General features: G+C 48.1%; 3 protein-coding genes, 1 non-coding gene and 2 pseudogenes across 6 annotated transcripts; 4 read left to right on the top strand and 2 right to left on the bottom strand.

Moving 5' to 3' along the window:
* The first annotated feature begins 12,508 nt into the window (after positions 1-12,508).
* LOC114511899 lies at positions 12,509-13,986 on the top strand (annotated as a pseudogene).
* Positions 13,987-18,402: 4,416 nt separating this feature from the next.
* On the top strand, positions 18,403-65,359 carry RBBP5 (RB binding protein 5, histone lysine methyltransferase complex subunit). Of its 3 annotated transcripts, none has more exons than XM_028530681.2 (14): positions 18,403-18,589; positions 31,278-31,303; positions 33,110-33,282; positions 50,994-51,134; positions 51,919-52,081; positions 53,221-53,330; positions 54,345-54,464; positions 54,553-54,706; positions 54,804-54,875; positions 55,852-55,969; positions 57,370-57,439; positions 57,833-58,062; positions 58,826-59,017; positions 63,471-65,359. In XM_028530681.2, exons 1-14 carry the CDS (start codon positions 18,571-18,573, stop codon positions 63,497-63,499), a joined length of 1,617 nt encoding a protein of 538 aa, XP_028386482.1. In that variant the 5' UTR covers positions 18,403-18,570; the 3' UTR covers positions 63,500-65,359. The 3 variants fall into 3 exon arrangements, 2 of the variants coding, with proteins under 2 accessions (XP_028386482.1, XP_028386483.1); XR_004900704.1 differs by having other exon boundaries at positions 18,428-18,589; positions 58,826-61,495; positions 63,471-65,356; XM_028530682.2 differs by having other exon boundaries at positions 18,429-18,589; positions 58,826-58,903; positions 63,471-65,356.
* On the bottom strand, positions 40,767-41,967 carry LOC114512067 (annotated as a pseudogene).
* LOC114512197 lies at positions 60,973-61,076 on the top strand. The gene has a single exon (XR_003685777.1). It is a non-coding gene; the product is annotated as a U6 spliceosomal RNA (small nuclear RNA).
* Positions 65,360-65,814: 455 nt separating the features above from the next.
* TMEM81 (transmembrane protein 81) lies at positions 65,815-68,896 on the top strand. Its single transcript, XM_036015476.1, has 2 exons — positions 65,815-67,697; positions 67,760-68,896. The coding sequence occupies exon 1, from the start codon at positions 66,894-66,896 to the stop codon at positions 67,677-67,679; it is 786 nt and encodes a 261-aa protein (XP_035871369.1). The 5' UTR covers positions 65,815-66,893; the 3' UTR covers positions 67,680-67,697; positions 67,760-68,896.
* Positions 68,897-71,577: 2,681 nt separating this feature from the next.
* On the bottom strand, positions 71,578-106,218 carry CNTN2 (contactin 2). Its single transcript, XM_028530967.2, has 23 exons — positions 105,959-106,218; positions 97,330-97,486; positions 93,181-93,325; positions 92,880-93,055; positions 92,645-92,740; positions 92,023-92,232; positions 91,670-91,769; positions 90,364-90,539; positions 89,834-89,970; positions 89,230-89,359; positions 87,766-87,916; positions 87,509-87,636; positions 87,034-87,209; positions 86,401-86,521; positions 85,712-85,870; positions 85,081-85,230; positions 82,685-82,755; positions 82,142-82,376; positions 81,674-81,786; positions 78,289-78,475; positions 77,633-77,745; positions 76,128-76,296; positions 71,578-75,708 (listed from the first exon to the last, which is right to left on the bottom strand). Exons 2-23 carry the CDS (start codon positions 97,397-97,399, stop codon positions 75,599-75,601), a joined length of 3,123 nt encoding a protein of 1,040 aa, XP_028386768.1. The 5' UTR covers positions 97,400-97,486; positions 105,959-106,218; the 3' UTR covers positions 71,578-75,598.
* Positions 106,219-106,700: the final 482 nt, after the last annotated feature.

Below are 106,700 nucleotides of genomic sequence, written 5' to 3'. Positions count from 1 at the left end.
AAATGCTTTACGTATATTAACTTAACCTTCACCAGAATCCCATTTTACTGATGAGAAAGTTAAGTACCAAGGTCATATAACCGATAAATGCCAGAGCTGGGATTTGAACCTAGGAAGTCTAGCTCCAGAAATTCTCCTTCTACAGCTAACCACTGTGCTGTGCTATTCCACCTCCAGGGAAAAATGCATGTAAGTATGTTCATTTGTAGTTTGGGGGAAGGGAAAACTTCTTTGGGTGTGATCAGGAACCCAGAAGCCATAAAAAAAAAGTGATGGAAATTATAAAGAACAAATATACATCCAAAGACACCAAAAGCAAAATTAAGAAAGATCACTATTTGGAGGGAACAACTACAATACATAACTGATAAAAGATTCATATTCCTAATATATGAAGAAACCAATAAACTTTTTAATAACTTGGCTAATACATATTTAAAAATATATTTATCCTCAGTAATAATCAGGAGAAATGCATATGAAAGACAAAAAGATGCTTGCATCTATCAAATTCCTGAAAATAAATATTAAAAACCTAAAAACCTATTGATAAGTGTGGGTGATGAGCACTTCTTCCAGATGTTTTTGGGAAGTGGGTATAGCCATAAAAAGGCAATCTGGCAGTACTTAATATAAACATCTTAAATGTAAATGTCCTGCCCTGGCTGGTACGGCTCAGTGGATTGAGTGCTGGCCTGCAAAACAAAGTGTTGCCAGTTGGACTCCTAGTCAGGGCACACGCCTGGGTTTCGGGCCAGGCCCCCAGTAGGGGGCATGTGAGAGGCAACCGCACATTGATATTTCTCTCCCTTTCTCCTTCCCTTCCCCTCTGTCTAAAAATAAAAGTAAATAAAATCTTTAAAAAATGTCTATGTCCTTTTTTCCAGAAATGTTTTCTAGGCAATCCCCCACCTACATAAATACTGGCACAGTGTGCAAAGCTATATAAATACAAGAGTGTTTATTGCATCATTACTTCTCTCATTTTCTACTAGAACCTTGGATAACTTTATTTTTTGAAACCCTGTCCTAAGGATTTACTAACCACTTCATTTTACAGTAATAAAGAAAGCAGCTAGTTAAATTATTTGCAAAGTGAATGTATTTTTTATTGAATTTATTTGGTTGGTACTTGTTAACAAAATTATACAGGTTTCAGGTGTACAATTCTATAGTATATCGTCTGTATACTGTATTGTGTGTTCACCACCCCAGGTCAAGTCTCCTTCCATCACCATTTATCCCCCCTTTACCCTCTCCTTCCTCCCCCCAACCCCCTTGCATCATTATTTGTAATACCAAAAAATTGGAGACAATGTTGATGTCTGACAAGGGAAGATTAAATTATGGAGCTCATAATTTAATGAGCACAGAATGGAGCACAGAATACCATGCATCTAATAAAAGGAATGACATCTCTATGTACTGAAAAGGAAAGATGTTTATACTATATCACTGGGTTAAAAAATAATTTATATAAGGGTATATTTGTTATGACCCCATTTATGTAAAAATCCCTTCTATTTCCCATAACCCAATATTATCTACAGATCTAGTCCATCTCTCTATATATAAAATGCTAGAAAATGTTTGTAAGGATATATATCAAACTGGTACCAATGGTATTCATAAGGAGAGAACTTTCAACTTTTAGTGTATTCAATTTCTGTTACTGAATTGTTGTCTGCTATGAACATCTATTTTTCTCATCTTTTAAGAAAATGAATGAAATGACAAATTTAGGAGGAAGGAAGTACGTTTTGGAAAGATACTAGGGGCCTGGCCAACAAGACCAACAGGAGGCTGGAAGATCAGGCTCACAGAGTCGGTGGGTAGGAGCCCGAGGGGGTTTGCAGGCTCCTGAAAAGGACTCACTGTGGCTGTGAAGAACCATCTTCACTCAGGTCAGCAGCCAGGGAGAATTTTCTCGACTGGCCCAGCCTAGGTCCCAGGCCCACTGTGTTGGTTCCCAGCTGTGTTGGTTCCGAACCAGAAGCCTCTGTCCAACCCCAGATACCATGGTGAAAGGTAGATTTTCCTGCTCACTAAAACTGTGTTCAGCGGAGGAGACGTTAATTCCTAAAGCGTAACCAAACAGCTGTTAGGAAATGGACCTAGATTCAGGACAGGCCCTAGGTGGCAGGTGTCCACTGTAGTTCACTGCTTGGGCTGCTCGACTCTCCACACCCTTCTGGCACTTCTGGGGAGGCAGAGCCGGTCATGAAAGTAGATTTGTACACCAGAGCCATAACTGGGTCTCTTGGAGGACATTTCAAAATCTCTGGAGTTGGGGTTTGTTTTTTTGTTTTTTTGGTTTTTTGTGGGGCTTTCAAGAAAGCCTCTTGGCTTTCTTCCTTTTTTCTCAACGTGGCTTCCCAAAGAAATCAATATTAAAGATGCACACCCAGACCAGTGTGGCTCAGTTGGTTGGGCATCATCCCACAAAGTGAAATGTTGCCAGTTTAATTCCGGGTCAGGGACACATGCCTGGATTGTGGCTCAGGTTGGGGCATGTAAGGAAAGCAGTCAGTTGATGTTTCTCACTCACACTGATGTTTCTGTTGTCTTCCTCCCTCTCTCTCAAAATCAAAAATAAAGTAAAATTTTTAAAAAATATTCTGAACCATCTAAGAATATGCTAAATCAGAGCTTTTGTGTGAAATCCAGGAGTTGAAAAAGCAAAAGGATGGGGAAGTGCCAGGTTCAACATGAAGCCACAGGCTCAGAAAATAACGGGACCTGCTCTAGGTTCCAAGCTGGGAACATGGAGACAATACAGGATTCGTCTGAGATGTTTCACTGAGCAGGATTTGCTTACAGTTTTGAAAGGTTATTATTGCCCTGGCCAGGTAGCTCAGTTAGTTGGAGCATCATCCTGTACACCAAAAGGTTGCGAGTTCAATTCCTGGTCCAGGTGCATACCCAGGTTATAGGTTTGATTCCTGGTGGGGGTCATATGGGAGGCAACCGCTCAATATTTCTATCCCTTTCTCAAGTCAATTTTTTAAAAAGTTATTTACTGTCTGATATTTGTAAGAAAGCATGTGTAGCATCCTTGTAATTATGAAACAATTTTTAAAATGTGGCCCTGGCTGGCGTAGTTCAGTGGATTGAGCACGGGATGCGAACCAAAGCATCACAGGTTTGATTCCCAGCCAGGGCACATGCCAGGGTTGCAGGCCACGGCCCCCAGCAACCGCACATTCATGTTTCTCTCTCTCTCTCTTTCTCCCTCCCTTCCCTCTCTAAAAATAAAATATAAATAAATCTTTTTAAAAAATGTGAAGTCACCCTGTGATTTGTAGACCAGAACATTAACCGTAATTTTGAAGCCCCTCTGTGCTCTCCCCAGATGCCCTTCCGACCCCAAGGTTACTATTGTGCCTATTCTTGTGCTTTTAAAAAAAGTTTCCCAAATATACATGGACCCTAAACGATATATTTTGGTTTTACATACTCTTGAGCTTTACGAAAACGGTGTCTTTTTCCCCAGCGAGTGTCTGATTTTCGCCAGGCGGACTTGCGTCCCCGCGGAGCACTCGTGTCCGCTGCGGTGCGTCATCCCAGCGCGAGTGCACTGCGGCTCAGCCGCTCTCCGTTTTTCCCAGGGGGCCAGCTTCTGGTGGCTTCTCTCACAGTACCTCTGTTTCCTGCTTTATTAACGTCTGCTCTTGGTTATCTTCGTCGTTCTCCTTGTCAGGGCTATTCCAGTATTCACTGTTTCCCCCTATCTAAGTCGGATGCTGAGCTTATGAATTTCCAGCCTGCCTTCATTTCTAACATAAATACTGAAGTTCAGGGTTCCCCTTTAGGTGCTGTCGCTGCGTCCCACAGCTTCCGCCGTGTGACAGTGTCATTATTACTGTTCAGCTCTCCGTGTTTTCTAATTGCCATTATGATTTCTCCTTTGCCCTGAGTTTTACGTGGGTATGTTTTAAAATTTCCAAGTGTGAGGATAAATTCCTTTTATTTGTTTTGGTTAAGAATTTACAACAACTCCATTGCAGGCAGTTAACTAAGTGTATGTGATGCCAGTTTTTAAAAATCTATTGGAACTTGATTTCATGGGCTAGCTCATGGTGAATTTGTGTTTTATGTGTACATAGAAATAATGGGTATTTTTATCACTTTTTATGATTCACTGATGAGAGTCAGTTTTCCTCTGTGAGACTTTAAACGTGAGGGCAGATGCTGTGCTGTTTTGTTTGGTGTCTGGCACACAGTAGGGATTATGGGAGCGCATTCTCTTGGCCCTTCCAGATCCACCTTTCCTGCTCCACCCAGCTCTGTGTTCAACCAGCTGGTGCCTGTGGACTACATCTTTTGCTCTGGCGCTTCCATTTAGTTTCAGCTGCCTTGGTAGGAGTCTGGATAGTGGTTAGGAAAGAGAGATCAGGGAATTCTTTACACTAGCTCACTTCCAGCTGGACTGGGTTGGCACGGCTGCCTTCTTCCTCAAGGTAACAACTCCTGTCTGGCTCTCTCCTGTAGCCACAGCTTCACTCACAGGTTCCACTGACTGCTCTTCCCTTCACCCCATCAAAGCCCAGCAGCTTCCCACTGCTATTCCACTGCTACTAGTCCCAGGATGTTTTGTTGGTTTGCCCATAGCCCTTTGATTGATTGATTTGAGAGAGAGAGAGAGGAAGGAGGAAGGGAGAGGGGAACATGAATTTGTTATTCCACTTATTTATATACTCATTGGTTGATTGTTGTATGTGCCCTGACCGGGGATCGAACCCACAACCTTGGGGTATCAGGATGATGCTCTAACCAGCTGAGCTGCACAGCCAGGACACATCTTTTAAATAGCCCCTTCATTAAAAGTTCTAGTTCCCCTTTTTGAGTATGCCATCTCTGTCCTGTCAGGACCATGAGTGATACAGCAGGATAATGAATATTTTATTCAGTAAGCTATGTGAAAACGTGCACATATTTGCACAGAGCAAGAGAGGAACTTGATGTTCAGGGAACTGAGAGTTCAATGATGCTGATGAATAGAGCCAATGGGGCCCTGGGGAGAAATAAGACTAGAAAGATCGGCGGGGGCTAGATCATGAAGGACCTTGCAGGCCATGTGTCATGTTCCTGTAGCTCTAGCTCTCTGAGAGACATTAGTATGCGGGAACTTCATTAGGGAGACCTCTAGACCTCTTAAGGATGAACACCTTAGGTGGGTGAAGGAATCACGAATGAGCAGTTGTCAATTTGAAGAGTAATGAGCCCTGGCTGGTGTAGCTCAGTGGATTGGGTGCTAGCCTCTGAACCAAAGGGCCATTAGTTCGATTCCCAGTTAGGGCACATACCTGTGTTGTGGGCCAGGTCCCCAGTAGGGGGTGCTTGAGAGGCAACCACACACTGATGTTACCCTCTCTTTCTCCCTTCTCTTGTCTAAAAATAAAATCTTTAAAAGAATTTTTTTTTAATGAGCAATGGAGTTGCAAAGTAGGCCTCAGCTGATCCCATGGGGAACTGTGGGCCTGAGAGAATTTCAAAATTGTCCCATTTTGAGGTTGCATGGAAGAAGTCCAAGGTCTCTGCCATCTTAAGTGTTGCACCACATTCAGGAGATGGCACGGCCCTGTCTTTGGCCCAAGGCCGTAGCCAGCGCTGGCAGATCTTGTGCCTGTGTTCTTCAGCCCCAGAGTCACACTTTCCCTTCCAGCTTCTGGTGCGGTAACCAGCTCTGGGCAGGCTTCATCACTGGGCTGCGTTAAGACTTAGTAAGTGGAATAAGAAGCGGTGACAAAGACCTCCACTGTTGCTTCTTTTCCCTCCGAGAGAGGTGATCCCCGGGCAGCAGCTCGGGAAGCTGTCAGAGACTGAACGGCAGTTGGAAAGACCTTTGAAAGCAGGGGTGCCCAGCCCTTTGGTGTCTCTGGGCCACACTGGAGGAAGAGTTGTCCTGGGCCACATGTTAAATACACAACCACTAACAAAAACAGATGAGCAAATAAAAGGTCCGTGCATAATTTTCATGACATCTGCCACCACAGATAAGCAAAAGTGTCCTCACTTAATAACCCTAATTATGCAGCAACCCTTTCAATAATCTTTTAAATTCGTTGAGCAGGTTCCAAGTTTGTGATCACCAATATAGAAAATGTACATATCTAAGTAATAAAACTAAGTAATGTTATAAGTAAACTCACAATTGCGTTGGGCCGTGTTCATTGCCATCCTGGGCTGTGGGCTGGACACCCCGTAAGCATCCCACTTAAGTTCCTCTCTCACAGCAGAGGACACAGAGTCGGAGAGGAAAGGACATCTCACAGCTGGTGGGAGGCAAGGACAAGACTGACTAACCTTGTCCCCTGATTCCCAGGCCAGTTTTCCTTTCTCAATTATAGCTCCCGTGGGCCCCTGAGTTGAAAAGGAGGCTGGCAAATGGGCTCCTTCATCTCTTCCAGCCATGGGGTCTGGCAGAGCCTCATGTGTGGAACCTCCATCCAATTCAGGTGCTACGGAGGAGTCTGTGGCAGCTAATGCCATCAGCCAAATGGCCCTGGGATGCAAGAATAATAGCGTTGGAAAAGCTTGCTGAAGCAGAAGCTGGGGTGAAGGTTGCAGGCCAGGGCAGGGGAGGGGCAAGGCAGCCTGAGGAAGGGGTGGAGACTAGCTGGGCACAGGGTTCCCCTGAGGTTTGACTTTGATAATTTGCTGTATTTCAATGACTACACCCAAGGAAGTTTAGCTGCAAGAAGCAGAAGCCACTGTAATAGTGGACTTGTTAAAGAAAAAAAGTTCAAGGACAGTTGTTTAAAATGGCCGATCATGGTAAGTAATAGGACCAGTGCGGTGGGATTTTACAGCAGGGAGAGAGATGGGGCTCGACTCTGAATACAGTTTAGGCAATGCGCAGCCCAGGAGCAGGGTGGGGGCCATGGATGGAAAATTACTAAGAGGAAACAAGGGGATAAGAAGGATTCTGGCTAAAGCAACCTAACAGGATTCTTGACAAAGGCAGGAGTGGTGGTAGAGGAGGAACCTGATTATATCTTGAAGGGCGGGGGTGGGGGGCGGTTCTGGTTAAACTGCCTTCAGCAGGAGTTTTGATAAAACCAGATTTTACAAGGCAACATGAAGATGGGCCTGGGAGAAGGTTCAGGCAAAGAATCTGTCAGACCCCATTCAGGTAGATTTGAAGACTGTTGTAACTATTGGGGATAGCAGGGTTCCTGGGGAGACCTCTGTCCCTCCCTCTGTGGGCTGGCATCACTGCCAAGTTCTTGAGGCTGAAGAGAAGTCCCCTGTTGAGGGGGAAACGGAGCCTCCTCCTTGGTGCCCCCACGCCCACCCCGTAGATGTCTGTTCATTTGTAGAGAACGTGGACGTGAATGGAGAGGTGAAGCAGGGCTGCAGGACGCCCGCCCGCGCAGCAGAAGAGGAGTGAGGTGGGGGCAGAGGGCAGTGTGGAGGGGACAGGGGCGTTGCTGCCCCGTGTCCTCCATGGAGACCCTGGAGCAAGTCTTCTCACATCTGGGTAAGTGGAGGGGAGCGGGAACTGCAGAAGGAGCTGGGAAGGGCCTGCAGGTGAGAACAGCTGCAGCAGCTCCAGGGCGACATGAGAAGGCGAGGGACAGTGTCGAGGCTGGATGCCACACTGGGCATTGACGGTGCACCGGGAGCTGGGCGCTTTGAAGCTGCTACAAATGTCCAAGGGCTGGGTTTTGGGTGGACATAGTTTTCAATTTCTTTGGCTAAAAACCAAGGAGCGTGATTACTTGTTTGTATGATGATACGTTTAGTTTTGTTAAGAAACCACCAAACTGTCTTCCAAAGTGACTATCTTTTTCATTCTCGCCAGCAGTGAATGAGAGTTCCTGTTCTGCATCTGATCAGCGTTGATGTTGCCAGTCTTCTGGATTCTGATGGCATCTCTTGTTTTAAATTGCGCTTCCCTGATGACACATGATGTGGAACATCTTTTCATGTCTTTGTTTGCCATCCGTGTATCTTCTTTGGCGAGGTGTCTTCAGATATTTTGCCCATTTTAAAATCAGGTTGTTCGTTTCCTTATTGTTGACTTGTAAGAGCTCTTTGTCTATTTTGGATCATAGTCCTTTATCAGACATGTCTTTTGCAAATATTTCCTCCCAGCCTGTGGCTTGTCTTTTTCATTCTCTTGACAGTGGCTCTCACAGAGCAGAAAATTTTAATTCAGATGCAAAGCAGTTTATCTATTCTTTCTTTCAAGGATCATGCCTTTGGTGTTGTATTTAAAAGTCATCACCATACCTGAGGTCATCTAGAGTTCCTCCTATGTTACCTTCTAGGAATTTTATAGTTTTGCATTTTACAGTTAGTCCTGTGATCCATTTTTAGTTAATTTTTGTGAAAGGTGTAAGTTCTGTATCTAGATTTATTTATTTTTTGCATGTGGATGTCCAGTGGTTCCAGCACCATTTGTTGAAAAGACTATCTTTTCTACATTGTATTGTCTCTGCTCCTTTGTCAAAGATCAGTTGACTGTATTTATGTGGGTCTATTTATTTGTTCTTTCACCATACCACACTGTCTTAATTAATGTGGCTTTACAGTAATCTTAACGTCAGGTCCTGTCTGACTTTGTTCTTTTCCTTCAATATTAGGTCAGCTATTGTCTCCCCATTTCAGCTTCAGAATCAACTTGTGGCACCCGCACAATGACTGGCAGGGGTTCTGTCTGGGAACACCCTGAAACCACAGCGCAAACTGGGAAGGACCGGTGTCCTGACCACACTGATCCCCCCCGCCCCCGCCTGCTCACCATGGGATAGCTCTCCACTTCCGTAGTTCCACATTGATTTCCCTCACCAGAGTCTGTGTTTTCCTCATACAGATCTTACACATATCTTGTAAGATATTTATCTACATTTTCCATTTTAGGGTGTGTTTTAGCATTGTGCTTTTTAATCCTGACCTGTGATTTCTTCTTTGACCACGTGTCACTTAGAAGTGTGTTGTTTAATTTCGGAATTTTCCAGTTATCTTTCTGTTACTGATTCCTAGTTTAATTCCTAGTTGTGGTCTGAGAGCAGACACTGTATGATTTCTATTCTTTTAAATTTGTTAAGGTGTGTTTTATGGCCCAGAGATGGTCTATCTTGGTGAACGGTCCGTGCAAACTTCAGGAGAACACGTATTCTGCTGCTGTTGGATGAAGTGGTCTGTAGAAGTACAGCATACCCAGCTGATTGGTGGTGTTACTGAGTTCAGCTGTGTCCTTACTGATTTTCTGCCTTCTAGATCTGCCATTTCTGCTAGGGAGGTGTTGAAGTCTCCTACTTAATAGTGGATTCATCTATTTCTCCTTGTAATCTATCAGTGTTTGCCTTCTGTATTTTTACTGTCTGTTATTAGGTACATACACATTAAAGATGTTATTCTTGGAGAATTGACCCCTTTGTCATTGTGGAATGCCCTGGTCAGTTTCCTTGTTCTGACTGAAAGTAATATAGCTACCCTGGCTTTCTTTGATTAGTATTAGCATAGTACATCTTTCTCTATCCATTTAATTTCAGAGCAATATGTGTTTTTATATTGAAATTGGGTTTCTTGTAGACAACATATAATTATCTTTTTTAAAAATGTTTTAACCTCACCTAAGGACATGCTTATTGATTTTTAGACAGAGGGGAAAGGAGGAAGAGAGAGGAGAGAAACTGTTAATGTGAAAGAGAAACATCTATCTGTTGCTTCTCACATATGCCCAAACCAGAGACTGAACCTGCAACCTAGGCATGTGCCTAGACCGGGAATCAAACCCACAACCTTTTTTTGTTTTGTTTTGGTTTTGTTTTATTATTTCTTAATGGAAAATACTCAAAACAATTTGCCACAAGGTTTGAAAACAGTTTGTTAGGCACACCGAAATATGCATCTTGCCTCACAAGGTGACTCCTTTTGCATGCTGGGGGCGTGCAGGGTCGGGATCATTGCATAACCAGGATGCTTCTCAGGTCTGGGGGAGGAGGCTCCCTGTGTCTGCCCAAGGCTAGCCCTGCAGGGAAGGTCCACACTCCCTCAGGAGAAGCAGTTGGAGGGTGAATCGGTGCTTTGAGGCTCAAAATGATTTCCAGATAAAGCCCGAGAAGTGAGTGGCCTTGTCAGCAGGCTGGGTCCAGACAGAGACTGAGGTGGACAATGATGAGCTGAACTCCTTCACTGCACAAGCAATGGGGCTGGGCAGCACAGGCCACCTGGTGCTGGGAGCTGCCAGCACGTGGGGCCAAGGACCAGGGAAGGTCAACTGGGCTAGCGCTCCCGAGGGGCCATGTCTGCACTCTGGTGCTGTTCCCAGGTACACGGTTTCTTCTGTTATTCCACAGTCACCTTCTGAGACCATCAGAGCTCCTGGCCCGCACATGGAGACCTGCCAGTAATGATGGGGAGATGGTGAGGGCGGCAGTGGCCGGCCAGGACAGGCAGTTGTAGTTTCTGAGCCGGGCCGGCAGCATTCCTCTGCCCCTTGTTCTGGTCTTTTCTCTCATTTTTATAAAAATCTGGGTAGTGAGCAAGCATGCGCCTTGCTTGGGTGTGTTGGAAGTCATGGCTGCTCCTGGCTTGGGGACTCAAATTAGAAAGATTTTAATTAGTCATCTTGCTGCCAGTGCCTCTTTCATTTTTATTTTAATTGTTGTTCAAGTGCAGTTTTCTCTCTTTTACTCCCATCCCAGCCCACCCTGCTCAAACCCACAACCTTTCATTCTATGGGATGGGATGATGCTCCAACCAACTGAGCCACATGAGCCAGGGCAGTTGGGTCTTGCTCCTGAATCACTTGGACAATATTTGTCTTTCAATTGGTATATTTATTTGCTTATATATTTTAAAAGTTTTACTTATTTTTAGAGAAGGGGAAGGGAGGGAGATAGAGAGGGAGAGAAACATTGATATGTGAGAGATACATAGATCAGTTGCCTCTCATGCGCCCCTAACTGGGGACCTAGCCCACAACCCACACACATGCCCTGACTGGGAATCGAACCAGCGACTTTTCAGTTCACAGGCCAGCATTCAGTCCACTGAGACATACCAGCCAGGACAGTTAGTGTATTTAGATTGGCTTTTAAAGTGATTAGGGATAGTTGGATTAATATATACCATATTTATTATTGTTTCCTATTTGTTGCTCTTTTTGTTCCTATTTTTGTCTTCCACTTTTTTTTGCCTCATGTGGTATTAATATTCTGTCTCCTCTCCTTTTTAAGAATATTGACCATATTTTTTCTTAAAAGTGTTTTTAAGGGTTGTCTAGAGTTTGCAATGTACACTTACAACTAATCCAAGTCCACCTTCAAATAACATTGTACTTCTTCGCAATTAGTGCAAGTACCTTATAGTATCAAAATAATCTTAATTCCTCCCTCTCGTGCTTTGTATCATTGCTGTCATTCATTTCACTTATACATAAGAATATGTGTGTATATATAATAAACTGTCACTATTATTACTTAGAACAAACTGTTCTCTGTTAGATCAATTAAGAATAAGACAATTAAAACTTTTTTTTTTAATTTTAGTTATTCCTTTTCTGATGCTCTTCCTTTCTCTATGTATATCTGAGTTTCTGACTTATGTTATTTTCCTTCTGTCCAAAGAACTTCTTTTAACATTTCTTGACAGACAGGTCTACTGACAACACACATTCCCTCATTTTTTGTGTGTCTGAGAAAGTCTTTATTTCTCCTTCACTTTTGAAGGATAATTTTGCAGTGCAGAGAATTCTAGCTTGTTGGGGGGGGGGTTTCTCAAATACTTTAAATATTTCACTCTTTTGGGGGTGGGGCGGGAATTTATCCTCTTTGATGTACTCTGAGCTTCCCGGATCTCTGATTTGGTGTGTGACATTAATTTAGGGAATTTCTCACCCATCAGTTCTTCAAATACTTCTTCTGTTCCTTTTTCTTTCTTTCTTCTCTTTCTGATATTTCCATTACCTGTATTTTACACTTTTTTTTAGATGTCCACAGTTTTTAGATATTACATTCTGTGTTTTTCAGTCTCTTCTCTCTTTGCTGTTCAGTTTTAGATGTTTTTGTTGACGTATCTTCAAGCTCTGAGTTCCTTTGCTCAGTTGCAACCAGATCACTAATAAGCCAGGGGTGTCGAACTCATTTTTGCCGGGGGCCACATCAGCCTTGTGGTTGCCTTCAAAGGGCCGAATGTAATTTTAGGACTGTGTAAATGTAACTACTCCTTAACAGTTAAGCGAGAGCTCAGCGCTGCCGCTGGGTAGAAGCAAGGTGACAGGCCGGATGAAACAAGGCGGAGGCTGGATTCAGCCCACGGGCCTTGTGTTTGCCACCTGTGCAATGAGCCCAACAGAGGCATTCTTTATTTTTGTTACTGTGTTTTTTATTTCTACCATTTTTTTCTTTCTCAGAATTTCCATTTCTTGGCTTACTGTGCCCATCTGTTCTTGCATGCTGTCTACTTTACCCACTAGAGTTTTTGGTGTGATAATTATAGTCACTTCAAATTCCCTGTGTAATATTTTGTCGGTAGAGGCAGAAGGAGGAAGTCATCAGGACACCGAGGTGGTGCCAGCTAGGTCATCGGTGCTTGCGCGCTTTGTCCTTTCCGTGCCTCCTCATCTCTCCCTGGAAGGGGAGGGGGCTTCGTGGCTGAGCAGGAGCCACAGCTGCAATCCGAGCTTGAAGTCGCTAGGACTTCTCTCAAACTTGTGTGCTGAGGAGACTCAGATGCTGGCCTCAGCCCCTAAGCTGGACTCAGCAGATTGGCCCATGAAAACTTCTGTTTTGAGACAAAGGAAAGGATCTGTCAGAAAGCAACATCTATTCTCCTGGGCTTGGCAACCAGGAAGGGGACAGAGAGTGGGAATCCTGCAATCTGAAAAGCAGACTGAAAGGTGACAAAGAAGCTGAAGATGGGTGGTGGAGAGAGGTATAACATTCCAACCCCTCAATCTAGAAATGTTAGTGAGAACCCACAACAACTTAATAGACAGAAGACCAAGGATCAAAATTCCCAGATGAAGATTGTTCATAAGAAAAAAGAAAGAGGACATACTTACAATACATCAGCAGCTGCATGGCAGGCCATGCAGGCTGTGGGGGAGAACAAAAATTTCCCAAATAATCAAAATTGGAACTCTGGCTTATCAAGTCCCAGCTTACTTTTTAAGTCTCAAACCAACCAGAACTATGCTGGAGAGCAAATTCAGTGAGCCGCCGTCACCAAGTGTACTTCCTAAACCACCAAGCCACTGGGTTCCTGTCTCCTTTAACCCTTCTGATGAGGAAATAATGCCATTTCAACTTAAAACCTTATTTAAAGCCCAGGTATAAAGTAAGATAATAGTACTAATAGTACAATAGTACTAATGTTTAAATTTAGTAATACTTAAGGGTAGTTGTCAGTTGCTTCATACCAAATTCACTAGGGTATTAATGTCTGTAAAACTGCTAATTAATATAGAAAAGACAATTAGACTTCATCTGGTTTTGTGTCATGCACTGTGATATGTAATGGTAGTATCAGTGCCACTTAAAATAACTAAATTACTGATAACTCTACTTTTTATCAAGTGTTCTCAATTGAGTAACTCCTAGGTGAAACCATTCAAGTTTAGATTTGGGAAATGGTAAAGGAATCAACTTTTTCTATTGCTTGTTTGGATAAAATACTGATTGAAGATTATCAAGTCAGGTTTACTTGTTGAAAGGCAGTGAATCTGATTATAAGCATCTTGTTAAGACAGGAAATGAGAATCAGTTGAGTACTGAAAGTTTTGTGTCCTAGAAACACCTAAACCAGTAATATGCCAAGAATCTGATATACTGCCGAAAGAAAATGTGAATTTTCCTTATGGAATACTTAGAGTTTAGTAATCTGATTGGTGGTGAATGTGGAAGGGGCACTAGGAGCAATTCAGAATGAACAGTGTTTCTCATGTGCAGTGGATAGGTGACTGCAAAAAAGGTACCCAAACAATTTTTATAGAATCAATTGGTGGTGAGAGTAGTTTCAAAATGCATTTTTTTTAAAGCACTGCACAAGCTATTCTGTGCTCTGGCCTCAAACATCCCTGCAAAGCTTGTTTAAAATAGGGAGCTACATAATGTGAAAGTTTTGAACACATAAGAAAGAGCCATGTAAATATATGTAATAAACTTGTAGCATATGTAAAGTTTTGGCATTTATCCTACAAAAATAAAGGGTATTTTAGTATAAATTTGTTGAATGTAAGACCATAGACTCTTTTTATGCCTATGGCCTAATTTTAAAGGTCCAGAATAATTTGTTTTTAAAGTCTGCCCTTGTGCTAAAGTGCCAGTGTATGTATGTTAAAACTGATCTGGTAAACTATATTTCAAAATAGATACTAGTGTAATAAGTTTTATATAACTGAAAAGGCTTCAAAGCTGCTAAAACACTTCCTATTTTTAAGAGATGTGAGCCCTGGCTGGCATAGCTCAGTGGATTGAGTGCGGGCTGTGAACCAAAGCATCGCAGGTTCGATTCCCAGTCAGGGCACATGCCTGGGTTTCAGGCCACAGCCCCCAGCAACCACACATTGATGTTTCTCTCTCTGTCTCTCTCTCTTTCTCCCTCCCTTCCCTCTCTAAAAATAAATAAATAAAATCTAAAAAAGAAAAGATGTGAAATGTAGTATGGGACTATTGTAATTTTTATTCCTTAAACCCAAAGATTAACTATGAAAGGGTCCATCCAATCTTAAAAATTCATACTGGCTTTGAACAATTTTTGTAACTTATGATACAAACATAGATTAATGCCAGTAGGGGTTTTTTTGTCATCAGTAAGTGCAACCAGGAGACCACTTACTCAAAAGATGTGATTGCTTGCGTAATACCTTGATAACATTTTACCCACCTTTATAAATGCTAAGTATAACATTAACCCAGTAGATTAAAAATGTGGGGATTAATTAAAAATTTGATGGTAAGTGCCCTGTTTTCTAATTTGGTGGCTTTTTAATATTTTAAAGCAGAATGGCCAATTTGTATCTTTCCAAATAAATTCAGGCGAGATAATATTGCCCAAGTCAAATAATTACATCCTAAGACAAGTTTATGTAGTACTTAATGTGCACCTATGAATTTGAAGCATGAAATTAAAATAAAACTGCTCCCCCCCCCGCAAAAAAAATTCCCTGTGTGATGATTCTGATATCCCTGCCATAACAAGGTCTGGTTCTGATGGTTTCTCTGTCTCTTCAAATTTTTTTTTCCTTTTAGTGTGCCCTGTCAATTTTTCTTGGTAGCTGGACATGCTGTACTGGCAAAAGGAACTGCAGTAAATAGGCCTTAGTAATCTGGTGGTGAGGCGTCAGGGGAGGGGAAGCATTCTTGAGTCCTACGTTTATGGCTCAGTCTTTTAGCGGGCTGTGTCTCCAGACCGTGAAGTTTGCAAGTGCTTCTCATTTCCTCTCCTCCCTCCCCTCCCCACTACGCCCCGTGACAAGATGGCTAGATGGGGCTCCAGTTGGATAATTCCATCCTCCCATGTGGAAAGCTAGAGTTGGGTGGAATTGGGGATTTCCCTCCTCCCAGGTTGGTTAGGCTCTAAAACCCCCAACAGCTTAGGTTTTGATAAAATAATTTCTCTCAGGGGCAAGCTTTGTTAAGAACAGAATGTTCTAGCATATTTCAAAATGGTTCCTTTCCCTCCCCGCTGGTGGAAGCACAAGGGGATTTTTCTCCATAGTCACTGAGAGAACTGGTTTAGCTCCTGGGGGTAAAACTCACAAAAGTGTAATGGCACCCTTAGGACTGCCCCCCCACACGACTTTTTAACACAGACTTGTCCATGCTGAGCCTTTAGCAGCTTGTCCATTACAATTCAGGTTTCCATCCCCTGATACTGATTTCTGCAGGGGTTTCTGCTCAGGGGTTTCTGCTCTGGTAAGTTGCAATTGTCTGTCTCTCCAATTCTGGGGGCAGCGGTTTGCCCTGTGACCTCACTTCTCTGATGAATCTACAGCCATGCACTGCATAATGATGTTTTGGTCAAGAATGGACTGCATATACAATGGTGGTCCCATAAGATTATAATAAATTATAAGCAAAAGTTTGCAATGTTGAAAGAAGAGGGTGGACACAGCTACCTGATTTTTACCTGGATAAAGTACCAACTGAGCTAATTAGGGAGGATTTGTAAAAGTCTTTTTCTTTTTTTAAGATTTTATTCATTTTTAGACAGAGGGGAAGGGAGGGAGAAAGAGGGGGAGAGAAGCATCAGTGGGCGGTTGCCTCTCACATGCCCCCTACTGGGGACCTGGCCCACAACCCAGGCATGTGCCCTGACTGGGAATTGAACCAGCAACTTTTTGGTTCACAGACCAGTGCTCAACCCACTGAGCCACACCAGCCAGGGTTGTAAAAATCTTTAATGAGATGAAATTTCAGCCTAGCTAAGAAATGAGTTTTTCTTTCACACAGAGTCTGAATGACAGGTGTTGCACAAGTTACTTCAGACCAAGAAGGAAGAATATTAAATTTCCTTTTCTCTCCTTCAACACAAATTTGGACACCTTCCTTTGTAGTTGGTAGTATTAATAAACTCCAACTAACACTTATAAAGCAAAGTCCACCAATTCTACAGCCTCTCATCAAAGATACCATGAGTTACACAATACACAGTTATCTTATGTAGCATTGAGAAAGGAAACACTGCTAAATAATTATGAGATATAATCAAATGTAAGATATATCCTTATTTAAGGTATTTTAAAATGTGGGAAAATGTGCACATTAGAATACAGTGGCCTAGATCTCTTCTTTGAACTCCAAGTCTGTATGGTCACCTGAATTTCTCACAGGCTCCTTAAACCTAATGTGTCCTAATCTGGATTCTTCATCTGCGTCGCCAGAGCTGTTCCTTTCCCTGCATTCCTTGTCCTAGCAAATGGAGCCATCCCAACTAGAAACATGTTAGCATGCCAGACTCCTGGCCCTCTGTCAGTTCTGTCTCATACCTCTCTTCATGGCATCGCCTTCTCTCTTGTCCTTCTGTCCTGGCTTTGAGTCAGGTATTCCTCATCTCTCCACAGGATTACAGCAGGAATCTAATTGCTCTCCATTCCTCTAATGAATCCTACTCTACACTGTCCTTGTTTCCTTTCTTAAGCACCAATCTGGTATTATTCCTTGCTTTGGAAACAAGTTGAAGACTGTATCCAAAAAACAGGCAAAGGACATGAAAAGGCCAAGTCACAGAAGAGAAAAATACACATGTACACATGTGAAAAGTTGTTCATCTTCATTAAGAACTAAATGTAATTGACAGTTTCTCACCTTTTCAATGGGCATTTTGTGAGAACTTATAATAAGGAATGCAAGAGTGTTAAGAAACGGCCCTATATATCATTGGTGGCGGGCAATATTTTGGATGACATTTTGGCAACGTTCTGGATAGGGGTAAGAAAGCAAACTACCAATTATCTCTGAGCCTCAATTACTGCATTTGGTCAAATTGGGCTGATACCTACTCTAATGGTTTAAGGAAGTGAGATAATTTAGGGAAAAGAGATTTGTAAATAATAGTAGCTAATATTCATGGGGCACTTGCTTTTCTAAGTGCTTCATATGTGTTACCTCATTTAATCTTCACAACAATCTTGTAAGTACTACTGTTACCATCCCCATTTTGCCTCTAAGAAAAGTGAGGCAAAGAATAAAATATTGCCCAAAGAGTGGAGCTGGGATTACTGGTATTAATGTAGCTTCTTGCAGTGACCGACACCGCCGTTGTTTTATGTGAGAGCCCACAGCATCCACAGTAGAAACTTGTTTACATATAATTTGCTCCTTCGTTAGCTACCATCAACTGGCCACCTCTAATTGCTTTATGTATTCCATCACGGTCTTGTCTGACTGAGCTCCAGGGAACTCAGCTCACCTCTCACTCCAATTCATTTTGAGTGTCCTGGCCACCACTGGCTACACGGTGAAACCTTAGGCAGTGGCCTAACAAATGTTGTCGTGCATTTCTGTGGGATCAAACGCATATTTTTACAAATGTGAATTTTCACGAGGCTGAGACAGATACATACTAACTAGCTACATACAGGTGAGTACGCGCCTTGAAGACCATAGCTCCGCTCCACACCTGAGCTGTGGGCCGACCTTTCCAGCTTTTCTGTGTCAGTCGTATTTGCCCGGAACCTTTCCTGCGGATTCTGATGCAGCCGGCCGGTACAGCGCCACTGAACACACAACAGAGCAAGTACTAGTAGTCTAACTATATGCCTAACATTTCTAGTTCACTTACACAACCTGGGAGAAAACATTCTCAAGTTCTTGAACTTCTTAAAGTACTAAGCGCCGAAAAAAAATTTATCCCTTAATTAATGTTATAATCAAATGACTTCGAGAGAGTTTGTTGTTCCTTTTGGTTAGGCATATATATGGACAGCTCACTTGGAACGAACAGGGAAGGCGGGGGAAGAAAGCGGAAGCCGCAGGGTCTTCTAAACCAGAAAGTCTACGGAGCTAGCGCCAGGCAATTTGCGGTGCTCCCCCTTTAGACGCAGTGTTAGAAACAGGCAGGGGGAAAGGCATCGTCGCTGAAGCTGAAACCAGGCGGCCGGAGTTCTCAGGGATGAACCTCGAGTTGCTGGGTAAGGAGGGCTATGGCTGCGTCTTAGACAACGTTTTGGTCCTGGAAAAGGGAACCCGGGCGGGAGAGGATTCAGGCTGCAGCTCTAGATACCTAGTTCTGCAGTGGATCACTGGGCGCTCCTGATACACAGCAGCAGCAGCAGGAGGAGGAGGCAGCCCCCTCTTCTGCCCGAGCAAAATGCATTGCCTTCCCGGAGGCTATTTTCTGATCAGTTTTGGAGTGGTAGGGACAGTTTGTGGCTTAGTTTTTTGATGACAAGCATCACAGGTGCTGAAGTAGCCCAGAATAGGCAGGACCACAATTGCTGGAGAAGGAATCTGAGGGAGTGGGGCTTGAAGTGAAGCTCCTAAGACTTGTCAGGGTTTTAGGTGTTTGGACAGGCAAATCTTTTTGTAGAAATTCGAGATGCCTAAGGAGGGGAACTTGGAAATCTAGTTGAAGTCCCTTATGGAACAGATGAAAAAAGTCTCAGAGGGTAGTGACTTGAAGGCACTAAACAAACACATGGCATAGTTGGCACTAGAGTCGTTATCTTGACTTACTATTTAAGCTTCGTAACTACCAGGTATGGTGTGTAAAAACACTGAGGTGTGAATGACAGAGACATTTGCCTTTTGTCACCCTCTCTTTGAGTCATTTCCTCACGTTACTCCTTACACCTTACTCAAGTTGTTTAAAAACTGTAGTTCTTTCTTCTAGGCTGTCATTAGGTGTTTAGCATGGTAGCCTAGGGAGGTGTAATGTTCTCCAGAACTCCTAAACGACTTGGTGTCTTTAATGGCCGTGTTTCTCTTTTGATCAGAAGGTGTTTCTGGCTTTGCAAAGGACCCAATGATATTTAAGAAATGGTCTTTACCTTTAAGGAGCCTTTTGTTATGCAGAAAGATTAGAATGATTATGTAAAGAGCCACCATGTATTGCAGAACATAGGAAATCCTTTAAGAGTCATTACAAAGAGCTAAGAACACGTGGAAGAGGGAATTAATATCTTTGGGGCAGGGGAAGACAGGCAATCAGGAACAAAAAGCCTGTGGAGGAGATAGAGTTTTGAGTGGACATTTAAGATTGGTCCAGTATTGACAGACTGTAGTATTTCTATTTGGGGAGGGGGTGCTTACTAGGAATATGCTTGATTTAAGATATCAGTGAGAGAAGATCTCAGGAATTTACCTGCATGGTTGTGGGTACTGTGAGTAAAGAGAAAGTCAAGAGAAGGGGTTGGTGCCATCAATTTTGTGGAGGTTCTTGAATGCCTAGCTGGAAAGGTTGTGCTTTTTAAGAAAGGTACAGAAGATCCATTGAAGGGTTTTGACTTATTTAGAGGATAAGAAGATAAATGATATAATGATGGTGATCAGTTAACTAACAGTTAGGTAATACTTACTATGAGCTACGTATGTTTTTAAGTGCTTTCCATATGTTTATCCAGTAGAGGGAGAAGAACATGTACAGGTTGGTGTGGTGTGGTGTCTTCCATAGAAGCCAATTGCAGAGCATTTGAGGCTGAGAGCTGGGAAAGGGCTGCTCTGTTTAGTCCTGAGGCAGCTTGGGGCCCCCTCAGCAACTTGAGCAGAAGCCAAATTACAATGATTTTAGGAAGGTGTGGGAGACCAAAGGGAGAGAAAGAGTTGACCCTTTTTTTAAAAGACTAGAATATAGAGGAAAGATGATAGGCTAATATGTTCAAAGAGACAGCAAAGTCATGGGAAATGTTTTATTTATTTATTTTTATTTATACAGAAAGTTCCTGAGTGTGAAACTTAGGAATATTTAGCACTGGAAGTCTAGACAATTTAAAAGAAGGCTGGGTCCAAAAGATGTAAGTCTTTATGGAAGTGACTCTGAGTGTTAAAGCGGAAAGTTAGTGATTACAGAGGAAGAGGAGAAAGGAGCAGAAGTGATGTGATGGTGGGAGCATACTGAAGGATTTCTGGCCAGATAAAGGAAATGAATGATAATGTGTTCTTAATGTGGACATTCAAGGTACTACATCTGCAACCACTTTTTGAGCCCATGCTGTGTATCAAGCAGTATGCACTAGAGATAAAAGTTACATAAGAGTTTTTCAAACATACTTTTCTCACAACTCATAATACAAATATATTTTCTATCAAAACCCATTATATATACTTACATTTATAACTGAGTTTCTCAGACTTACACTTAATCCTTGTTATGCTAAGTACCCTTTGGTATCTTCTAATCTATTAAAAAAACTTGTGGCTCACTAAATTGATTTATCCATTTATGGTGGATTGGGTCCTACTGTTGGAAAAACATTGAAATAATATACAGCCATTGCCCTGGAAAAAATATAGAACTAGAAGAGAAGCATAAATGATAAGCCACTGGGAGTTTAGATCTAGAAAGCTCATGGAGGCCCTGGCTGGTATGGCTCAGTGGATTAAGCAAAACAAAGGGTTGCCTGTCCGATTCCCAGTCAGGGCACATGCCTGGGTTGCAGGCCAGGTCCCCAGTAGGGGGCATGTGAGAGGCAATCACACATTGGTGTTTCTTTTCCTTTTTCTCCCTCCTTTCCCCTCTGTCTAAAAATAAATAAGTAAGTAAATAAATAAAATCTTTAAAAGAAAAAAGAGAGCTCATTGAGGTTTTTTAATTTCATGTTTTTCAAATGAATAAATAAACATACTCGTATTTATCACAGCAGTGAAAACAATATAAATACGTGTGCAGAAGAAATTATCTTTCTCCCCTTCTCCACATGGTAACTGTCCGGAGTTTATTCTTTTATACCCTTTGGCTTACTCAGATAAACACATTTAAACAAATGTCTAAGGGCTTTGTTTTTGCTTTTTCCAGATACAGAACCTTTGTAGATACATTATTTGCAACTTTCTTTCTACACTCAACACTGTAAAGATACCATTCCTACACATTAGGAGATAATAGAGCTAACAATTTTTTTTAATATATTTTATTGATTATGCTATTACAGTTGTCCCATTTCCCCCCTTCTCTCCCCTCCACCCTGTACCCCCCTCCCACCCACATTTCCCCCTTTAGTACATGTCCATGTGTCATACTTATGAGTTCTTTAGTTTCTACATTTCCCATACTATTCTTGCCCTCCCCCTATCTATTTTCAACCTACATTCTATGCTACTTATTCTCTATACCTTTTCCCTCTCTCTCCTCCTCCCACCCCCCTGCTGCTAACCCTCCATGTGCCCTCCATTTCTGTGGTTCTGTTCCTGTTCTAATTGTTTACTTCGTTTCTTTTGGTTTTGCTTTAGGTGTGGTTGTTGATATTTGTGAGTTTGCTGTCCTTTTACTATACGTGTTTTTTTAATCTTCTTTTCTTAGAGAAGTCCCTTTAGCATTTCATAAAATAAGGGCTTGGTGATGATGAACTCCTTTAACTTGACCTTATCTGAGAAGCACTTTGTCTGCCCTTCCATTCTAAATGAGAGCTTTGCTGGATAGAGCAATCTGGGATGTAGGTCCTTGTCTTTCATGACTTGGAATATTTCTTTCCAGCCCCTTCTTGCCTGGAAGGTCTCTTTGGAGAAATCAGCTGACAGTCTGATGGGAACTCCTTTGTAGGTGACTGTCCCCTTACCTCTTGCTGCTTCTAGGATTCTCTCCGTTTTTACCTTGGCTAATGTAATTATGATGTGCCTTGGTGTGTTTCTTCTTGGGTCCAACTTCTTTGGGGCTCTCTGAGCTTCTTGGATTTCTTGGAAGACTGTTCCCTTTGCCAGATTGGGGAAGTTCTCCTTTATTATTTGTTCAAATACATGCCCAATCTGTTGCTTTTCCCCTTCCGATTCTGGTACCCCTATAATTCGGATATTGGAACGTTTAAAGGTGTCTTGGATGCTCTTAATCTTTTCCTCAATTTTTTGAATTCTTATTTCATCATGCTTTCCTGCTTGGTTGATTCTATCTTCCTTCTGGTCCACTGTATTGTTTTGAGACTCATATTCCTTCCTTTCACTATTGGCTCTCCTCCGCGTGTCTTCCTGCATCTGTTTTATGGTAATCTGCATTCTTTCATCTAAATTTCGTCCAAAATCCACCAGTTCCGTGAGCTTTCTGATCACCAGTGTTTTGAACTGCGCATCTGATAGATTGGCTAATTCTTGGTTGCTCAAAAGGATGAGTCCTGGGGGACTGATCTGCTCTGTTGAAAACATGGTTTTGTTTTTTTTTTCCCCGTCTCTCCTTTTTTTTTTTTTTTTTCCGGTCTGGTTGCTCTTGTTGCGGTGGGGGGCGGAGCCTTAGGTGCTCACCGGGGCTGGGCACCCTGGTCGCTAGATTGTGACGTTATATGTGGGGGCGGGGCGGGAGCGGGAGCGGGAGCGGGGTGGGAGAAAACAATGGCGGTAGTTCCGTTCCCCTGGACTCAGACCCTTGTCTGGGCTTCCGGGCCGCGAGTTCTGCCCTGGTCCACAATCGCTACCCCTCTGGGTCTGCCAGCCGCAGCCTGCGTACTCAGGGACCACCGCTGCCTTCTTGCACGCCGGATGGCTTTTGCGCCGATTTCGCGCCAAACCTTCCCCCGACCTCCGCGCGCGCAACCCGAGCCAGCCCCGCGCCCGCCGGCTCGTCTTCTCCTACCAGTCCGGATGAACGCGTCTACTTCAACTTCTTGGCTGCCCGACTTCCATTCAGATAAATCCTCTGCCGGATCTGGGTGTTATTCTGATAGTAAATTATTGTTGTAAATTATTGGTTTTCTAATCTTAGTTGTACGAGGAGGTACGGTGCGTCCACCTATTCCTCCATCTTGCCGGAAGTGAGCTAACAATTTTTAATGTATTCATGTAGATACACTCATATAATTTTAACCATGGATGCTTTTTTCTTTTAAGATTTTTATGTATTTCTTTTTAGAGAGAGGGGATGGCAGGGAGAGAAGGAGAGAAACATCAGTTGGTTGCCTCTCACATGCCTCCAGCTGGGGACCTGGCCTACAACCCAGTCATGTACCCTAACCCAAAATTGAACCAATGACCTTTCAGTTCGCAGGCCCGTGCTCAATCCACTGAGCCACACCAGCCAGACCGGGATTCTTTTTTTAAGTATATTTTATTGATTATGCTATTACAGTTGTCCCTCTTTTTTTCTTCCCTTTATTTCCTTCCACCTTGCAACCCCCTCCCACCAGCATTCTTTCCTTTAGTTCATGTCCATGGATCATACATGTAAGTTCTTTGGCTTCTCCATTTCCTATACTATTCTTAACCTCCCCCTGTCTATTTTGTACCTACCATTTATGCTTCTTATTCCCTGTACCTTTTCCCCAGTTCTCCCCCCTTCCCCTTCTTGCTGATAACCCTCCATGTGATCTCCATTTCTGTGATTCTGTTACTATTCTAGTTTGCTTTTTATTTTTGATTTTAGGTTCAGTTGTTGATAGTTGTGAGTTTGTTGTCATTTTACTGCTCATAGTTTTGATCATCTTTTTCTTAGATAAGTCCCTTCAACATTTTATATAATAAGGGCTTGGTGATGATGAACTCCTTTAACTTGACCTTATCTGGGAAACATTTTATCTGCCCTCCCGTTCTAAATGAAAGCTTTGCTGGATAGAGTCATCTTGGATGTAGGTCCTTGCCTTTCATGACTTGAAATACTTCTTTCAGCCCCTTCTTGCCTGCAAGATTTCTTTTGAAAAATCAGCCAGTAGTCTTATGGGCACTCCTTTGTAGGTAACTGTCTCCTTTTCTCTTGCTACTTTTAAAATTCTCTCCTCTTTCATCTTGGGTAATGTAATTATGATGTGCCTTGGGGTGTACTTCCTTGGGTCCAACTTCTTTGGGACTCTGAGCTTTCTGGACCTGGAACACTATTTCCTTTGCCAGATTGGGGAAATTCTACCTCATTATTTTTTCAAGTAAGTCTTCCATTTCTTGCTGTTCCTCTCCTTCTGGCACCCCAATGATTCGGATGTTGGAACATTTAAAGATGTTCTAGAGGTTCCTAAGCTTCTCCTCTCCTTATTTTTTTGAATTCTTGTTTCTTCATTCCGTTTATTCATTCTGCTCCAAATTGTTGAATTGAGTCTGTTTCCTTCCCGTCACTGTTGATTTCCTTTACTTCACTTTGCATAGCCTTCACTTTTTCTTCTATTTTGCGATCATATTCAGCCATTTTTATGAGCATCCTGATTACCTGCAGAGTTCAAAACACTCTGCATCTGATAGGTTGGCTATCTCTTCATTGCTTAGTTCTATTTTTGGAGTTTTGATGTGTTCTTTCATTTGGGCTATATTTCTGTGTCTTGGTGTACCTGTTACATTGTAAGTGGTGGAGCCTTAGGTATTTGCCAGGGTAGGGCAAGCCACGAGGCTGCATTGTGATGCTGTATGTGGGGGGAGAGGTCAGAGAGGGAACAGTGCTGCTTGCTTGGCTCTTGGCAGGCTTTCAGTCTCTTTCCCCACTACCCACAATGAAACTGGGCCCTTCTGGTGCTGATTCCCAGGTGATGCATTTGTGTACATTCTAGGACCCTGTGGGGCTCTCCAGTGAGCTCTCCTATGAGGCTGGGAGTTTTTCCCACTGCCACCTCAACCACCATAGGTTTTTACAGTCAGAGGTTTTGAGGCTTTATCCTTCCCATGCCACGTCCCCTGCAAACACACACACACACACACACACACACACACTCTGGAACCCTGGGTTGCCCAGTCTGTCTCGCTCCCCAGTTATTCCTCCTGGTTTATCAGCACGCAAATGTGGCACCACCCGCTCCGCTAGCTGCTGCTTTGCTGGGAGTTCTCTCCACCCAGCTGCCAGTCTCCACCCCTCCTACCAGTCTGGATGAATGTTTCTTCTTTAACTCCCTGGTTGTCAGACTTCCGTGCAGTTGGATTTTCTGGCAGTTGCAGGGGGTTTTTTTGGGTTTTAGTTTTGTCCTTATTTTCATTGTTCGAGGCGGCAGTGTATCTATCTACCTACGCCTCCATCTTGGCTGAAAATCCTGGATGGTTTTTTTAGTGTGTTTTTTACTTGCCTCCTCCATTTCGTTGGTGATCCTGTGTGTTTCCTTTCACATTTTTCTTCATGCCTATTCTCATGTGTGTGTTTATACACATTAACCAAAAAATGAGATATTATATACATTTTGTTTTGCTTTTTTATTCACTTAGTAACACCAATGAAAACTTTTCTCAGAAGATTAGTATAATTACCCATATTTGAATTTTTTTCTGCTCTAAATAGCTTGAATAACATAGTAATTATCTACTGCTTGAGATTTAAGAGACATCGCTCACAAAATTGTATGAGCTTGCTGACCTTTTTCTTTGTTTAAATAGTCAGTGTTTAACAGCCTTTCAGTGTGTTGTTTACACATTGATTCAGTCAGGGATTTTTCTTCTGTAATCAGTTTTGGAAGTGTGAATGTTGCTATAGAACTTACTCATGCTTTTTAAATTATCAGGTATACTATGAAGTTAAATCTCTTTGGCCAGGGTTTATTTCTCTTTGTCATTCACATCTTTGGGCACCTTTTTTCCCTTATTGGTCTTTGCCACGGAGCCCCAGCAGTCCAGCTGGAGAACACAAAAGGGGCCCTGAGCATCCTGAGGAAGCGGCCTTAGTGCTCCCTCCACCCTGCTCGACCGCATTCTGGGCTCAGGCCCTTCAACCAAAGTGTCCCAGCCTCACTCAGACTCTTTTATACATCACTTTCTCTTTGAGTTCCTCCACACTCCTCACTGTAACCTTAATCAGGATGACCTTCAAAAAAAAAACAAACAAAAAACCCAGCCCAAAACATAAAGTGAAAACACAAAATTGGGGCGATATGTGTTGAGGGGATAATCATGCATTAAAATGGTTCCTGGATTCTGCATTCTCTCAGTCTTTTTTTTAAAGATTTTATTTGTTTGTCTGTTTTTTTAGAGAAGGGGAAGGGAAGAAGAAAGAGAGGGAGTGAGACATCAACCAGCTGCCTCTCGCATGCCACCAGCTGAGGACCCAGCTTGAAACCCAGACCAGGAACCACACCAGCCAGTGACCCTTTGGTGTGCAGGCTGGCTCTCAGTCCACTGAACCACTCCAGCCAGGGCTGCCTTCTCAGAATCTTATGTGTGGCTTTCCCTTTTCCCAACACTGCACAAGTAACAATGCACCTTCCTGAGTACTTTATGTTTTTAGGTTGTGTTTTTTAAATTTATTTGGTTTTTTGATTTTTAAATAAATACTCCTTTTTATTGTTTCTAAACCATGTATTATCTGTATTATTGAAGATGTATAGGATATATTGTAAAGCAGCAAGTCACATAATAATATGTGTAGTGTCTTGTTCTGGTTTCAGCATTTCATTTCTTTTGATCAGCCACCATAAGTCTAGTGCACATTAGATAAATCAAGATAATTACCCTTTTTGGCAATTATTTACCTTGAGTTTCATCCTTCTTTTAGTTTTCTTAACTATAGGTCATGGGGGGTAGTTTCTGTTTCCATTCTTCAGTTTTCTATTAATTTTTTTTTAAAGATTTTATTTTTAGAGAGGGAGGGAGGGAGAAGAGAAACATTAGTGTGTGGTTGTCTCTTGAGCTCCCCCTACTGGGGACCAGGCCCAAAACCCAGGTATATGTCCTGACTGGGAATCAAACTGGTGACCCTTTTGTTTGCATGCTGGCACTCAGTCCGCTGAGACATACCAACCTCGGCATCTGTTAGTTTTTTAAAAGGACAAAATATAATGAAAACAGTTTTCAGGTTCTTTTTTTTAAGCATATGACTTCTTTAAAATAAAATCTTATTTGGATGCCCTATATGTAAAACAACTTTCATGGTCCTGTAGTTCTTGGAGTATAGTTTAAAAACCATTGTAATAAGCCCTGGCTGGTGTGGGTCAATGGATTGAGCTCTGGCCTGTCAACCAAAAGATCACAGGTTTGATTCCCAGTCAGGGCATATGCTTGGGTTGTGGGCTGGGTCCTTTATTATGGACGTGAGAGAGGCAACTGATGGATGTATCTCTCACACATCAGTATTTCTCTCTTCCCCTCCTTTTCCCTCTCTCTAAAAATAAATAAAATATTTAAAAACCATTGTAATAAAATCTTTAGGTAATTACATAAGTAAATACTGATAAAGATGGTGCTGCTCCTGAAATTAAATTTCTGACAAGCAAGCAGTATCATATCATCTATTGTACTAGATCATCCTGCGTGGTGTGGGCCCAGCCCCCAGTGGCAAACATTTACTGCAAAGCAACTTCCTAAAATCCATGTTAAACCTTCTAAGGATGAGTGTAACCTGTTCAACCCCTTTTGCCTTTTCATTTGCAAATATTCCTCTTCTGTGATGTGATTAGCAGCATTGGCTCCTTTGTTTTCTGTAAAAGGTAACCACCTAAAGCGAACCTGTGCATGGTGAATGAGGACCATTATGTAATTGGTGGAGAACCTAATAAGGGCCTGTCACTGTCACAGGGAGGCCGAGGCTTTTACTCCCCTCGAGAGAAAAGCCATGCTCCCCCTGTTTTCTCCACCGGACTCGGTAGTCCGTGTGAATGTCTCATTTCATCCATAATGATGCAGACACTATGTATAGCTTGAAATGTTTATTACTAATGTATAAATACCAAATTTAATATAGGACAAGCATTTGGGGATTTTTGTACCAAAATGTTTTTTGCTTGAGAAATGGAGACACGTGTATTTAACCAACTGCCAACCTGTGTCACAACCCAGATGCTATTATTATTTTTTAATAATTTTTAAATATATTTTATTGATTATGCTTAGTTATCCTATTATCCCCTTTCACTCCCCTCCACCCTGAACACTTCACCCACCCACATTCCCCCACTTTAGTTCATGTCCATTTGTCATAAGTTCTTTAGCTTCTGCATTTCCTATACTATTCTTACCCTCCCCCTGTCTATTTTCTACCTACCATCTATGCTACTTATTCTCTGTACCTTTTTCCCCCTCTCTCCTCCTCCCAGCCCCCTGCTGATAACCCTCCATGTGATCTCCATTTCTGTGCTTCTGTTCCTGTTCTGTTTTTTTGCTTAGTTTGTTTTGTTTTTGTTTTAGGTGTGGTTACTAATTGTGAGTTTGCCGTCATTTTACTATACATGTATTTTATCTTTTTCTTAGATAAGTCCCTTTAACTTTTCATATAATAGGGGCTTGGTGATGATGAACTCCTTTAACTTGACCTTATCTGAGAAGCACTTTATCTGCCTTTCCATGCTAAATGAAAGCTTTGCTGGATAGAGCAATCTGGGATGTAGGTCCTTGCCTTTCCTGACTTGGAATACTTCTTTCCAGCCCCTTCTTGCCTGCAAGGTCTCTTTTGAGAAATCAGCTGATAGACTGATGGGAACTCCTTTGTAGGTAAATGCCTTCTTATCTCTTGCTGCTTCTAGGATTCTCTCTTTCATTTTTACCTTGGCTAATGTAATTATGATGTGCCTTGGTGTGTTCCTCCTTGGGGGAAGTCCAACTTCTTTGGGACTCTCTGAGCTTCCTGGACTTCCTGGAAATCTATTTCCTTTGCCAGATTGGGGAAGTTCTCCTTTATTATTTGTTCAAAGAACGTTTCCACTTGTTGCTCTTCCTCTTCTCCTTCTGGTACCCCTATAATTCCAATGTTGGAACGTTTAAGGATGTCCTGGAGGTTCCTAAGCTTCTCCTCCTTTTTTTGAATTCTTGTTTCTTCATTCTTTTCTGTTTGGTTGGTTGTTTCTTCTTTCTGGTCCACTCCATCTATTTGAGTCCCAGTTTCCTTCCCATCACTATTGGTTCTCTGTACATTTTTCTTTATTTCACTTAGCATAGTCTTCATTTTTTCATCTAATTTGTGACCAAATTCAACCAATTCTGTGAGCATCCTGATCACCAGTGCTTTGAACTGTGCATCTGATAGGTTGGCTACCTCTTCGTTGCTTAGTTGTATTTTTTCTGGAGTTTTGTGAAAGGTTTTCTTAGGCTCCACCGAGGAAATAAATGCTAATCAGCCATAAAAGTTAGGCAGCATAAAGCTCTTCATTGGGGTTTGTGTGCTTCTAGGCGAGGTTTTCTCGGTCCGCACAGCAGGAAGGCTGAGAAAAATCCGTGCAGGGCCGGAAAAATGGTGGGGTTTTATTTTGGGTTGGCTCTCCGTGGGAGCCGAGGATTGGTCCTTTGTGAACAAAGCGGCAGCATGTCTTTGGTGGTTCCTGACGTCAGCCATCTCTTCTGGGTTATAGTTCAGCCGCCCTTTTGTCCTACCCCACCCCTCCTGACACTTTGATCTGTCCTTTCATTTGGGCCATTTTTTTTTTTGTCTTATTGTGCCTGTTATATAGTGAGGGGCGGAGCCTTAGGTGTTGACCAGAGCGGGGCAACCCACGTCGCTGGGTTGTGACGCTGTATGTGGGGGAGGGATCTGAGCAGGAACAATGGCGCTTGCTCCTCTCTCTGCTGGATTTCAGTCACTTCCACCACTTCCCCCAAGCAAACTGGGCCCTTCTGGTGCTGATTCCTGGGTGGGTGGGTTTGTCTACCTTCTAGGACCCTGTGGGTCTCTGCAACAAACTCTCCTGTGAGGCTGGGAGTTTCTCCCGGCACCTCAGCCCCCACAGGTATTTTCAGTCGGTGTTTTGAGGCTTTATTTCCCCGCACTGGGACCCCAGGTTGCTCTGTCTGTCTCGCTCCCCAGTTTTGCCTGGTTTATCTGTGTGCGAATGTGGGATCGCCCAGTCAGGCAGCCACCTTGCGCACCAGCACCACCTGGCTGGGTCCTCCTGCTGCTGCTTCCACCCCACCCGCCCCCACCGTGACCCTCTCCCCCCAGCTGCCTGACTCCGTCCCTCCTACTGGTCTGGATGAATGTGTCTACTTTAACTCTTTGGTTGTTAGACTTCCATATAGTTCAGTTTTCTGTCATTACTGGTTGTTATTTTGTTTCTAAATTTTTGTTGTCCTTATTTTGGCTGTGGGAGGAAGCACAGTGTGTCTACCTACCCCTCTGTCTTGGCGGGAAGTCCTCCCTAGATGCTATTATTAATCATGGGAGTGATTGATGTTGGTTGGCTGCTGTTAATAATTATTTTAGGGAATATTTGGGACTTAAGATAATTTGATTTGATTTTTAAAAGTTTGATATTTAAAAATAACCATAATGGCATCATTACATGTTTATGTAAGTAACATTTTTATTAAAAATAACTGTTTTCTGCCTGGCTGTCATAGCTCAGTGGATTGAGCACGGGCTGGGAACCAAAGCATCGCAGGTTCAATTCCCAGTCAGGGCACATGCCTGGGTTGCAGGCCATGGCCCCCAGCAACTGCACATGGATGTTTCTCTCTCTCTTTCTCCCTCCCTTCCCTCTTTAAAAATAAATAAATAAAATTTTTAAAAAAATAACTATTTTCTAAAACAAAAAAAATAGTGAGAAGAGTAACATTGTTTTACACTTTTACAAATCTCTGTAATGTTTGTCTAAATAGAAGTTGGCAGAATTCTTTCTTCTGCTTCTGCATTCATTCTGTTGCAGTATCATAGGTCATAGAGCCTCAGGAGAACTCATCCATAAACTTAGGAGATAATGAGGATAGAAAGGCGAGTACCTTCTTGGTATAATAATGAAAGTAAGAAAGGGCTTCAGTTCCCCATCCACGTGCTGCAGATCATTGCTGCACACCACTCATGAGCCAAAGGCCCCTGGTATGTTGCACGTGTTCCACCAACTCTCTTTCTTTGTTTTGTTGCAGAGTCCTTTGGGCAGAATTATCCAGAGGTAAGAGTGTATAGTATGGTGATTTTATGAACATGATAACTCACTAGCTTTGTGTTTGAGTGGAAAGCGCACTTTGATCTTTTTTTTTTTTTTGACAACAGAAACATTAAATGTGATGAGATATTTTTCGCTATAATAAGGAACGAAATGTTCAGTTTTGGGGGTGGGGGCGGATAGGCAATATTGCCTGAAAATCTCACCATAATGTAAATAATGTAAATCTTATAGTTTGTTACCCCTTAAATTAAAAAAAAAAAGTTGATTAAAAGATCACAAACAGTGCCATTACCTGTATATTTTTTCTAATTTTGATTGATGCTTTTACATAGTTACAAATCAATATATGCTATAGTGTGCTTTACTTTTTAAAATATAAAAATGATTTGGAATATGAGGTCTGTCCAGAAGGTATCCAGCCATGTAATATGCAAAATAAAGATATTTATTAAAGAAGATACAAGCTACAAGAAACATTGTACATAGGACATTGTATAGTCCCCTTCAAAGTAGGCACCTTGGGACCTCACACAGTTCTCCCAGTTACCATCAGCTGCCCTGTTGTATTTTCCTGAATCTCATTACCAGTCTGAAATCTCTTCCCTTTCAAAGGTAATTTTGGTTTTGGGAAAAGCCAGAAGTCACAGGATGCCACATATGGGCTGTAGGGAGGCTGAGTCACCTAGGTGATTTGATGTTTCACCAAAAAACTGCACAAGACATGATGCATGAGCGGGCATGCTGTTGTGAATAAGCTCATGCTGTTGTCCATATCTCTGGCCTTCTGAATCACCCTTTCCATGAAGGAGTGTTCAAACTCAACAGAAAATTTGATGCAGATTTGTTGCTGTACTTGCTCAGTCATTTTGAACACAACGGCCACACAGTTCATGTGCTCACTCACTCATGCTGTCCCCTCTGACTAGTGCAGTGAAGTTGTCACTGTTCACACATGCACATTCCAGTCCACTCTCCTTGGCTGCCAGGTTACATCAATGTCGTGCAAACTATTCTCCTTATGTTAACAGTGGCTGGAGTTTTTCTGGACAGATTTTGTATGTTTCACTTAAGTCATTATGATTATTTTAAATGGATTGATCACTTCTTGGCCTTTTGGCTAAGATCAGGTATATTTTAAATGGATTGATATTAATTAAAATTCTTTTGGCTTTGCTAATATTATATAGGCTGTTCTATGGTGTTTGCCTTAAATTATTTTTGGGGGGATAGATTAAAAAAATATGATTACTGGATCAGCAGGATGACTGTTTTAATGAATCTTGTTCAATTTGGCCTAATTGCCCTCCAGAGTGTGTATACAAAGTTATAATGGATTGATGATATCTGTTTCCAAAAATTTTGTTAGCATTTATAAATCTTTCTTCATTTTGACTAGTTTAATAGGTATAAGAACATACATAGAGATTATTTTGGTGTACGTCATGATTTAAATTCAAGAGAAGTGTCATAGATAGTAGAGAATCTTTAAAAAATATTTTGGAGCCCTGACCAGTGTGGGTCAGATGGTTGGAGAATTGTCCTGTAAACTGAAAGGTTCTGGGTTCAGTTCCCAGTCAGGTTTGGTCCCTGGGTTGCAGGTTCGGTCCCTGGTTGGGACACATACAGGAGGCAGCAGATTAATGTTTCTTTCCCTCTCTCTCTTCACCCTTTCCCCTTTCTCTAAAATCAACAAGCATGTCCTTGGGCAAGGATAAAAATAAATAAAAGGTTATTTTTATTAAAAAATTAATAATCATTTGGATATCTGGGTATTATTGTATGTATTTTTGTGTTCATTTTAATTTTTAGGAAGCTGATGGAACTTTGGATTGTATCAGCATGGCCCTGACTTGCACCTTTAACAGGTGGGGCACGCTGCTTGCAGTTGGCTGTAATGATGGCCGAATTGTCATCTGGGATTTTTTGACAAGAGGCATTGCTAAAATAATCAGTGCGCACATCCATCCAGTCTGTTCTTTATGGTAAGGAATTTTGATATTAATATGTTTGATGTAAGGTAAAGTGGGGGGATGAATGGTGACTTTGTAATTGGCAATCTCATTGTAGATATTTTAATATTTAGAGCATGAAATATCTATACGTTAGTAATAAAATTGCTCAGAGCTTGTGTAGACCCTGAACCCATGCTGTCCTCGAAGCTCCTTTGTGATGAGAAATTTAGTGTAATATATGAACCTATATCAGGCTCTGTCTGATATTTCAATGCTGAACAAATACCTACTAGTTGTAGGTATAGTAATATTTGTGATAATGAAGTTTTATTTAAAATAAAAAATCTTGGTTAGGAGAGAAGCTTGGAAGTCATCTAGCTCAGCCTTGTCCAGGTTCTTGAAATCCAGCAATTGTAGTGATCACAAGCATGTCCTTTTCTTTGTAGAACCGTATAGTTATTAAGGCTTTCTATCAAATATTCAAGTTGAACTTTGGTCTAATATAAATTCCCATTGATTTCTTTCTTATTCTCTTAGATGACTATTCAGAAAATTTTATTTGGGGGCAGCACTTGTTTTAAGTGAACTTGAGGCCAAAAAAAGCACCTAGTCAAATCTAGATTTACTGAACTGTAACATATTTCCTTTTGTCTAAAGAGAAACAGCAGAGGTATTGTAAAGTACTGGTTCGGAAGGGGGCCTGAACCCTAGTTTAGGTTTAGCCATTCATGAACTGGTCATTTTGGGAAAAACTTTTCTCTAATACGCAAAGTGTGCCACCAGCCCCGGCTGGTGTGGCTCAGTGGACTGAGTGCCAAACTGTGAAACAAAGGGTCACCAGTTCAATTCCCAGTCAGGCCACATGCCTGGGTTGCAGGCCAGATCCCCCAGTAGAGGGTGCATGAGGCAACCACACATTGATGTTTCTCTCTCCCTTCCCCTCTCTCTAAAAGTAAATAAATAAAATCTTCAAAGTATAATACGAGCCAGCATGATCTCTTGGGTCCCTTCCGGCTCCTTTGCCATTTCATTTGTTTTTATTGTTGTGTTTTTACAATAAAGATTTAGATACATATATTTTTAACAACTCTATTAAGATATTATAATTCACAAACTAATTTTAGAACTCCTGCCTATTAAAATGTATTTTATAAACTAGTGCATAATCATTTATAAAATTATGGAAAATATAGCAAAGTAGAAAGAATTAATGTCTCCCATAGTTCCATCACCCAGATGTTACTGCTGTAAAATTTTTGATAGGTTTCTACATACAGTTTTTAAAAAGCAGAGTTTGTAATTGTGCTGTGTCCTTTTTGTCTTTATGGAAAAGTTTAAAATGTAGTTTACTGAAAGATAGATACCTTTGCAGAGAGAAATAGCACTAACAGTCCAATCTAGAAGTTTAAATAAAAGTAGATGATTTAAAACTAACAATATATATAAAGCTGAAGTCACTGCCTTGAATAATTTATATACCACATCCAGTATTTTATGTGGACTTCCATTCTTCAGACAGAAAAAATGAATTGGGCATGTAATGACTTGGCTTTCACATCCAAGCATCTCACTGTAAGTAAACTTGAGCAGTCAGATTCCTTGCTAATGAGGACTTACCTGTGGTGACAGTGCCATCTATAGAGTTATGTAACAGACATGCATCTGAGAGAACAGAAAGAGATGAATTCTAGGATATACAAACATAATTTTTAAACAAGGGGTCAGTGAGACTAGCCTTTCTATTATGAGGTGAAACTGCTCCCATAACAGACCAACAAACTCAACATACTCTTTCTAATATGGTACATAAAGTGTTTGAAATACCAAAGAATTACCTTTTTGGAGTGTGTTGATGTAGGGGGGCTCTGCCTGCAGGCCCCTCTGTCCCCGCACCCCAGCCACCACAGATGAAAATAAGTCTACCAAGACATGATCTGCTTGGGGAGGAAAGGTGGCCATTCTCTCAAAGGAGAAGGGCCAAGAGCCTTTTCTTCAGTAGGCTTTTATTGGGTTCATTTTGCACAGGAATACAGGTAAAGCTCATTAATCATTGTCAGGCAGCAAGGATCAAGCAATAGATAGCATACAGAGAACTACAAGGGCTTTTCTGTGTCAGTGTCTGTTAGCTAAAGCGCTACAGAACTTTGGGAAACAAATTCATTTCCTGCTCGGACCCTTATCACTTAATTGAGAGCATTCTTAGCAAAGCAGGTTGCACAGGATTTTATGTATTCTTTTTTAGGCCTGATCACCCTGGGGAATCCGCCCTTTCCAGCACAGGGCTGCACTGCCCTCTGTCATTATTTCAGGCTTAAGTCAGGCAGGGGAAGTAAGGCAGCCAAGAGATTAGGAGACTTTTTGCAGACAGAATGAGGACTCAGGCTATGTCAAAACTGAGGGGCAGGGGTCCATCACCCCCATTTGCTATAGCCCCCTAAGTCCTTCCCTGGGGCCCCTGGTGATCTTGCCTGTCTTAGGTCGTCCCTCCCTTGAGGAGTCTTACCCGTCACTGGCTAACTGGTCATGCACTGGGGGCCAGGCAGGGTGTAGTAAAAAGGGCAGAGGTGGCACCCTTGCCAGGGAGGTAAGCTTTGTCTCCTTAGTGGCTTATGGTCCCAAGGTTGCTCACCCAGCCTTAGCCACGGGGGGGAGGGGGGGATGTGGTTTACAGCTTCTGAAACCAAGCAGGGCAGTTTCCAGAATCTCCCCCTTTCTTGTTTATGAATATAATTGTAGTTGTTAAGCCTGTGAAACCTACTATTTGCTGTTTTTGAATATGATCTTGAGAAAACAACTTGCATATACATTGTAAAGCAAAAATAAGGATTAAGACAAGGAGGTACCCAAGGGCTACCATGACCCAAACTTGTAAATTCAGTCCATTGAACCAGTTTTTAGGATTCAGCTATTGTAGATTATTGTGGAGGGTCTGGAACACTTTTTGTTTAATTAGGTGTTTGATATTACTGAGCTGCTGGTGGGGCTCAAGCTGGAGCTGAGCAGTCTGTCCTCTGAGACTGGTAGAGAATGCGCCCTCCAGGCGATGATGAATATCTGCCCAGGAATGCTGACTGGAATTCCACTTTAAAGGAGTAACACACACTTACAGAAGTTTGGATCGGGGGAGTCCAGTGGAGCAAAGGTGGGTCGTGGCCAGGGAAGCCTTTTCTGTGATATGGCTTCGCCCTCTTCGCCAGCAGCTCCAAAGGTCATTCTGGAGAGTAAACACAAGCATACCCTCTTCCCCAAGTTAATAGTTCAACTGGGCCTTCCCATTTTCCTTCCCCCGATGGGTCTTTGTATAAGACCAAGGGGTGTGGGACTGCAGGACTGTTTTGCACAAGGTGTTTGTCAATGGGTGACTTTAAATTATCATTACAATTCAAAAAAATTTATGTATATGTTGCTAGCATGGTTAAATTCCTGGGGGATGTTTCCTGACTCCCCCTTTTTTGTTTGTTTAATAAAGTTTTAAAGGTCTGGTGAGCTGTTTCAATAATTGCTTGACCTGTAGGATTACAGGGGATACCTGTTTTATGCAGAATTCCCCATTTTTCTAAAAAAGCCTGAGTGGCTTATGCAGTGTATCCTGGGCCATTATCAGTCTTGATTTCTTGTGGATGCCATAAGTGGCTGAAGGTCTCCAGCCACTGAGCTCTTACATTCTTCGCTGACTCCCCGGTGAGGGGAGTGGCATGTAGAACACCTGAGTGAGTGTCTGCTTGGAAAGACAGGCCCCTGCTGTTTCTGCAAGCTGCAATGAGTTTGAGCAGCAAGTTGATTACCCTGTTGTTTTCAGGACCTGGCAGTTCCTAGGTCTAGAATTTGCAGTGTTTCAAAGACTTAGATGCTTATTATTATTCTTATTTCCTTTCCATTTCCACTTTTCCTGCCACACATGAATGTGGTATCTTTTTTCTTTATTCCTTCTTACCCTTTTTCCTTCATAATTCTACACTTTCCTTTCCTTCACTTTCTTAAGTCTTTCCTTACCAACCATCTATGACTTGAACTTTCTACAACATACATACATAATCCACATAACATCCCAAAATAGGCAAAACAAGTCTTTTAAAACTTAAGCCTGATTAGATTGATACTATGAAATGAAGAGGGGGACGGTAACATCTGTTTGCTAAATTATTTGAGGTTGCAACCCTCTAGGGTTAATGCCAAAAGTAGGGGGTGCTTTTGAAAGTGCTTGACAGTCTGCACATTCTCTAATAATTTGTTTTGCTTGGGCCGGTGGAACATTAAATTCTTTACAGGCGGCCTATTTTGGTGAAAAAATTGATGAGACATTACTGCAGATTGAAAAGTATTGCTAGTCTGGCAAGGGCATCAGCCCAAGAATTACCCTTTGCCATAGGTCTGGGCAAGCCTGAATGAGATCAGATATGAGTAATAAATAAGGGGTGCTTCCTCTTATCTAAAAGACTTTGCAGGATGAGAAATAGACTTAGTAACTGAGGCTCAGTGGACCTTTTTAATAGAGCCTGATCTATATGAAGGAGTGTATATACATTATAACCGGAGTCACAAACTAAGAGGCTCTTTGGAACAGTGCTGGAGGGCAAGAATAGCCCCCCAAATTTCCGCCTGTTGGGTGAAGTGCCCTCCAGAAAACAAGTGTTTCCACTCGTTCCCTTCTTTCCAGGTGATAGCAGCTTTTCCCATTTTTCCTAAACCATCAATAGAGATAGTTCTAGCTTTAGGAATAGGAGCGGCACTGAATTTTTCCCCTATGCAGATGTTAAGAGTAGAGAGGTTTTGGAGAAGTTCATCAGAAGGTAGTTGGATATTAAGATCCCCTACAAAATCAGTGACTGCACACTGAAATTCTAAAGATTGACTATAAAGTTGTTGTAGATACGCTTGGGCGAGTGGAACATGTATAACAGCTGGGTCATGGCCAAAAAGCTGAATTACTCTATCATGGCTTTTGATAATAAGCTGACATAGCGCAGTAATATAGATGGTAATAGTACGCTGGGTTTGATGGGACAAAAATAACCATTCAGTCATTTCTAAATTAGGTGACAACTGTCTGATTAAGCTAGTAGGTGTCCCCAGTGTGGGGAAGCAAAAAGTCTGACAGGTATTTGTCTGTGTACCCTAGTGAGCTGCCTGGAAGAAAGGTATTGGTTAACTAAATGTAATTCCTGTCTAGCCCAATCACTTAAGGATCTTGGAGAATTTAGATCTGAATCTAGACAGTGGCCACTAAGGAAAAGGTGGCAGGGTGATTTGTATTCCCCACGAGTGAGGAGGTCCCTGCCCCAGACAATAAGTGGAGCGGGAAGGACATAAGGCTGAATTTGTCCAACTTGACCATCCGGATCAAAACATTCAGGAATCCACACACTTTTGTGGGGCTGAGAAATGCCCCCTATCCCAGGTATAGAAATGCAAACAAAATAGAAATCTCTTTCTTGAAATTAAGCATGCTGGCAGCCTCCCAAAGCGTGGGGGCTGCTGTCCCTTACTTCAGAGATGACCTGGCTGGAACTCCCCTCTGTGACATGCTCTCTGTGCCAGTTCTAAGTCTGCTGCTAGGCACCGGCCAAGGTGAGGCTCCTTGTGGAACCACAGCCCCAGGGGCAGATCCAGTGGGTCAGATCCCTGGTGCTGGGCATGGGGAAAGGTTGCTCCTGTTTGCACGGAGAGGAGGGGGAGGTGAGGGGTACCAACTCTGTCCACTACTGCTGCCGGTTCTTGGCAGAGAGACCAGGCCCTGCTGTGCTGCGAATGCATCAGCTGGACTTACTAGACGCGGCCATGATGCTTATTACAGCTGGGGTGACCCGCCGGAGGGGTCCGGCAGGCGTCTAGAGTCTCCGCTGCCACTGTCCCATAGGCCCCTTCTCTTTTTGTCTAAGCTTTCCTAATTGTGAGGGCTTCTCTGCCCGGCTTTTTCCCATATTTCCAAGTCTAAAGATCCCTCATCAGGGAGATGTCCAGCAGCCCTAAAAAGCTGCTGAATTAGCTTGAAACATTGCTCTTGTTACTTAGAGAGCTCATTCCCCATGGTTGAGGATTTGTAGAAACCCTTAAAGAAATTCTGTAACAAATAAAAGAACCTTTTCTGAAATTCCTCCCACCGCAAGCGCGGTGATTACAAAACCAGTTTCAGTTTTGCTTTCACTCCATCTGCACCCTCAGATCCTGTTTCTTGCTAATGAGGAGAGTGTAGTGGGTCAAAAATGTGCTGTTGGTAGAAGACAGTCAGGGAGAGGGGTACTGGATATTTCGGGTACCTTAACCCCGCTTATGGGTCTCGGTTTCTCTTCCCAGTTGTCTAGACCAGCTGGGAGGGCTTGGAGCACTGCGTGACCAACCCTTAAATTGTACTTCCCTGGATGAGCTAAAAGTTAAATCACATTTCCTCACAGGTGGAATTTCCTGTGAGGCCCCTGCACGTCCCAGGAATTGATCCCAGACACTTCCACGAGGTGCCCACTCATGTAGGGACTCCCAAGATCTGGAGCCAGAGGGAGGAAGTGCCTCTTTTTTCTGGTGCTCAGCAAGAAGCTGAAATGCTCATAAATACCTCGCTACAAAAGCTGATAAAAGGGAAAGCCTTTGCTTGCTCCTCCGCAAACCTAAAGCTAGGCAGGGATTATGCTGCAGGGGATGGGACTATGAATGCTTTTACAGTGTGCCTCTCATTGTGTGGGCTTTTGCTTGTGGCTGGCAGGAAACCTAGAGATCTGACCTGGCCCACATCCTAGCTTATTCTCTCACTAATGTCTTCTAGCGGCAAGCGCCCCTGTGGCTCTTAACTGCTCGACCCATGCCCTCAAAATGCAGCAAATGCTTGGGAGAGAGAAAGCAAGACTCCTATTCATGGAAAAGGGTGCAGGGGAGAGAAATGAGAAGAAAACCTCTGAAGGGGCAGCATGACAGAAATCTTTCCTCTTATCTGTAACATGGGGGCCTTACCAAGAGATGCCCCTGTCCCTGAGGGGATGAAAGCGCTAATTTCCATCCTCTTAGGAGTGCAGTGATGATGGCTCATAGCCTTTAGTCAAAGCAGGTCCCAAATCCTCAGGTCAGGTCCCTATTCCGGGCACCAGATGTAGGGGGAGCCCCCTGCATGTTGATATATAGATAAGTTTTCAAGGTATAGTATAAAAGATAGCCTGAATAGTTAAAAGCAGTTGAATTGTCAACTTATCCTGCTACTCAGAAGGCTGCCATTTAGGACATTCCTACCCCATCAACAAAATCCTGTGCAGGGAGCATATCGGTGTGTATGTATTAAAATAAAAATGAAGCCCTGCCTCCCCACCAACCCATGTGCAAAACAGCTCGCCGGTTACCACCAAGAATATCTTTAATGAAAAAAATATTAATTACAGAATCAGAGGCATGAAAGCCAGAGGAACACAAGAATGTACCAACCACCCTGCCTAGTTGAATAGATATTTGGAATGACAGCAACTATTGGGTGGGGACCTCAGGGTATGTGCTGCTGAGGTACTGGAATGCTAATAGGAACTAGGCCCACGGGTCCCAAGCCCTCAGGGCTGTGTGTGCTCCTTCACTTCTCTGCATCCTGGTACCAAAACCTTAACAAAAACAAACACAAAAGACAGTTCTTAAGCAGGTGATGATTGTAACTGCCAAACTACTTTTTTGTGTGCTTATTATTTATGTCATAACTCTGGCAATTGTCAGAAGTGTACAAAGATTACCTGCCTAATGTTTAAAGACATAAAGATTTTCTTCTTGCGTGGTGGCAGGAGTCCATGCGAGATTTGTAAGTAGCAATACAGAATATTGTAAACATAACTTAGCAGAGCTTGTATAAACAGAAGTAGTGAGTCCAAATTTACAAGTGGGTAAAAACAAAACAAAACAGAGGGCAGCTTCATACAAAGTTCTCCCTCCTGCACCAAGTGGTTTGGCTACAAATATAATTCTGAGCTGAAAAACTGGGATTTGGGGGAGAGCCATCTTCGTGTACAAAATATCCAAAGGATGCTTACTTTTTTACTTTTCTCTAGTGATACTCAGCTACCAGAGACAGTTCTGACTCTGTGACTTTGGAGACATTTAGAGTTTAGTGTGGCGCCCTGGCCTGGGGCCTGTTGCAGTGCTGGCCATGGGCAGCCGATGCCACAGCGTCCTCTGTCTCCTCCAGTTCATCCTGGAGCTCCTGGCTGGCCCTGGACTGCAGGGCTGCAAGAGCACGTCATTCCTTCGGGAGGCAACTCTGTAGAAAGGGGATACAGGAGCTGAAGTAGGCACATTGATTGATCCAGTGAGGAACCTCTTTCCCACAAAGAATCTTTGCTAAAGCTGAAGAAAAGTGATTGCAGTTTCTGTGCCCTAAATGATAGGCATTGCCTTTGTATTCTTTTCCCAGTTCTTCTACAGTTTTTTCTATATCATCTTCTAGGAAGTCAATGCTCCCTAAAACAACAGCTGCTTCAAATTTAAATGTTTCTCCTAGTTCAGAAGCATTTCCTGGGGAAATTTCAGATATTGCAGAAAAGGGGTGAGAATGTGTACCATAAGCAAATTCTCTGCCATATACTTCAGTTCCTAACTGCAAAACTCCAGTTCCAAAGGATGAGGTGTACTTTTTCATCCAGTACATGTTGTACACATTGAGCACCACTATCTGGTTAGCAGCTCCATCCTTCTACCCCACCCTTCCCCTCCTGCTGCCACCGCCTCATCCTGGGGCCAGGCTGCTCTCGTCTCCATTGATGCAAACCTATCATTTACAATGGAAGGGGAAATAATGCTTGGGCGTAAAGTGCACAGCCGGACCCAAGCAGCCTGGACAGGACCAACGGGAGGCTGTGTGGCTCTGGGGTACTGCCAGCAGGAACCTCTGTGCCATCAGAGCTTATGCATGACGGGCCTGCTTGGGCTCAGGCACTGCCCCTCACTGTTTTTTTGTTTTTAACTATACACTACTGTAGACTTAATATTTTTTCAACTTGAAATATCCTAAGCCCTGGCTGGCATAGCTCAGTGGATTGAGCGTGGGCTGTGAACCCAAGTGTCACAGGTTCAATTCCTAGTCAGGGCACATGCCTGGGTTGCAGGCCATGGCCCCCAGCAACTGCACATTGATGTTTCTCTCTCTCTTTCTCCCTCCCTTCTCTCTCTAAAAATAAATAAATAAAATCTTAAAAAAAAAAGAAATATCTTGATTTTTTTCTTTTTTAAGTATAGTTTATTGATTTTACTATTACAGTTGTTCTAGTTTTTACCCTTTTGCCCCATTCTACCTGTTATCCCCTTTCCCTCCTGTAATCCCACCCTTAGTTCATGTCTGTGGGTTGTTTGTGTAAGTTCTTTGGCTTTTCCATTTCCTATGCTATTCTTAACCTCTCCCTGTCTATTTTGTTCTTGCCAATTATGCTTCTTAATCCCTGTACCTTTTCCCCCATTTTTTCCCCTTCCCCCTCCCAGGTGATAACCCTCTAAATGATCTCCATGTCTATGATTCTGTTCCTGTGCTGCTTGTTTGCCTAGTTTGTATGTTTGTTTAGATTTAGTTGATGATAGTTGTGAATTTGTTGCCATTTTAGTGTTCATGGTTTTGACCTTATTTTTCTTAAATAAATTCCTTTAACATTTCATATAATAAGGACTTGGTGATAATGAACTCCTTTAACTTGACCTTATCTGAGAAGCACTTTATCTGCCCTTCCATTCTAAATGAAAGCTTTGCTGGATAGAGCAATCTGGGATGTAGGTCCTTGCCTTTCCTGACTTGGAATACTTCTTTCCAGCCCCTTCCTGCCTGTAAGGTCTCTTTTGAGAAATCAGCTGACAGTCTGATGGGAACTCCTTTGTAGGTTACTGTCTCCTTATCTCTTGCTGCTTCTAGGATTCTCTCCTTCATTTTTACCTTGGCTAATGTAATTATGATGTGCCTTGGTGTGTTCCTCCTTGGGTCCAACTTCTTTGGGACTCTCTGAGCTTCCTGGACTTCCTGGAAATCTATTTCCTTTGCCAGATTGGGGAAGTTCTCCTTTATTATTTGTTCAAATAAGTTTTCAATTTCTGACTCTTCCTCTTCTCCTTCTGGCACCCCTATAATTCAGATGTTGGAACGTTTAAAGATGTCCTGGAGGTTCCTAAGCTTCTCATTTTGTTTGAATTCTCATTTCTCCAATCTTTTCCTGTTTGGTTGTTTCTTTCTTCCTTCTGGTCCACTCTATTATAGTTTTGAGTCCCAGTTTCCTTCCCATCACTATTGGTTCCCTCTGCATTTTCTTTCATTTCTCTTATTGTATCCTGCATTTGTTCATCTAATTTGCGTCCAGAATCAACCAATTCTGTGAGCATCCTGATCACCAGTGCTTTGAACTGTGCATCTAATAGGTTGGCTATCTCTCGGTCGCTCAAAAGGATGAGTTCTGGGGCTTTGATTTGTTCTTTCATTTGAGCCATCTCTCTTTCTCTCTCTCTTTTTTTTTTTGGTTTGGTCATACCTGTTACAGTAAGGGGCGGAGCCTTAGGTGTTCACCAGGGCTGGGCACCCCAGTCGCTAGGTTGTGACGTATGTGGGGGCGGGGTCAAGAAGGAACAATGGCGGTTGCTCAGTTCTCCGTGAGAGCAACAGTCCCCTCTGCTGCTTCCCCCAAGCAAACTGGGTCCCTCGTGCCAATTCCTGTGTGGATGGGCTTGTGTACACCGTGGGACCCTCCAAGAACCTCCCCTGTGAGGCTGGGTGTCTCTCTGCACCTCAACTCCCACAGGTTTCCTCAATCAGTGTCTTGGGGCTCTATTTCCCAGTGCTGTGATCCTGGGTTGCGTGCACTGCCTTCCTTTACAATTGCTGCCTCACTGGGTCTGCCGGTTGCCGGTTGCCACCCCTGGGCTGGGGTCTGCCAGCTGCCGCCTGCACACTCAGGGTCCACCTGCTGCGGTCTTGCATGCCCTGGATGCCTTACGCGCCTCATCCCACCGCTCTCTGCTCTCCGTGCCGTGACCCGCGCCTGGCTGCTCCTCTCCGGCCCTCCTACCGGTCTGGATGCACGGGTCTAATTCAACTTCTTGGTTGTCCAACTTCCATTCAGATCAATTTTCTGTCATTTCTGGATGTTATTCTGTTCCTAAGTTGTTCTTGTCCCTATCTTGGTTGTGCATGAAGGTACGGTGCGTCCACCTATGCCTCCATCTTGGCTGGAAGTCACCTGGATGATTCTGTATTTCAGTCAATTAGTGTAACCTTCATTTTTTACTTTTTTTTTTTTTTTTTTTTTTGCCACATTCAAGGAGTTCTCAGCATCCTGATGACCAGTATTTTGAACTCTGCATCTGATAGGTTGGCTATCTTCGTTTCACTTATTTCTTTTTCTGGGGTTTTGTTATCTTCTTTCATCTGGACCACCAGATGCACACCGTGGGACCCTCCAAGAACTTCCCCTGTGAGGCTGGGTGTCTCTCTGCACCTCAACTCCCACAGGTTTCCTCAATCAGTGTCTTAAAGAAATGTGTCTTTCACATTTCTTTTTCTTTTTTTTAAGATTTTATTTATTTATTTTTAGAGAGGGAAGGGAGGGAGACAGAGAGAGAGAGAGAAACATCAATGTGCGGTTGCTGGGGGTCATGGCCTGCAACCCAGGCATGTACCCTGACTGGGAATCGAACCTGCGACACTTTGGTTCACAGCCTGTGCTCAATCCACTGAGCTACGCCAGACAGGGCTGGGCCATAATTCTTTGTCTACTCAATTTGGCAGCCTCCCTGTGTTTGTTTCTGTGTATTAGGTAGAGCTGCTTTTACTCCCTGTCTTGGTAGCATGGCCTATGTAGAAGAGGCACCTGTAAATTGTGTGGGGCAGAGCCTTAGGTAATTGCCAGAGATGGGAAACCTGCTTCACTACTTTGTGGCTGTGTGGAGAGGGCTCAGAGGAGGGACAGTGCCACTGCCTGGCTTCTGGTGGTTTGCCTAGTGTTCACCCCATTTCTAGTCACTTTACCCCCTTCCCGTATGTGACTGGTGCCTTTCCAGCTACTGTCCCATTAGAGAATCCCAGGGTGGGTGGGTTTGCATATGTTCTAAGACCATGCTGGCCCTTTCAGTGGCGAAATCCGGCAGTTTCTTCCACCACTCCAACTCCCACTGATTTTGTAGCTGGAGGTAACGAGTTTATCTTCTTGCTGCTGTAACCTGGGCTGTGCAGACTGGCCTGGGGCTGGGGTTGCTGGTTCCCAGGGTATCCCATCTGTTCCACCACCACTGCCACCGCCTTTCTGTGCCATACTGCCTCTCCACCCATCTGTGCAACTCTACCCCTCCTACCTGTCTGGATGAATGTATCTTCTTTAAATCCTTGGTTTAAAGGATTTAAAGGTAGGACTTCCATGTAGCTCGATTTTCTGATGGTTCTGGGTGTGACTAGTTTTGTGACCTGGTTGTAATTCTTTCTATGGGTGCGTCAGGAGACAAAGCGTGTCTACCTAGGTCTCCACCTTGACCGGAAGTCCTCTGTATTCTATTTTATATGACTTTTTTCCCATCCTACCCCTGTCCAGGCATTTTCCTGCTTGCATCGCCTTTAAAAAAATGTTCATGGCTATATAGTGGTGGGCAGAAGTAGGTTTACAGTTGTTTGTATGGAAAATAATACAATAATTATTATAAGAATAAACTTTTGTGTACTCACAGGTGTAAACCTACTTTTGCCCACCCCTGTATATCTTCTGAAAGATAAACCATAATTTACTTAACCTTTTTGTTTATTTCTTTGTTTCGTAACATTTAGTTGATGTCTTCATGCATAAAGTTTTTTTCTCGTACATTCAATCAGCAGACATTGAATATGCATTATGTCCCAAGTACTGGAGGCATTGGGCACACAAAACAAGTAAGGAGAACAAGATTGGGGGAGGGGTGCATGTGCATACAGGTACATTACTAAAGTCTTACAGGCCCTGTACAAGAACTGCATTTGGGATTTAGTGACTGTGTAGAGCATGGTATATATGCACTATAATTATTTAACTGTTCCCTAATTTAGGTATAAGTTTTAAAGACCATCTACTTATTACATATCATTGGTAGTTATATGCATTTTGTATTTTTCTTTGATCAGCCTTATTTAGAATATAACTTCATGTATTATTTAATTTGTGGCATAATGTTTGAACATATTAAAGACTAAGAAAATTTCCTAAGAGAAGTTTTGGGTAGGCATGATGGCTGTCTTCAGCGATGAAAAAGTTGACGTGTGTAGGACAGGAAAATTGGCCCAAGGGGTAGAAGCAGGACTAGTTATCTAACACACAGAAGTTACAGGGAAACAAATGTTAACTCAAGAGTAAAGAAGAGCTCCCAAGCAGAGGTGTCTGTGGGTGGTATGGATTGCACAGGAAGTAGTTTATCAGTGGGACTATCCCTGCTTGGGCTTGGTGCCCCCTTCTTGGGCATGCTACATAACGAATTCAACACTGGAGGGGGCTGTGGGGAGAGTTGAATGATCTTTAAGGCTAAGACATTAGACTTAGCAGAGACTCATATGTCTTTTGGAAAGAAATTTGGAATTGAAGAATTATTAATGGGAGAACCCCTCTTAGTTTTTACCTTTGTTTATAATTGAATTTTTAAAATTAGATTTCTTCTATTATAACAGAAATACAATCTTGCTGTAAAAGCAAAAGTTTGTTTTTTTGTTTTTTTTTCTTTAAATGGAGACACACGCACTTCTTTTCTTTTTCTTTTCTTTTTATTTTTTTTTAAAGATTTTATTTATTTTTAGAGAGGGAAGGGAGGGAGAGAGAGAAACATCAATGTGCAGTTGCTGGGGATTATGGCCTGCAACCAAGGCATGTACCCTGGCTGGGAATCGAACCTGGGACACTTTGGTTCCCAGCCCGCACTCAATCCACTGAGCTATGCCAGCCAGGGCTAAAGCAAAAGTTTGCAAATGCGTTTAAATAAAAAAATGAAATCATAGGTAACATTCTGTTCTGTAGTAAAATCCTGCTGAGAGGCTTACAAGAACAGCAGCAGTAGCTGTCCCCTGTTTCTACCCGCTCCTCATGTTGTTTCCTTCCTAATGGACTTCCAATTTTTTGCCTGTTTCTTCTGGTATTTTCATATTTCTAAATAACATACATATGTCACTTTTCTTGGTTTATTTCAGAATTACCCATAGAGTTCCTGTTATAGTGTGAGTTTTAGCTCATCCTCTTCCCCTCCCATCATCTCCTGATATTGGGTGGCATGCTGGCTTTTTTAGTTGTGAACCCACAAATTACAGCATCTGTAGGCCTCTTCAAAGTTTTTTAAGTTTACATGCTCTAGGAGGAGTCTCTGATTGCCTTTCTCAGGGGTAAACCTGACTGCATATGTTCTAGAGCTGCTCTGGAGCTGGTGGGAGAGAGGCACCAGAGTCCTTTTGTAATTAGACTTGAACTTAATCCCTCCATATTAACCTCCTCATTTTACCCCTGCCTTCCTCTCTCCCTCATGTCCTAAGTCTGGGAGTACATTTATCTTGTCTTTGATACAAATAATTGCTAATGTTTTTTGAACACTCATTGTCAAGCATTGGGCGAAGTTTTATGTGTATTAATTTTAATTCTCTCAACAGTCTTCTGTGGGTAGTGACTATTATTGTTCTCATGTAATAGATGAGGAAATTGAAGTTTAGAAAGGTCATGTAACTTGCCAAAGATTAAACAGCATAGAAGGTGGTATTGTCTAGGCATAAGTCTGATTCTTGAGTCTGTGTTCTTAACAGTGGAGCTATATTGCCTGCTAAGTCCTTAATAGTAACTTCTCTTTGTTGCAAAATTTGGGTAAATACTGGTTTGGAGTTTCTTTTTTTGTTTGTTTCTTTTGTTTTTCACTTTTTTTCTTGCCTTCCTATGGGTTTCTTGGACATTTTTTAGAATGCCATTTTGATTTATCAGTAGTATTTTTAAGGGTATTTCCTTAGCTTTTTAGCAGTTACTAGTTATTATATATACACAACTTATCACTATCTGCTGGTGTTGACATTTTACCAGTCCAAGTGAAGTATAAAGAAACCTTACCTCCATTTATTCTCCTTTGTTTATACTATAATTGTCTTAAGTATTTCCTCCATATACGTTGAGACCCAAATAAGACAGTATTGTAATTTTGCTTCATGTCAAAATTCAAGAAGATAAAAAGTCTCTATTTGCTGATATTTTTATCTTTTCATTGTTCTTTCTTCCAGATGTTCTAAAATTTCTTCTTTTATTATTTCCTTTCCATTTAGAGAACTTTTTAAAAAAGATTTTATTTATTTATTTTTAGAGAGAGGGAAAAGGAAGAAGAAAGAGGGGGAGAAACATCAATGTGTGGTTGCCTCTCATGCGCCCCCACTGGGGACCTGGCCCACAACCCAGGCATGTGCCCTTACTGGGAATCCAACAGGCGACCCTTTGGTTTGCAGGATCGCACTCAATCTACTGAGCTTTCTTGAGCTGTTCTTTTAGGGTAAATCTGCTGGTGATAAATGTCTTGATTTACCTCTTTGTACCTGAAAGATATTTTCACTGGATATAGAATTTGGGTTGACAGTTCTTTTCTTTCAGCACTTGAAAAATGTGTCACTTCCTTCTGACCTTCGTGGTTTCTGATGAGAAATCTGTCGTGTGAATCGTTCCCCATAGGTAGCGTCATTTCTCTCTGAATGCTTTCAAGATTTTTTACTTTGTCTTCAGTTTTCAGAAGTTTGTCTCTGTGTTTTGGAGTGGATTTCGTTGAACTCATCCTGTTCGATGTTCATTCAGCTTCTTGAATCAGTAGGTTTTAAATCTCTTGCCAAGTTTGGGAAATTTTCAGCCATTGTGTCTTCAAACACTTTGAAGCCCCCATCTATTTCAGTACTTCTAGGACTCTGATGATTGGGCTTTCGGTCTTTTGTTCTGTCTCACAGGCCTGTGAGGCTCTTCTTTTTCTTTTTCGTCTGTTTTTTCTCTATTGTTCAGATTGGAAATTTTTTATTTTATTTACTGATTCTTTCTTCTTCCTTCATTGGCTGCTGAATTAATCTCTGAGTTTTTTATTTTAGTTATTTTAATTTTTAGTTCTCAAGGTCCCATTTCAGTTCTTCTTTCTCCGTGTCTTCTATTTCTTTGCTGAAACTTTGTTTTTTTTGTTTATTTGTTTCAAGTATGTTTGCAATTGCTTATTAAAGCATTTTTATGATGGCTGCATTTAAATCTTTGTCAGATAATTCTAACATCTATGTCATCTCTGTGTTAATATTCATTGATTGTCTTTTCTCATTCAAGTTCAAATTTTTTTTTTATTCTTGGATTGATAGTGATTTTCAGTTGAAACTTGGGCCTTTTGGGTGTTGTGAGACTTGAGAGCTTATTTATTATTTAAATTGTGTGCCTTAGCAGGCCTCCTCTGATACTGTACCAGAGGGAAGAGAGGGCATCATCTTGTTATTGCCAGATGGGTTAGAAGTCCAAGTTTCTCATTTGGCTGCATTAGGTTGGGTAAGTTTGGAAGTTCAGGCTCTCCACCTGGCCTCCTAGGCTGGTAGTGTCTTGGCTGGGAAGGATAGAACTGCCTTGTTCCTGTTCCCCACCTGGTCTCCACAACACTGCAGTGGGGGTCCTCATTACCACCTGGTGGGTATGAAAGCCTGGCTCTTGGCTGAGTTTTCTCTGACCCCAGTTAGGAGGGAAGGGGGCTTTGCAGTAACTGGGCCGTAGTGGAAGTCTAGAATCTGTATTTAGACCTTGTTGACTGAGGTTGCAGTTTTTTCTGTGGTGGTTGCTGGAGTAAAGTGATTATTGTCTAAACGTTTTCTGTGTCTCTGGTTTGTCTTTTCCTGGTCCTTTGGTTAGAGAAAGCAGGCTCTTCTTGAGCCCTTTTAAGTGTGTACCCATTGGTATTACTGTGTTGTTGGCTTCTCCATCACCTGGTCCAGGACATCCGGGTCATAGGAGGCAGAAAGAACATCCAAGAAACTATCATGTCATTTTTTTTTTTTACCCTGCAGTCACTAACCAGTTGTTGTCTCTCTGCTTTTCAGAGTCTTTTTCTGTTTGTTTATGTATAATGGCCAGGGTGCTTAGATGTAGTTAGCAACAGGAATTCATTCTTTTCTTAATGATTTTAAATAACAGATACTTACCTTTATTATTTTATGTTCTGAGGGACAATCTCAGAAAGCCCAGATATTCCCTCCCCATCTCCAAGAAAAAACCTGTTTTTTTGTTATATAAGTACTTACGGGCTTACTGACTATAGTCTAAAATGTTTGAATATGTTTTTTCACAGAGCCATTTACAGTTATCTTGAACTATTAAGAGCTTCTTTTACTAGATATGAAAGTATCACGAAAACATTTGTATTTATTGCTTAGTTGGGAAAGCATGTTGTGGATTTGAGCATATGTTTTTGTTTTTGTTTTTGTTTTTTTTCATTTTGTTTTTAAATATTTATTTATGTTTAGAGAGAGGCAAAGGGAGGGAGAAAGAGGGGGAGAGAAACATCAGTATGTGATTGCCTCTCACACACACACCACCGGGGACCTGGCCTGCAACCCAGGCATGTGCCCTGACTGGGAATCAAACTGGCAACCCTTCGGTTCACAGGCCCGTGCTCAATCCACTGAGCCACACCATCCAGCGCTGAGTATATGTTTTAAAAAAGAAATATTGGCCCATGTAATTAGGGCAATATGTGTGATTTTTGCATTTTTGTCTGTAGGAGTGGTACGGTATACTTTGCTTTAGAATACGTACTAAGTTACCCATTTTTTTTCTTCTCAGCTGGAGTCGAGATGGTCATAAGCTCGTGAGTGCTTCCACGGATAACATAGTGTCACAATGGGATGTTCTTTCAGGCGACTGCGACCAGAGGTTTCGATTCCCTTCACCCATCTTAAAAGTCCAGTATCATCCACGAGATCAGTATGTTTAATCTGACCTATTCTTTCCTGGGGTGGGTCTAACTCTATATGCATTAGCTCCAGGCTCATACAATTTCAGTTTAAGGTTTCAGGAGGCAAATACACACATCTCTTTAAACCTTCAACATACAAAGGCTTTCTGTCTAGTTGGCTCTACTGAATAGATTTTATGGAGAATGTTACTTAATTAAAAGCTGCCCAAAATTGGGACTTTGGAAATGGGCAAAGGTAGGAGTAAGTATAATAACTAGTTCTTGACCTGTCCGTTCCCCCATTGTTTGAATTTTTTGGTAGGGGAATCGTTCAGTATTAAAACTACATTTAAGAGTTATCCATCATTCCTTTGCCCAGGCATAATTGTCTGCATTTCTGTGGGTTCTCTTTTAGTCAAGTACTCTTTACATACAAAGGTTGTTACATGGTGCTTTATAGTTCACAGAGCATGGATATGAATGTTAATGCACATAAATATGTATTTTTTATATGGATTTAATTAGTATTTTGCTTTTTTTCCACTTCATTTCATACGTATTTTACTAGTCTACTACATTTCCATTTTTAGTGATTACATTATATTTTGTCAAGGTACAGTAGGATTCAATAACTTTACTCAGTCATTTCCCTATTATTAGACATTTAGATTTTAGGGGTTTTCCCCCCTATATTCATTTGCTTGGGCTGGAAGAGTTGGTGAGGGTAGTGGATAGGGATTAGGGAGAATGGCAAGGGAATCTGTCTACTGATGCCAAAGCAATAGCCAATGTACTGTTCGTATTTTTAAACAGGAACAAGGTTCTCGTGTGTCCCATGAAATCTGCTCCTGTCATGTTGACCCTTTCAGATTCCAAACATGTTGTTCTGCCGGTAGATGATGACTCCGACTTGAACGTGGTTGCCTCTTTTGATAGGCGAGGGGAATATATCTATACAGGAAATGCAAAAGGCAAGGTAAGCCTAGAAGCCAGTGAAATATGCCTTAGTCATCCTGTGCTTTGGTTTATTTTATGTGTACTTTGCTACTTCCTTTGAAATTTCTTTTATCCCCGCAGTAAGCATGCCTCCTGCCTGTGGCAGATGTAACCTATTTTTCTCTCATGCTTAATAATTTCTGACCTTTGGACTTAGAGTGGGCAGAGATCGTGTGGCCTAGGAAACGATGGAAGGGCCTTCACTGGATGCTACTAGTGGAGAGCCGTTACTGATTTATAAAATTGAAAAGTCATTATGAAATGGAATACTGCTGATGAATGTACATAGTTCTGTAAATGTTGTATAATTGAGGCCAGTTTAACCTGTAGTTTTGCAGAGTAAGAAGTCAGGTTAGGTGAGCATTAAGATCTCTTTTAAACTTAGAGTTTATAGTTTCAATAAGTACCTTTTTTAAAATTTTTTGACTAGGGCACATAGGCTAGTATAATTTTATGGCTACCTTAGAAAGTGACAGTTTTAAAAATTCATAGTGAAAACATATGAAGTACATATAACATTTACCACTGTAACTATTAAGTGTATATAGTTCATTGGTATTAAGCACATTCACATTGTTATGCAGCCATCAATCACCACTGTCCATCTCTAAAACTCTTTACATCCTGCAAAACATTAAACAATAACTCCTTGTTCCCTGCTCTCCCTGGCCCCCGCCCCAGGCAGCTATTGTTCTGCTGTCTGTCTCTGTGAATTTGGCTACTCTAGGTGCTTTATATAAGTAGATTCATACAGTATTTGTCTTTTTGGCTTATTTCATTTAGCATAATATCCTTAAGATTCATCCATGCTCAGCACATGCCAGAATTTACCTTCTTTTCAAGGCTGAATAATATTCCATTGTATGTGTGTACTACGTCTTGTTTACTCATGTATCTGTTTTGATTGTGAGTAACACTAAACATATGTTAAGAATAGAGGGAGACACTATCCTTTATTCGAGAGGTAAAAGACAACATCAGTTAATCAGGTTGAATACATGGGAATAAAATGTTTATATTTTCCCAGTCTCTGTCTAGTTTTAGAAACAGAAGCCAAATCTAATTATTGTACGTTACCAAAATACTTACTTTTTACTTTTTCTCTTTTTTTAACTGTAGATTTTGGTCCTAAAAACAGATTCTCAGGATCTTGTTGCTTCCTTCAGAGTAACAACTGGAACAAGCAATACCACAGCCATTAAGTCCATAGAGTTTGCCCGGAAGGGGAGGTGAGACCTTGTCTTTTTAGGGGCAGTTTTAAAATTGAGTGGGATACAGAATACCATTAAGGTTCACAGTTTTTGTGTATATTATACTTCAAAGGTTTTAAAAGTTTACTTAAAAAATAGTTATTAGAAACTGTCACTATCTGGTTCTTAAGTTCACAAAATTCGCTGCATTGAACCAGCATCCCCACCTTCTGTGACTGGAGGTGACCGGGCCGCCCCTTTACAGAAAAGAGCGACGCGCACTGACCACCAAGTGCCTGGCACACAGTCAGCCTGCATAAAGATTAGCTGTTATGATCAGACTGATGTCACAGAGTTCACGTGGTAACTGAACATATACTTTGCTCACATAAAACCTGTTTATCCCTTTAATTACAGGAGTTTTTCTGGTAAGTTTGGTTACCCAACTAGAAGTAGATATATCAACAGAAACAGGAAGAAATAGGTTATCAGTAGAAGAGGTAACAGTCACCCTGTTTCCTGTAGGAGCACCCGTACGTGTTTCGGGGACATTCATGTTCACAGTTCTCTTAAGAAAAGGTTAGTTAGTAAAGTCTGGGAGAAGGCATGAAATAGCATATTTTAACAGATTTCTAGTGTCATTATTTTATTTTTTAAATTAAAATAGTTTATGGATTCATTTAAAAGACTATTATATATAAAACAGGCCAGAGAAATGAAGTATTTATGTACATTTAACTGTGTCCTTGTGAGTTCAGCAAGCTGGTTTCAATGTACAGGCCTCGGGTCTCAGGCGAAGACTGATGATCAGTTGGTTAGTTTGCGCACACAAGATTCAAGGGCAACAGGGAGTGCGTAACACGCTTCCACTTTAAAGGAAATTTTGGTGTGGGAGGTGACAAGTACTCAAGTACATCACTTAGATCTTTCCTCAGTCTCTCCCCAATTTATTAGTTGTTTTATGGTATTGTGCTAAGCAACAGCTTATAATAGAAGATGTTAATGGAAACAAATTCCTGAACTCTGGTGTTGACATTTTTCTCCTTTCTGTAGTTGCTTTTTAATTAACACGGCAGATCGAATAATCAGAGTTTATGATGGCAGAGAAATCTTAACCTGTGGAAGAGATGGAGAGCCGGAACCTATGCAGAAATTGCAGGACTTGGTAAACAGGTATGTATCGCAGCCTAGAAGTGTGTGTGATAATTCACGACCTGGGCTCTGGTTCTAGTTTGCTTCGGGTACTTCCTCTGTCCTTTAGGACCCCGTGGAAGAAATGCTGTTTCTCTGGGGATGGAGAATACATAGTGGCAGGTTCGGCCCGGCAGCATGCCCTGTACATCTGGGAGAAGAGCATAGGTAACCTGGTGAAGATTCTCCACGGGACGAGAGGAGAGCTCCTGCTGGATGTAGCTGTGAGTAGAGTGAGAGGTTGCCTTGTTACTTAGGCAGTTACAGAAACATCTTGGGTTCGTTCTTAGAACTGATTGTTCTTTCCTTCATCAAATCTAGTGGCATCCTGTTCGACCCATCATAGCTTCCATTTCTAGTGGAGTGGTATCTATCTGGGCACAGAATCAAGTAGTAAGTATTTGGTTTAATTGCTTCGAAACTAGAAACTCTTCTTTTTTTCAAAGAATTTTACAAATAGTAAGCTAAAATTACCTTATTTACTTTTTTTGCATATGATTCTTGTAACCTAATTAAATAGGCTCAATGCATCTAGCTTTGCTTTATTTTGGCAGGATGATCTTGGGCCATAGCCAGTTTACAGCGGGCTTTGTTATGTTTTTCCACTTCTTATCTGAGAAAGATTGTTGTTTTGCTCTTCTTATTTTCGACTCAGTTTATGTTTTATATCTTGGTTTTATTTTGAACGCCTTTAATTATATTTGTAATCAGTCTACTTATAAAAATCAAACAGTCAGGGCACATGCCTAGGTTGCAGGCTATGGCCCCTAGCAACCGCACATTGATGTTTCTCTCTCTTTCTCCCTCCCTTCCCTCTCTAAAAATAAATAAATTTAAAAAATCTTTTTAAAAAATCAGTCAAATATATAAAAGATTTGAAGATATAGTACCCTAGAATTTCCTTCACTTACTGCACTTTTTGGATTACAAACAATATTAGTTAACCCCTTGGAGAATGATTAATTAGCAGCCCAGAAAATGTGTAGAACTCTGATTATTCTGCTGTTTTTGCCCTTTGGGGCAGTATGGAGAAAGTCTGGGGTGGAGGTTTGGGTTTGGGGTTACTGCCTCAGTGCAGAAGAAGAGTAAGTTGGAGTTGGAGTTGCTTTTACCTCAGAGTTACATCTTAAAATGATCAAAGATGGCAGTTTTTTGTGAAAGAACTATAGTTAATAATAACTTGGGATGTTTACAATAGAAATATCTTAATATAGTAAAACCTGTAGACAATTGATTTTTGTTATCCACCAAATTCAATCTCAGACTTCTAAGTAGCTTTCATGTTCATGTCATCTTTCTGTCATTATGTCTAGGTTACTGACTGTCACTTTCTTAAATGGTCACATGGTGTATTTTGTTTGTGGCGTAGGAAAACTGGAGTGCCTTTGCACCAGACTTCAAAGAATTGGATGAAAATGTAGAATACGAGGAAAGGGAATCAGAGTTTGACATTGAAGATGAAGATAAGAGTGAGCCGGAGCAGACAGGTAATGTTGCTCAATTGCGGACAGTATTTCCCAAAGGAAAAATGATTGTTTTATTCATTCTTAATTTGTGTCGAAAATTTATTTCATCACTTAGTCTAAGATGTCAGTTTTTGTATTTTATTTACTTTTAAGATTTTATTGATTTATTTTTAGAGAGAGGGGAAGGGAGGGAGGAAGAGTGGGAAAGAAACATCGATGTGTGGTTGCCTCGTGTGCACTCCACTGGGGACCTGGCCCATAACCCCAGCATGTGCCCTGACTGGGAATTGAACTGGTGACTCTCTGGTTCACAGGCCTGTGCTCAATCCACTAAGTCACACCAGCCAGGGCTGAAATGTCACTTTTTTTTAGTTGACTAAGGGCTTACATGGGCATTATTACTAGGGTTCAACAGATCTCGTAACATTTCACTTTGTATTTCCTGACGAACTACAGATGATTAAATGAGGATTTACCTGTAGCACTTAGCACAGGTCCCACACAGGCTGGGTGCTCAGCTGTGTCATGTGCTGTCACATCTTTGTCAGTGAGGTGAAGGCAAAGAGCGCGGGCTTTAGCGTTATACTGTCTTCAGAAAAATACTTATTCTTTAAGCCTGAATGTTCTCATTTGTATAGTAGTGGTTATACTAAAACCTTGGTTTTAGGGTTGTGAGGGATAAATGAGCTACTTCACCTGAAGCACTGGTACAGTGCCTAGGTGTAACAGGCATTCTGTTCTGATGATAATCTTTGATATTTTTATCTCATTGATATTTTATATCAAGGAGACTCCTTGAGAATGAAGACTTGACTTTTTGCCTCCGTGGCACCTGTCTAACACAAGGCTTTGTATCTAGTAGGGGTTTGTGTGTGTGTGAATGCTTAGTCTGCCCACTTAGCACTGTCAGTGAGTAATTAATGCCACTGGTCACTTTGGTGGTGCTGGGAATTAGGTCCCTCTTTTGTAATTCTAGATAACTTACACGCCCCCTGTGTTTTAGGAAGGCCACCAGGGATGCAGCATGTGCTGGATTGTATTGGTATCATTGGATTATGTTCTGTGAAGCCTTCCCAAACTTTCACATAAGCTGTTCCTCCTTCCCATCTATTTAGCACTTGTTGAACATACCCTTACTGTAGTACTTGTTGAATTGAAATGATCCATCAATGTCTGTCTTCTCAGTTAGACTGTGATGCTTTTACTGAAGAAGTGTTCCCAACTTCTTAGTCATCACTGTGGTCCCAGTGTCTCTCTAGCACACGGTGGGGATTCAGCACACATTTGTTGAATGATTACGTAAAATGAACTGTTTGGTCTTCCTCCTTTGTGTCTTCTGAACTGCAGTGCATAAAAATCACTGAGCTGGAAGTAAAAGCCGTTTTGCATTTGCACACCTCTGCCGTGTTTCTGTCCTGCAGGGGCTGATGCTGCTGAAGACGAGGAGGTGGATGTCACCAGCGTGGATCCTATCGCTGCTTTCTGTAGCAGGTGAGCCACCGGGAGGGCTAGGCCTCTGATGCCCCTTCTTGTGCTCCTCCTCGTCTCCGGTGTCATGCTTCTCAGCGCCCCACGGCAGGCCCTTGAGTCCCGTCTGCTTATTAGCCCAAGAGATGGGTGCTTTGTTGTACAAGAAACCCCCTCCTTCCTCCCCTGACAGAAATCTTAAACTGAAGTAGTTTATTTATGCTATTTAATTTTACTGATGATTTTGTTAATCATGTCATCTGCTTTTCTTTCATTCTTGTTGGCTTTCTTAAAGTTCTAGATCCATCCATGTTGCTTATGGTTAATATAGGTGATTCTGTCCTAGAGGAAGGGCTATTGTTTTAAGCAACTGTTTCCTCTTTTTTCCAATCCCTTGTCTGATCTTGTTCCAAATAGTGATGAAGAGCTGGAAGATTCAAAGGCTCTATTGTATTTACCCATTGCCCCTGAGGTAGAAGACCCAGAAGAAAATCCTTACGGCCCCCCGCCAGATGCAGTCCAAACCTCCCTGATGGACGAAGGCGCTAGTTCAGAGAAGAAGAGGCAGTCTTCAGCAGATGGGTCCCAGCCACCTAAGAAGAAACCCAAAACAACCAACATAGAACTTCAAGGAGTGCCAAACGATGGTAAGAGCCGCGTCTTCTCTCTGTTGCCCGATAGATACCACTTTTTACTCTCCAGCACAATCTGGTAATTTCCTGTTTCTTCGATTTTACCTGAAAGGAATTTTCCCACGAGTTGTTTTATAGTGCTTTACAACTTAGTAATGATTTCATGTGTTTTCACTTCCCGTCAAAACGGGGAGACTCTGCCCTCGGTACTTTACCTAAGATGACAACACACGAGTCTTCTGACGTCTGGCTCCGAGTTTCTGCCAGTGTGCCACCATTCTCACCCTGCCCCCACCCACGATCTAATTAGGTGGTAAAGTACTAGTCAGACCCGGACAGTCTTTTCTTTCCTCCTACCTGCTTCTTGCAGTCTGACTCTGGAAGCCTTTATAACCCCGTGTTTTGAGTCAGGGTTCTTACCCTGGTCTCTCTAGTTTCCAAAGCCCATTTCCTTTCTGTGCTTGCGCGACGTCGTGGCCGTGGGCATTCCTGTTCTGCCGTGGTGTGTGAAGTATCAGCGTGTCCTTCAGCTGCTCGTTCGGTTTAGAGCCACTGTGGCTTGGTGCAGACCACGTAGCCAAGCAACTGTTTCTTAACAGCCATTCTTCCCATAGTTTCATAGGTAATAAACAAAGCAAAATTTCCTCCTTGTATTAGTAGATCTGGGACACGAGGGCAGCACACTTTGCTCATGGATACGTGGCATGCCATGCGCTTAGTTGGGTAGTGGGACTGGCGGTGTTTGGATTCCTTTCCATGCCTGTCTGTCCTTTCACAGAAGTCCATCCACTACTGGGTGTGAAGGGGGATGGCAAATCCAAGAAGAAGCAAGCAGGCCGGCCTAAAGGATCAAAAGGTAAAGAGAAAGATTCTCCATTTAAACCGAAACTCTACAAAGGGGACAGAGGTTTACCTCTGGAAGGATCAGCGAAGGGTAAAGTGCAGGCGGAACTCAGCCAGCCCTTGACAGGTAAGGACACATTGGGAGCGCTGTCTGGCTTGCTTTGTGGCCTTGCTTTGTACGGCCCCTGACTCCGTTTACCTGTAGCATTTTTTCCTTCCTTCCCTCCATTTTTCAAGTGGCAGATTTTCTCTGAGTTTTAAGCTGCCAATAAGGACAGGCTAAACCATATTGGCTTAATTCAGTGGCTTTCAACCCTGAGTCCCCAAATAGATTTCAAGAAATCTACATTCCCTTGATATTAGAAGCAGAATATTGTGGGAATATTTGTGTGGGGAAGATGCCTATACCTTTAATTAGAGTCCTGTTGGGATCCACTCCTTGGAAAGGAATAACAGCCCCTGGTTTAATTCCCTCCTTCATTTGTGTTTGCTCCCAGATGTTTTGCCTCCAATGAAAGAGCCGTACAGTAACCAGAACCATCAGCTTGCTTTGTATATATAGCCCCCGACTGTTAAACCGTAGCATCTCTTCTCGCTCTTTCTCTTCAGATTGTTCAAATCCCAGAGCCTTTTGTCCCTCCCAGTAGTCTAGAGGCAATAATGACATTGATGGTAGTACCTTCATGATAAAAAAGAAAATTGAGGTGTTTTGTTTTTTAAAAACAGAAGGAGATCACCAAAAGGACAGAAACTGCCATCTCTATGTAGCTCTTTAGAACCTAAGCCTTTGAAATTTACTGAGTTTTCTGACTTTTATATGTTGAGGGATTTTTATTGGGGATGGGAGAACAATTTCAATTTTTTATCAAATATTTGTGAATGTAGGCAGATTCCATTTTTTGTTATATAGAAACTTTTTGTTATATAGAAGCACTACTTTAGTTAATACTATACTCTCAATATTTTTGCAGCTAGGTCAATAGACTTAAGAGGCCAGATTGATAAAATGTGTGGTTGTATTCAGGTTTTTCCCACTTGCTTTAAAATGTTAACGTTTTCCATGAACCCACATGAGATGCAGTGCACTGGAATGCGGAGCAGAAGTCCTTGTTTATGCCTTTAGTCAGTCAGTCACCAGGCGCACGGATCCTCCAGAGGAGCTGAAGCAGACTCAGTCGCGCATTAGAGTATCCTGCTTCGACTAGTTAGTTCAGGTTTTCAGCGGCCGGCACCGGGCCGCTGAGCACACCACGTCTTCGGCAGCAGCGCCGGTGGTGCTCCAGTGGTGACCCGCCACCGCCTCCACGTTCAGTCCCCGCACGCCTCCGTCTCTGTGCTTTAAATAGTCTGAGAGGGTTCTCTGGGTGTTGCCAGCAAAGACTGCAGATGGGTAGTTGACTCGTTAAATAAAAATGATTCTTTCAGAACCCATTTCTTGCACAAGCTGATGCTACTACAGAAGAAATGTAGTTTAAAGTTTAAGTAGATCTTCCTGGCCCAGATTGCTGAAATGCTTCAGGGTAATTTAAAATGTGACCACACTTCTTGAATTAGTTGAAATAGTCTACGACATAGTCTCCTAGTTTCTTCAAAAGCTGTCTGTAATTAATCATTTGCTTTATAATAGTAAATATATAGTAAATAAACCATTTAAAGCTTTCAAAGCTCACATTTCTCTTTATACACTACAGAGATTTCAGCTTTTAATTTTAGTTGATGTGGACACCAACAGTAACTAAATATCTCGGGCATTTGCCAGACTGGCCCTCTGTCAAGGGTGCTGTGAGGTACTGTCAGGTTTACAGCCTGGAGCACGACCGCCGTGCAGTTTCTCAGCTGTGCTTCAGAAGTGTCTAAAAGAGTCAAAGTCAGCCCTGACTGGTATGGCTCTGTAGGTTAGGCATTGTCCCGCAGACCAAAAGGTCAGCAGTTTAATTCCTGGTCAGGGCATGTGCCTGGGTTGCAGCCCAGGTCCCTAGTTAGGGGTGTGCTGGAGGCAGCTGATTAATGTTTCTCTCTCTCTCTTCCTCCCTTTTCCTCTCTCTCAAAATAAGTAAAATCTTTCTTAAAAATTTAATTTGGGTGCTTGTTTCAGGAGCACATCTACTAAAATTGGAATGACACAAAGATTAGCATGGCCCCTGTGCAAGGATCTCACACACATCCCCAAAATCAGTTCAGTCTGAGGGTTATATACAAATATAAGAGTTAAGGTTTTGTGGACCTTCCCTCCCCTGCAATGCCCTAGTTTTGCACTACAGCTGAATTGTTCAAGGGCAGGATTATAGGTGTAGGTTGTGTTATTGCTCAAGATATCTAAATGACACCTGTCTGTTAATATCTGCAGTTGAGCAGTTACTGAAGACACTGCAGTAAGCCCTGACAAAGCTGCTATAGTGTTTCATATTGCAGCAGGACATTATGCATTTCAAGGGAAGATTGGAAGACACATAGGCCACTATAGAAATAATCTGGCTATCTGGAATCTAGGGCTACAGAAGATTCTTTCCTATCAAACAGCTCATCAGTATTGGATAGCACCCGTGGACCAACACCCATGAAGACACACTTTCTGTAATGAGGGAGGATCCGTCAGTGAAGTATGGTGAGGGTGACCCTGACCTTGGGACTTTTTGGAAAGGCCAGATCAACATGGCACCTATCAGGTTCCCCACAATTACCTTATTAGATACTCTCCAGAGGACAGTCCTCAGATCGGAAACTTGAGGTGTGAGCAGGACCACCAGTGCCTTGGTTGCCCTGTGACTGCTCGAGGATTGCCCAAGAACTAGCTAGGACTCTTCGGCAGCAAACATCCTCAGTAGCCAGTGTGACACAGTTGTGGTCTGTCAGCGTACGTGTGATGTGGGCATGAAGGGGCTGGTGTGCACTTGGATCTAGTGGGGGCAGCAAAGGCCACGATGAGCAGAGACACCGCCTCTGGGGGCGCACAGGCACCGGGAAGATTTCCCCGCGGGCTTCCACTGTCCTCCTGCTGCCGGCCCAGAGCACCTCCCGAACCCGTGATTGTTCTGAACGCTTGGTATTGAGGGTTTTTATTCCCTTCTTCCCTTTTTAAAAAATGATCAGTCAAGACTAATTTATGAATCTCTGTTAAACTCAGACAACCATTTGGATATTCTTTTTTGTTCTTTGTGATTTTACTAGCTGACCAAGGTAACATTTAAAGATCAGGGTCTGGTATTTTCTAAGGCCACCCCGGCTTGGGCTGCTACTGGGAGGTGTCAGTAGCAGCTGCTCCTCATGAGCCTGTGTTGCAGATTGCCTTTCTGTTGCAACTAAATAGCAAGTGTCCTTGGAGCAGACCAGCCTGGAGGCCTTCTGTTGTGCTGCTGTTTCTGTGTATCTTGTCTGCCTCAGTGTGATTGCTCTGGTTTGTTTTGGTTTTTGTTGTTGTTGTTGTTGTTGTTGTTGTTGTGATTTAGGCTTAAAATGTCAATGTTGTATTCATTTTAAACTGTTAGAATGTGATTGGTTAGGGTACCTGGGAGGACAGTCAGCAAAACTCACCTTAAACTGTTAGAGGCATGATAGTTGTTGTGGTGTAGATTCTTCTATAAGATTTTTAAGAAATAAACTCCGGAGGTTAATTATTATGTTTTTTATTGAGAGAGATCTGCATTACAAGTGCTTAATAAACTTTATCTCACTGAATTACATAAAGTTTAAGTTTGATTTTTGACAATACAGCATCTATGAGAGTTTGTGATTTCAGTCTTATTCTCGGCAGATGGGAATATGTTTTTATTGCCATTTTTCATTTTTGCTTTAATTTTTGCTTTAAAAATCATATTAAAGGCAAAGTTTATAAATGGGTATTTTTCTTTTATAACTTGAGCAATTACTTTTTAACCATTTTACCTCCAAATGGCATGTTCTCTTCCACTCCCAATGATACCCGGGGGAGTTTCCTTCACCTTGTTCTCTTTTTACGCTTCCCAGTCAGTAGTTCACAGCAACCCATCTAAGGGTGTCCTTCAGAGGTTGAACAGCTTCTGTGGAGTAATCAGGAAAGTGTTCATTTGATTTTACTGTTGAGGATCTTATTTATTGATCAGTTGTTGGCACATAGAAATATCAACACTAGTTTCCATTAACATTTCACCATACTTGGGATTCTGAAGTGATGAGAACGTCCCTGAAGGAACAGGGGTGTTTGGAAAGGGGTGTTAATCATTTAGGGGCTAGTCACCCTAATATGTGAGAGATTTGCTATGTAATGCCTTAGAATTAATTCCCTTCACCTACTGCACAATTCGTTAACACCTTGGAGAATGGTTAATTAGCCACCTAGAGAACGTGTAGAACAACTGGTCGTTTCACCTTTTTTGCCCTTTAGGGGGCAATACTGAGAAAGTACGGGGTGGAGGTTTGGGTTTCGGATTATGCATCAATGAAGAAGAGTAACTGGGAGTTGGAGTTGGTTTTAACTTAGAGGGGGATTCCTAGCCCATGTGTGCTTGTCATGCATCATCCAGCATCTGTCAGTATTTCTGCTCTGGTCAGTAGCTGGTTTAAGTTGATACTAAAGGAAATCTTTTTGTGTCTGATCTTTTTAGCAGGGGGAGCGATCTCTGAACTGTTATGAAGATCCTTGAAGTGCTTCGCTTTTTCCCACTTTTCCATCATGTGGCTTCTGGACACTGTTCAGTCCTTTGAAATTGACTTTAATTTAAAACAAATGCCTCTGCTTCACCCAGGAGGTGGAAGGAGTGAATTTTATGTTTGAATGAAGAAGTGAATTATGAAAGAAGAGTATACGTACGTCCCTTCCCTTTCAAGCATAAGTCCAAATAGGCGCTCAGGAAGGAGGATTTGTGAAGACATCAAGTGGGAGATGGACTCATCTAAACGTCCATACTGAGTTGTGTTGCTGGAGAAAAGATACCTGTTTTGCTCATCCAGTTTTGTCGCACCCAGCACCATTCTGACCTGTCACTTCCTTTCTCCTGTCTGCCTTCTGTCCTCGGTGCATGTCCTTGAATAATTTGTTCTGATCTGGAAGTCTGCTACCAATATCTTTGGAAAACTTCTTTTGCATATTTTTCCATTTTGAAATGTACCCTGTCACCAGATACCTCCTGTATTTCCATATTGCATACAAAGGATGCGTAAAAAGAAAGTGCTTGAAACATTTGAAATTTTTAGGAAGGAAAGAAAGATGAGAAAGTCCGTCCCCCCTTCCTAACACACCCCTTGTGCTCACCTGGGCCGTGAGAGGGGTTTTGTTTTCCTTTGGCTGCACACTTCCTGCCAGTGCTGGTTCGTTCTCGTCAATCATGGTTTTTTGAAGGTGGCTGGTTTCGTCCGTCGCCAGCAAACAATCATCAGTAGTTCGCGTTGCTTCACGCGTGCTGGCCTCCGCGGATGAAACCAGCCAACCCGTCTCTCAGCGAGCTTCTCTTGTGTGGGGGTGGGGGCTCTGCGCGAGGACTGACGCACAGCCGTTCCCAATCACAGCAGCAGCAACCACGGTTCAAATCACAGATGAAGGAACAAATTCTTTTTGTCGTTGCTTGTGGATAGCTGCCCTTCCACCGGTCATCGAGTTTCCCCCTCTCGTGTCCACGCTCCTTTTCCTTACGACATGTTTCAGTCACTTCCTTTCTGTGAAAGGTTGCTTAGCTTTTAAAATTTTTTTTTACATTTTGCTTTTGCTGTTCTTCTATATAAAAAATAGATTGGATGGATGTGTACATTAAGTGTTGGAAATTCTCTGAAAACCAGCGTAAAGAAACCAGTGTGGGGAGGGCTCACTAGTTGTCCAAGGAGAGCTTCAGTTGACCAGAACTTAGCCTGGCTCAGCGTTTTCAGAGGAGAGTTGAAACACTGCTTCTCGTGAAATCTCTGCCAGCTGGTGGGTGCTCCTGTCGGTGGCCAAACAGTGGATTGCCTTTTGGATTTTAGGATAGAAATCAAAGTAGAACACATCAGTGAGAGCCTCTTTCTCCTATTCCATCTTTTACAACAAACTATTCAGTAACTGAAGACCTCTTCTTGAGTCTGTTGCAACATATCTATATTTTTAGCTGCCACTACTTTTTTTTCAAATGCTTGTTCTGTGAATTTCTCCTCATGTTCCGTCTCCCACCGTGGTCGAGGTCAGTAGGTGGCTCACCAACACTTCCGTCTGCAAACATCACTCCCATTCCTTGTCTCTCTGCTGTGGCGCTGCTGTAGTGTACAGACTGTGTGATACAAAGTTCCTGGCAGCGGCTCCTAATAATTATTTATGCCTTTAGACTATTTTTCAGCTCATTAAACCTCAGTCCATTTCAGTTTGATTTTCTCAATGTGTACAATACAAGCATATTCTCTTCTTCCCTTTTGTCATCTCCCCTTTTGTTTTTTAATGTTCTGTAGTTTTGTACAAGACAAGACTTAGCCTTGGGTATTTCTTGCTGAAGCTTTAATGCCTTGTCAATAAAATCGGATGTTTATTAAAGAACAGGTGTAGACGCTTGTTTGTAGGCACTGACCACTTCCTAAACTCACTGCCACTTCGCTTTGCAGGACAGAAAAGGCAGCTTCTGTGCTGATACAAGACCACCTTTGCGGACATGCAGAGCTGGGAGGGGTAAGGGATGGTCAGGGCGTCCAGGTTCCTGCCTCTGGACATTACAAATAAACAATTCAAACAAAAGGTGGTACATTGAAAAGATTGGGATGATCTCTCTTCAGATTTTTAAGTTCAGTGTAAGTGTGTGTAACTGCTCTGTCGAGGCCCCGTGCCAGGAGGCGTTCTGGAGGTTGTGAAACGCAAGCAGAGCTTCCTGCCTTCACGGAGCTTTCTTAACCCGTAAGTACAGTCAGATTCCTCTTCGCTAGCCTTTTTTCCCAGTAGATTAAATTAACTTCAGAACCCATTGAATACTATCTCATAAACAATGTTTCATAAGATCTATTTAAGTCTTCGCTTTTCATCATCAGATCTGAGTGTTTATGTATTAATCTTTCCTATTGTGTGACTGAGAGTCTGTCTTTGACATCATAGCTGTTTCATAGCAACGCTGGCCCCAGCGAAAGAGCAGGGTTCCTCTGTTCTGTAGAGTGAAGGGGATAGGCCAGGCCGAGAGGCAGGGACAATTGGGCATCCTCTCCTGAAAATTTCTTTGGTGCCTTTGGGAGGGAAAAGTGCCTAGAAGGTGGACAAGAGCTGCATTTAATACTGCCTACCTTGCTGACAAACACTTGGGTTCTAAAAGGGCTGGAGGTCCTTGTCTTCATGAACTTGCATTTCTATTTGAAATTCCTTACACACGAGCAGTGGTTCACACTTTCCAAAGTACTTTTATGTGCACTGTCATTTGATATTCAAAATGACCTTCCTGAAGCAGGAAGGTTTTCATTTACAAAGGAGGAATCAGAAATAGAAAATTCAGGAAGGGTAAGTCACTTACCTTCTGGTCCAGAGTTTCTTAATCCATTTTGTAGAAGGATGAGGAGCATTGAGAGTCAGTAACTTAATTCAAGTTAATCTTCCCTCTCTCTTTTTAAGACTTGTTGTTTGATTTCTTACTTGGTTAGATTTAACTGGGATTTTGAAACCCTTTAAATTAGATCCCACAATTTGGTGGGTGGGGAAAGAGGGAGCAAAAGCCTATCTTCAGTGCACTTGAGGTAATTTGGAAATTCACTTTAGCTTCTAAAATCTGCCTCTTTGTCTTCCCAAGAGGTGCATTTACATTCAGTAAAAGGATGTGGAAAGAATGAAGACCGGTAAGGGGTCATGAACTAGCAGAGGTGGGAAAGCAGCAACACTGTGGCTTTTCCCCTCGCCCTGCGGCCGCACCTGTTCATGAGGATTGGACTCCGGTTTATTGAGTGGCAGTGTTGTATTGGCAGTGGGTGCATCCTATCCTTTGATTGTGAAGGATATCTCATGTTGAAGGAACCGAGTTCCTTCGTTCCTCAGTACTGGAGAAGATTCAACTGGAATGCCTTGGGCTGCTGGCTGAGGGTGGCGAAATGTCTGCTGAGACATGAAGATTTTGGCCGTTAGTTTTATCCTGGGAAGTCTGGCGTTGGCATTCCATTTGCCCTTGGTGGTGACTTTACCTAAAACACTGGCCATCCCTAAGAAACTGCAAGAAGCTGTGGGGAACGTGACTGTAAATGCCACCACCTGTACTGTCACCTGTGGCCTCGGCTACAAGGAGGAGACCATCTGTGAGGTGGGCCCAGACGGAGTGAGGAGGAAGTGTGAGTCTCGGCGCCTGGAGTGTCTGACCAACTGGATCTGCGGGATGCTCCACTTCACCATCCTCAGGGGAAGGGAGTTCGAGCTGAGCTGTCTGAGTTCAGACATCCTGGAGATCGGGCAGGAAGCTTTCCGCTTCACCTGGAGACTCGCTCGGGGTATCATCTCAACTGACGATGAAGTCTTCAAGCCCTTCCGCAGCAGTTCCCACGTCGTGAAGTTTGAATCTGCCCAGGAGTATGACTCTGGGACCTACCGGTGTGACGTGCAGTTGCTAAAAAACTTGAGGCTTGTCAAGAGGCTCTATTTTGGGTTGAGGGTCCTTCCCCCCAACTTGGTGAACCTGAATTTTCATCAGTCCCTTACTGAGGATCAGAAGTTGGTAAATGAGGGCCTGGAAGTGAATCTGGGTAACCATTCCAGGCCTTACCGCCCACCATGGAGAAAGAAGGTGGCTATAGCCTTGGGAATAGGAACTGCTAGTGGGGTGATGGGCAGTGTGTTGGTGAGCGCTGTCTTGTTCAGGGGCCTGAGGGTGACCAGTAGCAATGCCAGCCGGGAGACCTAACGGGCCTTGCTCTTGAGGGCTGGCTGCCCAGGCCGCGGGACTTGGCTGCTTAGGAAGCCAGGCTAGATATTGGGGGGGAGGGTGTCCTGGCTGCCTAACTGTGGATCCGCTGAGAGGGGGGGCTTCCAGGGCCAAAAGAGTGAGTGGGAGATGTGGAGAGGGGGCTACATCGTGGTAGCCATGGGCAATAATCTCTCACTTCTTGTGTCCAAGATGGATCTCTTCCTGAACTTCCCTGCCCACTGGGTGCCCAGGGGACCTGACTGCAGGCACCTCCCCTACTGCCGGGAAGACTTGTGTCCCCCAAGCCTGCGTCCGTGTTCTGTGCTTCACAGCATGTAAGCCCCCCTCCTCCCCCTCCCTCCTGAGCAGCATGCTCACACAGATGGGTATATTAATAATAGCTTTTCTAGTGAAAACATTTTTTCCTCTTCAATAAAAATGAGAGTGGCTATATGGAGACATAATCCTTTCTGTTCTTTAGTTAAAATTTTCTGGAATTCATTTAAATTGTCTCATAATCGGTCTGGCTTTTGTTTTCCTCAATTTCTTAGAACAGAGTTTGAACTAACTGCGTTGTATGGGTCATAGGCCCACGTGTGCCCGAGCGAAGGCTAGCAGTGACGCCTGACTCAGTATGGAATAGATCATCATTAAATGTTGAGGGTTTATCGTCCCTCCCCATACCCCCGGGTGGATCCTCTGTTCAGTGTTACATTGATTTCTGGCAAAACACTGGCATCTTTATCTGATAGGTTTCCCCTGAAAAGTTGTTGGCTTGCTCCCTGCTCCTCTCCTAGCTCTGTCAGTACCCCAAGGCCAAGTGTTGTCAGTTTCTTACAGTAGCCAGGACCCCTGAAGGGAGGTCTAGTACCTTCCTCCATGGGAAATCCAATCTTAAGACCCTCAGAGGCCATTCAGACTATGTCTGAGATCGTTGGCTTGTGCGTCCGTCGGGGGAAAGGCTCTTGGCCACCAGCCAAGCTAATTCTGAGAGAATTATAGCACTTCGTCCCCTCGCTTTTCTCTGGCTATGGAGGAGGTGGCGGAAACGAAGACTTGGGCCAGTGGTTCTCTTCTCCAGCTGTGTCTGGCCCACTTGCGTGAGCTTTTGAAATACAAGACTCCTGACCCCAAGCCTGAAGGTGCTAATTCAGTTTCAATTATGGCCAGTGGATCTCTATGGTTTCCTCCACTTTTAATTTTTAAAAATGTCAGACCCATAGAAAAATGGAAAGAAAGGTTTGGTGGCACCCATAGACCTCTGCCTAGAATCATCAGCTTGGAACATTTTGCTACGATCTTTAAATAATCCTGGTTTTACGGAGCCACTTGAATGCTAGTCACAGACATTGTGACCCTTTAGCCCTAGGTCATGCTCACGTCTGCCAACAAGGGCGTCCCCTGCATAACTGCAGTGTCTTCGTCACATCTAAGAAAACAGACAATTCCCTAATCCGACATACGGTTGACTTTTAAAATTTCCCCTAAAATCTTAGAGGTTTCTAGTTGAATTGTTGGTCTGGGGTCAGAGGAAGACAAACATGTCACATGCAGGGCTTTCTCTTGCACCTCGTCTCACAGCAGACCCCTGCCGTCCGTGTGGTTTGTGACGCCGACTTGGCTGAAGAGTCCAGCTGGGCCCGTCGTCTTGGGTGGCGACCCACAGTCTGGACTTGTCATCGTTCCCTAGTAATTAGGTTTTGAGGAGTAAACCCTAAACGTGTTGCCCAGAGCCGTGTATGTCAGTAATGGCACGTGCTTACTGCAGCATCTCAGGGGGCACCTGGTATCAGGGCAGCCCGCTGGTGATGACCTCTCTCCGCAGCCGCGTGCACCCTTCCCGTCTGTGGTTAGTCTGTGGGGGGAGGGGCGCAGGCGCTCTGGAATCCATTCTCGATCCTTGCCTGTTGTGACGTGTTGGGGCGGGCAGTGGGGTGCTTCTCCAAATCCGTCATTTCTGTGTTATTACCTGTGGTTCTCTGTGGAGAAGAGGCGCTCTTTATTTTTGAGGTCTCGATGGCTTCTCTCTCTTATTAGGTGAATTGTATATGATCCATTAGTGTTGTCATATTTTTGATGTTCAAATTGCCTCCAGTTTTGTCCAGCGGGAGTGCCTTCAAGTCAGCTGTTTTGTCCTTTTAATGTGACCACATTGGGCTTTGAGTACGACCTCACTTGCTAGTACAGCAGGGCGTCTCACATCCACCTTTGGCCTTTCCTTACTCCAAACCTGAACCCGCTGCCTCCGGGGAGCCCTGGCTCCTCATGGTGTGGGGGGGCAGCACCGAAAACCCTGGGCCTGGGGGCTTCGACGGGCTCATGGCCACTGGGGAGTCACTGCTGGGCCCTTCCAGTGCCCTAGATGTGGGTAAGTCATGACTTCAAAGAACCTGTGTTTCATAGACGTTTTACAGGTGATTCTGATTTATCGTGAAGATTGAGAGCCACTGGCCTAGGCCCACACACAGGGAGTCTTTATTATTGGTCTCATTTTGAAAACATCTTTCATTTTCCACATGCCCTTCCCCCCCATTCTCTACCTCGGAGGAGATGGGTTTCTGAAGACCTGGGTTCTGCCCCTGCCTGTGCCAGCGCTGTGTCACAGAACAGGCTGATGGACCCCTTGTGGTCCTCCTCTTCGAAACGTGTGATTGTGAGGATCGAGTGAGATCCTGGGAATGGAACGGAACTGCTTGGTGAGCCATGAAGGACTGGACGTGAGCTGGGCAGAGTCATTACTGACACGCATCAGTTCGTTAACTGGACGGCTTGCTGAAGCAGCCGGGAGAGGGCTCGCTGTACTTCAAAAGACCACCAAGCATCTTTGTGGGAAACTCAGAATTACGTTGCGGAGGAGGGAGGAGGACTGGGGCACGCTTTCACATTTTGCAGACGGAGAGACAGGGACTTAAGTCGCTTCCCCAGGAAGCCAGTGGTCCCTCGCGGACGGAGCATCACACGGCTCGAGGCTTGTAGCCCTCTGTGCGTTGGACTCGAATTTTGACTCTGAGGGTGTGAAGGGATTGAACAGGGAAGAAAACAAAAGATGCTTGGGTGTGTTGGTAAATACCCAAGCCCAATTCAGGTCATTGAATTCTGTGCATGTGACGTGCCTCTGAGGGTCAAGGAAATGCTGCCTGGACTAAAATTTGGGTTCTAGAGTGGCCAGTGGTCCAAGTAGCCCCTTGGTGCAAAGTGGAAGGGTTGAGCCTGCTGTGTTGCCATCCATGCTGGCCCCTTCTGGGGGCTCACTGTCAGCCTAGGCTGCCGCTGACCCAGCCCCGGGCACGGGGCCAAGCCGTGAGTGGTGGGGCCCTGCCTGCCTGGCGCGGAGCTGATGGAACAAACACTTGCAGCGCTGCACGGGCATGTCACTGCACGGCTCTGAGACGTAACGGGCACTTGGTAGGCGTCTGTTGGGTGCGTGGGAGAATGTCGCAGCCAGAAACTGCCTAGGAATTCAACTTCTTTGGCTGCTGTGAGCAGCCACTGGAGGCCCCTCGAGTCTCCAGGTGGCGGCCACTCCCTCTCGGCAGGGAGAAGACTTCCCTTGAGTGCAGTTGGGTCAGTACTTCCAATGTCTTAACTATCAGGGCACCTTGCAGGAGTACCATCCATGAGCACCGTTTACTGCCCGTTGTGTTAGACAAAGCCAGCCCAGTCCAGCGATTGCCTGCCTGTGCACTGCTTGGGCCTGCCTTAGAGTCCGTGTGGGCTGATTCCCCCCCACCCTCCCAGGACTGAATGCAGCAATATGGGCTGTGTGTTGTGACTTCTGTAGAGTTGACGGGGTGAAGGGTGCAGTTACTGGATGCGAGCCTGGGGTTAGGGAACAGGACGAGGAGGTTGCTTGAGCCTGATGATAAAAACAGCCACAGCTGGTGCCAGCTCCCTCTGCAGGTTGAGAAACCATCTTTATTTAAGAACTGCTTGCTACCAGAGTCAGTAACTATCATCACAATAAATACGAGAGACAGACAACGGGCCAGCGGGAGTGGTTCCATTCGAACACAAACCGAGTCACGTCAGTGGCCTGGTGAAGCCCTGGGCCTTGCCAAGCCAGGAGCTTGAAGAAGCTTTGCGGGCCCTGGATGGGCCCGGAAAGTTGGAGTCCAGGGGCCAAGCAGGGGACAGCCCAACGGGAGGCACTCGGCTTCCTGGGGCTCTCGGCAAGGCTACCTGACGCGCTTTTCCCCCTCCAGTTTCCCTCCGTACCACCTTCCCAAAGCGGTGACCATTCACAGACACATACAGGGCGACCGGGCACTCTTTCCGTGGAGCTCTTGGAAAGTCCCTTAAAAACGCCCATCTAACCCCTTACACCACTCCAGCAGCCTCTGGCCACCTCCTTTGCCCCCAGGACAGAGCCCAGGTTAGGCCAACCCAGGAAAATGGGGCGCCACTCCTGGGCTTCAAGGCCAAAGTTGAGGACACCGCTATGCCTGTGACAGAGGAGCCCAGTGGCAGTCATATTCTGAGGCCAGGAAGAGAAGAGTCCTCTAGCCGAGGGAGGGATGCAGGGAGTACAACATCCCTGGTCGGCTTGGGCTCCTGTCCAGGGCACAGACTGGGTGGTGCCTGGGGCTGCCGAGAGGCGGTGCATGCTGGGAAAACACTGCCTGGGCGCAGCTTCTCCCTCCGTGACTGGGACGGCACTGCAGGGGCACAGCGCACAGGCGCTCTGACACTTCCAGTGCTGAGCACCTTGTGGTTCTAAGCATCTCGGTCCTGGAAGGACACCCCACCCTGTGCCATCTCCCCACCCCTCCATTCCTCACCTAACCTAGACTCCAGAGCAATGGCTGTCAAAATTCCTCAAAGCTTCCTCAGAGAGGAGGTAGCCTGTTGCTCTTCTGGGGTCTCGCTGCAGAGGCGTTTCTGTCTACCCTCAGTCTCCTCATCTCATGAGAAGAAAAGCACCCACCGCCCCTCGCCACCATGGCCCTTCTGTTTCCTGGCACCGTCGGTGTCATTTGATGCACGTAGTCAACCTGACCTCTCTGGGCCCCAGGCCTCCATCCGGAGAGAGCTGTCCTCCCTGAGGGCAAGGCGTACGTGGAGCCGGTCAGAGCAGTGAGGACCAGGCAGCCAAGGTCATGGCGGGCAGCCCTGCAGGCTGAGCCCAAGGGAGTACAGAACGGAGAACTCTCACCCAGCGTCCTGCAGTGGTGTCTGCAGGCTGTCTCTGTCCCTAGTCCCCAAGGCACTTACTGGGGTAAAGGACTCGTTTGTGGCTGTCCCCCTTGCTGCCTCTCTGGAGCTTGGAATGAGAGAGGAGAGACCCAGAATCGAGTCATGACCACAGCAGGGGTGAGCCCCCTCGACTGCCTGAGCCCTTCCAAGCAAAGAGGAAAATCAGAGGCCCCTTGGGCAGGGAGGAAATCGGAGAAACCATCTAACTCTTCTGCCTGCAGCAATCCCTGTACAGGCCTCCCAACGGGAGGCTATTACATGTGACAAGCCTGCGTGTCCTCAGGCCACCTACCCTTTATTAAACCTGAGCTCTACCTGAAGTCTCAGGCGGCCAGACATGGCTTCAGTTTAGGTCTGTGCCCCCTGAGCAGCTGTCCCCACACAGTGGCTAGGTTTTCCTGGGGCTGAGTTTTGCTAGTTGAGTATCCCCCCTCGGCTTCCCAGCAGGCCTGTCTTCCTGCTGCTAATGGGCCTCCTTAGAACTAAGACACTTGGTTGTGTCTTTGATGCAAGCAAACAGGGACTGCAGCCTGCAGCCGCACTGGGTCGGTACTGTGCCAAGCCAGCTCATCCCTCTTGGCCAGCACAGACACCTGTCCCCTGCTTCCCCTGCCCCGGCCCAAGGCAGTGAGGACAGAATCAGCTAAACCTTGGAAGAAGGTTCCTTTCTTTGGGCATCCCCTTTCTGATGGAGCTGGGCACGGCCAAACCACAGCCACGGAGGTCAACACGGATGCTAGGCTGAGGTCGGGGTCCCTGTAATGGAATGGTCGCATAGCTGAGCCCCCAGCCCCTCGCATGAGCGGATGGATGGGAGCAGGTGAGGAGGGCGGGATCTGATGTCCTGGGCTGGGGGTGGGGGTGGGGGCGGTGCCGCAGAGGTGGGGAGAAGGGTGTGAGCTTACCTTTTTAAAAAACTGTAGTGGGTAAAAACATCAACATAAACCTGCCCAGGAAAATAGAGCAGGACTTAAAAGTTTAAAAAACCATAGCAAAATAGAGCTCTAACTATAAACTACAGAAATCAGGCTTAGGGGGCCTGTCCCCTACAGGATGCCTGTCCTGATGCTCCTGGATGTCATGGGCCACCTGTCAGAGCACAGGTTGTGTGGCCACTACTGCCTGCATTTGGGGATCCCTGTCCTTGCTGTGGCCTCTTCTCAGAGCAAAGGTAAGGGGGACGGGGGCTCAAGCCAGCACTGCGTATGGAGGTCCTAGCAGACGCTGGGCCCAGGAGGCAAAGAAGGACCAATGTCTCCTGGAGTCTGCTCGCACCGTGGGCTGGGACCCACCAGGTCGCTTACCCCCATGATCCCCACCAGAACCTCTTGAAGCAGAGTTTTCATAGCCCACCCTCCTTCTTCACCACCATGTTACCAGGCCCTGGCCATTCGGCACTGACCCCTCCTCTGGGTGGACAAGGAGACTGGAGACTCCAGCCTTTATCTGAGCCCCATCACGGTCACACTGTGTGACCTTGGGAAGTTTGAGCTCAGTTTCCTCATCTGTGAAGTGAGGGGCTTGGACAAGGTGAGCCCTAAGCCTCCTCCAGCTCCGATGTTCTGACTGGTAATATACCCAGAGCATTTATTAACCTCTTTTTCTTCTGGGGAAATGCAAAAGAGCGGTTTCAGGCATCCAGGGACAGGTCTTGCCAGGTCCTGGGTGGGTGTTCCTGGGAGCAGGCAGGGCCACATTTATCCCTTGTCCTTCTCAGACGGCTCCCGACTCTGCGACACACGGAACTGATGGCATTTGCTCTCCGGGCGTGAGGGGGCCGCGCTGGGAGAGTGGAGTCCTGGGGCCTGCGGGCCGAGCTGGAGGAAGAGGGCGGCACGCGCCCCCGTCTCAGGTCTCCTGCCCCATCCCCGGAGGGACGGTGCGGGATAGGTCTTGCTGGGGAGGAGCCTCCCCAAGATAAGCCCTTTAGTCACCCAGCCACCTGTAGTGGCCTCTGTCACTCGGGGGTGACAGGGTCGGGTCGGCAGTGTTGGCTAACAGGGCACATCGGGCCGAGTCTGGTGCCCCTCTCCCCGCGGTGTCCCGACTGCTCAGCCCTCATCGGCCCTCAGCCCCAGGAGTCTGGAGGGCCACCCCTGAGCTGCAGGCCCCTCGGCCCCCGATACCAGGCTCTGGTGCTCGGCCACCCGGCCCGGTGGCCAGGGCCTCCAGGGAGCCATTGAGGGCTGTGTCAGGGTCCAGCCACGTTGCCCCCTGAGAAAGTCAGCGAGTCCTTGGTCCCAGGGTTGGCTCTCGCCTTAGGCTGGGGGATGTCTGTGTTTGTGCCTCGTCCCACTTCAGCCCGGCCACATCCGGAGTCCCCGCGGGTCTGGGGGTCTGCTCTCAGGGGACAGAGTCTGTGCGCCGTCCTAGGGTGCCGCCTCCACAGACGTGCAGCTAGATGCTTCAGACCCCTCCTTCCCAGGGGCCTGTTCCAGCCGCCCAGGCAGCCGAGGGCCCGGGTGAGGGCTCGGTGCCATCACGGAAGTCACTGCCTGGTGCCTCTTGATTTAAAGAAAAAAAATCCTCACGTGGGTTCTGTCCTGTGGCAGAATATGAAACACCTACCTCCTACAAAAGGGCACTGTCTAAAGTAGGTATTTAAAGCCAGCCATTCTCAGGCACAGTGTTGGGCCATCTCGGCATCAGGAAGGGACCGGGGCCAGCTGGCTGCGTCCATCCGAGGCGGGTGTCCGGCCGTGGTGGAGAGGGAGGGGTGCGAGTCAGAGCTCCAGGCAGCCCATGAGGATCAGCATCGCCAGGGAGTGGGAGAGGACGGCGCCGGAGCGTGGGGCTGGGCGGACGGCTGAGTTCTCCACCATCATGCTGGTGCCTGGAAGCAAGGGACAGACATGAGGGGCTGGGTTGGCTGGGCCCGCCCCACCCCACCCCCCTCTCTGGACGAATCCAGACCTTTCCGTGGGGGCTCACAGAGGGCAGGCTTTCAGGATGCAGTGTGATCTCAGTCCCACTGCTACAGGACTTGTAGGACCTTGGTTGGCTTTGTGGTCCTCAGCCTCCCCTGTCCCCCCTGAAAAGAGCTCACACTTCCCCAGCCTTCAGGGGTGCTGGGTTGGGGGAGGGGGAGCAAGGGCAGGCCCAGGACTACTTGGCACTTGGCTCCCGCCTGCTTTCCTCTCTCCCCTGGAGCGTCTGGCAGGACAGGGGTTGGCTTGAGTGTGGAAGATTCCCTCACCAGGCATCTGAATGGGCCCTAGTACTCCTGGGGGGCTGGGAGGGGAGAGGCAGCACCTCCGTTCCTCGCGATGTGGACTTGCGCAGGGGTCCCATCCCCACCAGGCCCTGTGGCCCGAATCTGCACCAGGGCATGGCCGTTGTCTTCGGGAACTGCGATTTCTATCCGGTTCTTGCTGGTGAAGTGGAGCGTGGCGGTCGGGTGTAAGTCATTCTGGTACAGCATCTGTTGCGGGGGGTGAAGCCCGGTGCAGCTACTTAACCAAGGCTGGTTCTTCTCTCTTCCCCAGCTCCAGGCTCTGTGGAGCCCCTGTGGTTCCGCGCCCTGGAGCACCCGCCTCCTCCCACCTCCTGTTTCAGGTTGACCAGGACCCGGCTCTTGAACAAGAGCCTCATGGCTGGAGAAGAGCTTGCAAGCAGCTGTACTGTTTTTGCAGACCCCTTAGGCTAGGAGGACCCCGGATTTCACCCAGCCCATCGCTGCCCCCATGAGCCCTGCCTTTCTGCAGCCATATATACTGGGGCAGGACAGAGAGAAGCTAGGGAAAGTCCTTGACAAGTGGAATCAGGGAAACTGAGACAAAAGAATTAAACAAGGCCAAACAATTGGAACAATTTACAGCCAGTTAATGAATCACAAGGCTTTGTCTTCCCTAAGGACAATTAGAAGCACGTGGTTTACACATTCCCGTCCCTCTCTGATGTTCTTTAAAAGTGAAACTAACCAGAAAATAACCCTGACCCCTCTGGACACACATTTCAGTGAATCATCATATCGAAGGACACATCTGGAAAGCTAACGAACATTCTGTAAGACCCTCCCCTGAGACCTCCCCTAGGATTCCCGAAAGCCAACAAAGGACCCAGCTCTGCTCTCTCTAGAGCATGCCCACACCTTTCTCCCTTAGCAAGTATCTCTGCTCTTTCTCCTAAACTCTGGGGGTCCCCACAAGACTTGCAACCAGGGGAGCAGTGGGCGGCAGCAACTCATCTGGGGCTAACCCCCTGACCCTGTCTCCAAGGCCCCCTTCCCTCTGACTTCCCAGTGGGCTGACGGCAGCCCCATCTGGGCTCACTGCGGCAGCTGTGACTTCTGCTTCTCAGCGAGCTCATGCAGCCCAGCGTGGTCCACTTCATTCCAATAACGCTTCTAAAAGGTCAAAGCGGTCTGCCTAGGCTCTCTCCCGTTGCTTCTTCTATCCTAAGCCTTTCCTTCATTTCACTGTCCCCAGCTTTACGAAACATACTCTCGAAGTCACCTGGCCTGTGATATGAAATCTTGCCTGCACAAGGTCAAGAACCCACACACTCCAGGCTGGCCCGAGGCGGATCCCTCAGGCCCAGTCCCGTCCAGTAACAGCACCGCCTGCCCCCTTGCTTATGGTGTCTACTGCCAGTTGCCTGGAGAACCGCTCCCGCACCTCCTGGGTCTCACAGTCACAGACGCTTTGCCTGTGTCTGCCTCAGGTCGCTCCTGCTAGAAACGGCAGCCCTCCTGTGCGCCCTGGGAATGCAGCTGGGCTGTTCCTCACCATTCAGTGCTGGCCAGATCCCTTCCTTACCTTGTAGCCAGTGACTGCAGACTCATTTCGGAGAGGGACCACAGGGTCCCACTTAACACTAAGTCTGGAGCTCAAGAAAGTCCAGGAGATGTTGCCAGGAGGTCGCTGTGGAGCTGCCAGAGGAGGGAGGAAGTTGGGCGCTTCCGAATGTTTTCTCCCCCCCCCCCCCCCCCCGCCCCTGTCTTTAGCCAGCCTTTTCATAAATGTCTGCCTCGGCAGGTAGACCCAGAACATTCGGTCACGGCTGCCTAAGACACAAGCCCGTGAAAACGCAAAGTCTGGAGAAGAGACAGTCATTCAGAAGCCATGAACTCCACGCCCTTATTTTCTCCAGGCTTGTTGTCCTGCTTCAGTCCAGCCCAGGGCTTCTGGGCTGAAGCAGGTGTCCCCACCCCCGGGCTGAGGGCTGGTACCAGCCTGGGCCTGTTAGGAGCCAGGCTGCACCGCAGGAGATGAGCGTGAACACAATGCACTTGAATCATCCCCAAACCATCCCCCGAGCCCTGGCCTGTGGAAACACTGTCTTCCCCAAGACCTGTCCCTCATGCCAAAAGGTTGAGGACCACAGGCGAGAGCATCTGTCTTGTGTTGGAGGACATAGGAACCCCCCCACCCCAAAGACACGCCCCTCCCTCACGCTGGGCCAACAGACTCACGGGGCTTCATGGTCGTGGCATTGGCGGAAGGGCTGGCGGGCCCAGTGCCCGCTCGGTTGTAGGCCCGCACGGTCACATGGTACTTGGTGTTGGGGTGCAGGTCAGTGACTCGAGCACTGGTGTCCAGCCCTGCTGTCCTCACTCGGTCAGCGGCTGCTTCTTTGTCCCCAACTTTCCAGTAGCGAATCTGAAGGGGACCGGGACACCCTAGGGTGAGCAGTTAAGTTCAGGACCTCAGAGCCCCCTGACCCTGGCCCTGGTCACCTATATTCTGTTCCTCTCCTGCTCACTCTGGTCCTTGTGACTCAGCCTTTTTTTTTTCTTTTAATTGATTTTAGAGCAAGAGAGGAAGGAGGTGCAGAGAGGGAGAGAGAGAGAGAGAGAGAGAGACAAGGATTTGTTGTTCCAATTACTTATACATTCATTGTTTTTTTAAACATAAATTCATTTAGAAATTTTTAAATTAAATATATTTTATTTATTATGCTATTACAGTTGTCCCATTTCCCCCTGCCCTTTTATTCCCCTCTGCCCTGCACACCCCTCCCACCCGCATTCCCTTCCTTTAGTTCATGTCCGTGGGTCATACATTTAAGTTCTTTGGCTGCTCCATTTCCTGTACTGTTCTTAACGCCCCCCTGTCTATTTTGTACCTACAATTTATGCTACTTATTCCCTGTACCTTTTCCCCCTCTCTCCCCTTCCCACTCCCCTGTTGATAACCCTCCATGTGATCTCCATTTCTGTGGTTCTGTTCCTGTTCTAGTTGTTTGCTTAGTTTGTTTTTGTTTTAGGTTTGGTTGTTAATAACTGTGAGTTTGTTGGCATTTTGCTGTTCATATTTTTTATCTTTTTCTTAGATAAGTCCCTTTAACATTTCATATAACAAGGACTTGGTGATGATGAACTCCTTTAAATTGACCTTATCTGGGAAGCACTTTATCTGCCCTTCCATTCTAAATGAAAGCTTTGCTGTATAGAGTAATCTTGGATGTAGGTCCTTGCCTTTCATGACTTGGAATACTTCTTTCCAGTCCATTCTTGCCTGTAAGGCTTCTTTTGAGAAATCAGCTGACAGTCTGATGGCCACTCCCTTGTAGGTTACTGTCCTCTTATCTCTTGCTGCTTCTAGGATTCTCTCCTTCATTTTTACCTTGGCTAATGTAATTATGATGTGCCTTGGTGTGTGCTTCCTTGGGTTCAACTTCTTTGGGACTCTCTGAGTTTCCTGGACTTTCTGGAAGTCTATTTCCTTTGCCAGATTGGGGAAGTTCTCCTTCATTATCTTTTCAAATAAGTTTTCCATTTCTTGGTCTTCCTCTTCTCCTTCTGGTACCCCTATGATTCAGATGTTGGAATGTTTAAAGATGTCCTGGAGGTTCCTAAGCCTCTCATTTTTTTTAAATTCTTGTTTCTTCATTCTGTTCTGGTTGAATGTTTGTTTTTTCCTTCTGGTCCACATCATTGATTTGAGTCCCAGTTTACTTCCCTTCACTGTTGGTTCCCTGTGCATTTTCCTTTATTTCACTCTTCATAGCCTTCACTTTTTTCATCTAATTTGCAACCAAATTCAACCAATTCTGTGAGCAGGCTGATTATAAGTGTTTTGAACTGTGCATCTGATAGGTTGGCTCTTTCTCGGTTGCTTAGTTGTATTTTTTCTGGACCTTTGATCTGTTCCTTCATTTGGCTCATTTTTTGTCTCAGCACATCTGTTACGTAGTGAGGGGTGGAGCCTTAGGTGTTCACCAGGGTGGGGCAACCCAGTCCCTTGGTTGTGATGCTGTATGTGGGGCAGGGGTCTGAGAGGGAACAATGGTGCTTGCTCTGCTCTCTGCCGGTTTTCAGTCACTTCCCCCACTACCGACATTGAAATTGGGCCCTTCTGGTGCTGCTTCCTGTGTGCGTGGGCTTGTGTACATTCTAGGACCCTGTGGGTCTCTCCAATGAACTCTCCTGTGAGGCTGGGAGTTTCTCCCACTGCCGCCTCAACTCCCACAGGTGTTTTTAGTCAGAGGCTTGAGGCTTTATTTCCCCGCACTGGAACCCTGGGTTGTGCAGTCTGTCTCGCTCCCCCGTTGTTCCTCCAGGTTTATCTGCACATGATGTGGGACCGTTTGCTCCACAATCCACCACCTTGCCAGGTCCACCAGCCGCTGCCTTGCTGTGAGTCCTCTCTGCGCGGCTGCCTGTCCCTGCCCTTCCTACTGGTCTGACTGAATGTTTCTTCTTTAACTCCTTGGTTGTTGGACTTCCATACAGTTCAATTTTCTGTCAGTTCTGGTTGTTTTTAAATTGTTGTTGTCCTTCTTTTGGTTGTGCAAGGAGGCACAGTGTGTCTACCTATGCCTCCATCTTGGCCAGAATTCCTCATTGGTTGATTCTTGTATGTGCCCTGACTGGGGATCGAACCCACAGCCTTGCGTTATCAGGATGAAGCTTTAACCAAGTGAGCTACCTGACCAGGGCATGACTCAGTCTTGAGTCTCAGAAGCTGGACACTGGATCGAGAGCTTCAAGAGAGCAGGGACAAGTCTGTGAGGGTAAGTCCCTGCTGCCTTGCCAGTGCCCAGCAGGGAGCTGGTGGTGGCTGGTGAGGGTGGGGGATGGGCACACAGTGACCTACTGGAACCTAACCTACATGATTATTTGCAGGTTATGAGATGCATATTTGCACTTGCAAAGTTGTCCCCCAAACCCCAGCCCACTTATAATGACTGCCCAAAAAGTGCAAACCCCTTTCAGTAGCCATCATAATATTAAGAGTAGGAGTCCCAGGAGCTGGGAGTCCTGTCCTCAGCGGGGCTGGTCTCACCTGTTGTGCTCCAGCAGTGGCATTAACCACAGCACTGGTAACCAGGCCGGAGGGCCCTTCGTGAGGCAGGGACATGTGACATTCCTTGCTTTTCCTTTTCCCCGTCCTCTCCGGTTCCTCTCCCTCCTCCTATTCCACACCCACCCTAGTGTGGACTCATCAGTGGTCCAGGGCTCAGGCCAGAAACTGCTGGGCCCAGTGTTTCCTGGGGACGCAATAATCAGTTAGTACCTAGGGGGGGCCATGCTATTCTCTGCGGCCTGAGGGTGCCACACTACCTGGGCCCCGGCATGGAAGGGACAGGCCGTGCCCCTTCCAGAACCTGCCCCTCCTCTCCTAGGCGCCCACACCTTCCAGTGCTGGGGCTAGCCTCACCTTCGCTCCAAGGCCTGCCCTCCCCAGTGAGCCCCAGCCGGTAGGGGCTTAGCTAAGGCTGCATTCAGAGTGCTACACAGACCGGGTGCTGTTTGCACATTAGCAAATGAGTGGTCCAGGAAGGAATGACTGGTGAGCTGTGAGGTGCGCCTGACCCCGGCCTTGAAACCTCCCCAGCCCCGGGTCAGTGCTCACCTCGTACCCCAGGAGGATCCCGTTCATGTCCTGCTGCACAGGTTCCCAGGTCACGTTCATCTCTGAGGATGAGACCCCCTTGGCCCAGACCTTGGTGGGGGCCACCCTGGGCTCTGGGGATTGATAAAGAATGGGTTTGGATTCCTGGGGTTTCCCTGTGTCCTGCAGAGCAGCCGTCACACTGGGACAGCCCTTGCCCAGGACTTTTTAGCCCAGGGTCCAGGATGCAGGCCTTGGGGGGGGCGAGGTTGGGGGGGTGGACCAGAGAGCCTCCCTCTCCTTCCCCAGGCCTGAGGGGGGGCCAGGTGGCAAGGGCTAGAAACGAGGCCAGTGGCTTAGAACCCAGCTGGTCTCTCCCCCCCACTATGGAGCTGAGGGGGTGTGGGGAATGGGGAGTAACATTCCCCACCCTACCCCCCATGGACAAGCAGTTGGGGTGGGGTGCGGCGTGGGCCCGGGGCGACCCACCTTCCTCAGCCGAGTACACAAGGGCCGTGAGGCTCTCAGGCCCGTCCCCACGGCGGTTGTAGCTTCGGATCTTGACCTCAAAGGGCGTGTAGGGCCGGACGCTCTCGTTGCTGTAGACGAAGTACTGGGTGTCGGCGCCGAGCACCCGGGCGGTCTGCCAGCTCGTGCTGCCCTGCCTGCGGAAGGACAGCAGGTAGCCGAAGCCGTCTCCGTTCTGGTACTCCCGTGACATGGGCTGGGGGGCGAGAGCGCGGCATGGGTGAAGGGCCTCCGGTGCGTTCCTGCTCACCCCCCGGCCCTACCCAACCTTCACCAGGACGCATGCGCCTGGGGTGGTCTGTGTCCTGCGTGGGTGCTCCTGCGAGAGGCAGCAGGTGGGGGGGGGGAGGGGACGCCCGCTCTGGAGCGGACCGTGCAGTGGCTCGGTCTGGGGCCGCCCCGCACGCTGCTGCAGGCAGAGGCGAGGCAGCGCCGGGGTGAGGGGGGCAGGACTTGTCCCCCAGAGAACCAGAGGCACACTTTGCCTCCGTCCCCGCAGCTTACCGTCCAGTTGACGATGAGCTCTCCAGGGGCTCCACCACCTCCGCTGAGTCCTGAGGGGGCCACCGAGGGGGCTGTCAGGGCGGAGGAACACAGGTGTGGCTTGTTAACGGGCAGTGAGGGGACGGAAACCCTGGGCCTAGGCCTGTGATGTGTCCTGGGACGGGGACACCCCTTCGGAAGGGCCCCGGCTCTGTCCTCTACCAGTCCCTGTGGACGTGGGCACGGCAGTCAGGCAGGCCCATGATCAAATCCCTCCTGTGCCATTTACTAGCTGTGTTTCCCTGAGCAAGCGACTTAATCTCTCTGAGCCTGATTCCCCTCCATATGATGAGGATAGTGTTCATCTCAAGGGGCTGTGAAGAGAATAACCCTAAACAAGAGTGGCTAGTGTGTGCGTGTGTGTGTCCCGTAGATGCTCACTGTCCTTTTCCCCAGTCAGCTTAAACCACGTAACAGAGACCAGCTCCAGCTTGCTGGAGATTACGGGGAGGAAGTGAACCAGAACTGCCGTCGATGCAAAAAAGCACTTCTTTTGGGTTGCGGGGTGTTTTATTATTGTTTTTCTTCTTGTGGCAGTTGTAATGTCCTAATTGTCTCTATTATTCAACAAGGTTGATACTAAAACAAGAATATGTTTCATCAGCTCACAAAGCTTCACAGAAGAGCGTGGCTGAGGGTCCGGATATTTCTGCCGATGACCCGGCAGCTAGAGACTTAGCACTTGGCTGGATGACTAGTTTGGGGCCTGTGATCTGCAAGGAGCCCTTAGAGACGTGGCCTGTCTGCCCCTGAGAGCTGGGTGTTTTCATGGCCCTTTTCAGGGCGGAGGGTCTAAGGCTCAGTGCAGGGAAGTGACCAGCCGAAGGTCACACAGCTAATAAATGTCATAGCCGGAATTGAACTCGTTCTTCCGATTTCAGAGCCCGCGGTCTGCCCCCTGCACCACAGCTGTCTCCGTGCTCATGGGCTCCCGGGCGCAGGAGCACAGGAGGACCCGCCCCACACTGCCTCTGCAGGAGGTCCGGTCGAAGACCGCGCTGCTTCTAAGTTCCTCACTCAGGAGAGGTGCCAGTTAGGAATGTTGAGTGACCCCAGAAAGAGCCCAGAGAGCCAGGCCGGGGCACACAGGAAACTACGTGGAAGGCTGACCCACGCCGCACCTCCAGAGGGGTGGGCCTGGGTGGGCGGGGCCCTGAGTCCGTGCTGCCCACCCCAGATCTGGGCTCTGTGGAGGAGGGACTGTTCCCCGACGTGACCGCTGTACGTCCTTCAAACCAGAACCGAGGCTTCTTTCTGAAACCCCCTCAGAGACTGTCGGATCGATGTTCCTTCTGACACAAATCAGCATCCCTCCCCTGCCTCCTGCCTCTTGCTGGTTCCTGGAATAGGCCCTTGACCTGCTTGAGCATGCAAAGTAATTTCCTGTGCCCAGCAATATCCATTAGCACCTAGTACTTAGTGCCTCTGAGTACTCCCCCCTCACCCTGTGTAACTCTCCGGGGCCTGGCCCGTGGCACAGAGCACACCACCTCACCTGGCAGCTGCTCAAGTCCACCCGCCCCGTCAGTCCCCTCAATAAGCCCTGTTACTTGCCAGGCTGAGGGTCTGGCCTCTTTCTTGGGTCTTTCCCTGCCCTCCACTTACAGAGGCAGATTTTCAGTCCTGGCGCTTTCCCCTGGGCCTGTGTGTACCAACAGGATCTCGTGCTGTGTCTGCAGACCTGCGAAAGGCTCCGACAGTGGGCAGGAGCCCCAGCAGAGCCTGCCAGGGTCTCTTCCCTTCCTTCCCCGTCTGACCCTGACACCGCTCTCAGGAGGTTGTGGGCAGGCATCCAGTCCTCCTGCTCCCAGAGGAACCACCGAGAGCGTTTGGAGACGCTGACGCTTCTCTAGGCCCCTGCACAACACACACCCAGTCACTCACTCTCATGCACACACACCTGCTTACACACACTCTCACACTCACACCTTCCCCATGAACTGACTTTTGCAGCTCATGCAGTTCCCGAGAGGACATCTGCCCACCACCCTGTGGTTCTGGGTTCAAGTCCAGACTCTGCCAGTGTGACCCTTCCTGTCTCCAAACTTTGGCTTTTCCATGGAAAAAAAAAAAAGCTTTTTGTTTAGAGATATTGTAGATTCATAGAGTTGTAAGGTCGGCCTGTGTTTTAGGTGAGGGCTGTGGACAGGCCGGGCCCAGGGCCCGCAGCACCGAGCAGCGCAGCGGCCCAGCCCTGACCCGCGCTCCTTCCCCGTCTGTCTGTCTGGTTGGACAGTCCAAGGCCAGGCCCCCAGGGCTGGAGCTCTGCCTACCAGCGGTCTGCTCAGGGCTGCCTTTAGGGGGGCCTAGGGTCTGTGCCCCGAGTTGCTTCTCTTTGGGACACACAGGACTCTGACCTGCTTCCTTGGTCCGGATTTTGCTGGAGGGCCCACTGGGCTCCCCAGTGCCCAGGATGTTGCTGGCAATGACCCGGAACTCATAGTCCATCCAGGGTGTGAGGCCCAGCACCTGGGCGGTCTCCGCATTGCCCTCGATGTTGGCGGGATCTGCAAGGCACCAGGGGGTTGGTGTTCCGGCATCTGTTTATTGGTCTGGGTGGAGGGGGAAGGGACTGGGCCCAAACTACTTCCTTGTACTCGACTGTCGTGGTGGAGCTTGACCCACACTAACTGTTCAATCCTCCTTCAGAAGTGACCAGAAAAGCAGTAGTCCTCCCTGCCCGGGAGCCTTTGCTGGTGTCTGCACACCCTACACCCCCATGCGTGTGGTCATCGCCCCAGTGATATTCCTGCCAGTGTTTCGAGGGTGCAGACCGAGCTCCGCCACCCCCAGTTCTCACCCTGCTCTCCGGCTATCCATGGGACCCATCTCCCCTCTGGCCTGGGAGCTCTCTGTGGGCAGATGGCCCAAGCTTGTCCCTCTGTGAAGCTCCAGGCTCAGCCCCAGCCTTCTGACCCCCGTCCCCACTTCCGGCACACAGCCAGGCCTTATCAGTACTGACAGTGCAGGGAGGCAGCTCACACTTACTGGTCCGAACTTGCTTCCACTTCCCTGCAGGTGGAGTGCGAGCTTGCAGGGTGTACTTGGCAATGGGGCTGTGGTTGTCGAAGCCACGGCTCCAGCTGAGCTGGACAGTGGTGTCGCCAATATTCCTTACCACCACACCTCCTGGGGGACCTGGCGGACCTGCACCCAGAAGTCAGAGAATTGTGGGTGAGAATTGGGCAGCTTCAAATTGGAGCCAACCTTCTCCAGGCTGATTTGGGCTGGTGCAGGACCAAGTGGGGGCAGCAGAGGGCGCCACAAACACACACCTGGTGGGAGAGGGGGGGGGGCAGAGGATTAGTGGGGGCGGGGGTGTTGTCTAAGGCTGGAGGCATCACAGAGCACCTCGAACAGAGATGTGTGTGTCTGGATTTCCAAGCGCTGGGCCCTGAAAATTTCTGGCCTCAGCCAAGTTCTCCACTCTTGAGATGAGCTTAAAGAATGGATTTTTAAAATTTTGGCTTTGGGGGAGGAATATTCTATTCACTTAGGATCTGCGAAGAACCACCGGTTAAGTTCAGCTTGGGGAGCTTCTGTCAGCAGCGCCCCCCCACAGCTCTCTGACAGAGGAGGGGAGCTAGGGAGCGAAGGCCAGAGGAGCCCCGCTGACCTCTGAGGGAGTGGGCTGGAGGTGGGAGTGGGCTGGAGGTGGGAGTGGGAAACCCCGTTACCTCGGACCAGGACCGTGGCCTCCTTGGACGCGCTGTCCACCACTGTCTGGGCCACACATGTGTATTTCCCGCCATGACGCAGCTGAGCGTTCAGGATGGTCAGATCCCCAACCGTCTCCTTCTGTACACAGGGAACAGGAGGAGGGCAGGTCAGGGGGCCCGGCTCTGGCCAGCCAGTGAGTCGGAGACACGCAGGAGGCAGGGCTCGGTGTCCCCTGCTCCCTGGGTGTCCCTATATGTTCCGAGGGAGGGGCAGCTGCTCCCCACCTAGCACCTCTGGGCACCAAACCACAGTTCGTTACACAAGGCGGTCAGCAGTGGTCCGAGTGGACGAGGCTGTGCGTGCTGGCGGGGCGGGGGTGCAGGACGACATGAGTGGTGGTGGGGTGAGTCTTACGAACACCGGGAATTCCGGTTTTGTCCCTAACTTCTCCTAAATGCACGGACTAGGGGCAATCCAGGGAACTGCCAGTCTGAAGGAGGCTGGTTATGCATCCGAGGGTGAGTTTGCCGCGGCTGGCGTTCCTGCGGGAATGGGGAAAGGCTTTGGGGCTGGGGTGGGCAGGGACATTTTGGGGACCCTGTCTATTGAGAGGGAGGGAGGAGCCCTGGGTCCTCGGTCTCAGGCCTCACCACACCAGCCCTCCGGTAGTGACCCCCAGGCTTATCGGAGTCAATGGGGAAGTCATCCAAAGTCCAGATGAAGGTGAGGTCCATGGTGGGGTCATGGGAGGCATGGCACTGCAGGGTCAGGTTGTCCCCCAAGTTGATGTCGGCACTGGAGGGGGCCAGAGTGATCTTGGTTGCATCTGCCAGGAAAACAAGGGCTCTGAGTAGATGAGGCGAGAGGGTTGGCCCTAGGCCCCAGGATGAGAAGAGGCAGCATGGCAACGGTATCCTGACCTCCCAGCAGCCCCTGAGGGTGTGGCAGGGAGTCAGGACTAGATTCTGGATGGCGGCCAGAGGGTGGTTCCAAGTGAAATTGCATCCTGGAGCAGTCTCAAAACCAAACTGGGAGGAATGTGGGACTGCAAGAGCAGGACCGAGAGGAGGTATGGCGCCCCCTGGTGGCCGAGTCCACCAACCTCGGCCAAACCACACCCCTTACCTCGCACAGACAGGATGCCGGTGCTGTTGGCTTTGCCCATGAAATTCTCAGCAAAGCAGGTGTATTTGCCTTCATCTGACCGACTGATGTTTCTTATGATCAACGTGCCATCCGGAGTTACAGTCACCCTGTAGCAAGGACAGAGAAGATCCGCCCCGCCCCCCCCAGACACACTGTAGTCCTGGCAAGGGACTCACCTCCAAGGAGAATGAAGGGGAGCAGGAATTGCGTGGGGTGGGGTGCGGTGCAGGTTGTACCTGCTGCTGTTGACCAAAATCTCAGTGCCTTTGCTCCAGAGCACCACAGCTTTTGGAGCTGCCCGGGGCTGACAGGGGATAATGACCTCTCCCCCTCGGGCTGCAGGGATCAGGCGCCTTACAGGATTCAGCCTGAAGTCGGGGGCCAGAGCTGGAAGGAAAGGGGAGCACCCCACAGTTATCCAGCGCGCCATCGCAGTACCCATGATTAAGACATCACCTGGCCGTGTGCTGAGCACTTCATGCACCCTTCATGGTCAAGCCATGAGAGACTCTTAGCACCACTTCCACAAATACCCAGACCCTCTTCTTATCACCCCACTGCTACCACGCCACCAAATCTCCTGCTGCACTATTGAAAGGCCCCCTAATTGGTCTTCCTGTTTTTCTATTTTCTTTCTACAATCTCTTTCCTACCCAACAGCCAGGAATATCGTGTTTAAAATGTGAATTGGGCACTCGGAATGAAGCTGACCTTCTCACAAATACTCAGAACTAAGGCCCCTCCTCCCAATGCCTTCTCACCCCATTCTCTCCCTCGCTCAGTGTGCTCCCATCACCTGGGCTGTTTTCGTCCTTGGAAGATGCTACACTTTTTTCCTGCCTCAGGACCTTTGCACTCGTGGCACATTTTGCTTGGAAATCCTCCAGATCTCCCCATGGCTGGTTACACCCAGGTCATGTCCCCAAAGTGACTTCCTCAGAGAGGTCTTCCTTGACCATCTCGTCCCACTGGCACACCTCAGTCCTACCCCTCTAGTGGATTTTTCTTATACTGTATTTTTGTAATGGTCTGCTGAAATGATCTTATTTAATGATTTGATTTTGTGTTTATTTGACCCCCTTTCTCTGCTGGGTTGTAAGAGACTTGATGGCAGAGACCTTATCTGAGGGGGTATAGAGTGAATATTGGTTGAATGAGTGAATGAATGAGTTTTAGTTAAGCCTCACCACAACTTGAGGAGGTGAGCGTTACTGCGCCCACTTTGCAGCTGAGAAAGCTGAAGTTCTGTGAGCTCAAGTCAGACTGCAAGAATGTGAGCGGCAGCCCATACTTACCGGGCACCTGTTAGGCTTTGGGTCCTTTATGCTTTTACCTCTGCCATCTCACTGAGTCCTCACAACAGCTGTTTTATGAATTAGTGAACTGAGATGCAGAGCTGAGGAGGTTGGGTTAGATACAGATCCAATTGATTGGGTTTCCAGTGACTTTTGCCACCTTTTTTTTTAACTGCAAAAAACTATTTGACTTGTCTGTGACAGACATGGAACAAACCAGAGACCTTGTCCTCTGGGAGCCCTCAATTTATTGTCTCATGTCCTTTCGTGAATCCCTGAGTTCTTCTTAGAAGTTGTCAGGGAACTGCCAGGGTGTGTGTGTGTGTTTTGAAATGCCGTGAGTCGGCTCCGAGAGCCCCACCTGTGACCCACCCCCAGGCGTCCCAGCCTCCCCAGGCCCTTCACCTTGCACGGCCAGCTCGGCGCTGGCGTAGATGGTGCCGTGTTTGTTCTCTGCCACACACTGGTACATGCCCGAGTCCTCCAGGCTCAGCTTGGAGAACTGCAGGTCCCCGGCCAGCACCTCTATCCGGGTCTGTGCAAAAGAGCCACGCTCAGGGTCAGGAGTGTCAGGACTACGTGTGGGAAGGCCTACAGAGGTGGGGGGGGTGGTGCAGTGGAGACTCTAGGCTGGCACTCCCTGGAGGCGGAGTTTATATGCCCCATCCCATCTCAGAGCCACCTGGAATTCCCCAGGCCTCCATGCACATCGGCACACAGGCGCCAGGTGGGTGAAGTGACTACAGGACCACACAGTGTATGTGTGGCTGAGTTGTGCCTGGCCCAGGTCTCTGGATCCTCCAGTCAAGAGTCTATCCAGCTGACCAGCCTGTAGCTGTGCGACTCTGAGATGGGAAGAAGCACCTGGAAACACCCTGTGGCACTCTAACTGGCCCAGAGGGGCTGCCCATGGTGCAGCGAAGAGCGGGGACAGGCAGTGAGGACTGAGGGAACCGGGCTGGTGAGCAGAGGACCATTTGTGTGTGGGAGGAAGCCCCAGGTCTGCTACCTGGGAGGCCAGAGGCTCCCCGTTCCGCAGCCAGCGCACTGTGGGCCGGGGCTTGCCGGCGGCTGCACAGCCCCAACGCAGACTGGAACCGATGTCAGCCTCCATGTCCGAGATCACCTTGAGCCACTCCGGCTGGGCTGTGGGGTGCAAGGGAGAGAAAGGCTGGGGATAAGCTGGGAGGAGCCCCCAGCTCATTAAACAGACCAGAATTGCAGGACTGCAGTTCCTGTGCCAGACAGCAGAGGGCGTTATCAGTGTTCTGGGTTGGGGTGTGAGAAGCAGGCTCCAGAAAGCTGGCACTTTGAGCCCGTGTCACTGGCTGTTTTAGCATCTGAAATCATTCTAAAGCCTTCCAGGTGTTTTCTGCAACACCGACTGGAGCTCTGAGGTGGCCTCTACTGTTCCCACATCCAGTGCATCGTGGAGCCAGAGGCTTAAGCAACGGGATTTCCCGTCTCCTCCCTGACTTTTGGGTGGACTGCCTCAGTCAGGCACAGGGTCAAAGTGGGAGAGGGTGTCCTGTCTCGTACCCTGCACGATGATGCGGCCCTGGACACTGTCTCGGCCCCTGGAGTTCTCCGCCTCACACTCATAGGTGCCCTCATCCTCGAAGCTGACGCTGGGAATCTGCAGGGTGGGCTCAGCTGTGGCCCACTGCGGGGACAAGGAGCCATCCACTTTGCGCCACTTGATCCTGGGCACGGGGCTGGCGGGGGAGACAAAGCCAGAGGGGGTGGGCTGAGCTAGTCAGACTGCCCTGTGCAGACTCTCAGGTCCTCCTGAGATGCTGGGCAGGTGGAGGTGGGAAGGAGGGCAGCCCCGCCTGGGCCTGGGAGGGGCCTCTTCCTGGTGGGCTTGGAGCACAGGCAAGGAAGGGGCACGAAGTGGGGCTCCCATCTCCCCTCCACTCCCCTGCAACAATCGTGACACCAGTGAAGTGGGTCTTCTGTGTGGTCCGTACCTGAAGCTTCCTCGCCCTCCCTCCCCCACTCTGCACTGACTGCCATGCCTCTTCTGGGCCTGCCCTCCCCAGCAGTGGCCTGGGTCCCTTCCCCTCTCTTCAACAGGGCCTCACCTCTTCTTCCCAAAGTGTCTTTAGTTATTAGTAATCTGTGAACTAAAATGGACTGACTATTGCCCTGGCTGGTGTGGCTCGGTGGATTAAGTTCCTGCCTGTGAACCAAAGGGTCACCGGTTTGATCAATGTTTCTCTCCCTCTCTTTCACCCTCCCTTCCTCTCACTCTTAAGATAAAATAAAATCTTTTTTAAAAAATGGACTGAGGTATCAATAAGTCTTTAAATATGGATATTCTGGAAGCCCAATAGTTTTCCACAAATTGGGGCAGCCTGGGCATCGTCAAACGACAGGAGACACCTTTGGGCATTCATTCTGCAAATGTTTACTGAGCACCTGCAATGCTGAGCCCTGTTCCAGGGACTCCTTTTTCTGGGAGAGCGTGGTTTCCATTGGAACTTTTTAAAAGATAACTGTCGGTGTCCACAGAATACCTACTAAATGCCAGGCACTGTTCTGAGCACTTAACGTATGTTAACTCAGTGAGTCCTCACAACCCATGAGGGGGGTGCTATTATCACCACGTGCAAGTGAGGAAACGGAGGCACCGAGCAGTTAAGTGGTTACCAAGGTCTCCTGGCAAGCGAGTGACAGAGCCAGGTGGTTAGTGCCCGGTGCATGGCGGTCACTGCCCACTGTGGGGCTGGCACTCTGCTGGACCCTGTGGGGGCACCGAGATGCCTGAGTGCTGGCCCTGCCTGCCCCCTCTCCTCCTGGGGCCACCTGTGTCTGGCCTGCTCCCCCGTCCTCCACCACTCACTTCCCAAAGGCAAAGCACTCCAGGGTGACCTGCTGTCCCACCAGCGCGTACGTCTCCGCCGGGAACCGGGCCTTGATGCTGGGCGCGAAGAGCCTGGGGTCTGGGGAGAAAGGGTTTGGCAGGTCAGGTGTAAGAGGTCCGGGTCAGGGGCCCCTGTGCTGGGATCTCAGCGCAGCTCTGAGCCAGCTCCATCTTCACTCCCTTTCCCCTTGGGGGGCCTGAGGCGAGCATCTGGGGTCTTGGAGCAGAGGGCCCTGGGGTCTAGGCTCCAGACCCTGCACCCTGCACCCTGGCTGCTGTTCTTCACAGCCTCTGAGGGAAAACCCCTTCTCTCCACATCTGCTGACCCTGACCTTCAGCAGCCAGGTTGAGCTGAGCGAACTTGCTGAAGACGCTTTTGGTGGAGAAGTCCATGTGGCTGGTGGCCAGGCAGGAGTAGTTGCCCAGGTCTGAGGCATTGGTCCGGGCGATGTACAGGTTCCCCGTGGTCTGGGACACGAAGTGACGCCCATCCGCCGGGATGAAGTTGGGGAACTCATTGAGGAGCCAGCGGTAGGACAGGCCTAGGAGCGGGGAGTGTGAGGACACCAGGGGGTGTTGGGCGAGCAGGCAACTTTGGGTGGGACCCCAACATGCTGGTCGAGACCGGCAGACCCTGTCCTGAGAGCCCCTGTCCTGTGGGCTGGGGCTGAGGGGGACCCAGAGGGAAGATGCAACTGTGCTCCTGCCCCTGGGGAGCGCTGTCTGCCAGGGAAGCAGCCCCCCAGGGACCCCCGTCACAATGTGCCCTGGGAGGCAGGGCACAGAGCTAGGCAATGACAGACCCATAAAAGAAAGAATTCTTTAAGGTCGAGGACCGAGGGATTGGTGGCTTCCAAGAGTCACTCACCGCCTTCTATTCCATCCCTCCTCGGCCAGAGCCCACCCCCTGGCCCGGGGCCCTGGGTCTAACCGCGGGTCCAGGTCCCGACTCACCTGGGTAGTGGGCGGGTGGGTTACAGGGCAGCATCACTCCCCAGCCCTCGTGGGTTTTCACCGGGTCTCGTTCCTCCTTGGAGAATTCCTGCAGAACTGGAGGGAAGGCCGGGCAGCCCTCAGGCGCCGTCCTCCCAGCCGGGGCCCCTCCCCCGCTCAGCCTCCGTGGGAAGCGGACACTCTTCCCAGCTCCCTCCTGCCCTCCCTGAGAAGGTCCTGCACCCCAGGGCCTCACAGCCGAAGCGAAGGACAGCCTCCCTGCTGACCACAGTGCCCACTGGGTTGGAGGCCAGGCACTGGTAGACGCCGGCGTCCTGTGCCTTGGTGGGGCTCATGATAACCAGGTTGCCTCCCACCAGCTGGTGGCGGGACCCTGGCTCCAGCTTCATCTCGGTGCCGTTCATCTTCCACCTGCGGCAGGGCGGAAGGGGGGCTCCTGAGTGCTGCCTAGCTGCCCAGCCACAGGGCCGATGTGAAGAAAACCCGCACAGCTTCCCAGGGCCGCCCAGCACCCACCCCCACCGTGGGGGTCTCACCTGTAGGTGGCCGGAGGGCTGGCCCGGGCACGGCACGCCAGGGTCACCTTCTCCTCTGTGGACTCCTCTGGGAATAGCAGACTGAGGGGCTGGTCTTCAAAGACAGGGCCAAAGGTGGCCGGGGATCCCAGGGCTGAGCTCCACGCTGTAGATGGGGACACCGCCAGAGGCCTCATGGCCCGGGGGCCGGCTGGGGCCTGGCCTCTGGGGCAGCACTGGCCGACAGACCTCTCTGCAATGCTGGAAAGGCCCCATGTCCTGCCCTGCCCAAGACAATGTCCTGGCCACCGACACTACTGTGGAGCCCTTGTAAGGTGGCTGGTGCAGCTGAGGAACCAAATTCTGAACTTTATTTAACTCTAATTAATCAAAACTTGAATTTAAATAGGCTGGGCAGGCCCCATCTGGTCAGCCAGTTCAGCCGATCGCCCGCCCTGCACGCGGCTGGTGAGTGTTGCTGTGCCCCCGGCCCTGGGCTGCCCCCGGCACTGTGCACGCAGCCCCTCGTCCTTAGGGAGCTTGCGGTCCAGGAAGGGAAGCAGAAAACTGCCAGTACAAGGTGGAAAGAGCCATCATGGCAGGTTAGGTTCACGGTGCAGGGGCACCTCAGAGGGGAAGTGGGTGACACTGCCCAGGGACAGTGGGGCGGGGGGTCTCTTGGAAAAGCCGGTCTGCAGGGTGTGAGATAGGCCTTGAAAGATGGGTGGGAGTCAGTGGCCAAAAGGGGAAGAGGGAATCTATGCCACGGGGCAGGCTGTCCCAAGAGAAAGCTCCCTGGCTCTTACCAGCTGTTCTAGAACCTTCTGAGCCCTAACACATTTGCCTGTGAAATGGAAAGACTGTGGAGTCCCTTCCCAGGGTCTGAGGGAGGCTTCAGCCTGGCCCAGGTGTGTGCTCCACGTCTGCTGGGCCCACGTGAGGGACGGGGTGGGGTTGTGGGGAGGAAGGAAGGCTTTGCAATGGGTGGATGGTGTGCAGGTTGCTTCCGGGGCATTTTTATAAAATCCCAGAGTGTCAATTCAAGAAAGAGAGGCCCTGAGAAGGGGATGATACGCTGGGGTCACAGCACACGCAGGACTACCCCTCGGTCTCCTGAGTTTGCTGAGCACGTGGGCATCTCAGGGTGGGTGCATCTCACTTGCCAGTGTCTGGCCTCACTGGGCAGGGCCCTGAGGGGCCTGGAGCAGTGTGCACGCCTGCCTTCCCACTGCGCTGGGCAGGGAGCACTGTTTGCGGATCTGGCAGCCAGGCATGCTTCCCCTTTGTGGTGTCAGGCAGGAGCCAGGACGCCCATGACGGGCTCCTACACTTCAGGCTCTCCTTGGTGGGTCATGGGGGGTGGGATCCCCATTAGCCAATTAGTGCCTCCTCTCTCAGGCGCATCCAGCTGTCAGCCCTGTACCAGGGGTGGGGGCTTGGTCCCTATGCTACAGCTGAGGCCCAGCCCGGACCCCCGGGAGTGAGGGCAGCTGTTAAGCAGCTCTCAGAATGAGGGAGGAGGCAGGGCTCCCTGAGACAGGGCCGGGCATCTCCCTCCCCACCACCCGTCACGGCCTTTCACTGCCGCCCCAGGCCTTGGAGACGGCAAGGAGAGCCCAGCTTAATCCCAAGTTAATGATGGTGGTGGAGGGTAGGGACCCCTGCCCAGCTGGGACTGCTGAGAGGGGAGGCGAGGGGAGGGGTGGGGGAGGCAGCGGGGCTGCTGGGAACCACTTTGCACAACAGCAGCTTCCAGTAACTCCGTCTGGGTGGTGGGGGTGGCTGAGTGGGCCTGGGCACGCAGACGCTCTCGGACTGGCTTTCTTCCTGTAAAAGCTTTCTCCTTTGCACTCAGCCATGTACACGCCCTCACCCACCATCCATCTACGCCACGTGCACGCCTCTCACCTGCACACACTTCCCTGAGTGCACACACGTCCCACGTACCTGCATGCAGACCCGTCTAAGCCACCGCAGCGGTCAGGGGCACACATTCATGCACATCTCGTACAGACACGCACACGTGGCTGGAGTGTCCGTGCGCTCTCCCTTCAACACACTGGTGATTCACAGTAAGCAGGACAGGTGAGATGCGGCGCACACTTGCACTGTCACGCCCTCCTCACAGACAGGGGCTGCGGCGTCCTTACTTGACCAGTGTGGGAGCTGAGACTCGGGAAGGTCACCCAGCGGCTCCAAATCACACAGCGAGCAGGGGCAGAGCGAGGGGCTTGGACCCTGGCCAGCTTCACCCCCTACCAGCCATGGTGGCTGTGGTTCCCGACCGCAGCCCACTGGGGCCGGCAGAGGCTCTGCTCCCCCTAGAGGAAGGGAGTCAGAATCTCTAGGACGAGTGAGGAGTCCAGCTCCCCAAGTGCCTGTGGGTACTCGGCCCTGCAGCTGGGGACGAGGGGCCCGCGGCACAGCACTGCGAGGCTGGCCGTCCCCACTCATCACCCCCCGACCTCAGCGCCCCTCTGTGCAATAACCCACTCATATCTGCCCCGAGGATGTCCCCAGACGCATGCTCGCACCCTCCACACCTTACTCCAAAGACACACTCTCTCTCCCAGGCAAAGCCAGCCCCTCCTCGCTGTCCTTGCTCGGAGGCCTCTCCGATTCTCCCTGATTTCTTGTCCTGGAAACTCTGCTCCCCGCAGCACACAGGCTCTGGGAGCCTCGCAGAGGAAGGGGTTAGAGGGATGAAGGCACTAGGTACAGCCCCAGGACAGCCTGCAGAGAGAGTGGAGCTGAGCCCCTTCCTGGGGGCGGGGGGAGTGACAGAATGCTCCCCTCCTGTCTCTGGAGCCCTGTGACGTGGCAGACCAGGTCCCCTCTCCCTTGGCCTGCCTGCACCACTGGGTCAAAGGACCCTGGAGGCTGCCACACCGCTTGCCTCAGGTGATGGGGTTCCAGCACTGAGCTGTCCCCAAGGGGCCCAGGCCCTTCTCCTCTGCTCTCTCCAGAGTGGGTGTCTCCTGCTCCTTCAGGTCCCTGACCCAGCAGCTCCTGGGGGGCCCCAGCACAGGCAGCTAGGCCTGGGGGTGGGGGGCCTGGGAGGCTCCTCCCACCCTGTGGGTCATTTCTATTTCCCAGAAGTCTCACGGCTCGGGCTTGAGAGCAGGACTGAGAGGCCGTTAGGACAGAATAAGAACATTGGAAAGTGCACAGTGGAGCCCTTCCCTGCTGAGACGAGAACCTGGAGTGCGCTGGCCCTGGCCGCAGCCTTGCTCGAAGCGGGTAGTATGGAGCCTGAGCTGGCTGGAACTCCAGAAGTCTGGTGGAGGACGGCACTCTTTCTCCCAGGGAGATGTTTAAGGAGAAAAGAAATGTCTTTTGGTCTGGGCTGGGGGTCAGGGCAGAGAGGCCAAGCGGTGATCCCAGAGGACCCCTCAGACGAGCCACAGGTGGCCCGAGTGGTCTCCAGCCGTCAGACGGGCTGGGCCGCAGCACCCTCTCCAGAGCCCAGCCACCCCAGCCTCTCAGCAGCACCGCCGCCTTCCCTACATCCTCCTCTTCCTTCCATCTATCAGCCCTTCCTCCCCTCGTCCCACTCTGCAGCACCCTCGGCCTGAGAGCCTGTGCTGGGTCCCTCTTGCCTTCATCCTGGGTCGCCCCATGCTCTGTCCCCCCTCCCCAGATCCTGGTCCCCCTAACCCCACTTGCCAGGCTGCAGCGTTGCCCTGAGAAACTGCCCCAGGGTTTTGCGGTGCTGGTCCCTGCCTAGAGCAGTACCACCCAAAAGAAACATTCTGTAATCTGAGCTGTCCAATGTGGCTGTTAGCCCTGAGGTGTGGCTAGCACCACATTTCTCTGAACTCTTCTTCATGCAAACCTTCCCTTGGCTATCGGCCACTGTATCGAACCATGCACCCTTCGAGCTTCTGCTCCGGGCTGGTACTGCGGAGGCTGTGTCGCGATCTTGCTGGGTGACCCAGGGCAAGCCTTTCGCCCTCTCTAGTTGGGCTTCTTTCATCTATAATATGGCAAAGACTCATTCTCTCTCCTAACCTCAAAGGGAAAGTAAGATCCACAAGTGGGGAAATTTTAGCCAGAAAATAGCCTCAGAAATGCAGAGTCAACAACGTCTGTGGTCATCACCAAAATAATAGCGATGATGTAATGATAGAGCTGTCCCGCTGGGCTTCCAGCCCAGACAAACCCTCTCACCTGGACAGCAGGCCAGGGCCACGGCCAGGAGCAGCAGCAGGTGGGACTTCCTCCTGGAGAGCGTCCCCATGGCGGGGGTCCGGGCTGGCGTGGAGAGCGGAGGAGAAGGGCCTCAGCCCAGCAGGAGGGGAGAGTCCAGCAGGAGGCTGAGAAGGACCTAGGGAGGCAGGAGGCAGGGGGCCCGGAGCTGAGGCGCGCCGCTCCCAGCTCCAGCCTGTCTGGGTCTCGGCTGGGAGAGGCCGGAGCAGCTCAACCACTTGCCCTCCCCAGGGCCCGGAGGAAGGGGCTTGGCTCTTACAGGGAGCTCTTCCCCGGGCTGAGTGCCTCCTACTGCACCCCTGGGAATCCGGCTCAGTCACTGCTCCTGCCTCCTCCCTCCAGCTCCCTGCACGCCCTGCAGCCAGCTGGCAGGTGGGCTAAGGAAGTACAGCAGCATGAACCGGGACCGGGAGGGAAGGACCACCGCCCACTCACCTGTAACAGCTCTGGTGTGGGTGCTGAAGAGAACAGGGCCTGGGCCTGGATTTGGGGACCCAGTTACATTTTTCTCTAGTAAGGGCCCACTCTCCCTGTCCCTCCCCAACAGCGGCCTGGGCAGGGAGGGGGTAGCAGTAAGCAGTAAGCCCCTCGGGAGCCGCACTAAGTCTCTCAGGCCGAGTCATCCACCGGCTCTCACCTGGGTCCCCAGGTAAGGTACCACGTACTGTGCATGATGGAGCGCTAACCTTGGCCCCTTCAGCAATGTTCCCAACCACGTGGGTGAAGGGCCCCTTCTGTGCTGAAAGAGTTAACGCAGCTCCCAGAGGAGGCTCCCTCTTGCGCAGAGCTGAGCAGAGACCTGGTTAAATCTTGGGCGCTCTGCAGAGCCTGCTCCCTGGGATGGGGGCCACGGAGAGCAAGTCAGAGCCCCTGCCTCAGTCTGAGAGATGGGAGCCTCGTCCTTAGAAGCGAGGGCCAGGCCAGCCCCCAGGTAGTGCTCCCCATGTCTGTCCAGCTTTCCAAGCTCCGGCACCCCAGGGGCACGCTTTTCAGTGTTTGGGTGCCACAGGGAGTCAGATGTCCCAGCTGCTGCAGATTCTGCTCCTCTACCCTGCCTGCCGGCCTCGCAGACACCTCCGAGCGGGGCGGGGGTGGAGGGGGGGTCTGGCACTCTTCCTCTAACTGGCTGCAAGACCCATGCCACTTTGGGGTCTCAGTGTCCTCATCTGCAGATTGGGGCTCTCTAAGGTCCCTTCCAGCTCCGAGACCTGTGCTCCCAGAGAGCGCGGTGCCGCCGAGGGCCTGGGAGTGCTGCCCCCTGGAGGGGGTGGGAAGGGGGAGGAGAGAAGGCTGGATGCAGATGGCCCCACGGACCAGTGCAGGGTCTGAAAACAATGCAAACTCAGCATCTCCCTGTCTCACTTCCCACCCTGTCCCTGGGAAAGAGTCCCCAAACTCTTTTAAACCCTCTGCCCCACCTCTAGCCTCATATACATTCCCCTTTGTCAGGAGGGGGCCCTGGGGCCACCGCTCTACACTACCTGCCCCTCCCTGTCCTCGCCACTTTCAGTTCCAGACCTGAACCCAGAAACTCAGCGCTTGCAGCCCCTGTGATGGGCCCCCAGCACCGCCATCGCTGTGCCTCTGTGACTCCACTTCCCTGCAGCGCCCTCCCCAGGCCAGGAGCCCTTGGGACTGCACCCCGGGCCCTGCCTGCTGAGCACGTCCACCTGTGTTAGAAGGCTGTGAGCTCCCCAAGGGGAGAGGCACGTCGTCTTCGTTTTCGTGTTGCCCGTGCCTGGCCGAGTGCCTGGCCCATAACAGGTGTTGCTTGTGCGGCACATTTCACTGTTTGAGGACAGCTGTGCTCTGTGCCTGCAGGAGCCAGTGGGCACCCCGGCCACACTCCCACCCCCGCTCCCATGCGGAGCTCGGCAGACAGCTGGCTGCCTGGCCGGGCACACTCATACGCTCACTCGCACTCACACACCCTCACACCCCTCTTATCAACACATCTACTCTCATAGACACGCGCTCTCCTTCACTCACGCTTACACGCACACACTTTCACCCTCACACACTCTCACACACATCCTCACACACACTCTCTGTCTCACAGTCACTCTCTCCCTCACACACGCACTCAGGTCTCCAGGGTGCTCAGTCAGGGGGAGGCTGGGAGGGTGGCCCTGGGTGCCCCAGATCTGGAGGCACTGGGGCCTGAACTGTCCCAGGCTGTGGGCTCGGCAGACGGGGTTCAGGGTCATCGACTTCATCTCCTAACAGCTTTGGGAGCTCGGACAAGCTATTCCCCCTGGTGGAGCCTATTTTCTCACCTGCAAGTGGAGATCACTATGCTTGCTTTGCAGAACTGTGCTGAATGCTCCAACCTGGCCCTTTCAGCCAGAGCAGCCCCGCTTATGCCTGCCTTCTCTCCTGGGTTCCCTACGGGCCTCCCTTCACACAAAGGGTTCCACAGCTACAAACACTTTGGGAACACCCCCTCAGAGCTAGTGTGGCACATCCCAGAGCTGGATACAGAGAAGGCTTTGCTCACTGCTGCCCTTTGTCTGCCTGCCAGCCCTGGGCGCTCGGGGAGTCCCCTCCCATGGCACGGGCTCCAGGAGCTCACCGGAGTGTGCCGAGGCACAGCAGGCACCGACCACCAGGGAGCTGAGGCCCAGGGGCAGGAGCCCGCGCTGATCCTGGGTGCCTGTGCGTGCACACACGTGCATGCATGTGCATGATGTCTGTGCGTATCTGTGTTTCGTCTATATGTGGATAGGTGAGGGCTGGTCCACGTGTCTCTGTGTCTGTGTTTGGGTGTGTCTGGTCTGTGTGTGTGTCCCTGTGTGGGCGTCCCTGCCCACATAGGTGTGACGACCCAGCCCCTGCCTTGTTTTTGTGGGACCCACAAGGAGGTCTGCGTCCTGGATCATTCTCCTGCACCCCGCAGTGGTCAGAATCATCAGTTTTCTCACCCCAGGTAATTATCATACTTTGTAGATAACCCAATTCTACTGCTTCTCCTAAACTACAACTTAACCCAGACCTTTATCAGTCACCCCTGTGCGCAGGGGCCCTGGGCACCCCTGAGGGACAGATGTGGGGGAGGGGCGGGGGCTGAGGGAGTACCAGGGACCTGTCAGCACGATCACGTGCACACCAAGCCCCACCGTGTGCCTGGGCCTGTGTGAACACACTGACAGACACACACACACACACAACACACGGAGTCTGGGTCAAAGGTTGGAGCTTACTGCTGCCTTGAAGGTGAGGCAGTTGGCACCCAGGCTTGCCCTAGTCCATTTTCGCTCTAGTATCTATGACCATGTTCCAGGCATTGTGCTAAGCACTGGGGACCAGTAGTGAAAACTGCCTTACGGGGTTCCCTGACCACCTGAGTGCCACCGAGCTAGTGCTCGAGCTACGTGGACACTCGCCTCACACCATCTGCCCTAGAACACATTCTAGAATCACGGGATGGAGGAGGCCTTTTTGTCAGGAGTGAGTGGAGCTATGCCAGGCTGGGAGCTGGCCCTGTGAGCCCGGAGCCGGCCAAGCCTGGCCCAGGCCAGCTGCCCTGGTACAGGGGAGCAGGCAGGGGCTGGCACAGGCAGGCATGAGCTGTCACTACCGGGCACTGGTCCTATGAGCCACAAACACATGGGGGAGCGGGCTGCTTGGGGGTTCGGAGGCTCCAGGGAGAGCTGGCTGAATTGCTGGACCCAGGAAACAAAGGGTTGTCCCTCCCCCCTTTGGGTGAGGAAAGGCTGAGAGCCGGACTCTGGCACATGACAGGGCTTGCTGGCCTCAGGGCCCCTGCACAGAGCGGCCAGAAAATGAAAGATCCGCCCTTCCTAAATGTTCTCGTTTGGGACACGGGGCTCCGGGCCCTGAATCGGTCTCCCCCAGCCCCTGGGGGAGATGCGAGCACTGAGGGCTGCTTTGGAGGGGCGTGGTGGAAAAAGGGAGAGTTTGGAGTCTGCTCGAGAGTAGAGACAAAGCGATGTGTTGTAAACCCACAAGCACTGCCCCAGCCCGAGTCTCCAGCAGCCCGCACCCTGCGGCGCGGCACAGGTTAACATGGTGGGCTCTCAGCCAAGCCCTGGCGCTTAGGAGCCAGTGCAGCCCTAGTTGCTGTGCTCATTGCTAAAGTCTCTGAGCCCTGGTCCCCTGTCTGCACCGTGGGGGCGAGGAGGGGTGTAGCCACCCCAAGGGACTCCTGTGAGGTCAGCGCCATTTCTGGCCCATATTAAGCATTCAGGGGACACAGGCATGTGCCCACAGACGCTGTGCCTGGCGTCTACTTCCACACAGCCACGACCCCCAGGCTGTGCTCACCCATGTTTAGGATACTGACAGACTCCCACACTGTCCCCGGGAAGGTGCCTTCCTCCTCTTCTGCCCCACGGGTGCAGTGGGCCCCGGCAAGCCCCAGCAGGCGCACTACCCAGGTGAGGGCCCAAGGACACACAGAGCCACATCCAGATACCGTGTGTTCATCCTCCTGGGAGCACCTGGCTAGGCCACACACAGGGGCACTCCCAGGCAGGCGCTCCTCCTCAGCCACCCCACATCCTGCCCCTGGGGCATGGTAGGGGAGGGGAACTCCCTGCAGAAGGAATTGCCACCTGGGACAGGGTCACTGTCCTCCAGGAATGTCTGGACCACTCCCCGCCCTCTGGGAGAGCAGGGGCTATGGTGGCCTGGTGGGGCCGAGTGTCAGGCAGGGAGGGTGCTGGCAGGAGCAGGACTGTGGTTGAGAGGCCCCAGTGAGGAAGGTGGGTGCCCTAAGCTGAAGGTCTTGAGGGCAGGTTGGGGTGGGCTGGGGTCTTCCTTAGTCCCCAGTGAGGGACAGGGGGGCTATGCAGCTGAGTTTCTTCTTGGACCCCTCTCTGTGCCCCCTCCCCGCCTGCACCCAGCTTTTCTCTGCGGGCTCTTTGTATTGGCAGCGGGCTCCCTGGGGCCCTGGCACTGACTGCCTGCCCTCTGGGGAAACTGGGTTTGTGTGAGTTTGCAACCTTGGCCTGAGGGAGTCTGGCCCTTGATCTTCAGCCTGGAGTTTCTGGCCCTCCTGCCCCTGCCCCCTCCTACTGCACTGGAGAGACCCCCAAAGTGGGGACTGGACAGAGGGAGAGCCTTGCATCCTTCTGGGAGGAGCTGGGATAAGGGGCAGGCGCTGCCAGACCCTAGGTGCCCTACTCCCGGTGTGTGTGGTTTGGTAGAATGAGTGAAGGTGTTGGAAGGAGGTGCGATTTTGAGATGTCAGGAGTAAGAGCCACTGCTTTAATTTGGTTCTGAAGACCCAAACCAGGGAGAAATTAGCAGAGCAGTGTTGCATGTCCCCTCGTCTCTGTGGAGAGGAGACTCCCCCCAGTTCCCAGACAGTTTCTTCCTGGCTGGTCCAGAGCCAAGCCGGGTGGGCGTGGGTTGGAACCTGCTCCTCCTCTCAGACTAGTCTCTCTGGTCTGGGGCCCAGATGAGCTGCCCCTCCGGGCTGCACAGCGAGAGGGTCGCCTTCAGCCAGACGTGGGGTGGAATGGTCTCTTGGCCCACGAGGCTGGCAGACATCGAGGGGGTGTGTGCTGTGGGTGGAGGAGGCCCAGCAGGTTTCATTGGGATGGGTGCCCTGTGTGTGTGTGCGTGCATGTGTGTGTGCATGTGTGTGCATGCATGTGTGCATGTGGTGGGGGAGACTCATCGGATGAGAAGGACACTGGGGTGTGCTTGGGTCTGCACGTGTCCTGAGGTGCAATGTGTTCAGTTTGGGGGAGAATATCACACACCTTTGCTTTTGTTTGCGCCCTCTTTGGATAAACAAGACAATGTGGGCTCATTTTGTGACAAGAGGACTCATCAAACCCAAGAAAGGACTTCTTCACTCCAGGGTGGTTATTATCAAGACACGGAGCCCACGGAGACTCCTAGGATGCTCCAGGTTAGCCACCCCTAGCGGATGGTGGGGGTTAGCCTAGACTGTGGTGGTCCGGAAGCATGAGAGGTGGGCAGCAGGGAATGAATACATGTCTGTCTTCTTATGGATTCCGAGTCACCCCTGCCTGTTTCATTTGAAAGAGGATAACCTGAGCCTGGACGAAATTTACAGGGTCACCCAGCCCAACCACCACTTCCAGGCAGGATGGTTTCTGACCTTGGACCAGAGCCCGGTTTTCCATGGCCCCTTAGAGCCACTGGGGAGACTGCACACCCTCAGGCTCATCTTCCTGGTGGGGAAGTGCCTCCTGCAGCCTAATTTCAATCCCTCCTGCTTCACTGGAATATTCTTGGCTCTGGTCCTTCTTCCTCTTGCTCACTACCCCCCCCCCCCCCAGCTCTGCCCTAGGAATCCCTCCAAAAGTACAAATACCACCTACACTCAGGCATAGATTGTCTTTGAGATGCACTTTCTCACAAACATTTGGCTTGAGGACTTTCTGGGGGTGAAGGCAGAGGACATGCACCCTCCAAACCACCCCAGATGGATTGCTTCCCTGATAGCCTTAGAGCCAGAGAGGTGGCCTTGGGGCCACCCCCGCCCCCCGCCAGTGCTTGCTCCTGGGGGGTAAGTTTGATGTCAAAGACAATATGCACAGCTACCCAGCCATCCCGGGGATAACAGCCCCCAGAGGCCCAGCTCACCTGTGCTTCTCACTGGACACCGCCATGAGAGAAGGTGCGGGAGCGGGGTTACATAAGGAGAGAGATCCGCCAGGGGAGCGGCGTGGGGTAGGTGGAGAGGGCTGGAAGTGGAGGGGCACATCTGACCCGGGAGGAAAGTGTGAGGGGAGAGGGAGCTGGGCCAGTGGGGAGCAGAGGAGGAGTGGGAGTGAGAGAGAGTCACAGAGAGAGAACTCTGAGTTTTTCTCACTGCTCGCGCTGAGCACCAGGACAGGTGGACTTTGGTGACATTGATGTCATGGGCTCGGGGGCCTCCTCCCCGTCTGCCTCACTGCCTGCCTCCCGTGTGCTGCCTGAGGACTCCTGATAGATTCCACAGGAAATTAGGAAGAACTTTGACCTTGTGGCAAAGGCCTTGCTTGAGCGGCTCTGCAGCCTGGCTAGAAAGGGTTAACTGGAGGGGCCCCCTGGAGAGCGCTGCTATCCTAAGCGCCCAACTCCCTCCTCCCAAAGCCGGGAGTCTGGGCTCCATCCCCCCCCCCCCCCCCCCCCCCCCCCCCCCGCCCTAACCCCAGGAGCCTGTCCCATCAGCCTCTCTCACAGGTGGCCTGCCCTTTGCTGTCCTGGATGCCCAGTGGCTCCGCTGGTCCCTCTGAGTGCAGCTGAGAGGACGAGTGGCCGAACGGACTGGGGGCGCTCTGGCCAGAGGACTGGGAGAAGAGAGCGAGCCTGCGCCTGAAGATGAGGAGGCACCGACCCACTGCAATACTGGGCGGTCCTGCTCCTGCCTCCCTGGGAGCAGAGGGGTGGGGATGGAGTCTGTGGCCCTGAGGGGTCAAGCTGGAAGCAAAGGGTGGTAGGGTCTCACCAGATGCAGGCTGGACACAGGCAGGGGAGTCAAGGACAGGTACCTCGGGGGCTGAAAACCCCAGCTTTCCCAGGGCTGGGCCATGGGCACTCACAGCTCTGGTCTGTCTGGATTCCCAAACCTCCAAACAACCTTGACTGACAGGTCTTCCCCCACCACCCCCCTGGGCATAGGCTCCGGCTCCCGGGGGGGCCATGGCCAAGGGGCCCCTGGCTTTGTCCCGCAGTGCCTGGACTCTCCTTCCACGGGCTCTGTCTCTCCTCACTCCCCTTTCTTGCCTCCCAGACCTTGGGACCCCTCCTGGACAAGGTGACAGGATTCAGCTCCGGACACTGGCTGGGGCTGCTGCCCCCACCTCTGGTCCATTATGTAAGCCCATGGTGCTGGGGAGAAGGGTTGCCTCCTTTTCCTAGACCCCCTAAAGGGTGCCCCTCCCCCTTCGAGCCCCAGCCCCTTTCCTCACCAAACTTCCTGCAGATCCTCTCCCACCAGTGTGGACCAGAGGGAGGGACTTGAGCAGAAGGTAAGGTTGGGGAGGGGGAAGGGAAGAGCAGGCATGTCAGCCCCTATGGTCCCGGCCACTCACCTTCGGGATATGACTCACCTCAGTGTTTCCTCCCTAAGTCCCACTCCTGGACAGGCCCTCACCCAAACTTGAGCTTCACTCCCACCTCTGTGGGACTGGAGGAAGACTTTGCAAAGAGGTCACCCTGCAGAGGCCAACCCAGGGCAGCCTCCAATCGGGTGGTCAGCCTCAGCTCCCTCCGGGGACATCTGGGGACAGGCTGGAGTCTGGGGCCTGACCCCAAGGGCTTTCTGGTCCTAGACGTGGGGCCCGGGGACAGAGAGGAACAACTGTCCTCTCTGAAGGCAGTCACTGCTGCCAGCTGGTGGCCAGTAGCCAGCTTGAATTCCTGGGCACACAGCTGGGGGCCAGCTTCCTGGCCGGCTTGGCCTGCTGGGCCCTGCAGGATGCCACCCATGCAGACCGGGCGGAGGACACTTCCAGTCCCAGTGGTGAGAAGTCAGACTGGCCCCAGCCTGTAGCTGGGGTTCCCGCCATGCCCCTGCCCCTGCCCCTGCCCCTCCCAAGTTGCAAGGACACACAGCTCTGAGCCGCTGCCCCAACTGCACCCGGAGATAAAATTGGTCGGCACGTACCTGGGGTGAAAGAGGGGTGTTGACTGGGGCAGGTGGATGCTGCCCGAGGCGGGGAGCCAGAGCCAGCCTGGCCGCCAGCGCCCTGGGCTGCCTCCCTCTCCTCCCCGTTCCCTCAGCTGCTGGCCGCTGTCCGGGTGCGGTGGCGGCAGCGCCGGTAGCGGCAGCGGTGGCGGGTGAGGGCGCTTGTGTGTGTGCGCGCCCAGAGCCACTGCAGCATCTCTGCATCAAGATGTGCTCCTCCCTCTTCCAGGCTCCGCTCACTGGCTGGCTCCTGTCCTCAGCCAACGCTTGGGGGCCCTGGAGATGACTTCCTCTGCCCCCCTCCCGCCCCCTTCCCGTCCCCACCCTTCTGGCTTTACCTCATTTGCTGTCATTTAAGGACCAAGGAGCAGCCAGAGCACCCGCTGTCTTCCATAATGCATGGGCAGCTCAGCTCCCGGGCGCTGTCTGGCCTGCCTGCCCACCCCCAGCCCAGCCCAGAGCTGACGGGGCTGCAGAGGGGTGGGGTGCAGAGGGGTGGGGTGCAGAGGAAACTGAAAGTGGCTCTTGCGCTTCCAACCCTGGAGACCCAGGGAGCCAAACCCCTTGTTTCCCTAGAAATCCATGTCAGAGGAAGGGATGGAAATCAGAAATCTCCAGCTTGCTGTGCAGGGCGAGCGGGATGTAAGGGCTCCTTCTCAGCCCACCCCGCACGTTCTTTATTGTTTCCCAGATAAAAGTAACTCGGCTCTTTGTCAACATA

This window comes from Phyllostomus discolor, chromosome 14 (genome assembly GCF_004126475.2).
Source record: "Phyllostomus discolor isolate MPI-MPIP mPhyDis1 chromosome 14, mPhyDis1.pri.v3, whole genome shotgun sequence".
Classification (NCBI taxonomy): Eukaryota; Metazoa; Chordata; class Mammalia; order Chiroptera; family Phyllostomidae; genus Phyllostomus; species Phyllostomus discolor.
This window is presented reverse-complemented; position numbering and strand designations above follow the sequence as displayed.

Bases quoted from the DNA above. Each gene is read 5' to 3' on its own strand.
- RBBP5 (XM_028530681.2), top strand. The intron at 51,135-51,918 runs GTATGTTTAATC...ATTTTTAAACAG, and splicing joins CAGTATCATCCACGAGATCA to GAACAAGGTTCTCGTGTGTC. The intron at 57,440-57,832 runs GTGAGCCACCGG...TGTTCCAAATAG, and splicing joins ATCGCTGCTTTCTGTAGCAG to TGATGAAGAGCTGGAAGATT.
- TMEM81 (XM_036015476.1), top strand. From the start codon at position 66,894: ATGAAGATTTTGGCCGTTAGTTTTATCCTGGGAAGTCTGGCGTTGGCA.
- CNTN2 (XM_028530967.2), bottom strand. From the start codon at position 97,399: ATGGGGACGCTCTCCAGGAGGAAGTCCCACCTGCTGCTGCTCCTGGCC. The intron at 87,637-87,765 runs GTACAACCTGCA...TCCTTGCTACAG, and splicing joins ATTTTGGTCAACAGCAGCAG to GGTGACTGTAACTCCGGATG. The intron at 78,476-81,673 runs GTGAGCACTGAC...GGTCCCCTTCAG, and splicing joins GGATCCTCCTGGGGTACGAG to ATTCGCTACTGGAAAGTTGG.